The following is a 104,666-nucleotide window of genomic DNA, read 5'->3' as shown; positions in this document are numbered from 1 at the left end:
CTGGGCGCCCGGGCCCTCCTCCTCGCCGGCGGGCATCTCTGCCACCCCGGGGCCTCCCGGCCCTGGGGCGCTGGCGCCGGGCCTGCGCAGCCTCCCAGGACCGCAGAGCCCCTTCGTCCCCGGCGACCTCCCGTCGCCGCAAGTTCAGCCGCGGGGCGGACTTGGGCCCAGGGCCCTGCGCGGTGACCTGCTTCCCCAGCGCAGACCTCCCGACGACCCGTGGGTCGGTCTGTCCGGATCCGAGCACTTTCTGGGTGGCTCGGTCTGGGCGGAGCCGTCCTGGGGCGACGGCGCCTTTGGGGGAACTCTGGGGTCTGCTCCCAGGGCCGTGGACAGAGAGGTGGACGCTCGCGCCCATGAGCGCACTGCTCTCTGTAGCGTCTTCCCTCCGGACCAGGTGGACAGCGTGATGGCGTCCTTCCCCGCCCTCTCCGACCTGGCCAGGATCATCATTCTCATGCAGCGATCCCAAAGGGCTGACGCGCGATTGGGAAACCCCTAAGGGACCCATCCACGGCACGGAATGGCCTTGCCGCTTGGGCTGGTGAACAAACAGCTGCCAGCCTGGGCCTGAGCAGCCCCCTCCCCTGCCATCGGGTAAAATGGTCAGGGGAGCCTGCTTCCCGTTGCTCACTTGAGGATTGTCACTGAGGTCTGGGCCTGCAGTGTGGAGGGAGTGGTTTCTGATGTGCTTGGAAGACTGCAGGTTTTACTGCAGCTCCAGTGCTTTGTCCAAGACAAAGCGTTTGTTTTTCGTTTGTTTGTTTTGGATACTGGGGATTGAACCCAGCCACTGAGCTATATCCCCAACCCTTTTTAAAATGTGGAGACTTGAGTCTCGTTAAACCACCTAGGATAGAACTTGTGATCCCCTGGCTCAGCCTCTGGGGTTGCAGAGATTACAGGGCTGCGTCACCACACCAAGCTCTAAACAAAGCTGTGTTTGTGTCTCGGTAGAAGGGGTGTCCACAAGTGGGTCACCACCACACACAGACAGCAGAATAGGAACTATCATAGACAATCCATGTACTCAGACTGCGTATCAACTCTCTTTAATGTGTAAACTTAGTTTGGGTCATGGTCAAAAGTTTGATAGAGACTCGTAAAGAATCTTGCATTTCACTGCCTCAAGAAATGTTTGAAAGATGTAGTCAGGTGGCCTGGGGAGGTTCTGCTATCTGGAAGTTGGCTATTGCTAACCTCCCTCACAAGGGGAACCTAGCCTTGTGTGGCTGGGCTGCGCTAAGGTGTATGTGATCCTGAGGGTCTGCTCATGGGGACTTCACCCGCTTTCCACACACATATCACACCAAGCATCACACTCAAATATAACACATCTCACACACACACACACACACACATACACACACACACTGCTTCACTCAGGGTTTTGCCTCTGTTTTGTTTTTTTTTTTCAGTCATCCATCATGGTAGTTTCCAGAACAAGCCCTTCTAAGCCACTTAAAATAAACAGGTGTCCAAGAATCAGGCTTTTTTTTTTTTTTTTTCCTCAAAAGCCTCCAGGTGAGTCAGTGGAGAGCTGGGCTCTCCTGGAGGTTTATACCACTTCCCACTTGTGTTGCTTCGTTGCTACTGCTCTGGGGCTTAGGGGAAAGAGGCCCACCTGTTAGCTAGAGACAAGAAATGAGACAGTGCCACTAGACCTGGACGCCTGCATCCTCAGGGGCCCTGGCATTGCCGGGTGGCACCCACCCATTCTGTACAGTGGCAGCTCTCCAGGTTGTGCATTTGCAGACTTGGTAACTCAGCCATCCAGAGAGCAGGTGAGGCACCCGCCGGTGGAGATCCAGTCCCCAACACCTGCAAGTTCCTGCTATCTGGCACACACACTGGGAAACTCTTTCTGGTGGATTTCTAGGTTATTATAAGCCCTCTCATTTATGGTAAATGCTGCTCTGTGGAGATACAAGCAATGTTATGCCTTCCTGTGATTTCTTCCTCTTTTTAAGTCAGATTCTCAGGGAGCCTGAGGCTGGAGGAATGCATGTTTGAAGCATCTGCGATGACTTAGCTAGACTCTGTCTCAAATTTTAAAAATGGGCTAGGGATGCAGTTCAATGGCAGGGTACATGCCTAGCAGGCATAAGGTCTCTGGTTCAATCCCTAGTGCTGAAACAACCAAATAAACAAGGAAAAATAAACAAGCAAACAAAAATCAGATTCTCAGTATGGTTTCAGCCAGATCTGTCCCCTACCTCTTTTTCCCAGTGGACGCTGCACCTGCAGTGTTGCTTTATCATCCTGTATCATTCAGATTTTCCTCACAATGGACAAGATAAGCTCAGTGTTAGAGCTGCTTTGTGTTTCCCTGGCTTTTGATGGGGAATCACTGCATTGCTAATTTACAGTTGGGAATGTTTAAGTTGCTTCCTATGAGGATATGTTTGAGTTTTAGTAAGCTGTAAAGCTATTTTCCTTGGTTTGCTGTGATTAAGACAAATAAAAAAAAAAGTGAAGAAACAGCACATTTCAAGTGTCATCCCCTTTGGAAAATTTCCAAAGTCTTAGTATGTCTTTGTGACACAAAAACACGGATGGGGCGGGTAAATGGAATGTTCCTAGTTGCATAGCTGTTACTGTGTTCCAGAAATAAATCACTTTTACCACACCTGGACTCCGTTGTCAAATTGTGTATCAGTTTCTCCCTCCGCTTCCCTCCTCCACTGGTTTTTCACAGTCAGTCCCCCCGGGTGTGAAGCCTGGGGCCATGGCTGGTTTCACAGCTGCTGTTCAGTGTTATTCCTCCCTTGGGAGTGGATGTGAGAGGCTAGAATCCACTTTTTTCCCTCCTTTGGAGAAGGAGCCAGGCACACACCTTTGCTGGCTGTTCAGCAGGCTATCCCCAAGGACCCAGACGCTCACCTGATTGCTAGACTTTCAAATCCTCATTGCAGACCTACAAAGCAGTCCTTCTTGTGGAAACCTGCAGCAGAGGTCTTGCCTGCCCTCTCAGAGGAGCTCAGGCTGTCCTGTGTTTGCCCGGCTCAGCCTTCCCAGAGGACTCTGTCTGGAAGGTTCGAAGCCAAATTGCAGAATGTTGGTGGTTCAAGGGTAGAAGCAAGAAAAGCCTCATTTCGGCATTGTTCCAAATAAAATGAATTCCAGCCTGGATTTTTTATTTTCTCTCAGATGGAGAGCAATGAGCCAGCTACCAGCTGGGGTGGGTCCAGTTTGAAGGAGGCCACTGTTTGAAGGAGGCCACAGATGTGCTGCATTCTGGGAAGAAAGAACTTATGGAGGGGTGGGGAGTGAGGGAAGCCAATGGCATTAAGGAATATGGAAGACACAAGACGGGGCCAATGGAGACAGAGATTGTGGGAGCTGGAGCAATTCGCGTACATAACAAATCCCACCAGGAGGGACTGCATGGAGCCAGGACCAGCTACATAGTTTGTGGGGCTCTGTGCAACATTAAAATGTAGGCCCCCTTGTTCAAAATGGTTAAGAATTTCAAGATGATGGCAGCAGAACAGCATGAGGTACTTCTAAGGGCAAGACCCTGTGTGATCACTGCACAGGTCATATGCCTAATAAGCCAGCCGACCTGGAGTCACCAACAAGGTAAGCAAAAGGACAGCCTCAATTCCTACAGTGTGTTCATAACAAACACTGAGTGAAGGAGGTCAGAGCCCAGGATGCACACACCTACCAGCTAGGAAAGGCCATGAGCTTTGGGGGCAGGAGCTTTGGGGCCAGGCCTCTACTTGAGGGTCTGCCCACTCTATCTACCTGAGGACTGAGGGGCTCCCTGGCAGAAGTTGTGGGGCTTGGGAAGATCCCAAACTGGTTCATCTACTTCCGAATGGGTCAGATGCCTAAAACTGGCAGCAGTTATACTGTTTGTATTAGGCAAGGTTCTTTGGCTACAACTGTGGTTCACAAAACCAAATGGTAGGGGGCCAGGGATGGAGGCAGCTGTGGGGTTGACTGGAATTAGCTGCTGGAAACTCTGTCAGTCTCCTCTTGTCTGTTTCCTTCTGCACCTGTTTCCTTCTGTTTATTGTCTCCTTCTAAGCTTTCCCTACACAATGAGGGCCATTCTGCTGGCCAGCACATATCCTTCCAGCTAAAGGACTTAGGAGGCGGCTTCTGAGAAATTCTGGGGAAGGGTTCTGAGTGGCTGGGCTTGGGTCACATGACCATCCCTGGCCCAATCACTGTGGGATAAGGAAGTACTCAGATTAATCCAGACTGGGTCTCACTCCCATGCCGCAGCCCGGCTGGCTGGGCAAAATAAGCGGAGGGTGACGAATAACTTGTGTACGTTGATACAGCAGGAGTGGGAGCCGTTTATTGCAGGACAGGAGCAGTATTTATACATTCCACACAGCTTATCTAATTAGCATAAACTAGATACATCAGTCAACCAATCAGGAATCTCTACACCTAATGGCTCGGTTTTGTTACTTCTCAAACCACTCCCTCTGACATTTTGCCAGGCACCATCCAGACTTGTTTACGAACTTTAACATTCCCCTGGCAAAATGCCAGGTGTTATTTTGACTTGTTTACAGACTCTAACACTCCCACCTCTGGTTAGAATGAGGGCCTGTGTTGTGGTTGTGAGCTCCTGCACAAGCCCACAGGGAAGACTGGGGTGCAAGCAGGGAATGAGCAGTTCTCTTAAAGAAAGGGGGGTATTGTTCAGGCAGACAAAACACACACCCACAATAAAGTTTAATGCTGGGTACTGGGCCAAGGGCCCATCCTTCCCCCCACTCAGCTCTGGTCCTATTTGAAAAGGAAGAGCTGGGTTAGGAAGAGCCTCCCTGGAGTCCGCCCATCCACAGACAGCACAGCCTTCCATGGGAGGAAGGCAGAAGGGCCAGCCTGCTGCTGTGGGGCCTGAGGTATCACCTGGTAACTGTGCCAGTCCTAGAGCTGGGCTCAGATGAGCACCACCAGCCCTTCGACTCCCCTCTGAACAGGGCTCAGAAAGCTCCCAGAATCCTGGCAGCTCACCTGGCTGCCGGAGGCCCAGCTGGAAACTAGGGGCCTGACCCAGCTCAGGAATTAATTTGTCCCGAGTTCTATCTTCAGGAAGAGAGACACACTGATCTTAATTCCCAGAAATAGGAAAGGTGCTGGGTAAACAAATAAAAAGGGAAATGGGCCTCATGGTCAGAGGTCAAGTGAGTGTCATGCTTATACTGGCTGACAGACACTGACCGACGGACACTGACACCCACATGGATGGACTGACTAACTGACACAGATTCAGTGACATTGACCCGATGACTCACAAGTGGCTAGATGACACTGAAATTGACTGACAGATACTGACTGATATGGACTGGCATTGACTGACTGGGTGACACTGATTGATGCTAACTGATAAGAATGAAGTGAGGTCAGCACCTGCAGCTGTTGGGCGTGATGGTTCAAACAGGATTGGCAAACTATGACAGGCCCGACTTCATCTGCAAACTGACTCTTGAATGCAGAGTGCTCATGATCACAACTGGCTACAGTAAGCTCCCGCAGGGGGCTCCTCAGGTGCCATTCCTGAAGGAGGCAGTTAGGGAGGCATTTTCCCTTGAAGCAAAGCCCAGGAATCACAGGAGAGGGATGAGGTTCCTCTTGCAGCAGGGACTTGGCCCTGTCTGCCTCCTTCCTCTCTCTCAGGCTGTCTCCGGCTTTCATTTCCTCAAGTCTCCTGCTTTGTGCCAAATCATCTCCCTGCCTGTCCTCTGGGCTCCATGTTCTCCTCCATCATAACCCCCTTTGCCCCTCTCCTCAGTCCCAACCACCTGGCCCACAAACCTCCCCATCTTTTCGAGGCCTCTCTGCCCTTCCTCCAGGAAGTTTGCACCAGCCATCCCAGCACTGGGAGGCCCGCCCCTCAGACTGCTTCAGAGCTAGCCTTTCTGGGGTCAAACTCTGCCATGCTGCTCTGGGGCACCCTTACAATGGCTCTGCTTTGAGTGGTTATTTGTTACTCACTGTTGGACTCTTCCATCACTTGGGGTGGACCTCCCCAACTAGGCCACCTGTCATTTAAGGTGTGGGATTGTCTTAAACTTGTCTCTTCAACAGCCCTGTCAGTTAGGACAAGGGAGGATACTTCACAGAAACAACACAGTCCTGAATCCCAATGGTTCACATGCAATATGCTCTTCACAAGGTGGCTGGGGCAGTGCATATGGAGTTCCAGGTCAAGGGAGGGTATGTTTCCAGCTCCCTGGTGCGAAGGGAACGTTCTGAAATGTGCACTATTCCTTCAAGTTTCTGCCCAGTATCATTGCTGCTTCCATGTCATTGACCCAAACATTTCACAGGGAAGCACCTTATTTCCTGGGAGCAGGAAAGCACCGCAGGGCTGAATGTCTGCATGGTGTAGACGCACATGGAGAGCCCTTCTCATGACAATGTATGTGTGGTGGCCTAGAGAGAGATGTGTTTTGATTGGCAACCCCAAAGGAAGGAAGGAGTTAAATGAAACATGGTACCTCTCTTGGCTGCAATGGCTGTTGCAGAGAAGACCTAGCACCTGATGGCCCCCTTGGCCACAAATGCTCTAATCCATTAAAATGACATTTTATAAGGACCTTCATGACATAGAAAGTATTGAGTGTATATTGTGGAGCAGAAAAGTAGGTTATAAAAAAAAAGAGAATACAATATGCTCTCTTTGTTATTATAAATACATATTATATTTATAGAAAAGAACCAAAGTAAACTCCCCGAGAGGCTGTCAGAATATAGCTGGATGGTGGAATTATGATGTCAGGTGATTTTTCCTCCCTTTTGGTTTTTCTCTATTTTTCTAGATCTTCTACAGTTGATAATTTTGGTGACATGCAAAAAAAAAAATCCAATATAAAAACATATTGGATATGCAGAAAATTCAGGCATTTTGAATTGTCATCTGATAACACCAAAACATGGGTTCTTCCAGACTTCTTTCCTTTTATGCAAGCATACAGGTTTAACTGAGAGAAACTCCTCATGGGCCAATTCCCTGGCTGCCCCTGGGTAATGTGAGTCCTGAACCTGCGTGTTCCACATGAGCATCAAGTCTCATTCTGTTGCTGCGAAACCTGTGCAGGCCCTGGCTCCTGGGAGGGGTGACGGATCCCAGGAGGCCACTCACTCCCAGGAGCAGCCAAGTGGAGGCCAAGTGGCTCTTTCAGGGAAGATCCATCACCCTGTGGACCCCCAGGCCATGAACACTGTCCTGAGCAAGCACGCTGGCCTAGGGCCTGAAGCCTTCGTGTCTTGGGATAGGAGGAGGACGATGGCATTTCCCACTTCCCTGTTTGTGCTCTTTGAGTTGATTCAGTTCCAGGGAATTCTTTTGGCCAAGTCATTTTCAGAATAACTCTTCATGATCTGTTTGGTGCAAATGCAGTTGATTTATGGCTTTGCTGACCTTCGAGATGTTGGCCAAGCTCAGCTCGAGGCCCTGGGGAGGTTTTCCTTTGCCCAGAGTGATTTAGGAGCTGCCCTGCAGAGAGGGTTCCCTATTTCTTCCGCCCCAAGACCTGACCTCATGGCTCCTGCCATCAGGTTCACACCCTGGGCGGGACACAGTCTCATATTTATACAAAGTGACAGTTATCCTTTGGATGCCCTGGATCACATCCCTCCTATTCTTGTAACCTTCTAAGAATCCCCAGGGAGAGTTCCCAGAGCTGCTTGTCTCTGCCCTGCCACCCTCCGTCTGGCTTCTTCTCACCTTCTTTTAGGTGCCTGCCTCTCCAGCACTGAGGGGCTGAGGCAGAATGGAATGAATTGTTAATGTTTATTCTGATGGAGTAACCTCACTAGAGATCCTGAGTACAACCAGTGCTGGTTTGTGAAGCCGGAGGGTTCATGGGGGTTGGGAAGACTGAGTCTGGTATAACTCCAGGCCTCCTTCTTTGGGCCTGTGGCTGAGAGTGTCCCATAGTGAGTGACTTGGCGCATTCATGTCGTGGTGGAGTGGGAAGGAAGCTCAGTTCCCCAAGGGAGTTCTCCAGAGAGGCTGAGGCACTTGCTTGTGGGCCTTGTGGCCCAAAGCTGTTCCATTTGGATTTCTGGGGAAAACAAAAACAAAACTAAAAAAAAAAAACCCTCCATTTATTCTTCTTTTCAGCATATTTTTTAGTCCTCTGCTGTGTGCCCAGGATTGTTCTAGGCACTTGGGAAAATCCTGACCTTGCAGAGCTTACCTTCTAGGTCAGAAGCAAGCTAAGGGGAACCACATATGATGGTTCTGCCCTGCAGGTGCCATTAGGAAAATGGATGGAAGTAGAGAACATCATGTGAGTAGGATTCCTTTACATTTAGTGGGAGAAATCAGAAAGGCCCGGCTTTTTCTCCAGGGGGTAGGAATAGCATGGCACTACTGTGGGTATGAAGTGGTGGCCAGTAGGGCAGGGAGTGTAAGGATTTCTTATGAGAATGATTCCCTTTGTGAAACAGAAAACTTGGTTATCAACTGAGGCCTCTGGGGAGATGGAAGCCTTAGAAGAGGGCTTAAATTGTTGAAGAACTGAGAGAGCTGGCTGGCTTCAGGTGGTTACTGCAGCTAATGTAAACCAGCAATTACCTTCAACCCTAATGCAAGGTCTCCCATCCTATGAAAGATGGGAGAGAGATGTACTGAAGGATGGGTGGCAATAAACACTCCACCCTTGAGCAAACTGCCCAACTGCCATGTAATTGGGCTCCCACCTCTCATCTATGAGGGAACAGAATGGAAGATAAAAACTAAACAAAACCCTGTCTAGGAAAACTGATTTTGGGCAAAGTTTCAAAGGCAATTCAATAGAGAAAGAACAATCTTTTAAAAAATGCTGTTGGAGCAATTGGACATCCACAGGCAAAACAAAACAGACTATTTTTGGAACTTGTGCCATATAAAAAATTATTTCAAAAAGCATCACAGTCATACATGTGAAACCTGAAACTAGGGCTGGTGATGTAGGACAGTGGTGGAGAACTTCTGGGTTCAGTCTCCAATATAGGGGGAGAGGGAGCAGGGGGAGAGAGAGAGAGAGAGAGAGAAGAAGAAGAAGAAGAAGAAGAAGAAGAAGAAGAAGAAGGAGGAGGANACTGTGGGATAAGGAAGTACTCAGATTAATCCAGACTGGGTCTCACTCCCATGCCGCAGCCCGGCTGGCTGGGCAAAATAAGCGGAGGGTGACGAACAACTTGTGTAGATTGATACAGCAGGAGTGGGAGCCGTTTATTGTAGGACAACAGAGGTATTTATACATTCCACACAGCTTATCTTAATTAACATAAAATAGATGCAGCAGTCAACCAATAAGGAATCTCCACACTTAATGGTTCGCTGGCGCCACCTCACAAACCACTCCCCCTGGCAAAATACCAGGCGCCATCCTGACTTGTTTACAGACTCTAACAATCACAGAGTCATATCCCCAGTCCTTTAAAAAAATTTTTTTTTAATTTTAAAATTTTGAGACAGGGTCTCACTAAGTTGCTGAGGTTGGCCTTGAAGTTGGGATCTTTAGCCTCCTGAGTTTCTGGCATTGCAGGCATGCACCATTGCCCTTGGCTAATATTTAGAGACTCTTGTTACAGCTGCTCTTTGAGCAGAGGATGAATGGGGGACAGTGTGGGGACACTGGGAGGGACCAGGCTGCTGCTTCAGTTTTCTAGATGAGCTGGTGGCAGCCAGCTCATCTGGGAGCCAAAAGGGCAGAGGCCATGCACAGGAGAGGGGACTTTGTGGAGCAAAAAATATGGGTGTGGCCTTCAGTCTCAGGCTCTGGCTGTTCTTGGCCATTCCTGGAGGCTACCGTCCATGACAGTGCTACTATCTCATCAAGGGCTTTAAAAGCAGCTGCCAATTACCTGTCATTATTTGCCCATGGAGAAAACATCTGGATCCCAAGTTGCAGCTGACCCAGCTGTCAGACCACTGGGCCATGAGACACTGGACTCTCGCGGGCCCATGGCTGACACAGTGTTTTACGGAAATCAGAAGACCCAGATGTTAGAGTCTATAAACAAGTCAGGATGGCGCCTGGCATTTTGCCAGAGAAATATTAGAGTCTGTAAACAAGTCTGGATGGCGCCTGGCAAAATGCCAGAGGGAGTGGTTTGAGAAGTAACAAAAGCGAGCCATTAAGTGTGGAGATTCCTGATTGGTTGACTGCTGTATCTAGTTTATGCTAATTAGATAAGCTGTGTGGAATGTATAAATACCGCTCCTGTCCTGCAATAAACGGCTCCTACTCCTGCTGTATCAACGTTCACAAGTTGTTCGTCACCCCCCCCCCAACCTCCACCCCCGGTTATTTTGCTGCAGCCGGACTGCGGCACCCAGAGCCACCTGAAGGCCTGCAGGCGGGGATCCTCGGTGGCCAATCATCCCAGTTTGCCCAGGACTGTCCCACCTAAAAGCACCTAAAGCCCTGCACTGCTCAGAAACCCCTCAGTCTTGTGCCAATCTGATGACCCTGAAAAGCAAATGGCCAGGTGGGAGGTTCCCGAGATGCCACAGGCCTGGGCTCCCCCTCCCTCCACTCCAGGGTCCCTGATGACGGAAGCATCTCTCGAGCCAGTCTTGAAGTGAGCCCAGCAACCCATTTCCCAGGAATAGAAACAGCAGGAAGCCAGGGAATCAGATGCGGTCAGGGCAGCCAGCCACGACAAGGCCTGGGCCATCCTGGGCCTGGTGGCACCGACTCAACCCTACTGTCACCTCTGTGGGAAGCTAGCTGTCCCTCTGCATTCCTAGCTTTGCAACTGTCAAATTCATTAGGCAGGTGGCTTGTCACGGGCTGGGGTTGTCACCAGCTGAAGGTTAGAGAGGAACTGTGCTGCCCCTGTGCCCCCCACTGTCTTCCTTCAGGGCCTTGTGAAAGCCAGCTCTCAAAGCCCGGTCGGGGGATTACTTTGGAGCAGGGAGACTTTTCCAAGTCCTGGAGCCAGGCTGTGAGAAGCTGGTTCTGCTCTTATTTGTAGCCACTCACACGTGCTGGGGTCACAGTGATTCCTGGGGTCAAAGTGCCTGGTGGGTTCCTTGCAGTGTGAGGAATAGGAGCTCTCCCTCCGGCCCTGACAGAGCACCTGCATGTTCCCTTCAGCAGCTACAACCACAACAATGACAAGAAATAGCTGGCTTTTATTTTATGTCATGTTGCTTGTCACATTATTTCATCTTCAATAGCAAATACAATTTTTATCATATCACGATTTCCAGGCCCAAAACTACCTTAGTGCAGCAATATCATTGATTTATTCAGTAATGGGTCTATTTGGTTTTTTCAAAGAGTTTATCGAAAGGACAATTGAATGCTAGTGGGAAACATATGAGATAATCAATCACATCTTATCTACTAATCCTGTTCCCTTAACTGGGCTCAGCCACATCATGGTACCCATTCAAAATGGCTTGTAAAATTAAGAGCCAGAACACATTTTTTTTTTCTTCCCCAACATGTTTGGTAGAAATGAGTCAGGAATGACTGATGTTTGAGATGATCATACAGTGTGCACATGGCATTTCATAAGACCATAAATAAGCAAAATTTCAGAAGTTCTTCTGATTAAATTAGTCATTGCTATGAAGAAGCTTCCAAAAATGGGTTAACCAAACCCAGGGGGAGCTACACCCTAATATGGCACACCAGCCTTCATTAAATTTCTATGCATTGCATTACATAGTTTTTGGATTAATTCATGACAGTGTGAGGTAGGTTATAAACCTCCCAAGTACGTCTTACTCAGCTAGTAAATATTTTGAAAACCAGGGGCCAGTCCCATTTCCTTCTATTACACCTGCAAGCAGTGAGTGGGTGGATTTCTTTGCTTCTTGCTGTTTTGTGAACTGACCCTGGTCTCAGGCAAGCTAGGTACAACCCTCAGCTCTACTCCTACCATCTGCTGTGTGTCCTAAGGAAAGTTCCTTAGCTTCTCTGAACTCAACTTTCTCATCAGCAAAAGGGGCACAAAGAGCCCATTGATATATTGGCTTGTTGATAAGATTAAATAAGATGGTGTAAGACGTGAAGTGATTGACAGAGTTACTATACAGTATGTTGGCAATTATTACTGTATTATTATCCAAGTAAATTATAAAACTAGTAGAAGTGGACACTGAAACCTTTATGGCTGTGCTTTGGGTGCAGCTGGTTGGTTTTCAGTAAGTCTGAAGGGCAAAGTACTCTGTGCGTTTATGATCTCGATGTCAAAGCCAGTAAGCAGTTTTGTTAGCAGTCTGTTATTTGCACGTGGCTGAGAGGAGAAGCCTGCTCTGTTCCGCCCCAAGGTGTGCTCCCCATTTGGGAACCCATTCTCATTTATCCTGATTTGTCCTTAGTCACATGTACCTGCAGGTATTTCAACACGTCCCAATGTTCCATAGGGAGTTGGTCAATGTGGACGAAGTCTACAATTCGTCCAGCCCTGATATCTATGATTTTAAAAAACCTCTTCAGGCGTTTCTGGAGCATCACGACCAACTCGCTTTGAAATGGGAAAAGAATGTGGTCCCACCCCATGCAGAGTTTCCCTTCCCAAATACACAAATGGTTTTCTTCCTCAAATCCCACTTCCAGTGTGGGTTTGAGGCATCGTTTTTAAAGGGCTCCCACACTGCGTTAGTGTCGGCTGGCGCTAGGAAGCTCTGCAGAGAGCAGACCTCACTCCCTTAACTTTTGGAAGTTAACATTTAAAGTAGTTCAGGTCTTCGGGGGCAGCACGTCTGCTGCTGCTGAGAAAGGAGCTGATAAACTGTAATCCTGTCCAGTCCCACGTCCTTCCTGCTCTTTCTCACAGAGGGGCTGGAGGAACAGGTCATGAATAAGCCTGACGATGTGGATGCGGTGGTCCCCAGCCCTTCCCACCCGAGAGCGCATGTGATTCCCCGCAATGACCATTAGGTGTCACTGTTGTAGCACAACACGTTGACCTGGGCGGGAGACCACACTCCGGAGTCCTCGCAGCATCCCCTCCAGTCTAGAAGGGGAAGTACCCAGGGATCAACTGATGACAGTGACACAGGAAAACTGCCACACTTGCGCTCCAGCAGTTATGGCTGTTTGTGATGGGAGATGTGGTAGCTGTGGGTATTGTGGTGTACTGGAAAGGCGAATTGCATATATTTTTAAATTCATGTATGTTTTAAATTCCAAACATACAGAAAATTACAAAGAACATTAGATGCCTGAACTGAATTTTAATATTTTGCCATTTTTTTCATTTAATGATAATTTGAAACTTTCTCTAGACAGGAATTGGAACCTATTTTATTGAAATTGTTCCAGGGTAGTTTTTATTGTTATTATGATTATAATTGGGTTCTTTTTTTTCTTGACACTTTCTCAGTCTAGTCTTTTTTAAAAAAAATCATTTATTTTAATTAGGTATATAGGACTGCAGAATGCATTTTGATTCACTGTTCACAACTGCAGCACAACTTTTCATTTCTCTGGTTGTACTCGATGTAGCGTTGCACCCCATGTGCAGTCATACACGTACCTGGGTAATGATGTCCATCTCATTCCACCATCTTTCCTGTCCCCATCCCCTCCTCTCCCTCCCTCCCCTTTGCCCAAAGTCCCTCCATTTTTTCCCACCTCAGTTTACTCTTGCTATATTTATTTTCATATGAATAAATCTTGAAATCCCTGAATGCTTTGTTTTTATCAGTTGAGAAGATTATAATCTTTTTTTGTTTTTAGAATTTTTAAAAATATTTATTTATTTATTTTTAGTTTTCGGCGGACACAACATCTTTGTTTGTATGTGGTGCTGAGGATCGGGCTGCACGCATGCCAGGCGAGCCTGCTACCGCTTGAGCCACATCCCCAGCCCAAGATTATAATCTTTCATCTGTTAATGTGCATTTTCATGATTTTTTAACAGAGTCATCTTTGCATGTGGGACAAGCCAGTTGATATTCTCCACCAGCAGTGACAACAGGCATTTCTGTGCTGATTGGAAGGTTCTGCCACGTCCCAGAGGGACGCCTTGGACACGCAACTCGTGAACATTTGTAGTGTTGTCATGTGACCCTGGAACTGAATTTTAAATTTTATTTAATTGTACATTTAAATAGCCACATGCAGTTTGTGGCTGTCATGCTGGAGTGTGGGACCCACTTGTTTGCCTGGTGGTGCCTGGTGTGACACCGCTGGGGGTTTATCTTCCTCAGTCCCCTCACTTGAATGGGCTCTTTGCTGATAGCTTTTGAGCGAGTCTCTCGGTCCTTACTTCTTCCTACCCTTAGGAAATAGGGTCAAGAATGCAAGACTATGGATTTCCCTAGAGAAATATTAAAAAACTGCTGAAGCGGACTCTAAACTTGATAACTTGAAAAAGTCCCTTGACTTCTTGCCCCTGCTGGATGCTGGAACTTTCACTCTTTCAGGGATTTTGCTTTGTGCTCCTTTTCATAAGACAGGAATTGCACCTTACCTCCTACCCCACTGTGTGCCGACTATAACCAAAGTGCAAACATCCATTTTAAGTGAAAAGTCCTACTATTAATTTTTCTTCAGAAGAAAATGTGTGTGAGTTCATTTATAACAGAAATAAATATCCTATATAGAAAATACAGGAAGTAGTAACAGGAAAAAAAAAAACCACCCACTTACTGTTTTAGTGTATTTTCTTCCAATATATTTTCAATATATTGTTTTGCTGTTGGGGTTTTTTGTTGTTGTTGTTTTTAGGTGTGTTTTTCTGTTGTTAGTTGTGTGGTTGAGATCATTCTGCTGATATAATTTAAGATGATTTTTTTTCTTATACAAATATATTTCCTCATCTAATTATAAACTTTGCAAACATGGTCTGCTAGAACTATATTTTTCTCAATGGAGGAACTACAATTTACTTAATTAATTGCATATTATTTATTTATTCTTTTTCACTATTATAAAGGTAAGTAATTTTTGTGTAAAACTTTCCAGAATTTACCCAAAATATAATGATATGAGAGAAGCCATTGATAAAAAGAAAAGTCATTGATACTTTAGGGCCTCTGAGAGCTGAACTAATTTCCAGCAAGGCAAGCAAGTGTATAGCACTTTTTCATGCCATCACCAGCAAGAGCTCATTAAAAACAAAACCCAAGATAAAAACAAAACCCAAACTAAAAACAAAACCCAAGCTACCATCAGAAGCACTGCACCAGTAACCAAATAGACACATAGTTTCAGCTCTGCCAGTTCACACCTGCAATCCCAGCAACTCTGGAGGCTGAGGCAGGAGGATGGGAAATTCAAGGCTGGCCTGGGCAATTTGGTAAGACCCTGTCTTGAAATGAAAAATAGAAAGGGCTGGGGATGTGGTTCACCCAGAAAGCACCCCCAGGTTCAATCCCCAGTACTGGAAACAAACAAATAGCAGTTTCAATTGCATTTCTCTGATGGACACCTTTTCCATGTATTTAATGTTTATTTCCTCTTTGGTGAATTGTCTGTTCAAGTATTTTTCCTACGTGGTTATCAAAATTTCTGTGTGTGTTTATTCATTGTGAGAACACCGTAACTGGTAACAACAGTAATCTATTTCATTTGTTGTGAACATTTCCATTTGCTTCTTAAAGCTTGGCTGTTTTGATACACTGGTATTTCCAATTTTCCTTTTCCTGCCATTTTCTCCTGTTCTCACCCTGAGTGCCGGAAGGTCTACTCATTTCGGTTGCCCAGCACTGACAGGTGACCCTCTCTCCCCTACACCATGCCCCCTGACAACTCTATTGAGAATTTTCTTTTTTCTTTCTTCTTTTATTTATTTATTTTATTCTGTGAGGTGGGGTGTTACCCAGGCAGGCTCAAGAGATCTTCCCGCCTCAGCCTGCGTAGTGCTGGGCCCACAGGTGTGTATCACCATGCCCAGCTACAGACAGCTCTTTTGGACAGTCCCTGGCACCCTGCCCTCAAGACCTCTCCAACCCCATGCCACACCTTCCCCTACACCTTCTGGGCTTCCTGCACTTTCTTTCTTCACTTTTCATATCTATATTCTGCCCATTTTTTTGATAGTTGTATATGGGCAGAATTCCTTTATTTGGTTATTTTTTTGTGTGATGCTGAGAATCAAACCCAGTGCCTCACACACGTTAGGCAAGTGCTCTGCCACTGAGCTACAGCCCCAGTCCATTCTGCCCATTTCTTTATCCCCTCTGTGATGACTCCTATGGAATTCTCTCCTGGATTACACAAATCATCTTTTTACCCCCTAAACTTTCTTAATAAAGCTGTTTAAGCACATAAAATTGCAGAAAATGTATAACATATGCCTATGCATGTGGTACTCAGATTTTTATGATTTTAACATTAGCCACCGAATGCATCTAATTGTTAAAGGACTGGGCATATTGTCAATATTGTTACAATATGCTTATGATCTTCTAAACCTTGCCGTCTGTTCCCGTTTTCTAGGGTGACTATGATTCCAAGTCTGGTGTGTGTCCTTCGCTTATTTTTTGTGCTTTTGCTACATACATATGAGCAAGGCCCATGGGACTGGGGGTCAGGGGCGAGGTTGTAAGGCTCAGAGGAAGGCAGCCTCCATGGCCAGGCTCATGAGACCTCCCTGGTCAAGGAACCCTCAGGTTTTATGTATGTCTAAGAATACATAGTATTCTCCCTTGAGTGGTACCAAATGTCATGTATTCTTCTGCTTGCAATTATTATTTTTTTCACTTAACATGATATATTGAGATTTACTGCAGGTGGTACCAGTTTATTTTAATTGCTGAATAAATAGATTCCACAGTATGAACCTACCCCAATTCGCACATCTGTTTCCCTGTTGGGGAGCAGGAAGTCATTTTTATATATATTTTTTTACATTACAAGTATGTTCTAACGAGCCTTCTTACACTCATCTCCTTCAGCATGTGTACGAGTTTCCACAGTTTTCCTCCCTAGAAATAAAATTCCTGAGTAGACACATCCTCGACCACTAAGTTCTGCAGGTCATCCCCCTCAGGAGGCTGAGGCAGGAGGATCACATGTTCAAAGCTAGCCTCAGCAACTTAGTGAGGCCCTAAGTATCTCAGCGAGACCCTGTCTCTAAATAAAATACAAAAAAAAAGGGGGGGGGGAGGAGAAAACTATATAAAGTTTCTGAGGGTAAGAAGGGTATACCTATCATGAGGTTTTAAACACATGTAGTGATGATGTCCAAGGTGACATGTTGCTAACCCAGTATCTCACATTTCTGTACTCCTTATGAATAATGAAGTCCTTTTTCAGGATGTAATTACATGCTGAGCGTCACAGTGGTAACATCCAAGTCATGACAAGTGCCAAGACTCAGGAGGCTGAGGCTGGAGGATGGTTAAGTTCAGAGGCCAACCTGGGCCACTTAGTGAGACCGTCTCTAAACAAAATTTGAAAAAAAGGCTGGGATGTCTTTCAGTGGTAGAGCACTTGCCCAGCATGTGTGAGGTCCTGAGTTCAATCCCCAGTACTAGGGGGAAAATTGTACAAAGAGAGACTTTGCTGACCTGCTGGGTTCTGAATAGCCTCACTCCCATGGCCATGGCAAGTGTCCTCCTGGATTGCAGGAAGTCACCATCCTGTGAGAGCTGTTTAAATCTGCTGGCCTTTGAGATTAAACCATCCCTGGAGCTAAGAACAGGGGTAGGAGGGGGATTATGCTGTGATAGACATCGATCTCTTGCTGAGGGAAGGTCATTGACAGACAGCCCAGCTGCTCCCCTCTGTGGGTCTCCCACTGATTTAGAAGCTCCAGAGATGACAGCCTGGTGGAAGTCCTCATCAGGCCCCTTCGGGGGCTCTGCAGGTTTGCTAGACAACTTCCTCCAAAGACTCCCTGGGGGCCTGTTTGGGACTGACTTGCAGCCTGGGGCTCTTCTCTTTCACCTGCCTCAGGCCTGTCGACAGCCAAAGGCTCTGCTGCCTTCTCCTGCTTCTTCATCCTTCACAGAACTTCCTGCAATAGGCCCTTGGAACGCCTAGCCCATCTCAGTGTCCACTTCATGGAGGACCTGAACCAAATGCAAGTGGCACCTGGAGTGGTCCAAAGAAACCAGACGGGGAGGGATGGTGGCACTTCTTCTTGGCGTGGTTTGCCTTTCCTGCCCACTGGGAAGTGGCACCTCTGTCTGAGGGTCTCCAAGGGCCTCAGCCACAGCACAGATCTGCACAGCTCCAAGCAGACAAGATCATAGCAGGAGAGGGGCAGTAAGAGTTCCTCAGTCCTGAGACACACTCACTCACATATGCACCAATCAGAAGCAGACGGCTTTGCGGAGCACTGAAGTGGCCTTCTGAGGACACAGGGGAAGTACCAGCATCTGGAGAGACCGCTGTTACATATTGGGAAGCTCCCTCTGCGGTGCTGTGTCCCCAGCAAGAACACAGTCTGTGAGCTAGGAGACAGGGGGTGGCCCAGGAGGGCTCCACTTATGGAGGGACCATGTGCTTCCCTTCTGTCTACCTGGACTCTGCAAGGTACAGGTCCCAGTCTGGAAAGGGACAGCATGCTGGCCCGAGGACATAGCCAGAGTCCATGGGACTACAAAACATTGTGTGGCTGGGGACCTGCAGGTGAGGGTCACCTGAGGATCCATGGGAGGACACAGGTCTGCTTTTTAAACAGGAGGTCAGGGAGGAATAGGTGTGGAATCCAGCGACCCACTTGACCACTCCCAGGTACTCTCCTGCCCCTCTGAAATTGCAAATAGACATTTGCAACCCCCCTGGATGCGAGATTGCCAAGGGCAATATTGCTGAGCCATAGCTGAGGGTGAGGGGGGCTTACCTCTGAACACTAGGAGGGAAAGGATGGTTGTCATGCCCTGAGACCAGCTGCAGGGACAGGGGCTATAGTTGTCTCAGGGACAGAGGCCTCTGGAAACCACTGTGGAATTGCCTCCCCACCCCGACTTAAAGAGAAAGCAGTAGAAGAGAGAAAGTCAACCTGGGGCATAAGGGTGGACTGCGCAGCCAGGAGTGTTTGCTCAGATGTGCTGTGGGGGCGGGGCTGCTTGCTGGCCTCTCCTGCGCGGCGGCTGTGTGGAGCTCCCGCCCAAGGAGGGGGATGCTAACTCAGGCCCACTGCTGGAAAGCACTGACCCCGAGACAGGCAACCCTGTCTGAGGGCTTCCCTTGCTCTGGCGGTGCAGGTCTCCGCGGTATCCCAGCCGCTTGCATTTGGACCCAGGCCTGGTGCCGAGAACCTGCAGAGATGCCCTCGGGACCTAGAAGATCTGCTGCCGGGGGGTGTCTACAAGGGATGAGTGAGGTCTGAAACAAACAAACAAACAAAGTTAAAAAGACACCTTTTAACACGAAATCACCTTGGCTTTAGGAAAATTCAGTATCTTCTTCCTCCCTCCCTCCGTCCCTCCCTCCCTTTCTTCCTTCTTTTCCTTTTTTTTTTTTTTTTTAAATTTGGCTACATACAGATCACTAAAAAACTAAAAAACAAAACAAAAATACAAACAAACAACAACAACAACAACAAAACAAAACAACAACAAAAAAACACCAGGGAGTGGGACGCTGTAAAAATCGGCCGCGGAGTCCCGGTTTCCCCACGTTGGTGGCTGCTCCCCGCTGGGAGGTCCCCGCTGGGTTTAGCCTCTTACTCAGACTGGGCTATTTAGGAGGCCTTTAGAAAATTATTTAAACTACGACAGCTTTGTGAGGACCCGCGGGAGGCGTGCGTCTCAGGTGTCAGAGCCCGCACAGGTCCGGCCGGGCAGGTGACCCCTCCACTTTGGCAGGTGGGCGCGACAGCGCCGCTCCGCGGCCAGGACCTCGGCCGAGCTGCGAGCCCGCTCCCCCTGGGGACCAGTGGAGGGACCCATTTCCTGTGATCAGAGACCGCCGCTCCGAGGTCGCCGGGCGGCGTGGGTACTGTCCTCGGAGTGAATCAAAACCGGATGCTTTGCTCCAATAGTTCCTTTTGAACTATGCAAATGTCAGCCCTGTAAGGTCACCTTCAGGGGAGAGTGACAGCCTGAGCTTCTCTCTGTGCAGTTTTCCTGGTGAGCAATGTTTTCAGCTGAAATATTCCCTCGTAATTACGCCCCGGGTTTGTGCTTCTCGCTTCGCTTCTGCTCGGCGTCGTCAGAGTTGGGAGGCGTGGAGCGAGGGGATGCCCTCGGGACCTAGAAGATCTGCTGACGGGGGACGTCCGCCCGTGGGCTCGGAAAGCCAGAGGGGCCGGGTCTAGGCGCCGCGCTTAGCAGAAGAAAGGGGATGTTTGTGAAGTGCCCTCCCCTCTCCCTGGGATGATAAGAGGTGGGGTTGAGTGGGAGACGGCAGAGAGAGGAGAGAGATCATGAACGTGCTGCCAGATTTAGGAATCCAACTTAAAAGAAGACAATTTGGTCCGGCTGGAGTTGTGGCTCAGTGGTAGAGCGCTTGCCTGCCATTGAGTGAGGCCCAGCCTGGGTTCGATCCTAAGCGCCACATATAAATAAAATAAATATAAATAAATAAAGTAAAATAAAAAGATCCATTGACAACTAAAAAAATATTTAAAAAGAAGAAGAGGATCTGGTAGGCATACCACAATTAAGATGCAACCCGAGGGGACCTGAAGTAGAAATTCCGGCCCTGGGGCAGTTGTGACATCAAAGGCATGGACAGGCCCATTTCCCTTCCCAACTGCAGCAGCAGCAGCAGCAGATCACAGCTAAGGGCAGTACTGAAGAGATCCAGAGCTGATTTCTGGAGCATTTGGCAACTCCCATTAACTTCTTGAATAATGAGTTTCTCTGTATCTCAGAAAGTAGAAGGCAGAAAACTATTAAAGCTTTAAGTTTATAGATTTTCCTTAAAGGGAATGTTTGCTCATGTTTGGAACTTCATTATTCTTCTGATTTTGAGCATGTGTTACTAACAAGAGAACCAAAGTGAAAATATAAGGAGGCCACTCTCGAAGCACTTGGCCACACAGGGAAGGGGCCTACCAAGGCAGGTGGCCTGACAGGCTGGAGAGGAGCTGGATGAGGGACAGCGCAGGGGGTGGCATTCTGTCCTGTTTAGTGTGGTACCCCAGACCCCAGGTGAAGCTTGGCACCTATGACTGCACTCTTCAAATGAATAAATAAGAAATGAAATTTCTAAATCAAGTTTGACCTGTAGAAAGTAGAATACCTGACAGCTGCTTGGGAACATCAGGCAGCATAGGGAGTGCAACCGCAGGGATTTTGTGCATAATAGGGTGACTAGACCTGCATTTTAGTGACAGGCACTGGGAAATGGGAGAACTGAAGGTGGGCTGTCGTCCCTGGAGAACATCCAGGAAGCCTGAGGCTATGCTCACGGGGTGCCATCCTAACGCTGGTGGTATCCCTTTCAGGAACATCTGATGGTAGCTGTGTGGGGCTATGACCAGGACTGGGACAAGGAGGCTCCTTCCCTCTTCAGAAAGGGCCATCATTCAGGAGAACCAGAAACGCAAAGCACTAGGCGTGCAGGGATCTGGTTTGCACAGCAGCATTCCTGTGGATTCCCCCAAATGTCACACTGAGCTCCCTAGGAGAGAGATGACAAGTGCTCTGAACACATGGTGACTCCAGCAGGTTTCTTCCTACCTTTATTTTGGTAGTGCTGTGGGGTGAAGATCATGCAGCTATGTAGCAATATAATATAGAGGAGTTGGTAATGTATACTACCAGTATTAAAGAAGTTTTAGCTAAAATATGGGTTCGCAATAGTATTGTTATGGTGTGGATGTGAGATGTCTCCCCCAAAGCTCTTGTTAATACAGGAAATTCAGAGGTGAAATGTTTAGGTCTTGAGAACTGTCATCTGATCACTCCATGCTGGTCTGAATGGACTCACTGGGTGGTAACTTAGGCAGGAGGGGCTAGGCTGCAGGAGGTAGGCCCCTGGGGCGTTCCCTGCACGGGTGCATCTCCTCTGTGGCCTCTTTCTCTCTTGCTCTGCTTCCTGTTCCTTCCACAAGCTTCCCTTTGCTGGGCCCTTCCCTCATGATGTTGTGCCTCACTTGGGCCCAGAGCAATGAATTTGGTCATCTATGGACTGAGAGACCCCTGACTGTCTGCCCTAAATATTTTCCTCCTCTCTTATGGTTGGGTATTTTGGTCACAGCGACAAAAATGCTGCCTAAAACAAGTATAGATCATGGAAATTCTCACAGGAGGACGCCTGTCGTCCCTAGCTTGGCATATGTCAGGGCTTTATTTTCTATCTGCTGATTCCCAAGGGGCCTCTGGTTGGTAACAAGCTTCGTGCATCTGCATTTCCCCGTGTGCCTTTCTTGGGGGTGTTGGTCATTAGGATGGGGGCACAGTATTGATGCATATTCAATATTTCTTCCCCTAAGGTTTCTTTTTAAAAACAACCCTATGATTTTAACATATATGTTAACCTGGTCTGAATGTTTATGTCCTCACCAAAATGCCTGTGTTGAAATCTAATCACCAAGGTGATGGCCTTTGGGAGGTGATTAGAGATGAATGTTCTTATACAAAAGGCTTCACCCTCTCCCACTGGGTGAGGACACAGTGAGACTGTGCCCCTCTGAACCTGGAAATGGTCCTCACTTGGCCCCAAATCTGCTGGTGCCTTGATAATGGGCTTCCCAGCTTCTAGAAGTGAGAGAAATAAATTTATGCTATTTAAAAGCCACCCATTCCATATTTTATTATATACAGAATGGATTGAAAACAATAAAATGCATTCACATTAACACACACTCTCTTTCTCTGTGTGTGTATAATGCACCCATTTAAAAATGAGTTTTATTTATTTTTATTTTTGCAGTACTGGGGATCAAAGCCAGGGCCATGCACTGCTAGGCAAGCGATCTACCACTTGCTTATACTCCCTGCCCTTAAAATGAGTTTTGACAAATGAATATCCCCCAAGTGAACTTGCCACAATCAACACATGGAATATTTTCACCACACTAAGATGTCCCCACATGCCTCTTCTCAATGAATCCTAGCCCACTGCTGCTTTCCGTCACTATCCATTGGTTTGGTCTTTTTGATGGTTTTATAAAAAATGAAGCCCCGCAGGATGTCCTTGTCTGCATCTGGCTTCTTTCAGCAACATAATGCATTTGAGATTCATCTATGTCGTATTTGTTCAGCATTTGTTCTTTCTTAATGCTGAGTAGCATTCCAAGCTATAGACATCCTGTAATTTATTCCCCTACCTGTTGATGGACATTTGGGTTGTTTCCAGTTTTGGGTTACTCTGATTAAAGCCGCTATTAACAGTCATGTTTAAGTCTATATGAACTCACGTTTTCTTTTCTCTTAGGCAAATCACGCCCCCCCCCAAACTTTCCACGGCTCATTTTCCCCTGTCACATTAAGTACACTCTTGGGGCTAATGGTGTAGCTTAGTGGTAGAGCACATTTAGCCTGCACAAAACCCTGGGACCCAGTACCACTCCCCCAAATTAAATATACTTTTTTCTTTCTTGTACCAGGGGTTGAACCTAGGGGCACTTAATCACTGAACCACAACTCCATCCTTTTGATTTTATATTTTGAGACAGGGTTAGGGTTAGTGCTTAGGGCCTAGCTAAGTTGCTGAGGCTGGATTTGAACTTGTGATTCTCTTGCCTCAGCCTTCCAAGCTGCACATTACAGATGTGCGCCACTGTGCCCAGCGAGTACACTATTAATTGTCCTCTACAGAATGGTCCAAATCACTTTCCCACCTTTCAGCCAAATGAGATTGCCTGCAGATCTCTACGTGGCCCCTGAAGTTTCTGAACTCCAACATGGCTCAGTTTTCTCCACATAAAAAGCTTCCCATAGGTGTCACTTATGAGTCCCATTGCAAATGTCTCCCTTTCATCAACTGTCCCTGACTCAACCATGGTGTCCCTCCCTTCACTGAACCCTGCCCTTTGGACAGTGCTCGCCTTGTGTATGATCGCAGTGGATTCTCTTTATTTATAATGGCAATTACTCTCAATAATCTCTCTGTGAACATAGAGTCAGTGAATACTGAACACTGAAATGCAGGGGCAGGTTCCAAGGAGCCTCTGGACACATTTTCAGCAACACATGACCTTGTTTTACGTTTCTTTTTAAAAATTCAACCTCTGTGATTGGCTATGAACATTGAGCCCTTGGCCAACAGCACTGTAACCATGCCTGAAGGAAGTTTCTCTGTTTTTTCTTAAGGTGAGTCGTAGCCTTCTTGGGCTTTGGAGCCCCAGACTGTACTTCAGCTGACTGCTTGGGGGCCATTCAAAATAGCAAAATCACCAACAAAAATGAGAAAACCATGTCTCTACGTAGACTGCAGAAAGGGCACTTGTTTACAGTGCAAGGGCTGAAACAGGAGCTGGGAATATGAGCAATGGTGACTCAAATTTTTTGTTGTTCTGTGGAGGTCCTTGAATGAGATGGTGCCTGACCTAGGGCAGAACCTGATAGTGAGAAGCACCTGGGAGAAAATCAGAGAAAAATGAAGTTAGACACTGTTACCAAACAGTGTAACTTAAAATTTGCTGTCCACCTTCTATGTGTCAGACCCAAGCCAGGAGGAGGATATATAGTAGTGAACAAAATAGGAGACACCGTTCTTACACACGGGGATAGAGCCAGAGGAGGTGCCAAGAGTCGAAATATACTATTCCACTAAAATGGAAAGATGATTCTGCAGACAGAGTTGATGACTTACTGCAGTCACACTGAAATCAACTTCCACGCGCACCAGGCAGCACAGTGCAGGGTTAAAAGCATGATTGGACAAGGCCACTTGGTTTGAATTCTGGCTCTGGCCTATTATTAGCTGTATGACCTTGGGCAAGTTGCTTGACCTTTCCTTGTCTTAATTCTTGCTCTGTAACAGCAGGGCTAGCACATCTTCTACTTCTTTGAGTTGTCGTAAGGATTATACGTTAATATTGGCAAAGCATTTAGAACGGTACCTGACTGCTGGGAGCCATTAGCCAAGTAGGTATGACAATTTCCTTGCCAGCGTACCCCATGTTGCAGTGACATTGAATGTAGGTGACCTTGCTCAAGGACCAAGGCGGATTAGGGTGTTCCCGGTTTAAGATAATCATGTTTAGGGCGTTCCCAGTTTAGGTTCCAGGTTTAAGGTTTAAGATTATTCCTGCTGGGAATAGGGCGTATCCTGCTGCCTGAGTTCCCCTTGAGTTCTCACGGGATTCAGAGTATTTTTTGGGAGATAGAAGCCCAGTGGAGGGGGATTTGGGCAGAGAACGTGGATTTCCCCAGAACGTGTTTGTATACGGCTGGTGTGAGTTCGGGAATAAAGAGTTGCTGTTTGAATCTACAAGCTGTGTGGTGGCTCGTGATTTTGTGCCCAGCCAGACTGCGGCACCTGATGATTCAGAGGAATCGCATTTTAAAAATGCCTACGTAGCACCTAGTTTATCCGAAGACGTAAATCTTGTTGGGTCAATTTGTTTGGGAGAGAGGTAATCGAGGAGCGTGGCTGTTATTTCTATTTCAAATTTTCATCATGGAGCCTGGGAAATGTGGGCTTGAGGGCTTAGGTGATTAACCTTGGTACAAGATCAGCCAGTGGGCAGAGCTGTTCTCCAATGACTGCAGCACCAAATCACAGATGCTCCTGAGCCATTCCGCTCAGTCTCTTGTGAGTCACAACTTAACCCAGCATATGCTCAGATTAAGTGACAAGGATTAACTCTGGGAATGCTCCCACTGAAAGAGAAATTAAAGTTGAAACAATCTAAAACATTAGAAAAACAATTCTATAAAAATAGCATGAGTAATCACAAAGTAAAAGCATGAATATATTTAAAAACCAAACTAAACCAAGACTCAGGAACAAAGAGATATTCTAATCCCAAGAATCGGCGGGGACGACATTCCTCTGAAAAGCCCTGGTAGAATAGTATTTGACAAACAACTCCACCATGCCTCTCGTATGGAATCAAAAGCACATAACATGCTAGTGCCAGAAAACAAGTGGGGATCTGTTTTCCAAATTAATTGGGATGCCAAAGCTCCCATGTTCAATGGAAACTTACAAAATGTGGTAGAGGAAGCTGTCATCTAAGGAGTGGAGAACAGATTGTACAAGGAAACTCACTGTTCTGTCCAGTGTTATGCCTATAGTAAATGAGAAAATGGCCACAGAGACTTTAATTAAGAGTTAGAAAATCCTTTTATGTGTGCAGATGGATGAATGCTATGATAAATGGGAGCCTTGTGCCACCCTTAAGCGGGGTTTGAGATTTATCATAGAAACATAGTTTAGATGTCAGAGCACGTACATATGCTCAGGGGAAAATGACAGTTGGTCTCAAGTTTTCGGGGAATACTGCCTATTCCTTTTTTCACTTGTTTTAGAACTTGGGAACCATATGTTTTTTGAAATGTGAAGCCAGTACTTGTAGCTGTAGCAGGCGAATGACTGAAAGACAAAAAGGAAATGTTGAGTCCAGGAATACAGGAGCCTGTCTTAAAAACTGCTTTTTTTTTTTTTTTGCCACTGATGGGACACTTTGTGATCGCAACAAAAATCACCTGTTACCATCTGTGGGAATGAAACCACGCATGACTTTTCAGTGGCTTAGTGGAGCCTGGCTATTCACATTAGAAAGTTAGTGTTAAACATGTACACACTGAACAGTATTATGAAAGGAACCTGGCACTTCAGCAAAAGGGAATGTGAAAGACTTTTATTAAGATTCAAAAAGTAGTAATCTAAAACTTCAAGCCAACTCACATAAAAAATGTAGGTTTGTTTCACATCACTCATTACATAGGCATCGTCCTGGTCATGTGGACCCACTTTACAAATATACAAATAGTCCCTGCTGTCTGCTATGAATCCTTTAATCTGAAGCCTGGCTTTACTTAACAAATAAAAAACAAAAACCTGTCATCATGTCCAAGAACAATAAGGCACCCAAACACCTGTATCCAAAAAAAGACAAACTTGAAAACTCTGAAATGAAATTTGATGTTATCAAAATCAGGGACATCTATTTCAAACACCAATTTCTGTATTTTCCAGAATGTCCATATCATATAAAAGACAAAGAAACACTATTTCTTAACTTCATTTTAACATTTATGTATCCCACTCTTTCAGTATTTTAAATGCAAAGCATTCTAGCTAATTAGTGGTCTAGCTTGGGAACCTCTCTCTCATCACATTGGTCATATGGGAAAATATCTGTGTAGTTCAAAAAGGCTGTACCTGTTGGTTAACCTGGACAAACATTAGAAATTTCTTGGCTTTCAGATTAAGAATCATTATCACCATCAACTACGGATCTTTTAGTACAGTAAGAGGATATTTACTGTGGGGACACAAAGGAATAAAATATCCACTTTGTCAAGAATATACAAATGGAAGTTGTATGGACTGTCAAGGTTGTATGGACTGTCAAGGGGGAAGAAAATCGCAACTGCTGCAAGAGAAGGTGGTTTGGAAAGTCCTCATGATCTTGAACTTTAGTTTAATCCTTGCAGGGAAGGAGTAAGGAGAGTAAGCTGTGTAAAAGGCACAAACATTCTAATGACAGATGCCTGGGCAGGGAGGTAGGAGTCAGTTTTTTCTTTTTAAAAACATTTCCACAGTGCCATGAGGAATAACAACACTTTTGGAACAAATATTAATAAGTTGTAATGGTTCTTTAGTATATAGATTGGGTCAGAGGAAGGCTGTCCTCAGAAAAGGAAGGAGGTAAAGAGGATCTGAAGGAAGGAGGCATTAGATTGAGAGGACCTCAGACCAATTTTAGGCTTAATAAAAATATGCAGGTGTGCAAACACTACGGTAAGTCCTTCAAGTGAAGTGTTTATCTTCCTTGAGAAACAGTTATATTCCCTAAAATGTACACTTTGTAGATAGGTGGATAAGCAACAGAACAAACACATTTGATCTTCAGGTTGGCCTTTGATAGCCTTTTAAACTCTGCAAAGCAACCCACCTTTGATAATCAAAGGGAAGAAAATTCAATTTCAGTGATTGAAACACCAAATTCTGATCTGAGATGTTCCCAAATTCAGAAAAATAAAGAGTAAACTTACCTGTTAATTCTGTTGAGAAAAACACCTCAACCCATTCCTACAAATTTTTTATTTGTTAAACAAAAACATGACCCATGGTTTCAGGTCAATACAGTTCCTAGTGAGGAACTCTAGTGACAGAGAGAAGGGGCTGGCTCAAAGGATTCAATCTTCCATTTCCTAAACCAGTCTACCACACTCCGGTGGGGAAAACCTGGCTTAATAAATACCAAGCTCTGAAATCCTTTTTCTTTAGAAGAGAGATTTCTCTCAGTTGCCTAATTGTGTTTTCAGGTGGAAGCAATAAAAATTAAAATGCTAATATGCTAATGCATAACATATATTATATGCTAATACCCAGTGTGCAGATAGTAAATCTGGAACAGACTTTAGTGCCAACAGACTTAATATTATTTTCTAGGGCAACATGCCCACTTCAACTACCCATGAACTGAATAGTATATCTTACACTATTCATTTTTTTTTTTTTTTTCAGTCAGGGGATTGAACTCAGGGCCTCACACATGCTAGGCAAGTGTTTTACCACTGAGCTACATCCCCAGTCCCCACTATTCACCTCTTAAACCTATCATTGCTCCCTAGAATTTTTCACTGATATTAAACTGGGCTAGAGAAAACTGATGAAATGTCCATTAATTTTGCTATTATAAATACTTCGACAAAAATATCAGGTTAAAGTTAATAATATAGTTTTGGAATATCTATGGATATAATTTTCCATATAAGTTCAATTCCTCACATAATCAGTTTTAGGCTGTAGAATGATTCAGGTTGGTCATTTAAAAAAGTAAATAAACAAAGTAAAGGCATTCTGTCCATCTACAACTACACACACATAAAAAAAAAATTAAAGAAAATTTCTTTCATACTAGTTGTTTTTTTTTTTTTTTTTGGTACCAGGGATTGAACCCAAGGGCGCTCAACCACTGAGCCACATACCTAGCCCTTTTAATTTTGAGACAAGGTCTTGCTAAGTCCTTAGGGACTTGCTTAGTTGCTGAGGTTGGTCTCCATCTTGTGATCCTCCTGCCTCACCCTCCCAAACTGCTGGAATTACAAACATGCATCACCATGCCTGGCCCTCTTTCCTACTAGGTTAAACGGCAACTTGAGGCAGGCCTTTGTACAGCTACATCACAGAGACCAGCAAATGCTACCTCATTCTCTGTAAGCTCATAAAAACTGTGCCATGATACTGATAGAGCCAGTATCAACCATTGACAACCCAGCATAAATGGTCCAAGAAATCGTGCTTGTTTTCAACAATGGGGTAAATTTTCAAAAATTTTAAAACAGAAAGTTATAACACATTATAAAAAAAAGCTACATCCACTTTGTTCTGGCTTAGCTGAAATCTGGCTGCTATCAGTTAACAAGCAGCCTGGGGAAACTGACAAAAAGAATCCAAGCCATGTAGCTTCTGAACACCTGGTGTCCTGAGAGGACTCTAGAGGGTGAAGGTTATTTTTTAATTTTTTTCCTGATCTCAATTAACAATTAAATGTTCTGTTGGGGTACAAATTATTTCCTGTCCCACAAACTTTAAAAACAAGGCACAAAATCCACATTAGAATATAAGTTTTTTAATTTTTATAAATAACTTATCTGTTACAAAGATAGTTTACCCAGCTAAATCACAAAACCATCAACTCAAGATATCCAAATTACGTTTTATTAATAAAACAAGTAAAAACTGATTTATCAATCTTCACATAGAACTGCAGATGAAGCTGAAAAACAAGGCCTATTTTTAAAACAAAATGCATCCAATGTAAGGGCTCTGGGTCTACTGCCTAATTACCTAGGATTGTCATATTTCTTTCCATATACATAATGTAAAGCCTGGAAGCTGAGGCTTTGACATTCATAGAGATCACCGTAATAATCCTGATTATTTAAAACAGCCACTTGCAAACATTTACAGTGGGTGACAGTCTACATTACCTCCTGTCTTTTACTGTATTTCAGCACTTCCCTTAGCCCCATTCTAAGCACTGATATATAGTTTCATAATTCTTTTAAAATGCATACTGTTATCTTTTCTTGATTCCATTGAGTTATATACATTCCTGATCATCTGAATACTTATTTTCCTTACAAAAATATATCATCAAAATAAAGAGATGCTTGAGGTTGCTTCAGTGTTCAAGTTTGCTTATTTTTCTTTTTTTCCAGCTTTTCTTCAGTTGTCCTAAATATGAATAGCCTTGTTTTATAAATACACGTTACTGCCACCAAGTCAGGTTTAGAAACAGATTGTCCCAACAGTAAAGCATTTAAACTTCTTTCCAAATAAAAGGGCTGTCGGTACTGCTGCTGTTGCTGGTTTTGAAACTGTACTTTTCTGATAAAAATCTCCTGTGAAAGTTCTGTGGGGCACCAAGCAGATGAGGCACACTTTGCGAGTGGGTTAAAAATACCTTCTGTTTTAAGCTTCCCCATGGAAGACAAAACACCATGTTGTGCCACCCCACACAGTGTGACCTACTGACATAATTCTTGTAATACCTTCTGCAGTTCATTGTGCAGCATCTGTATGTCTTCACAGAACATTGGCACCCATGAGGGCAAAGTACAGGGTAAGTAGAGGAAAGTTATTTTGTGCATAGTTTCATTTCATTAATGCTTTTTTATTTTACGACATTGCTTCTCTTAGGTAAGGCTTAAAAAGGGACATGATCGTGCTTAATCACTAAAAGGAAAAAAGAAAATTAGTTAACAAAAGGCTATTACACTATACATATAGAAATATAAGAAAATAATAAAGAAGAAATCACTTAAAGCAGACTCGAGAGATCTGTACAGTAGGAAAAGCTTTGGGGTATTTCACTGCATGTTTGTACAGACAATGCATGCTGCTTTCCTTTTCATCTTGAGACCCTAGATTCTGGTTTCACAGAGACATTTTCAGGGAAGACAAAGACAAGGCCAAGAGTACCACAGATGTGTGAAAGTCTTCCCCTAGCCAATGGCACTATGCGGCTGCAGTTTTTAAATAGTTAAACCTTGTTCCTTCTCTTGTATGTAGTGTTTCACTGAAAGCTTTAAAAATAAAAAAGCTATCATTCTATTTCTTCCTCCTGTCAAAATTCAGTAGTGACACGAGGGGGAAAAAGTACTGGGAACACCTTGGCATTAACATAGTGAGAATTAGCTGTAACGGGCTCCTGGTAACACTGTACATGGTCAGGCAGCAGGCAATCAAGTCTTTCAGCAGATTACCTTTCAGGTGATGGATTTCAACTGCCCGTGACATTATACTGAGGTATTATTAGCTCTGTGGGCTGACACTTAATATTAGCACAACACCATCTTGTCACACCTTCCATTTGACAAAATCCTATGTAGCAGTGAAATGTTGCCCCGATGACAGACTAGTTTCTTGAACTTTAGATGTGGTTTTAGAGAAGACATAGGGCCTTCTGGCTCAGAAATGCCGTGGCATCTCGCACTGTTCACAGCGGATTAAGGCTGGATGGTTCAAAAAAGTACAGGCAGTGCAATTCCACTGAGCCCCCTCATCATCGTCTGCGTCTTGAGTCTTTGGTGTTTTGATGGTAGACCTTTGATCTGTAAGAAAGAAAAAAATTTATTTTAAAGGCAAAGATTACAAAGTCTGACAAATTATGGCAACTCTAAATACCATTTGTACTGCATTGCATGAAGCAGTTTGTTAATCAAAGGAAGCTGAAACTGACACATGCTTGACCACTCCAACCTTCACTGAGCTGGTACTTCTCCTCTGCGGAAGAGCAACACAGACATGATAGAACCACCCCCACATCTCCTTAAGGGAGAAAACAGCATCAATTCCCCCAATTTAGAGCAGAAGAGAGGATACCCAATAGCAAACTTTCTGTAATATCACTTAAAATCATAAAAGTGTCCAACTGCAAAGCAATACTGAGCGTATTTACGTCTCATTTCTCACTGAAGTCATCTTTGTATTTCCATTAAATGTTCTGTATCTACTGAAAACATAAATCTTGGATAACATAAATCAAATATAGAGAACCAATTTCTTATCTTATTTAACTGTATCAAAAATAGACCTTGAAGAAGTACATCAGTATAAAACTTCTACCAAATTTTCTTACTTTTTAAAAATCACATTTACTATGGTGGAATAGAAATGACCTTAGGTAGTAGTAGTAGTAGCCTTTTCATTTTGTTGAAAAGTTTCCTTTTTGTGCAGAAGCTCTTAAGTATGATGCATTTCCACTTATGTATTTTTTGCTTTTGTTGCCATTTCCAAAAAAATCATTGTATAGACCAATGTCAAGAGGTCTTTTCCCTATGTTTTCTTCTAGTAGTTTTATGACTTAAGTTTAAATCTTAAATCCATTTTGAGTAAATTTTTGTATACGGTGTGAGGTAAGGTTCCAATATCATGCTTCTACTTGTGGATATTTGTTTTCCCAATATCATTTTTTTAAAGAGGCTATCATTTCCCCATTCTGTGTTTTTGGTAACCTTGTCAAAGATAAGCTCACCACAGATGCATGTACTTATTTCTGTGCTCTCTATTCTGTTCTACTACTGGTCTGCATATCTGTTTTTATGTCAGTACCATACTGTTTGGTTATTGTAGGTTTGTAATTTATTTTGAAATAATGGGGTCTTCTGTTATTCCTTTGGCACCCTGAAAGTTAATCTGTGAGTTACTTTGAACAATATTAGTTCCTCTAATCTGTGAATGGAGGATGCTTTCCATATGTGTATTTATTAGTTTCCTTCATCAGTGCTTCTTAATTTTGGTATATAAACATTCCACCTCTTTGGTTAAGTTTATTTGTATTTATTCTTTTTGTTGTTACTGTGAATGGTATTGTTTTCCTGATTTTCCTTTCACAGTTCACTGTGTATAGAAACCTAATTGATTTTTTTCTTTTTTTTAAATAAGCTTTTCATATTTTTTAAATATTGGTTTTTTTTAGTTATATATGGACACAATATCTTTGTTTATTTATCTTTTATATGTTGCTGAGGATTGAACCCAGTGCCTCTTATGTGCGAGGCAAGTGCTCTGCCACTAAGCCACAACCTCAACCCCTAATTGATTTTTAAAAAAATTTTTAGTTGAACATGGACACAATACTTTTATTTTACTTATATATTTACTTTATGTGGTGCTGAGGATAGAACCCAGTGCCTCATGTGTGCAAGGCAAGCACTCTATACACTGAGCCACAACCCTAGCCCCCCTAATTGATTTTTGTACGTTGATTTTGTATCTGTAATTTTACTACATTCTTTTATTAGTTTTTTTTTGTTGTTGTATCTTTAGGCTTTTCTACATATATTGTTGTCCTATTTTATCCTTGGGAAATACACTGAATGGCCCCCAGGGGATGCCTGAAATCATGGATCACACTGAATTCTATATATACCATATTTATTCCTATACCTATATTTATAAATTAGGCATCATGAGAGATTAACAATAACTGATAATAGAATAATTATACTAATATATTGCAACAAAAGTTATTTAAAACTTACTGCTTTTCAGAACATGGTTGACTGTAGGTAACCAATATGAAAGCAAATGCAGATAAGGGGTGACCACCATACAATCCTGTCTTCTGCAAACAGAATTTAACTTTCTCTTTTTTGATTTGGAAATCTATTGTTCATTTTTATTCTCTAATTGCTCTCGTTAGGACTTTACACTGTGTTGAAAAGGAGAGGACACAGTAGGCATCCCTGCTTTGCACTAGCTCTCGTAGCGGAAATCTTTCCATTTTCTCCCACTGACTATGATGTTATCTGTGTTTTTCAGACATGGCCTTTAGTATGTTAAGTTCCTTCTACATCTATTTTGTTAAGAGTTTTAATCATCAATGGATGTTGAACTTGGTCAAATAATTTTTATGCATCTATTCAGTTGACCACAACAGCTTTTACTTTCTATGTGTTGTATCACACTGATTTCTGTAGGATGAATCATTCATTCTTCCATCTTAGGGATCAATCTCAATCATGGAATATGATCCTTTTAGTGTGTTACTAAATTTGGTTTGCCATTATTTTAATGAGGATGGGGATTGTAGCTCAGTAAAAGAGCATTGCCTAGCATACATGAGTCTCAGTACTATAAAATTTTTTTTTTTAAATGAAGCTTTTATGCATTCATGGTTCAGCAGGTATATCACTTATGAATATATCTATAGATATCTGGTCTGGAGCTTTTGTTGTTGTTGTTATTGGGAGATATTGTATTACAGTTACTTATTTGTTACTGTGTTCAGGCTACTACTTCTTCAGTTTTGGTAGGTTATATATTTCTAGGGATTTACCCATTTATAGGTTATTGAGTTTGTTGGTGTAAATACACACACACACACACACACACACACACACAGTAGACCCTTATAATCCTTTTATGTTTGAGGCTTCTCAGTTCTGATTTTGAATCTTCTGTTTTTCTTAATCTCTCTAGCTATGAGTTTGTCAACTTTATTTTTTCAAAAAATGTTTACTTCTTAATTTTTATATTGTTTTAAAATTCTCTGATTTATTTTTGTGCTACTCTATTATTCCCTTCCTTCTACTAACTTGGGGTTTAGTTTGTTGTTCCTCTAGTTCCTTGAGTATAAAGTTAGATTGTTTATTTGTGACCTTTCTTCTTTTTTTTTGAACTTACCTCTTTGTATTATTTTTGTTTGATCTCATAGGTTTTGATATGTTGTTTTTGTTTTTCTCAAGATACTACTTAAATTCCCTTTTCATTTCCTCAAAGATCCAATGGATGTTCAAAAGTGTGTTGTTCACATTTACACGAATTTTCTGGTATTATTGTTAATGATTTCTAGTTTCATTCCACTGTGGTTGAAAAAGATAATTGGAATGATTCTGGTCTTCTTAAATTTGACTTAGTTTGTAAACTAACATGTTGATCTACCCTGGAGAATGTTCCATGGGACCTTGAGATAAATGTATATTCTTTTGCTATTGGGTAGGCAGTTCTATATTGTTTTGTGCCTTCCTTTTGAACTGATCCTTTATCATTTATACGTAAAAATTATATGTATTAAGATTTCTTTGTGTTTAGAGACACATTTAGACTTAAAAATCTATTTTTTTCTGATACAACCACTCATGATTTCTTTTGGTTACCATTTACATGAAAAATCTTTTCCCATCCCTTCACTTTCAGCCTATGTATGCCTTTAAATATAAAACAAGTCTCTTATAGATAGCACATTGTTGGATCCTGTTTTTAAAATTTCTTTTATTCCACATTTAAGGCAATAATTGCTAAGTGAAGACTTATTACCATTTTGTTGTTTCTAGTTCATTTGGCAGCTTTTTGCTCCTCTTTTTCTCTTTTGCTATCTTCCTTTTATGATTTTTTAATAGTGAGTACTTTGCTTTTCTTTTTATCTATCTATATGAGGGTTCTTCTTTGCCATTAGCTTGACACTTGCATAAAATATTTTAACTATACATTTCTATTTTAAGTTGATGATAACTTCAGTTGCATACAAAATACTATACTATACTTTCAGCACCCTCATCCTGTCATTTTGTGTTCTTATAGTCAAAGTTTGCTTTTAAAAATACTGTATATTCATTAATATAATTTTAATATTTTAACTTTCATATTAAAGTAAATTATACACCATGACTGTAATGTTATAGAACCTGTATGTATATGTTTACATATTTACCTTCAATAGTGTGAATTATGCATTTGATTTCATTTCTTTACTATTTTAATGCCTGGATCAAAACATACAGACATATTTTGACAATTGTCAATTTGGTATGCATATATTCTGTGACTATCAATGATGTAAAATGACACCAGGTAACATTTTCTGAAAACCATTCATCTGGAATTCAGGATATTTTGATTACGTAAAGTCATATCAATATTAAATAAAATAGGACACTATGAAAAAATAAACTTCCCTAAAAGTGTCATCATTTATCTAAATTGAATGAATACAAATTTTTGCCCTTGATAATTTATTTTAAAACCAAGACTTGCTATTTTGGGAATACAAAGTAATCTCTAAGGTCACATGTACTGCTATTTTTTTTTTACTTTTTTATTATTTTTTTTTAGTTGTTGATGGACCTTTATTTATATGCAGTGCTAAGAATCAAACCCAGTGCCTTACTCATGCCAGGCAAGCGCTCTTGTTACAACAGGAGCCACAACCTCAGCCCACATCTATTACTTTTAAGAAGCTAAATACATTATACCTTTGCATCCTCCCCAGCCCCCAGCATATAAATGAAAATAAACAAACATCTTCCTAATAAATCCACCCAAGAATGCCAAAGTTTGAAGTACTTCTAGAGTGGAAGGTTGTTAAAAATAAAAAGTTTCTAAGATCTTGCTTTTCAAAATTAACAGTTTTCACACTTAATGGATACACTAACCTTTGGGTTTTGGTGGCACAGGACCTACAAATCCAATATTGTCATAAAAGTTATGAATAGCGCTGGGGTTAAAATGTGGTCCTGAAATATATAAAAAGTAAATATATCAATGTTTATAGTCCAAAAATACTTATTTTATTTTTTAAAGCAAGCATTTCTTTCTAAAAATGCTACAGTATAAAACCAAAGAAATGCTTTTCATTATCTTCATCTCTATCTCAAATTATATGTAAGATTTCAAAAACATATTTCAAAATATAGGTATAATATAACATTCATACACCGAGGTAAGTGTTAAATTGGGGAAGAAGTCAAACTAAAGATGGTAAGAAAGAATTAGAAGCGACCCCTGTTCTATGTTACAAATGAAAATAACATAAAATTTAAAAAGTAACTTTAAATTATCAAGCATGGACTTGAACAACTAAAGAGCCTGGCCCCAAGTAAGTATACAAATCTTGTGCTAATGTGATATAATGGTTCAAATTTTTTACTACATGAACATTTCTTTTCTTCAAAGTTTAAACTGCGGCATTTTTCTATGAATGTTTCAAGATAAACAGCTTACCAATATATATTTTTTTAAATTTAAGTAAAATCAATCATCTTTCAGTTTAATGAATGTTGGAAGACACTCCAAAGTAAGACTGAGGATTTCTTTTTTATTAATTTCCTTCCTTTCCCTATTTTTTTCTATTTTATATATTTCTATTATTTCCCCAATTTCAGGATTAGTTTTAAGTGATAAAATTTTGCTTTAGTTTTCTATGGAAATGAATTAAGTCATAAACATTTTTTTACTACAATAAGAAATTATAGCTATTAATAGCTAATTATTACTGCTAATAACTGCTATTAATAGTTCAAATATAAAAAGCTACCATTGACCTACAAATGTATAATCTTACTTTCATCATCTTCTCTATTTTTTTCAATTAAGGCAGTGCCATTGAGATGGGAATGCATAATTCTTGAAAGGACAAAAACGAAACATTTATATGGATACATCTGTTAATTAATAAACATCACAAAAGATTCTACACACACAAAAGCAATACATCTGACCGAAAGTGGATTTGAAGTATATAAAGTGTATCAAGTGACTTCTGAACCAAGTATGTACTTATTTTGGGGGGCAAAAGAGGCAATAAAAATCTAATGTTTCTTTAGCATTATCATCTGGCTCCAAACTGAGGTAGTAAAATTATGACTGATGAGTTCGTTCTCAGCCACAGGAAAAGAGTTGGCAGATTAATTCAATGAATTTCAGCTGAGTATGCACTGAACTTTACCTCGGGCTTGAAAAAGATCAATTTCTTTGGTTAAGCAGTCAATGTCAATCTGGAGTTGTCTATTACAACTTCTCAACTGCTGCATTTCTTCAAGCTGAAAAATAATTCCATGTCAGAAAGATTTGCATTGAAATCTCATGTTATTAGTTAAGAAAGAATGGAGTTTTTGTCAGGGGAAGGTAAGGACAGAAAAACAAGTATGAATTTAAGAACATTTGTAGAAAACTACATCAAGTCTTTTGACATTACGGCATACAGCCTATTCTCAGGTTCAAGCACAGAGGTCACCACAGTTACATATGACTTACCGAAGGTATTTGGGATATGGAATTTGATCTTTTCAGGCGCCTTCGAGTTAGATTATTTTCCATTTCATTGACCTCAGATTTTAGTTTATCCAGCTTTTTCTTTTGAATCTCAAGTTCTCTTTGAAGTCGTTCCATTCTGGCCTTCTGGTGTACCAACAGAGCTGCAATACATATTAGTAAACATGAGGACCCGCCTACTTCAGTCAGTTAACCTTTAAGCAGACTTGGGAAAAGAAAACAAATGAATATTTCTGTGCCAAACAGGAACTGTCAAGAATCCCAAAACTACATTAAAACAAAATATTTTGAGATTAAACATTTAAAATTCCAAAAATAATTGTTTTAATTATTTAAACAAATGTCACTTTATTTAAAAAAATTTTAGGATTTGGATTAAATCCACTTTATGGCCGAAGACAGTGATTTTAGCCTATTACTTTTCTAAAGATTCTAGTCTAGTTAACCTACTTATTGTTATCTAATTCACATCTGACATTTGGAAAGGATAAGCCCTTTTACTCCAGAGTAACATATTTATTTTTTGCATGAGATATTCTAACATTAAAATTATATATATATTTTAGAAGGGAGTGTGGGAATAGGGTGAATACATGTTGGTGTATGCAAAAAGTAAAACAGGAAGACTGATTACAAGCCGCCTGAGTGTTAACATTAAAGTATTCAAATTGAAACGTAAAAATAATACCATTTACAGAAATTGCTTTTTATTTTCTTACACTCAGACCATATTTTGTGAAAATATTTTATACACACACACACACAGTTTGTAGTACTTGGTATTGAACCCAGAGCTTCACGCATACTAGATAAGCACTCTACCACTGAGCTACATCCCCAGTTCCCAAGATTTTTAAAAGAAACAAAATAAGCAATCAATCTTGAACCATGAACTCCCTGAGAAACCTTATTAAGCCTTGAAAACAGGGGTATGTCTTTTTGATCCATCTCTGGACAACTGAACCCTCATCCTTTCATCCTTTAGTATATACTGGATTGGAAATAAAGGTACTTGACCTATTTTTATGAGATAGCAGCTTGGGATGATTCTATCTTGAGGAAATAGGCAGATGTGAAAAAATACCTTAAATCTCTAGAAATAAAGTCCTTTGAAATGAAAAAAGTAAAAAAGATTAAATAGAAGATTAATAGTCAAAGACACAGTTGGTGACCTATAAGATCGATCTAAGAATTTTACCCAGAATGTACATATAGCACTAGAAAACATGAAGGAGGAGTTAAAGGATCTCACATACAGTCATATACTATATATTGACATTTGGGTCAATGACAGCCTGCATACACAAAAGCAGACCCAAAACATTATAATGGAACTCTAAAATTCCCACTGCCTAACACTTTTACTGTGTCTTTTCTATGCTTAGACAGATTTAGATACACAGATAACTACCAGTGTTTTACAATTACCTACAGTTTTCAGTACAGGTTTGCAGCTTAGGAGTTACAGGCTGCATCACACAGTTCAGGTATGTAGGAGGTAATAGCATTGAGGTTTGTCTAAATACATTTTAGGATGTTTGCAGGATGAGAAAAATCAGCTAATGATATATTTTCAGAACCTATCACCATCATTAAGTGACCCATGACTGTACATCTAAAAAGGAATACCAGAAGAAAACAAAGAGGCAAGATGTGAAGAGATACTAGCTGAAAATGTTCCCAAATAGAAGAAAATAACAAATTCCAGAAAATAATGGAATAATTTGCTCATCTAAGAATACAGATGATTAAGACATTTTCAAAGTCTGGGTGATTTCATCAATGATAGATGCCTGTTGAAATAACTACTAAAAATGCTTTTTTGTTAAGATGATGATGAAATACAAAGGGATGAAGGTAAGATACCTGAGTAAATCTATGAAAGAGGAAAAAACCATGGTGGATGTGGGGAATGACTGAGATGGTCTAAGGGAAAGTGAAACTAAAATCTTAGAAAAGAGTAACAAGAAATTGGAAGTATGAAAAATTAGAAAGTATGCTAAGGTCTTCCAACTGTTCAGAGTATCCTCAAATGCTGCTAAGACAAATACACATGTTAGTTTCTAAATTAAATATACAGCTTCTATATTAAAATGTAGTTTCTAAACAGTAATAAGAATGTTTAGTTTTGTTTAGTTTCTAAATTCAGTGACAGAACAAAGAGAAAGAGAGAAAATGTGATTAAGCCTAAAGGGCAAGTAAGCAGGTTTAAAGGAAAAAAATAGAAAACAAAACCAAAAAGCTGACAGAAGCAGTTCCAATTTTATTAGTAATCACAACAAAAAGCAGCCCACTTAGAAGTATTGGTTGAATCACAAGAGATCAGCACACCATATTTTAAAAATTCAGTTACATGCTATTTATATGAAAACATTCCAAATATAGTTCACTCATCCATTCTTAATAAACTGACAGCCCATTATGTGTCAGATGCCATCGTTGGCCATTTGGGAAATGAGGCAAAAGCCTCTGCCATGGTGGGGTGCACACTACAATGGCAGGAGAGGCTGGGGCAGGAGAGGCTGGGGCAGGAGAGGCTGGGAGGAGGGTAAGAACAAGACTGCATAAGTGGTCAGTGAATTATACAGGACAAATCTGGCCTGTTTTGTGAAGAAAGTTTTGTTGGAATCAGCCTTACTCATTTGTTTACTTAATGGTTATGGGTTTTTCCTGTTATAATAGCACTTGAGTTGTTCTGACAGAAACTATGTGGCCTGCAAAATCCTAAATAATTTACTATTTGACCCTGTACCAGACCACATAGTGCCTTGCTGATCTTATTAAAAAGATTCTGAATAAAATGAAGACCACATCAATGCACAAAAAGGTATAAAATAAAAGGATTAAAGTAAGAACCTTGTACTTCAAGCACCCTCTCACAGGCACAAAGTGAGAGTAGCCAACTGTTGGAGGTCTGAGGACTGTGGTGCACTGAAGGTAAGGACAAAAGCCAAAGTCCAATAACCTAAGAAAAAGAAGTGTCCCCACTTCTGGGTGATAATATGATTCCCTTCTATTTATTTCCACACAACATTTGATATTTGACAAAAATTTATAAGATACACATAAAAGCACGAGAAAAGCCCAACTCATTATCCAGAAATAATGCAACCAACAGAACCATTATCAAGGTGGGCCAGATGCTGGAAGTCCCTAATAGGCTAAAGGGTTGAACTTAAAAGGTGGACAATGTGCAGACAAAGAAGCACAATTTGAGATGGTAGAAACTGCAAATGAATCAAATGCTAGAAATAAAAAATACAGTAGCAGATATAAGAATTCCTTTAACAGGCTTATCAGCACTAGGCACACCAGTTCTGTGGTGATAGAATGTGAATGTGAAGACAGAAATGACCTATATTCAACACAAAGAAAAAAGTGGAAAAGAACAAAGAATTCAGGAGTTGTAGGACAACATGAAAAGCATGTGTGTAATTGGCAAGGAAGAAAAGAAAAACAAGACAGAAAAAATATTTCTGTCTTGGGGCTGTAGCTCAGTGGTAGAGCACCTGCCTCGCACGTGTGAGGCACTGGGTTCTATCCTCAGCACCAAATAAAAATAAATAAATAAAGACATTGTGTTCACCTACACCTAAAATCAATCAATCAATCAATCAATCAATCAATAAAATTTGAGGGCTGGGGATATAGCTAAGTTGGTAGGGTGCTTGCCTTGCAAGCTCAAGGCATTGGGTTCAATCCCCAGCACCACACACACACACACACACACACAAAAAACAAAAAAAAAAGTTAATGAAACAATGAATTATAGATCCAAGAGGCCCAGAGAGCCAAATAATATTAAAACTAGAGAAAATACTTATGTCACATCCTAGTCAAACTACCTAAAACCAAAGACAGAGAAAAAATCTTGAATGCAGCTAGAGATTTTTTTTCCCTTTGTGCTACCGGGGATTGAACCCAGGAGAGTTCATGCATACTAGGCGAGTGCTCTACCACTGAACTACATCCTCAGTCCTTTTAAAAATTTTTTATTTTGGACAGGGTCTTGATAATTGCTAAGGCTGCCTTGAACTTGAGATCCTCCTGCCTCAGCCTCCTGAGTAGCTGGGTATGCTTAATATAGATAAATCAGGCAAAAATAAACTGAAATAAAGTTAGTCTATTCACTTCAGAAATACCTCTTTTAGAAAATAAATCTGACTTTAGGATAAAATGCTTTATGAGACTACGAGGTTCTTAATGCTAAAAGGGAAAAAATGCTAATACATGATTCTCATTCTAAATGGAAAATCAAAAAAGATATTCTAATTTATTTTCCAATAGTGCATCATAAAGCATAAATTCCAGGATTCTTTTAGTCACAGCTCCTCTCATAATTCCCAATCTGGTATTTTTAATGTTTCTATCTTAATAGGAAGTAAACCAGGTTGAGCTACAGAGAAGGCCAATATTAACTTTTAACAGTGGGCAAAAATCTGATTTAAAGATTTAAAATTGAAGTGGCCTGTTATGATTTGGATCTGGAATGTCCAGCAAAGACTCATGTGTTGAAGGTAAGGTCCCTAATGCAATAATGTTCAGATATGGGGCTTTTAGGAGTCATTAACCTCATGAAAGGATCAATTCAGCATGGCTGAATGGACTATAGGAAGAGGTGGAGACAGCAGGAGGTGAGACTTAGATGAAGGGTTGTGACCTTGGGGACTATATATTTTCCCCAGCTCTTTCCCCTCTCATGCTCTGCTTTCTTTTCTTTTTCTTTTTTTAAAATATTTATTTATTTATTAGTTGTAGCTGGACACAATACCTTTATTTATTTATTTATTTTTATGTGGTGCCGAGGACTGAACCCAGGGCGCGCATGTACTAGGCAAGCTCTCTAACGCTGAGCCACAACCCCAGCTCTGCTTTATGACCACACTAACTGAGCAGCGTTGCTCTGCCATTCCTGCCATGATGTTTTGCCTCACCACAAGCCAATGGAACCAACCAACCACCATGGACTGAAACCTCTGAAACTGTGAGCCAAAATAAAATTTCCCCCCTGCAACTTGTTTTTCTCAAGTATTTTGTCTTATCAATGGAAGACTAACACAGAGCCACAGTTGCTACAGGTATAGCTGTGAAGGAAATGGTTTTGAAATTAAACAGCAAATTTTTCAGAACATTTCTGAAACAGAAAATACTGCATCCTTGGTAATTCATAAAGAGAGAAGTTTTTGCAATGGCTAAAGATTTGGCTATGATAAGTCTGAGGTTCTAAAGTAAAATATTGCAACTCTAGTGTCTTAAAATTATTTAAGAGGTACTTCTTTCCAGTTTTAAAAAAATTTTAGTTACAAAGACTGTATTACTTATAAATGACATACTTGGTTTAGGATCTCTTAAGTATGTCTCTTAGTTATAAACAAGCTAAGTGTGATATGAACACAGTATAAAAGGGCAATTTCTTAGCAATTCTTTATGCCTCTAATTACTTTTCACTTATAGGTTGGGGTTTTTAGATAGGAATCTGAGGAAGATAAACTACAGAGAAGAAAAGGAGGTTAATGTGAATTTCTAAAAAAATTATGAAAATTCAGCTAAACTTTCTTCTTTAGCTGTGATTTCTGCAATTTTAATCTCTGTTGTACAAAATATTACCCAATCCCTGTACGTTATGAAACAGTATTGTCAGCTTTATTCTGAAGAAGGATAATTATAGTAAAGACACTTCTGTTCTAATCAGCCTCCACCAAAAGACCAGAGAGAAACACAATTATACTTCCAGGGTACAAAAGAAGTAGATGTTTGGGGGCTGTAGAGAGCAACTGTAGAGAGCTACAGTTACTGAGGGAGGTTAGAAATTTTCATCACTGTTATGGAAAATGACTGTGAATAGAGACTTGAGAAAATTACTTCTCAGGGCTTCCTTTTTTTTTTTTTTTTTTGCACATAAAGAAACTGTTTTAAATGAAATAATTCTAACCACATATCATGATGAACCAGGCTGATGAACATCTACTAATTACACATGAGAAAAATTTGTTGTGGAACTTCAGTGAGGGAAAATTTTCTCCATCCCTTTTATTTACATAGATTAATACTAACTTAAAAAGCTAAGCTATAAAGATGGAATTATATTAGCCATGACTTTAAAGATGGTTGACTGCACACTGTACTTCAAGAATTTTCTGTTTCCTGAAAGCCCATGAAAATGACAAGAGGAATAAAACTGGTATAATCCAACAATAAAGAACAGGAAGAAGGCAGTTAATGGACAACAGATTTCAACAAGTTTCTAGAACACTAAAAGCAGATGAAATGACATAGACTAATGAAGAAGAACAGAGAAACATACAGTCTTGTGGACAAGTGGGCTGCTACAAAGAGCAGTGAGCAAACCTGCCCTGCAGAAACTTACCTATTCAGTACTAAGCAGTCTGTCAAGTGCTGAGTCTCACTTTCATATACAGGGCTCTCAGCCAGCCTTCATGACACTTCCCTCTTAAATATGAACCATCTGCCAAGTATCACAACACATTTGAGGACGCGTGAAAGAACTGAATGAACAGTGAGAAAAACTAAACCAGATTAAGTGGAGATAACTGAGGAGAGGGATGAGAACTTAAATTCTAATTACTGTCATTAAGAGATGAGAAATAATATTATACCCATAAAACAACTGTTATGAAAATTTAAAAACATTAATGCTGAAATGAAAATTTCATACATGGGCTGGAATAAATACTAAGGGAATTTCCTAAAATGTAAAGTGGACAAAGGTACACTATATTGAGGATATGAGAATAAGAAATAAATAGAAAGTTGGTTCAGGAATTTAAACTGCTGAAGAAGCAAGGTTCTATAAAGAGAAAGCATGGAAACTAATGAGGACCATAAAAGAATTTTCCAGGGCTGAAGGGAGAGGTGTTAGCTTTTGAACAGGAGGAGTCCACAGAATGTGGGATGAGATGATTTAAAAAAAAGAGAGAGAGAGAGAGAGAGAGAGAGAGAGAGAGACTGAGACTTAAGCTTAAACATAACATGGCAGAGTTTCAGACTACTAGGACAAAAGGAAGATCTTAAGTATTTCCAGAAAGAAAAGAAATAGGTTACAAAGGCACAAGAATCACATTGACATAAGATTTCCTCTTGACAGGGGCAGTTGGTGGCACGTTCTGTGGAAAAAATTTTCATCCAAGAATTCTACACCAAGCTAGAAATATGAGGGCACTTTCAGACATTTAGGACTTAAAAGTAACTTATTCTAAGTCTTTTATTAGATATTAGAGATGTTCTAGCAAACTGAAGGCATAAACCAAGAAGGAAGATAAGATCTAAGAGATGGTAACTATGAGTGATAAAAACCCAGAAAGCTGTATCAAAGAACTATATAATACAGAAATATTACTTGGCTCTGTTGTAAACATTTACAAGTATGATGATTAGACGTGTAATTTCAGTAAGTTCCCGGCTTCATAAGCATCCTATAAATCAATACGCTATATAATTGCTGTGGTCAGAATGTTTGTATTCTTCCCAAATTCACATGTAGAAACATAATCCCCCGATGGTGCTATTATGAAGTGCCTTTGGGAAGTGATTAGGTCACCAGGGCTGTACTCTCATGAATGGGGTTAGCGCCCACATCCAAGATGGTGCTTGCTCTTCCCATTCCACCATGTGAGGATACACCAAAGGCATCTATGAGTAAAGGGACTTCACACAGAAGGCATCTATGAGTAATGGGACCTCACTAGACACTGAGTCTGCTTGTACCTTGATCTTGAACTTCCCAGCCTCCACAACTGTGAATAATAAATTTCTGTTGTTCATAAATTATCATGAACAAAATGTCAATGTTGTCTACTCTGAATATATATTATATAAGTAAAAATAAAGATGACACAGGCTGGGTAGCCTGTGTTATCAGCAAAAGCTTTCTGTACCATAGCAAGAAGTTAGCAGAAAAAGGTTTAAACAGTTATCAATGTATTTTAAAAGCTGTACTGAAGCTCTCTCTGTATCTATTTATATTTTATAATACATATAATGTAATTACATATAAATAATATACCTTGTATATTGAATATACATCAATATGTCTATAAAATAGTATACCTTAAAATACATTAAGTTTCCACTATTCTGGAATTCAATATAATCTGAATAGTAATGAGGCTTACATTATTTTTGAATACTCATTCAAAAGAAATTAATAATTCAAATTAATTAATTAATTATTAATTAATACCACGAATGAAGTGTGAACAAAGATAAAGTTATGGAAACAAACTATTTCAACACCTTATACGTTATTACCTTGAAAGCTACAGGTACTAAATGTCTATTAAATATAAAATAGTGATAATGATCTGCTGTTTCTTTTTCTTCTTGGTGATGGAGTGTCACTATGTTGCCCAGGCTGGCATCAAGTCTCTTTTTTGAGTAGCTGGGGTTACAGGCATATACCATCATGCCTGGCTTAACATTTTGACTTTTAATGGGTAGTAAATAGAAATATTGTTGAAAAAAACCCTTGATATTTAAAGCCTCCTTAAAGTTTAGCTTAATTTTTTTTTCACTTGATTTACTAATACACTGTAAAATATGGCAATACTTTTAGGTTGATGACATTGCATATCAGTGGCTTCTTTATACGCTAGTCCTAGTGGTGTATTTAATATCTCAATAATATATTTCTTTATTTAGTTTTCTAAACTTTTACCTTCCTAAATAGATGAAAATGAGGAATTATAGATAGAGAAAACATATTCAGTACCTTTAAATATTTTTAGTCAAAATTAATGGATATAAGTAATTAAAGCATGCAGCACCCTCTTGTGGTTGATAACTGAATTTTCCTGAATTTAAGTACCAGGGCTCCTAAACCACTCCTTGAGGTATTACAGATGTTTTATATAAAAAGCTTTGTCTTGACCCCACTTTTGTCAGCTTCTAACGAACAATGGAGACAAGTTTACTCATTTTATTTAAAACTAGAAGAACACACTGAAAGTTCCAGATGATGTTAATGTTAGTGTTAATAATTTTAGGCACTTTATAGTATAAGTAATGCCTAATTTCTCCAGAAGCTCATAAATAAAAACACAAGAGAATAGAATATGCTTATTAAAGAAATACCTATGCTACCGTACAGTGTATCAGGAACTGATGTACACAAAGATTTCAGGCTTATTTAAAAAGGAAATAAGAAAACTCTGCCATTGAAAAACATATCAATACTTATTTCTAGTACTTTTAGGTTTTTGTCTATCATGATTTTATATGCCTAACTCAGGAATATGCTTCAGGCGTGCCTAAGTTATCACACTTAAGGAAGTATAATGTCAGCCTCTAAAATCCATATTTTTCTACAGTATAATTTTGTTGACAGCAGGGATCATATCTGTTTTATAAACTACTGTATTACTAGTCATTTATCTGATGACTGAATCACAAAAGATTCAAAGATGGGCAATTACTCTTTTAAATAGCATTCTGTTTGCATCTATTTTTCCATTTTTAAGAGTAAGTTGAAATTAGGTACTGCAACAGTGCTACAACTGGGCATATAATTGGGGAAGAGATGTATGAACTATGTACAGAACTGAGAAATGATGCTTAATCTCTAAATACATTTAAATTATTTATATATATTTACATGCATAAATATTTATATGTATAAATAAGTTAGACAAGCATTGGTCCTTTAAACAAAACTAGATAATAATTTGTTTGTATTTATTTGTACATAATTACGACTTTGCATATAATCTTATAGCATTAAGATAAGATACACTGTTCTAAAATATCTTTAGAAATTCTGAACACTTATAGATTTATATTTTAAAAGGGGATAATGGTAAGCTACTTTCAAGTTTGTGATGGGATGCCATAGACCAGTTGAATGCAGTCCAAGGAGCAATATTATAACTAAAATGAAAATATAGCACAAGGTTTCTATTCTTTTTTTCCAAATCTAGGAATAGGAAGACGTTTTCTAAATAAGACACAAAACCCAGAAGCCATAAGGAAAAAAGACCAATAAGTTTGAATATACAAAAGTAAAAAATGTATAAAACAAAAAATTTTATTGACCAAGTTAAAAGTAATTACAAATTAGGAAAATGGAGTAAACATCCTACAAAACCAGGCAAGTTTACAATATAAGAAATACAACTAGTTTAAGAAAGAAAACATGAAACAATGTTCAACCTCATATTTAAATTTTAAAAAAAGCACATTTTTACCTAGTTGACTGACAGAGCTGTATTTTTTCAATCATCTGTTTATGGGAATATAAATTGGTACGACGTTTTATAGAGAGAGCCTCAAATTGAATCTGGCAACACTTATTGTGGCAGTCACTGGCATCCTTCACTAAATATTCCTGGTTATTCTTCTCCTAGGTATGTGGCAGAATTACATCTCGCACTGCCTCTGAATTAGGTGTGGCTATGGGCCTTGTTTTATCCAAAGAATAACATGTCGAGACAGAAGCCTAGGGAAGCACTGCTGATCTGCTAGATCTCCTTTGTCATGGAAGCACAGATAGATATTCCCTTAACCTGGATCCTTGGGTAAGGATAAATGCAGAATAGAGCCCACTATCTAATCTGTAATGGACAAGATGTGTGAACTAGAAATAAGCCTTTGGTGTTTTTAGGATACAATTTGTTACTGCATTATAACGAAGCCTAAATGATAAATCTATCAAAATTAAAAATGTACATATGCTTGGGCACAGTAAACTGTTCTGCTGACATACTTGGATATGGGCACAAATGTATATACATGAGGATTTTTATTACAGTACTATTCGTAAAAGCTAGATTAGCAACTATCTTAAGGATCATTAAGAAAAAACTGGTTAGATATCATGGTATAATACTATTGCAGTCATTTCTAAAAACTCAGAGCTGAACTTGTTGATCTACAATTCTCTTAAAAACATGAAGACAAAAACAAAACACAGAAAGTAAAACACTATTTCATTAGAATGAAATACTCAGACACTTGATAATTTCAATTTCCACTTGATAATTTCAATTTCTAGACAAACACATAATGAATGGATTGTGACCAGCCACTGCTTATCTCTGGTGAGGGAACCTTTTCATTATATAGCCTTTAGTTTTCTGTGCATTTAAAACATAGCAAATATATAGAAAAATATTTTAAAAGTAATCCCTACTAGAACCTCATTTAAAAGTTGTAACGTCTTCTAAAATTTATATGTAATTACAAATGATTACAAATAGCCAAATCCGTCTTGAAAAAGAATGAAGTAGAAGAAATCACATCCAAATTTCAAAATTTACTATAAAGCAAGGGTAATTAAGACTGTAGTACCAGAATGAGGAACATACAGATCAATGGAAAATATTGAGTCCAAAAATAAACCCATGTGTTTACAGTCAACTGATCATCTTCAGGGGTTCCAAGATCATTCAAAGAGGAAAGAAAAGCCTTTTCAACAAATAGTTCGTTCTTAGCTCATGCCATTATACAGAAATTCACTCAAAATAGATGAAAGAAGAAAACATAAGAGCTAAAGTTGTAATTCTTAAGGAGACACCATAGATTAAGACACAAAAAGCATGACCAACAAAAGTATACAAATGGGACTTCAGCAAAATAAAAGACTTTCGGGCTTAAAGGGCATCATTAAGAGTGTGAAAAGACAACTCAGAATGGGACAATAATTGCAAATCACACAAGGAGTTTACTTCTAGAATATACAAACAACTAATACAACTTAATAATAAAACTCCAGATCACCCAAATAAAAAGAGGCAAAGGATATAAATAGACATTTCTTCAAAGAAAAAACACAAACAGCCAATAAGCACATGACAATGATACTCAAGACCATTAGCCATTAGGGAAATGTAAATCAGAACCACAATGAAATACTCCATAGGCACTAGGAGGACAAGAATCACAAAATCTGATAACAGGAAGTGTTGGTGAGGATGTGGAGAGAGCAAATCTGCTAGTGGGAATGCAAAATTGGGCAATCTCTGTGGAAAACAACCTGGCCATTCCAGCAGTTAATATAAGATTATCACATGACTCAGCCATTCTGCTCATAGGTATATGCAGAAGAGAAACACATAAACACAAAAACTTGTACAGAAAGGTTTATAGCAAAATTATTTGTAATAGCCAAAAGGTAAAAAAAAAAAAATACCAAAATGTCCATCAAGTGATAAATAAACAAAATGCAGTATGTGTGTATCTTATCTGACAGGAATGAAGTACTAATACTTGCTACAAAACGGATGACCTTAAGTGAAAACATCTAGTCACAAAAGACCACATAGTATATGTATCTACTTATATGAAATGAGCAGAATACAGAAAGCTAGAGAGACAGGAAGTATTTTTGTGGTGGCCTGGGCTGAGAGTGGTGAAAGCTGACAGGGTATGGGGCTTCTTTTTGAGGTGATGGAAGTGTTTTATTTATTATTGGCTGTGGTGATGATGCACTTATAACTGAATGTACTAAAAACCACTGACTTGAACTCTGTATGAGTGCACTGTACATAGTACGTTAACTGTATCTCAATAAAGCTCTTAAAATGACTAATTTTTTTAAAAGAAAAAAAAAATGAAAGAGATTTGTACATGCTGAAATGCAAAGATCTTAAGTTACATTAAACAAAAAAAATGTGTAACGTTTGTTCTCATACTCAAAACCATGTCTATGTTAGACATACTGTAGAGATGTTCATTCAGTTGTCTCTTTATTATCTATTGGGGATTGGTTCCATGAACTTTCCCCTGAAGGATACCCAAATCTGAGGATACCCAAATCTGAGGATGCTTAAGAAGTCCCTTATATAAAATGGTATAGTGTTTCCTATAACACATACACATCCTCTCATAAATCATCTCTAGATTATTTGTCAAACTTAATACAATGTGTTCTATAAAAAATTGTTATATTGCACTGTTTAGGGAAAAATGAAAAGAAAAAATCTGTATATGTACAGTATAGATGCAATCATCACAGGAATAATTAATTTTCAATGTGCAGATGCCCAAATTCATGAATGTGGCACCTACAGAGAGAGGTAAACTCTATAATTCCACATTTACGTATATATACATGGTATGTTCCCACTAAAAGAAGCGCATATGTGTACATACATCAGTATATTCGTTCACACGAATGAATATAAAGAGGAGGATTAAGAAGTGCTAATAGAGCATGGGGGTAGGAATGATGGTGGAATGAGATGGACATCATTATCCTAAGTACATGTATGTGACACTACTTTTGTGTACAACGAGAGACATGAAAAATTGTGCTCTATATGTGTACTATGAATTTAAATGCATTCTGTTCATGTGTAACAAGTTAGAATAAATAAATAAATTAAAAAAAAGAAGTGCTAATAGAGATTACCTCTGATAGTTAAATAGTTAGGGGATGGGGGGAAGACACAGTCAAGGGTTAAAGGAGACACACTTTTATTGTAGTTTCCTGTTTTGGTTAGAATTTCTTTTACCATGTGCATATGTTATCTTCCTAATGATTTTTTTTTTTTTAGAATTTTTTATATTAATTTTTTAGTTTTTGGCGGACACAACATCTTTGTTTTTGTATGTGGTGCTGAGGATCGAACCCAGGCAGCATGTATGCCAGGCGAGCACGCTACTGCTTGAGCCACATCCCCAGCCCCTTCCTAATGATTTTTAAATATATTGGCTTAGTAATTTAAGAACTTACTTGCTAGTAGATAGATTTCTCCAAAAATAGAATGTATTACTTTAGGAGGCAGCGTGTTTCTTACAGGTATTCAAGTACAGAATGGATTTACCCTTGGTAGCAATCCTGCAGGACTGAGTGTTGAAATGATCAGTGGACTGAATAACTTTTGGTACAGAATTGTACATGACCCTTAAAGTCTCTTCCAACTATGAGATTCACCTCAACTTAAAAAGGCAGTCAGTTTTAAGACTGGGAAGAATTGGCAAGTAGTAGGGTTAATTTTGGGAAAAAAAAATCCATAAGCAGTTTGATCTCAATCTTAACTACTAAGTTTATTATTTAACAATGTGATTTCAATGTCAACATAGAGCTCTAGCAAAAGGCATTTTGAATAAAAGAGATGTATAAAGGTAAACAAAGTGGGGTTGGGGCTGTAGCTCAGTTGGCAGAGCGCTTGCCTACCATGTGTGAGGCACTGGGTTTTGATTCTCAGCAACACATAAAAACAAATAAAGGCATTCTGTCCATTTACAACTACAAAAAAAAAAAAAAAAAAAAAAAAAAAAAAAAAGTAAACAAAGTAAAAATTTAGAAGTCTGAACTAATTTAAATTATATTTTCTTTTTTTAAAAAAAAAATCTTGCTCAATGAATGTGTGTCACCTTTAGCATTATATTAAGTCTCCTTAAATAGAAGAATATTGTGGTTTGGAGGGAAGTACTGGTAAAAAATAATAAGGAAGTCCACAGTCAAGGCTACTGCTTAATAATTTATAACTGGGAAAAAAAGGTGTTAAAGTATCATTAAAATATTTATGATTTTATATATGCTATATTATTTTCAAAACAGTTTGCCAGCTAAGTGAATATGAATACTACAGAAATAAGAATGAGAAATGATGTTCAGCAGTCATGTCAGTCTGCTAAGAGTTCCTGGCTTCTATAACAAAATGCAGAAAGTAGGCCTTTTCCCCATCATGACAACTGGTCTGAAAGAGTAAAGTATTTTGTCCTTGTGTCTATAAATGCTGTAGTGGTACAAAAGGCATACTACTATGAAGGGGAGGGCTCTAGAAAGTCACAATACAGTGTGAATAACTAAGTATTTTTTCACTATTTTTCAGAAGCTAGGTGCTCAGGAAACTGGCAGCCCAGCCAGGGAACCTGCCTGAGTCCTGGCTGGCCAAATTTGGCTGGCTGCCTGCCTGCAGAAGGAATAGGCAAAGATCTAAAAAGGAAAACGAAATTTTGTGCAGTTTGATGAAACTGGGAAGCAGTTCGACCGCTTCTCTACAAGTTCCATGGAATTGGTCAATTCACAGAAATAAAAGCCAGGTGATATACATATACAGATTTAGTTAGGGTGTGCTCAAAGAATATGTCAAGTATTAATTCCCTTGGCAACTGTCCTCAGCATGAGGAAATACAGGATGCAGAAAAGTAGTTAACAGAAAGTTGCTTTTAATTTCAAAGGGGGTCTGTTTTAGTCAGAATCAAGTGTGTGTGTGTGTGTGTGTGTGTGTGTATGTGTGTAGCTATGGTGACATTACTACCAATAGGCAATTTTTCACCTCTGTATTTGCTATTTGCTATACAGAAGAAAGTAAAGCCTTCATATCTAAACATTTTAAACTTAAAAATTTCTTCCCACATTAATTTTTTTCTTCTATCCAGTAGTTTTTTTTTTTTTTTTTGGGTATTGAAGATTGAATTCTGGGGCACTTGAGCACTGAGCCATGCCCCCAGTTCTATTTTGTATTTTTATTTTGAGACAGGGTCTCACTGATTTGCTTAGCCTCTTGCTTTCGTTGAGGCTGGCTTTGAACTCATGATCCTCCTACCAGCCTACCGAGCCACTGGGATTATAGGCATGTGACAACATGCTGCCACTCATTTTTGTCTGGGATTTCTGTAATAATTTAGTGACTCAAGTTTAATTTACTTCCTTTTAGGGGTGGTTTCGTAGTGTTAGACTCAGTGCCAAGTGGTGGGAGAAGCTTCGTTAATTTATTTTTTTCTTCTGATCACTCTATAGCAGGTAGCAAATCAAATAATGTATCTGTTTAACTCATTTTTTGAACATTTTTTATTATAGTATTTTTAGATTTCAAATGTTAGACCAAAAAAAAAAAAAAAATCTTGGTTACCAATTTTGTATGCTTCCTCCTCAATTTGGGAAAAATATTTTCCAATGATTTCAGGACCTGGCTCAGTTTATTTCTTTTAACAGTTTGTTCCAGGATTTTTGGAGAGATCAGCTTTATTGCAGGACGCAGAACTGTTTCTTTTCTCTTATCTACACCGCTAGAATTAAGAGTTTGGGAAAGATCCTTTCTTAAAGACTGGTTATTACTCAAGTCACTTCATTTAGCACTGTAGAGAGTGCTGTGTAAACTTTTGTATCACACATATGTGGGGTAGAAGCCTAAAAGATGCATTTTTCCCCCCAGAAAAGGATAATCCTTTGATTTGTCCTGAACCAAATTAATAAAATACTAGATCAAGATTCTGTTACTGGATGATATACAAATCTGTGTCCACAGTAAACAGAAAGCCACAAGTAGAAGAAAGGTCGTAGAGCAGCATCACCTCAATATGGGGTACACATACACACAGATAATACCACAGCATACAGCCACATGAATGCTATGAAATCCGATGAATATGTAGTTATATTTAAAGAATTTATGTGGTCGAGATTGTTACAGCTGTCTGAAGGCTGTATGAGTGGTGGATTTTGGGGAAATCTACTTTGGTAGGCTTTCTGTTCTCAAACCAGACCCTGCCCTTATAAGGGATTTTTAAAAAATTTTTCGGTGCTTTAAAAAGTGCTCTCTACATCAGTCAAGGTTATTATTCTACTGTTTCAAGTTATTTTTAATCATACCCATTTATTTTGTTTTATTTCTCTACATTTTTTTTTTAAAGTTGGAAGTGGACACAAGACCTTTATTTTATTTATTTATATGTGGTGCTGAGGATAGAACCCAGTGCCTCACACATGCTAGGTGAGCATTCTACTGCTGAGCCACAACCCCAGACCCTTGGTTTTGTTTTTTATGGAATGATATTTTACTAAATTCTTAAATTTAGGCAGTTATGGTCCCCACAGCAAGTTATTTAATCTATCTGCTCCTAAGTACTTTAATCTGAAAACAGGAATAATACTAATATCTATTTTGTAGTTAGTTGTGGGAAATAAATAAATATTCAAGACAGTGGTGAAAACATTGTAAGCTTTCAGCAAGTATTAATTACTGTATATCTTAATATTACATTATTTACTCCCCATCCCTTGAGTAAATGTAAGCAGGGATGGAGAGGTAGGAAATGCTGGGTGAGAGTTAAGTTTAGATAGGGAGATGTCTCATTGAAAAGGTGATTTTGAGTAAAGACCTGAAGCACAGGAGGGGGCTGTGAATTTCTGAGAGATAAACTGAGACTATATAAATAGCAAGCACAGAAGTCCTAGGGTATAGCTTCCATGCTTAAGGAAGAGTAAGGCCAGTAGTGCTAAACCACAGCAGAGCAAAGTGGTGAGTAAAAGGAAAGAAGAGCTGGTGGGCAGGAGCAGCAGAGCATGCAAGGCTTCACAGGTTTTACTCTGGACTAGGCAGCCATCACTTGCAGAGGAGTGACATATTTTTTGAAGAACATATCCCTCCCTGGTTGCTAAGTTGAGAGAGGACCACAAGCCCCGAGGCAAGGTGAGAGTCAAGTAGACTACTACAGTATCTGAGATGATGCTGGCTTGGTCCAGAGTTACGGTAAGAGAATTCTTGAATACTTTGAAGGTTAGTGTTGATAGGATTTGCTGTCAAAATAGATGTGAAATGTGAAAGGAATCAAGGATGTTTTACAAGGTTTCTGTTCTGTTCACTACAAAAATTAAATTGCCAGTAACTAAGGTGGGACTGAGCAAAGGCAGAGCAAGGTGTGGGGAAGGTCAGAGCTGTTTCAAGACACAGAAAGTTTAAAATGCCTACTAAATGTACCAGTGAGAATGCAAAATAAGTAGTTAAATAAACCAGCTTAGAACTCAGTGAAGAAATTTAAGCTTGAGTTACCAATTTGGGAGTCACAGGTATATAATGCTATTTAAAGTCTAGAGGCCGAATGAGATCACCTAAGGATTAAGTACAGAAAAAGAGAAGAGCTTTAGGAATTAAGCTGTGAGACTCTGATATTACTGGGAACAAAGAAATGGGAGAGCAAAAAGGTGAGAGGTCAGAGATGCGGGAAAACCAGCAAAGAATAAAAAAAGTGGGAATCCTAGAATAGTATTCTAGAAGCTAAATGAACAAAGCGTTTCATAGCATAGAGAAGAGGGAGACCTACTGTGTCAGATGCTGCTGACCTATAGATCAAGAGAGATGAGAGCTGACAGATATCCACTGGCTGTATAGTAACAACACTATCACAGATGACCTCCACAATAGTTCTGTTTCTCTACAGTGGGAAAATTCCTGACTGTAGTAGATTCAAGAGAGAATGGGTTTAGAAAAATTGGAGATGGCATATTTAAGCAACACTTTCTTTTCACATTTGAGTTAAATATGAATAGCTTTGTTGATATAATTTATATCTGATTAAATGAAAATGTCTACTTGATAATTTCCTTTGTCAAATTACCTTCATAAAAATTTTTCTCTTCATTAAAGCATTAGCGACTACCCAAACATAAGCAGCCTGCTGTTATGACAGAAGGGTAGAAGAAGAAAGAAGACTTTGGGGAGAGAAAAGGAATAAATATCAGAAGAAATAATAATATACTGAAATTCATGTAATGAAACAAAAAAGAGAAAAAAAATATAAGTTTGAACACAATTTCTAGTGTAATCAGCATAGGCTCCTTTAACGGTAAATTCAGTAATAAAGTCAGTGTATTAGAAGTTTTTAAAAGGATGAGTGGTGCTAGGAGTAGTAGGGGCTGCATGCTGCATGGAGGTGACGTCACAGTATTTTCCAACCAAAGTTAACACACAGAACAATTCACTGAGGATACAAGGATGACTAAGACATGTCTTTTCTTAAAAGATTCCCACTTAATCTACACACTTGCATCAACATTAAAAAAAAAAAAACAACCTTTCTTATCTGAATGAATTTACATTTCCTACTGAAAATTAAGTAACTTAAGGAGGTCATATAAAATATATGACAGATACTGTCTACTTGAATCAATATGGAAATAATTTAGTTTTATCTCAATATAAACTAGTCTTTTTCAGAAAAGGATAATCAAAACAGATTTAAAACCATAATCCTAATTCCTAATTCCAATTAAAAAATAATTAACTGACATTTAGGGAAACTTAAAGAGATAAGTATCAGGAACAAGATTCAGTTTTACTTTAGTTAAATTATTCTAGGACTCTGTAACAATTTCAACCTCAATGGAAGAATTAAAATGTCCTATCAGTAAAATGAAGAAAATTCTTTTTTCTTCAAGTATCTGATTAAAGAAGGTAAACCCAACTATTTCTTATTAAAGTGTGTTTATAATTTATAGGTTTTTATTTGCATAAAATTTAAAGGGAAGTCAGCATCAGCACAGGTACAAGAAGAACTGAAAAGAAAAGTGTTTTGGACATAAAGAAATAAATAATCTTTACACTATCAAACTTCAAGTTATATGATAATAAAATTGAAATTTCTATGGATTACTTTCAAATGTTAAGATCAGCTGGGGCACCATTTAAAAGATGAAATAATGCTGATGCCCATTTCTGCTGTGGAATCAAATAAACAATAAACCTAGCATGAGAAATTACCCCTCCATTAGTTAATATTACCTTGTGTGTAGGCAGCATCATCAGATCCCATACTCAATTTCCGTGCTTCACTTATTCTATCCACATGTGCTAAGGTAGGGTCCGTGAGGTGCTGAATATTCTCTGTTTCTACATAATGATCAGGATGATTTAGAAGATTTGTAAGTTCAAAGGTAGGGGACACCACCCCTGGTGAGACTGCAGGGGGTTTATTGGGAGAAACTGTAATTTTGAAAGTATATTTGGTATTGGGTTGGGTGACCACCACTCGAGGAGAAGTTGCAGAGTTATTGCCTATTGCTCGACTTTTAGGAGGGTGGTGATGAATGAATGCAGGACCCATGCTCACTTGCCCAGACATATTCCTGGAGGCAGCAGATGCCCCAGAGTTTGTGGATATGAAGACTGTGGGCTGATTCCGCATGCCCTGTTCATCTCCTGTGGTGGCATTAGCTGAAATATAGACCTTAGGTTGACTACGGGAGATCATCTCATCAGTATTTGGGGGACTGGCAGCTATGTAAACAGTGGGCTGATTTCTATTTAAGGTCTGGCTGTTGACTGAAGAGGAACTGCTGGAGGTTCGAGGTCCAGAAGAACGCAATTTTGAAGAATTGTTTCTTTGTGGGGGTTCAAGTTTGATTTCAATTTGGTTTTTTCGAGGTCCCGTTGAAATATTCTGAATGTTGTACTGACTATGGGTAGAAGACTGTGAGCTACCAGATGAATGAATTGTTGGCGGTTGTGGAGTAGTAGGTGAACTGATGGGCATATAGACATGAGAGGTCTGGTGGCCTTGCTGATTTGGCTGTTGGGCTGAGGTATGTGGCAAAGGATTAGATGCAGGATAAGTAGTCCAAGGAACAGGCTGTGAAGGTTGATAGGCTTGTTGAGGGTTCATAGGATTAAACTGAGATACCCAGCCAGAATGCTGCTGTGTCTGTCGAGTTGTACCACTAGTTGTAATGTAAGGCCTAATATAGATAGAATTTCCCTGTGGACTGTTAAGTATAGGTGGAGGTACACCATGTATGTGCAAAGATGTAGGAGTATTACGACCAGTCTGGATATTTGGGGCTAAAGTTACCATAATAGGATTAAATCTGGGAGTCTGTTGAGAAAGGTTAGATGTTCCTTTGCTGCCTAAGTGAAATCCAAGATGTGGTGCTGAATTTGAAGTACCAGATGTACTGGACATTCCAAAAACATTAAAGCCTTGAGGAACTTGAGCTGGTGCTGTCTGTGGCTCCTGCGGAAATAGTTCGTTACTTGACTGACCACCTTGAAGTTGTCCATCACTAATGCTGTGTGCTAGAGTCCTGCTTCCATTCATTCTATTTCCTTCTCTTCCATGATGGTAAACATTCTGTGACTGCAAGTCCAAATTGAGAGAAGTCATGTGATTGCGTAGACCAGAAATTCCAGAATCATCCGAAAAATTCAAGTCTCCTTCACCATAAAGATACCTTGTACTCTCTTGAGAGAGAACAGCACAGCAGGCATCCAGGTTATTATTATTCTATAAAACAAAATAAAAACACCTTGGTGTTAACAATTAGAAGTAATAAGACTGTCATTACCACAAAAATATTTTGAATAACAAGTTAATGATCAAAACAATTTTAACATATATTTGAACTCTTTTGAGAATTATTTTTATGCAGATGGTTAAATTAAAAATTCTCATTAATGTAATGGAAAACTATTAATAGATGAAAGTGAATCAAATCGCTATTTCAAAAGCTACTTGGTATGGATTCAAGCTAACACAATAAAACTGTGTTAAAAATACTATTTTAATGTCAAATAAAATAATCAAGTTGAAGTCCATAATGCTGTATAAATATTTTTTGAAAAGTTAAATGATATTTTATTAGTGTTTGCATATTCAAATGCTTATAAATCTTATAAACTAATGACTCTTTAACAAGTTATCTGTAGAATTTAAATTTTTTAAAAATATTTATTTTTTTAGTTATAGGTGGACACAATATCTTTATTTTATTTTTATGTGGTACTGAGGATTGAACCCAGTGCCTTACGAATGCGAGGTGAAAGCACTCCCTCTGAGTCACAATCCCAGCCCTTAGAATTTAAATTTTTTTTTTTTTTGAGAGAGAGAGGGAGAGAGGGAGAAAGGGGGAGAGAGAGAGAGAGAGAGAGAGAGAGAGAGAGAGGGAGAGAGAGAATTTTATAATATTTATTTTTTAGTTTTCGGCGGACACAACATCTTTATTTGTATGTGGTGCTGAGGATCGAACCCAGGCCGCAGCAGGCATGCCAGGTGAGCGCGCTACCGCTTGAGCCACATCCTCAGCCCCTAGAATTTAAATTTTAAAAGTTCTAAAATTCATACCAATGTCATCAATTCCTCCCATGCCTTCTCTTACTTTTGTAAAGTATCTATTTACATATGAAATATATGCACCATGAAAATCTCTTCTACAGAAACAAATGAAACAAAACAAAAACAAATAGGCTGTTTTTAAAGACTCCTCCAAAAGAAAATGACTAACACTCATAAATCATCCACAAGTATTTACTGAACACCTACTATATGCACAGCATTGTTTGAGTCTGCAAAAAGACTCAATGACATATATGAACAACTCAAACAGGGAATCAATCATAGATTTTTGAAAAAGTAACATTGTTAATATGAATGAGTATGTGCATATTAATATTGAAGTTTAACACAAGTTAAAACTGTAGACTACTTTTAAGAAAAGACAGGGATAATAAAGGAGGTATGGCCTGATGGTTTTCACAGGATATGCAGAACTGGATAAGGAAAGAAATGAATTATTGGTGAAGGGAATGGCATATGTAATGGAGGACATAAATGTAATAGTAATTAAAAATGTATTCCCAAACAAGGTGATTGGAACAGATCTGGCTGGAGTTAAAGGTTCATATTGGAAATTTTGTTAAACAAATAGTTGGAAAAGCAGACTAGGATTCAACAATGAAGGATTTTTGAAAAAAGAGTCACATTAGAGTTTGACTTTTATTAAAAAAAAATGGGGAGAGCTACTGAATTAGAATGAAAAGAGAAATAAAGACACAAAGGGTTCATTCTGTTATATTTCAGATGAAAGGAAATGAAGACAGGATAATGAGTGTCTGATAATGAAATGAATCACATAAGACTAGTCAATGCAACTTGGACATAAGAGAAAAAAATTGAACGAGGACTATATTAGGAGCCTAAGAAAAAGTGGATAGTTTTAGAATCTAAAGAAAATGAGGAACAAAGTTAAAACACCTATAAGCAGTTCGATATGAGATAAAAATCACATAAGAAAGAACTGGATTACCAAGGCATTTTGAAATCTTGTTGAGAAATACTCAGTCCACACAGTTTGAACAGGTAATATGAAAGTGGGCACTGGTCAACCTTTTTTCCTCCCACCTAGAACCAACAATTTAAATCTCTCATGCTACAAAAATTCTTTTAAGTCTTAAATTGATATATTAGAATGAATATGGCAATAAAATAAAATGTATATTCCTACCAAATCCAATTTCACTCCCTTTGTGAATGCTTCCTACTCATATTTGCAAAGCCTTCTGCTTCAGTTCATTTGAGCTTTCAAAAATCCTTTTAATTAATAATTTTCCTATGCTCATATTAAAAAGCAATATTCTAATCCCAGCTCTACTATAATTCATGTGACTTTATATTACTTATTCCTTAGAGAAATCAATTTCTTCATAGATTCTTATGCAGTCAGCTTGATCCAGCTAATGACTATTAGCAGTTATGGATAACCACTATTTAGAAATATTATTTCATTAGGAGTTGTAAAATGGTGGTATTGGTAAAATCCCAATTATAAAATGCATGCTTTTTATTAGCAGCAATTCTCTCTTGAAGACCTATCTTTTTAAACTGTTTGATTATTCTTCTTTTTGTACAGAAAAGGCAAGATATAAAGATTGTTTCTCTATATTTTTCAGAATAATTTTTAAAGTTGGTACCCAGAAATCTCCAAAGGTGATTAATATTTGTTTTTAGTTTTATTAAAAACTCCTACATCTTCATTATTTTGTTTTGATTGTGGCCATTACATGCATCTTTAGGCTAGCAGAACAGCATCACCTTGGCTTCTCTGTACAAACAACATGAACCCAGTAGTTTTTGCAGCTTCCTTGCTTTCTGATAGAACAAGATCATGTCCTACTACAGACCTGGTCTTATCCACTTCTCAAAGAAGTCTTGATTATTTCTGGTGGGAAACTGCAAAGAACTCTCTTAAATGTATCAAAATGGGGTGGAAGGAATGTGAGTTTTTAAATGTTTGAGAATCAAGCCAAGAGTGGTGGTACACCCCTGTAATAGAAGTGACTCAGGAGGCTGAGACAGGAGGATCATAAGTTTGAGGCCAGCCTTGGCAATTTAATGAGACTCTCAGCAAGACTCTATCTCAAAATAAAAAGGGCTAGAGATTTACCTCAGTACCCAGGTAAAGTGCCCCTAGGTTCAATCCCCTGTACTTAAAAAAAAAAAAGAGAGAAAAAGAGTAATCATCATTGCTCTTTTGTACACAGCCACAAATCTGCATTCTCTTCAAGATTACCAAAAAATTCTGAATCATTACTTCTAGTTCCCTTTTCATTTTCCCCCAAACTCCTGAACAGACAAAAATTATAGATAATATCAAAGTATACCCTATGATCAATCTTCTCCAACATTGATTCATTCACTTCTTTAACTAACATTTATGGAACATTCATTAGGCAAATTGAAAGGACTAAGACTGCTGATCTCAATCTAGTGGAGGATATTTATGTATAAACAAATAAATACGATACAGAAATGGTGGGGGTTAAGAATATGGAATAGGACTATGGGTGGAGGTCACTGGAGAAGTCTTCAACTTAATGAAATGTCAAATGGCAAGTCTTACGTACACTGAATGAATAATTTTTAATGAATTGTTTTGGAGAAAGATCCAGCAATTTTACACTGAAAGGCTTAACTCTCCATATCAGCAGAATTTAAAAATTGTGAAAAATTCAGTTAAAAAGGAATCAAAGGGGGCTGTGGTTGTGGCTCAGTAGTAGAGTGCTTGCCTAGCATGCATGAGGCACTGGGTTCGATCCTCAGCACCACATAAATGTAAAATAAAGATATTGTGTCCATCTAAAACTTAAGAATAAATGTTTAAAAAATGAATCAAAGGGTTAATTATATAATACTTTCATACGTATTTTAAGTTGTTTTAATTATCAAACGAAAGGCAAACTGCAAAAATACAGGTTATACCTACTGATAATATAGCTACATCAGAGAATCTACAATACAAAAAAATAATGTGAGTAGTTTCAGAAAGAGGAATCTGAGCAACAAATAAAGTCGAGAACAAAGAATAGATACTTCTGTTCTCTTCTTGAGCAAGATGTCATTTATTTAACAAGGAGAGGCATAATGGCATGATCCTTTCCTTAAGAAGTTCCGAACCAGGACACTATAGAGAGGACTTTTCAAGAGAAAGGATAGAAGTCCACCCAGCAGAAAGAAACAGCAGCTCCCAAAAGATTGGCTATCACCAAACAAGAGACACTTATATTACATTTAGAGGTAACTTAATTTGCCTCTACTTTGGAACACTATTTTCCCAAATATGGAAGACCTGCATCCTAGCTGTACCCAGAGAGACCCTTTCCATCCCACTTTTGTCACATTTTTTGTTGTATTAGCTAAAAAGCAAATTACCTGGATGAATTAACTTGTTTTTTTAAAAATATTTTTTTTAGTTGTAGATGGACACAATATTTTTATTTTACTTATTTATGTGGTGCTGGGGATCAAATCCAGTGCCTCATGCATGCCACAACCCCAGCCCCATCAACTCACTTTTAAAAAGTGTGTTCTGTCTCACAAATAAGTTACAAGCAAAATAGGTTTCATTTTAGTCCTCATTAGTAGTTGGGGAGCACACCAAATAGACCAGTGAGCTTTTGAGAAACTTCTGGGTGCCCAGAGGAAATCCAAATAATATTTCCTAACCGCTGGTAAAGTTGAAAACCATGCTTAATTGTTTTTTAAAAATAGGTTCCATTTACATAGATCAAAATAATTTAAAAAAAGATATGTTGAGAAGTCTTAGTACTAACTCTATCCCCATCTGGTATGCCCTTCTTATCCTCTATTGTTAACCATCTTTTATTAATTTTGTTTTTAATTCAGTATTTCTGCAATCAGGGCAAATATGTATTTCGTTTATATTTATGCCCTGTTCTTGTCTATACAGAAGGACATTTGTTTTCTTAGTATGTCCTGAAGATCATACTCAGGAGTACATTAGAGCTTGTCTTTTTTTTTTCTGTTTGTTTATTTGTTTTAATTAGTTACACATTGACAGTACAATGATCTTGACATATCATACATAGAGCTTGTCTTTGTATTTTTGAAAATATTTTAAGCAATTCTACAAAAAAATCTGTTTACTCCCAGTTGATGTTATTTTAAACTCTCTACTGAGTATAGAAGTGTTCTAGATAGTTCTTTCAATATCGAGTCTAAGAAATTTTGAAGAAAGCAGTATGGAGATTCCTGGGAAAGCTGGGAATGGAACTACCATTTGACCCAGCTATTGCCCTTCTCGGACTATTCCCTGAAGACCTTAAAAGAGCGTACTACAGGGATACTACCACATCGATGTTCATAGCAGCACAATTCACAATAGCTAGACTGTGGAACCAACCCAGATGCCCTTCAATAGATGAATGGATAAAAAAAAATGTGGCATTTATACACAATGGAGTATTACGCAGCACTAAAAAATGATAAAATCATGGAATTTGCAGGGAAATGGATGGCATTAGAGCAGATTATGCTAAGTGAAGCTAGCCAATCCCTAAAGAACAAATGCCAAATGTCTTCTTTGATATAATGAGAGCAACTAAGAACAGAGCAGGGAGGAAGAGCAGGAGGAAAAGATTAACAGTGAACAGAGACATGAGGTGGGAGGGAAAGGGAGAGAAAAGGGAAATTGCATGGAAATGGAAGGAGACCTTCATTGTTATACAAAATTACATATAAGAGGTTGTGAGGGGAAAGGGGAGAAAAAAAAAACAAGGGAGAGGGGCTGGGGATGTGGCTCAAGCGGTAGCGCGCTCGCTTGGCATGCGTGCGGCCCGGGTTCGATCCTCAGCACCACATACAAAGATGTTGTGTCTGCTGAGAACTAAAAAATAAATATTAAAAAATTCTCTCTCTCTCTCTCTCTTTAAAAAAAAAAAAAACAAGGGAGAGAATTAAATTACAGCAGACGGGATAGAGAGAGAAGATGGGAGGGGGGGATAGTAGAGGATAGGAAAGGTAGCAGAATACAACAGTTACTAATATGGCATTATGTAAAAAAGTGGATGTGTAACCGATGTGATTCTGCAATCTGTACACGGGGTAAAAATGGGAGTTCATAACCCACTTGAATCTAAAGTATGAAATATGATATGTCAAGAGCTATGAAATGTTTTGAACAACCAATAAAAAAAAAAAAGAAATTTTGAAGAATCTACAGCATTTTTCTATTAATTTTTATTGACTCATTGGACATACTCAGTGTAAATTTATTTTACTAAAAAATTGTTTTATTTGAAAAGTTAGAGAGAGATATTTGGGTTCTGGGGGGTAGACAATCTTTCCCCACTATCTCTGTTCCTTCCTCATACCTTTGTTAACTTTTGACTACATTCTTATTACTTCTTTTCCCCTCTTTTTTAACTTTCATGTTCTATATTGACAAATGTAAACTGATTCATTCACGAAATATTTATCAAGTCTTCTACTATTATTACTCCTTGTAGTATTAGCATGCTAACATGAGCACTCATTATGAATCACGTCCAGCAATTATCATATTTAATTCTTTTTTTTTTTTGGGTATTGGGGATTGAACTCAGGGGTGCTTAACCACTGAGCTACATCCTCAGCCCTTATATTTTATGTAAAGACAGGGTCTCACTGAGTTGCTTAGGGCCTCAATAAGTTGCTGAGGGTGGTTCTAAATTCTCGATTCTCCTGCCTCAGCCTCCTGAGCTGCTGGGATCACAGGCATGCGCCACTACACCCAGCCTATCATATTTAATTCTATGTGAAGTTTTTTATTCTCATGTACAGCTGAGGAAATGAAGGTCACAAAATGAGGGCCAGAGAGGTTAATTAAATTACTGCTAATAACTGCCAAACTTGAATTCAGGTCTGTTTACTGCCAAAACATATGCTTTTAACCATTATACTCTAGAAAAAGTCAGATAAATTTGAAAAATTCCATGAGCTCAGAATAATCACAGCCATGGGGTATAGGCAGGAAGAAGTGATAAGACATCATTATGCTGCGGTAGAAAAAGCCAGGATTCCAAATGCAGCATGCCCTAGAAAGACAAAGGCAATTCATTTTGAAGGGCGTGGAGAGCAATCAAAAGGTTTTAAGCAGGTAATACATGACAGAATCTGCATTTAGAAAAACAATTAGGCAGATATAAGAGAATGGACTGGAGACACCAAAAAGTGGGCTAGGCTAAGGGCAGGTAGACTAACTAAAAAGTACAGATAAATGATGATAAGGGTATGAACAAAATTTATGTAGTCATCTGATATCAGGTACAGATTGAATAAAAATTTCAATCTTTAAAATCATTTGTCAAGAGTAATATGTCTGAATGAGCCCCAATACTTTTTGATAAAAAGATTTCCAGTTTATTCAAATGGGAAGGCATAGTATCACTAAACCCTCAAAATTACGGATTTCTAAAATTATGTATACTAAGAATACTGTAACAATTTATCACATTAATTGGAAAACTTACATATTAAAAGTATAAAAACAATTTTTTTTTCTTTAGAATTGAGAACTTGTTAAGTCAAACTCAGTCATTTTACAATAAGAAAACAGAAGTACAAAGAGAGCCTTGCCCAATATGCATAGAGTGTCCAGTTAGTATTAGAATCCAAGGTTTCTGACTCTCATAGCTACTAAAAATAGAAACATAATTAGTGTTTTACATTCAGAATTCATTTCATTCCTGCAACTAATCTATGAGACAGGCAGTATCCATATTTCAGGTAGGGGACAGAGAACCTCATGTTGGCAAAGGCCACATGACTGTCACACACCAAAGTTCATTTCTTTTCATCACAGCACAATAACTTAGAAGAGTTTTCTTCTAATGTTTATAAAACACCAGATTTGTATTAATAAATTCAGAAATCATTGAACACTGACCTGTAACATGCACCTGGACACAACAACTTCAGGTACTTCAGGGAATTTTTGTCGCAGGTCATGCAAAACCTGAAAATCAATTTGGTGGCTTCCTTGGGCCATTCGTATATTGCCTGATCAGGACTATCTGTACAATAGGCAATTCTAGGCCTTAATGGAATTAGTAATCATCTCTTCTGTCCAAGCATTTTCTGTGAAAGAAAGAAAAAAAATTTTAATGAGAACTGAGTATAGAATGAATATTATGTGGATTTAAAATTTCAGTACAAATGGGTATGTGCCTTAGCACCTACCAATATAAATGATAAAAATATTATTTTGGCCTAAAAAACTTAACATACACTCTCTTTTCAGTATAATTCCTGATGGCAAACTTTTATAATGGCTGTGGCAAAAGACATTCTATAAGAAATTATTGTCAGGATTGTCTTCCCTCATTTTTTAAAAGAAGAGCATGAAAAACTTTACTGATGTTTTTCTTAATGATTACAGACAATAGCCTGAGGTATAAAATATCATTTGTTCCACTTAAAATTCTTAAAAGAACCTGAAAAAATTTGGTTCTGTAAAAAACTTTCACACACTTTGTTCAAGGCTTAATAATGTATCTCCAATAATACTTGATATTTTGGCTTTATTTTTCAGATATCCTTAAAGGCATAATCAACTCATTCTCAGGAGCTCAGCAATATTTTATTCCCTCTGTGTCTATTAAATCAGTATTTTTTAAAAAAATTCTAATACGTGGGCCTCAACCATAGAGTTTTTTATTTAACTGGTCAGGGAGCAACCTGAGCATATGGATTTTTATAAGTTCCCTGGGTGATTCTAATGTATGTCCAAAGTTAAGAACTACCCCCTTATTTTCATTCCTAATGTAAATCATGATTAATTTTGAAAACCTCTTTGGGACATAAACAGGATACAGGTATATTAAACCTAAATAAAATATTAAAATACTTAAAACCATACTATTTGATTATTACTTAAAATAAGACTTCATTTTAGGATAAATTTAACAAGACACAATCTCTTTAAAACTAATTTTTTATTTGTAGTATTTCTCTTTTACCTTCATTAACAACTTTCAATTTTAGGAATGTAAGAACAAGGTCTCTTTTGTTCATTATTGTGTACCTAGCACTTTATAGTCATCAGTCTAATATAGTAAAAGAATTCCTGAGCCCTCAACAGAATAAAAACTCATTTAGCTATTATGCATAGTAAGTCTTTTAAGTTGATTATTATTTGATTAAATTTTACTTAATTTTTTTTAACTGATGTGACTTCAGTTCCGTTACATCTCATAGGTAAAATTATTGCCAATCCTAGTTATTTGCATTACAGATTTCCCAAACGCATTTCTACATAAAAAACACACAAGCACACACAATTTTGGCACTCAAAGTAGTGTTTCTACAAATGGGCTGCAGGGGAAAAGAGTAATACTGGAAACTGGTAAGCGATATTTAACATAAGGGGTAATTAACATGCTACAGAGCTGTTCATCTTAAGAAAGTCTCCTTTGACATCTCTCCGACTACCAGCCTATTTGTCTCATTTTGGGCTAAAGCTCCTTGGAAGAGCTATTTATACTTAAAATTTAGTCTTCATTTCTTCCTTTTAATCTCTTTTTTTAGGCCTACCCATCAGGCTTTCAGGTCACGAAATGAGTTCTCACTTCTCACTTTAAAAGATCACTCCAGTTTATGACCCAGTCAACTATTTCCTCATTCTCTGAACAATTTCTTCATTTGGCTTCTGAGATATGTACTGTTTTGGCTTCCTTCTACCTACAGGTGGCTTCTTTTCAGTTTTGTTTTTTTTTTTTTTTTTCCCCAGATCCTCCCTTTTCTGGCCATCTGCATACTGGTGGGCTAATGGAGTTCAGATATATGTCCAAAAATTCAGCTTTTAATCTACCCCCCTTCCAAACCACCCTTTCCCAATCTTTTCCACTCCATCATTCACCTACTTGGTCTTTTCTCTTATCCCATATCTAACATTAAGTCTTGTTGACTTTACTTCACAAGGTATTTTGAATCTGACTACTTTTCTTACCAGTTATTGCCCTTGCCCAAGCCATCATAATTCACCTAGATTACACCCCTTCAAGTCTTCTAAATGGTCTCTTCTCTACCTTCATTTTTTCCCCTAACTCTCCTTTCTATGCTCCCAGTCTTCCCCTAGTAAGCAGAGTAATCTCTGTGAAAAGTAAACCAGAGCAATTACACACTGTTAACTTTGATGTTATAAGGCCTCTTACCAATTACCAACTCTCTAACTTCATCTACCACTTTTCTTATCCCTTCAGTTCCTAATGGTCTTCTGGTGAATTCTCAAAGAAGCCAATCAGATTCCTCCCTTTGGGCTTTTGGCTCTTCTGCCTGAAACATTCTTCCCTTGCAGGGTTCCCTCTCTTAAATTCATTAAGATCTCTGATAAAATGTCACTTCTAGGCTGGTGCTGTGGCTCAGTAGCAGAGTGCTTGCCTCGCACATGTGAGGCACTGCTTTGATTCTTAGTACCACATAAAAATAAACAAAATAAAGATACTGTGTCCATCTATAACTAAAAAATAAAAGCTTTGATTCTTAGTACCACATAAAAATAAACAAAATAAAGATACTGTGTCCATCTATAACTAAAAAATAAAAAAAGATTTTTTTTAAAAAGTCACTTCCTCAGAGACTGCTTTCCCCTGATCAATCTATCTAAAATATTGCCACACCTCTTCCTACCACATTCTCATACTTTTTCTTTACTTATTACTATCTGGCATATATTTGATCCATTATCTATCTATCCCCCAAAATTTCTCCACAGAATCAAGGCCTTTAAAGTTTACTGCTGTATTTCCAGGATCTAGTTCATTCCTGTTATACAAAAGATAACAATATTCATTGGATAAAATAAAGGTTTTACTATAGGTTCTTTAATATCATAGTTTCTAATACATATTTCAAATGAAATTTGGAGAAAATAATTATTTTACACAATTTTAGGGAGAGGCAAATAAATCCTCAGTCTAAATGAGGAATACTTTTACTTGAAAGAGGAACTGTGAAAACAAATTGTAACTTATTGCATTATTAAAACATTTTTAAAAAGCTCTTATCATACGTTCTTGCCTTTCTAATATTACAGAGTACACAAAACAAGAAAATTATTCAAATTATTCAAACTGTACAACTGTACTTTATGTACACTTCCTGCTGTGACTCAATAGATTCTACTGAACCAACTCTTAGAGAAATAATATCTATAAACATTAGACAAAGTATCAAAAAAACTACTTTAAGGCAGAAATATAAATAGAAAAAGAAAAGCAAGAATGTGGAAGAAGTAAACAACAGGATGACCTTCCATTTTAAAACTGCTTTTAGCCAGAAAGTAAGAATCTAATTGGTTTGAGTAGCTAAAACCAGACCGAAGACCTATAGTCTTTATTTGCCCAAAGAACCAAAGGGCAGACTTTGGCATGACCACAAAGACTCACTAAGAGCCTAGCGATTACATCATGGAAAGGAAAATCAGAGAGATGAAGCCTCAAACCCTGTGTATACACTCTGTACATATACGTGATCTCTATACATATGTGAGACAGATTCCAAGCAACCAGGTTAAGCTTAAAAAAACTTATCTGAGATTCCAGTTTGTAGTGTGAGTTTAGTCTACTTAAATGCCTACTAAAACAAACCAAACATCAATATCCATTGGAGGAACACAACAGAATCTGGAATCTCATGTCAATCATATTCTAATTATAATCTAAAACTGTTGCACAGAAGAAAGAGGAATAAAATGATCCATGCCCAAGATAAAAGGCAATCGTTGGAGAATAAGTCCAAGGTGGTTCAGCTGCCTGAACTGACTTAAGGATTTTAAAACAATTGTTTTAACTATGCTCATGGATGTAAGAGCAAATATGTTTGGACTTCTCAGTAAATAGAAGGAGGAAAAAGAGGAAGAGGGAGGAGAAGAAAGGAGAAGAGAGCAGAACCACCACCAAATGGAAATAAGATATCTGAAATGAAAAATTCACTGGATGGATATACCACAGATTAGAAATGATAGAAGAGTCAGTGACTTTTAAGGCAAAGCAATCTGAAGGATGGAGATTTTAATCAAAATTTGGATAATCATGACATTATTATTTACAATTGGGACTATCATCATCTATTTATTTATCACTCACAGATTTAAAGAATATCCAGTTTAAGCACCTGTTGTGCTGCGGATTCAAGTATTAGAGTCTATGTTCCTGCCCTTCAGACCACAGAAATTCCTAGATTCAAGTTTGATATAAATACAAATTTATAATTAAGGTAACTATCTTAACTTGCTATCCACCTCCTTCTGCTACCGGATCTGCTGCCTGCCATCTTTCTTTTTGTTATCCCAGCCATGGTTTTCATCTCTTTCACATCATTCAAAATCAGAGATTAGAGGGTAACATGGTACATCAGGAAAAATTATAAAGAACAGAGAATAATAAAAGCAAGTGAGGATCAAATCATGAACTGCCTTATAGAGGGAATTAAAATTGGGGGTTTTAGCTGGGAGCAGTGGTACGTAACTGCAGTCCCAGCTACTTGGAATGTTAAGGCAGGAGGATCCCAAGTCTGAGGCCAGTCTCTGACATTGTCTCAAAATAAAATAAAAAAGGGAGTGGGTATGTAGCCGAGGAGTAAGTAGAGTGCTTGCTTAGCAGGCACAAAGCCCTGAGTTCAATCTAGTACAGTAAAAATAAACAAAAATCTTGGGAGGTTTTATTTTAAGAACAATGGGAAGTTACTGAAATATTCGGGTGAGTAACATGGCTATAGTACTGAGGAAAAGGCAAATGAATATAAGAAAACCAGCTACAAAACTCTGCTATAGTCTACCCTGGAAAAGGTAATAGTTTATATTGTAGAGATGCAATGGAGGCTGGGTAAAAAGAAGTATAAAAATTTAAAGGATATTCAGGAAGTAAATATTTATAGGGCTGGGGGCTCACTGGTGGTGTTTGCCTAGTATATGTAAGTCCTTGGGTTCAATCCAAGTTTTTTTAAGCTTGGTAATGAATTGGATATCAGGATGAAGGAGCAGCATCAAGGTTGACTTCTCTATGAACTACAGAACAACAGAAAAGTCCAAGAATACAAAGAGAATTACAGGTTTGGTTTTCAACATGTGGAGTCTCAGGCTACCTTAAAACATCCAAAGAAAGATGTCTTAAGGTGTTGGGAAATGAGGGTCTGGAGCTCAGAAGAAAGTCTAAGCTAAAGACAGAAATCTGAGAGGCATTTTTGGTGCTGGCATTAATTAAAATCCGAGTGCAGAAGAAACAATTTTACCATATCCTATAATTTAAGAACACATGAAGAAATATATTCTTGGTAGTATTATGGTTTAAAACATAATAGTCACTATTAATTTTTTTCATAAAGTCCAACATTCCTTCCATATTCAACAAACCTTAACATGTATAAATACCAATTTAAAGATATCTGAATAATTCATTGTTCAAAAATATTTTAACATGATATTATACTGTAATGAAAACTTTAAATAAAAATTTAAACCAGAAACACATAAATAATTTTAAAAGTCATATAATGCTACAAGGTATACTTATCAAGAAAACCTGTGGTTTCCCTGCCTCACATCTCTCCATACCTATTGTGCAAAGGTAACCACTGAGTTATTTCTCCAAGTTCCTACATAAAATGATCATAGGATTACTTCCCGAATTTTCAATTTTACACATTATCTATGAATTTCTTACTATGGAAAATAAAGATTAGCTTTAATTCTGCCCTTACCCCTTGGGTACATTATACTTCTCTACCTCTGTATCCTTCTGCCCAGTTACTTATTTCACAATTTTTGTTTAATCAGTATTCAGTGTTTATATTACTTTTTTGCCTACAAATATCACCAAGTAATTTCTCAGTCTATAATGAGGAAATGGACCATATATACCTCCAAGGTCCTTTCCCAAACTAGCATTTTGATTCTTAGTGAAAAACAAAAAACCAAAATATTAAACAACAACAACAAAACACCCTGTAGAATATTAATCAAATATAGCCCAGTCAAAAGCCGGATTTCCATCAAGCCAATAAACAGTAGAACTCTCAAATTCTCATGAGGTGGAGGGAGGATGGGGAGAAAATGGAGAGAGGGGAGAGAAGAAAAGCATTTCTATTCTACAACTGAAGTTATAAATTCAGAGGAGATGTACTACTGTATAGTAAACAGACTACCTTGATAAGAGATTAAAAACAAATATCCACAACAATGTCCACAGAAATAAAGAAAACTTTGTCAAAGATTGAAGCTGATAATCTAAAATGGGGGGTGGGTAGAAAGAATGGGAAAAAAGAGGGAGGTAATTCCATCAAAATAGAGGAAAGATCAGCAGACAAAGGGGATCAAGGGAGAGGAAGAAAGGACAGAATACGGGAAGAACTTTTGTATGTACATTTGTATGTACACACGAGTACACCACAGTGAATCTCTCCATCAAGTACATCTACAAGGCACCAATTAAAAAATAAAACCATAGTAAATTACACAAAGATCAGTAGAGTAAAGGAAAAGAAGTAGGGAGGGGGAGTTCTGGGGACAGAATTAGAGCAAATTATAGTCCATGCTTTTGTGATTATGTCAAAATGTACTCCAATGTTATATATAACTAAAAAGATAAATTAAAATATAAAATAAAAAGAATGTTACAAGAAAAAAGTGTAAAGAAGTAAATATAGAGCTAAATAATAATAAATTACCACTTTTAAGCTTAAAAAATAAAGGAAAAAAGACTGAAACTGATTGCCCCTGATCATTCTTCCCTTTCCCTCATACACTAAGCCAGATAGTGGCTATCTTATGGACTGTTATGAGAATTAAATTGGTAACCCATGTAAGATAAAAAAAACCAGCAATATCAAAAAGCACACAGTAAATACAGGTCAATACAATAGTGATCCCATTATTTCATCCTAAGTAAAATGAAAAAGCAAAGAGTTTCAAGGATTAGTGTGTATGCAGTGAAAGTGAACAGTATTACACCTGCCTGGCATATAGCAAAAAATATAAACTGTGGCAGTAACTATTTATTTTAAATATTATGTATTTTCACAAAGTAGAAATGCTACCCTGGCTGCTTGAATGCTGAAGCTGACAGAACTCTTGAAGCCTTCCTTTCCAACGTACATGGGACGGGTAACAAGTGTAACCGAGGAACTCTGAGAAACCTATGTGAAAAAGCTCAAGATACTAGGTTGCACATGAGTGCTAGGAAGGATCATAAATTGTACCACAGGTATTTAATAGGATGTCCCTCGGGACTGAGAGATACAGATACTTAAATGATACAGTTGAAGTACTAAGCAAGGCAACCAAATAGTGGACATATTCTGGAGATAATAAGCCACGTGTCTGGGTAGAATAAGACAGGAGGGACAAGAGGAAAGAAGGGGATTATGAAGAAGGTGTTGGGGTGGGGAGTTGTTATGGAAGAAGATAAGCAATGAAGCCTTCATGTGTATGATGGTTTTTACTAAAGAAGACCTTGAATACACTAGTACTACAGTTTTAATGTTATTATGCAAAACTGTATGTACATCATTTTATTTTTGTTCCTTTCTTACATGGCATAATTCTAGTGGTACAAATTTTAATTATTCCAACAAAGAAAAATAGTTCATATTGAAAACAAAATAATATAATGAAGAAGAAATATGCCAAATTCACTCCCTCAACTGTATTAGTTTCTCCCTCATTTTATGAATATGAAGGTAACATTTCAACATATCCTAAAATTAAATTCTGGTTTCCATAGTAACTACTAGAAATGATAATATTTTCTGTAAACCATGAAATCCTGAGTTACACAGGATTCTAGCAAGTTATCTTATAAAAGTTTATAATTTAAGAGGTTAGGAAAAAACCTGTTGGCCACTAGACTCTTTGCTAGACTTCTTCTACCCATCAACACAATTTCATTTCTTACAACCAACCCATGATTATAAACAAAATTCTTCACATGAGTAATGTCAGTTCCAAAGCTGTGAGATCCCTTGCCTACTTCTGTATCCTAAGTACCTGTATATGAAAAATGGATGTTCGGTATACATTTTCTGCAATGAATCTCTAAATAAACATCAGAATACATCTAGCTTTTAGAGACTAGTATAACAAGGAGTATCTATCTTCCCAAATGTAAAAGTTTTCTTCACCTTCAGCTGTTAGTTAGTTCTACACTGTTTTGAAATGATAAATTTGTTCTAATACAGTTGATAAAGTGGAGAATAATTTGAGCATTAGGTGAATTTTGCTACAATTTCACTTGGGAGAATCACTAGGTAAACACAGAAAACCATATCTAACTGGAACAAGCTGCATACAAATCCATACAAAAAAGGAACACGCCTCTAACATCTACCTACCAGCTACTTCATCAGCATGTTATGGATTACACATACCCAGTTATATCTTGTGTTACAACTTCCCTTCTGGTTTCAGAAAATCCTTTTTGGACTACTTCACAAAACTCATGAGCTACAACCCAGTGAGCTCACTTCTCATAAGTAAACTTCAAGTCTCGTTCAAGGAGAAGCACAATGTTTATTGTAGTATTTATGTAATTCCTAATCATTTAACATGAGTAAAACTGTATTATCAGTTTCATTAAGGTTCTTGTTTTTATTTTTAATGTTTGCAGATGAAGATTTTGAGTGCTATATCCCTAATCTCCTTTTTTCAACAGGTACATATCATTTTTGGTGGTATGCTTCTGCATGTCATAGTGATGTTCAGGAAGACATATGTTAAATTTTTAAAAGAACTGGCTATATGTCAAAACTCCTTTGATCTCAACAACTGTTAACACTACCATTCCCAAAATGTCCAGTGGGAAAACCACTTACTGGTTATCAATATGATGCTAAAATTTCTTCACACTAATTACAATTTGTGTCTTCTGTGGATTGACTAACATTATCAAGACTGTAATGAGTTATTCTGAAATAATATCTTCATCATAAAAAGGATTCATATGCAGTGTATTACCGCCTATGCCAGTTAGATAACATTTGGTACACTACACATTTGATAAATCTTACAAGAATTTATAAATGTCATTAATTTAACCTAAAAAGTCAACACTTTTTATAGCAAATTATTGGAATATTTCTTGGAATATGATGTTACAATTCTATAAAGGCAAAAACACTTAATTTTAGCTGTAAAGTTAAAAATATAAAATTCAAACACTATCACCACTGAAGATAAAAGTAAGAAAATTATAACTAATTTTTAGCATAAAGTTGATCACCAAAAGTTCTAACACTGAACCATGTTACATAGGCAAGCTGTTATTTGCAAAAATAAAATAACAGAAACATCAGTCGTCCAAATACTAACTTCTTTAAGTTAGCTATTAGGTTCAGTTTTACTGTTATTTAAGACTGAAGAGACCCAAGGATTATGTTACCAAAAGTCAGATATCTCAACTTTATAATTCTAAAATGGGATAATTTATTTTAAGAGAACTATTAACATTAATAACTAAAGTAACAAGATGATCCATACTACCACCTCTTAAAAAGAAAACTTCCCCACAAAAAATTTTCCAATTTTTTAATTTAATGCATCACTTCAAGACTATGAATGTTGACATTTCTTATGGATAAAAGACTAACCAGTTATAAGTTCTTCTAAAAGGAATGTACAAGTCAGCCACACTTGGCAATTTATGTATTGTGGTTTTGTGGTGGGTGCTACCATTTTCTAAGGATTGAGAAAAGTGCAATAAATCTGAGATGACATAGTGTACAACTGACTACCTTGTGTGTATTTTCCTATTCATATATCATAATTATTTTCCAATATATTAGGGTTTTAAAGTGAAAACAAAGTTACCATTCAAAACAAAGTTACTCTTCTCACTATTAGTTTTGGACAATCTACCATGTGCATACAGATCATCTTTAAAAGAACACAGAAGCTAAATATATTAATAAGTTCTTACTTATGGGTAAAAGGAGGAAAAAAGCAAATGAAAGTGACTGGAAGAACCAGTTTTCCTCTTTCACCAACCACAATCATTTTTAATGAATCAATTAACTCAATGACACATGAAAATTGTATTATGGCTGAATATAACTTCAAACTCCACCTTAATAGGAAGATTCAGAGAAAGTTTAAGAAGTTTCATCAACTGATTCCTATATAAGTTCAATCCCTTACTTTTCCCTGTTCATCTCAAATAACTTTGCCCATATTCTTTCTAATGTCTCAGCCCTAAGCCAACATACTCCCAGAGTAGACTGCCGGCCAGCTGCTAGAGGGGTGTGTGTGTGTTTGTGTGTGTGTGTGTGTGTGTGTGTGTGGCGGGGGCAGGGGTGGGAGGAACTCCCAGAGAGAAAGAGAGAAAAACTCCAAGAGTGAATTAAGTTTATGAGTTAGACACAGTATAAGTGGACATGTAACTGATAATAAAGTACTGAGAGTTCTACCTTTCTATCCAACTATATACAAACAAAAGCATCTAGAGAAAAACACATGTGTATAAAGAGATGTAAACAAAGATCGTGTGCCATTACCAAAGAAAAACTCCAATGTCTATCACAAAGGAATAAATGTTTGCATAGATATACTAAGAAACACCATGTGTCTTTTTCTTTCTGTAGCAAATTAAGATCCAAATAGTTATATGGCAAATATTATAAGACATCATTTGAAAAAGATTAAGATGCAGAATTCATGTATAATATGATACTCTGTAAAAAAATGACAAGAAGGTTTATTTAAAGAAAAATATTTGTTTGAATACATAGGAAAGATTATAAAGGTAGTCCCTATAAGTTTAGTTCCAATTCTGTAATGTTTCAATTTCTGTAGGAAAATATACTTATCTATTACTTGAAAAATTAAGCATCAACAACTGAAAGATTAGAATTAAAGAAAAAGAAAAAATCTCTCTATAAAATTAATCTCTATATATTTCCCCACGACACTCCTTGTATTTTGATATGGGTAGAATAGAATGAGTTATTTGAAAGTAACTGTACTTAGCCAACAACAGCTACTTTCAAATAATTCAAACTGTTACTGATATGCAGTTAACAGTTGAAGCAATGATCAATTATCAGGATGTTTAAAAAACTGGATACATATATATTTTTCTAACACTTTTATTAGTGCATTATAGTTACATATCATATTGGGTTCATTTTGACATAATCTTTACGTGCATGGAATTTAATTTGTTCTAATTTCAGTCCCTGGTGCTTCCTCTTCCCTTCCCCTCCTCCTTCCTCCTATTGCCCCTCCTCTATTCTACCGCCTTCCTTTTACTTATTTATTTTTAAATGGCTTGATATACAGAATTTACTGTGGTACATTTATACATGTACAGTTACATTTTTAACTATTCACATGTTTAGGTCCGTGACTAATCATTTCTAAACTTAGTCTCCTAATTTATGACACACATTTAAAACAAAAAAGGCATGTCTCATTTTTTTTTTTTACCCCAAGGAACTCATGGTAAACTTCTTACTCAAGCCCTTAAACTAAGTAAGCAATATTATTATCTACGATTAAGAATTTAATTGGTTAAAAGAAATAAGTAGGGAGTATAAGAAAAAGTAGGTTTATTATAGTTTAAGAGTTCCTCAATAAACCCTATACCCTATCCACAAAGGAAGAGATAACACACTATTTTATCTGAGCTCATAGTGTAATTCCTCTGGTTCAGCACTATGGTCCAGGTCCTATGCTAAATGTTTAACGTTTATCACTTTAGTTACTTCTCACTAGAGTCCTGTAGTGAGGATTAAATAGAAATTACAGGAGAAACTCTACACGCAATGCAGGACAAACAGAACAATAGACATCCTTTATTAGGTATTACTACTACCTAACATCTAACCTTATTAATTCAACCTTCACTTTACTGCAGTCAGTATTCCAAAATACTCAGTGACTTATATGCATTAGTACTAGGAAATCTTCTGTGAATTTTCACTGCCTAACAAAATAAATGAAAGTCCAAATTCTTTCACCTGACATTTGAAAATATGTATGACACAGCTCCATCTCCCATCAAATTCCCACTATCTTCTAAGCATGTTAGATGTTTAGATAATGTTTTTAGAACATACAACTTAGAAATAATAATTCTTGAAAAACACTCTTGCCACATTCTAAAGTTAAATTCTAGCCTTCAGGGCTTGATAGAAACGCATTACCTTCTTTACCAGGTTGAGTCTTTCTGGTACTCTCAAGTAAATACACCATAGTATATTAGTGTCTCTACTATGATACTTTCATATTACAGTTGTCCCTCAGAATTCAAAAGGGATAAGTTCCAGGACTCCTCAAGAATACCAGAATCTGCAGATGCTCGATTAACCTTATAAAATCTTATTCAAAATGGAAATGTACATATACACATCCTCTCATATACATTAAATCATCTCTGGACTACTTATAATACCTAATACAATGTAAATCACTGTACTGTTAGGACATAATGACAAGAAAAAAAGTATACATGTTTATTACAGCTGTAATCATTGAGGCCCACCTGATTTCAATCTCCAGCTGGCACAGAACCCATGGCTGTGGAGGGCCGACTATACTTGTCTATAAGCTCACTGAAAAGGGTTTCTTCATTTCTATATTCCTACTGTGTTTAGCTCAGTGTTTTACACACACAATTTATAAAACAAAAACAAAAAACTCCACCATTACTAATGGTGAAGACTTGGTATGCATATACAATCCCTTCTTCTATTTCTCAAACAATGGTGATGATCCTGTAAGAACTCTGCTAGCTGCTCCCTTTTCAATCCTAATTTAGTACTGAGATGATCAATACTAAACAGATAACCAGTGACCTTAATGCTGACTGGACTGCCTGACACTAACTCAATGCATTAAGTAACACTCTAGAAGGAAACGTAAGGAAGGCACAATGGTAGAATATTAGGATCATCCTCTAAATTCACAATTGGGATACAAAATCCCTGTTCAATTGTGGGTGAGCTCTAACCTAGAGGAACTGAACTTTAAAATCAAGAGATATGTGTAGTTATATATAATTTTATTTACATATATAATATTATATACATATGATTTTATTTATGAATAAATAAAAGTCACCTTTTATGGATTGTTTCTAAATGTGTACAAATTAGTAAAAGCAATACATGTCCTTAAAAGCCAACTGACCTTGGTTCTTTAACCATTCATGAGTAGTTTTCCTCAGTTAAAACCTAAAGTGTTAGAAAACCTCATTTTTTTTCATCCTGGGACACTCTATGACTTTCTTATCTGGCTTTTTTTTTTAAGCATTCAAGTAAAAAAAAAAAATCAGCAAATATTATTTATACACTTACATCTAAAATAATTCTCCAGGTGAAAGTACTACAATACACATTTGGTTCTATCTAGAAATGTTAGTTCTGACTTCTGAATAATGCATTAACTATTTATATGAAGGCATCAGTAGTACAGAACAGCTGAGGATCTCAGGAAGAACTTGTTTCATTCATTTATTCCCTATACTACTTGTATATATAAATCTCTTAAAAGTAGGAAAGTTGCTTATTGTTAATGTTCACTTTTCAAAGAACATCAGAGTACTTTTTGTAAACTTACAGGGCTTAACTCTAGCATTTCAAATTTATCTTAGACTTTTTTCCATTAGTTTGCTATTACTAGCAAACAAATTAAGAAAGAAACATTCAGGCAAAAGTTACACTAAAGGCAATACTAGTTACATGTTACCCAGACGTTAGGGATGTTATTGTACTTTAAAGCAAGAGGACTACAAGTTTTGAAAGTAAAGTTGTATTTATTATAGATTTCACAGTAAGGCAGTTACACAGGCTAAGGTTGTCTGGTGCCATGGACTTTAGCATACCTGGAAATAGAAAAATTCAAATTGTAGCTGTTCTTGGTTGGCCCATTGCCATTTTTGCAGCTTACAATTTTTTAATTAAGTAACTGCAGTGAGCTCATCTCTACTGGATACTTCTTTTCCAGGGCAGGTCCAGGAACTGGGTCTGGAGCCTTGAAAGCAGAAGAGAAACTAGAGTAAACTAGAGGTAGGCAGAATATGAAACGTGACCAGATAACATTATGAGATCTAAGAGTAGTGAGGTAGTTCCTAAAGGCTCTACACTAAATATTCTAAAGTGGGAAAAAGGATTTCTAAAATGACAAGTTACCAGAGGAAGTTATTTTCTTAACTGTTAGTTTCTTAATCTACCCAACTCTAGTCTAGACTCCCAATTCTAGAAATTGAATAGTAGTTTTGATGAAATCTCTAAGGGCTTTCAACAACAGCCCGTCCCACTGGGGACCAGAGCAACCATAACAGAAAAAACAAAAAACAAAAAACAAAATCTATTTTCATTGGTAAAACTGTGAAGTCCTTATTTTCAGCTCATTTTGCTCTTCTTTTCTGCTATTTTATTTCCCATCATTTTCTAACTGTTCCCCTAATTTCCTATTTCAGTTCTCAGGGGTTTCTTAAGAAATACTTTAGATATATCCAAGCAATGAACTGAATTTCAAGTTCCAATTTCTAAAAACACTTGGTAATTCTTAAAAGAAGGAGGCAAAGAACAGCTCATAAGATGTGGTTCTTAACCACATTGGAAATTCTTTTTTTCCATTACTAAAATAGATTCATGATTAAAAAAAAATGTGTGAGACCCATATAAAAACAAAAACCCCCAAATAAACTTGCAACTATAAAGGTTAAAGAAATGGTAGGATATTAAAAAATGGTAGAATATTGTACTAATTAGATTCTAGGGTCTAGAAATGATGCCCTTATGTTGGTAGGCTGGCACCATTAGGAGTTTTTCTAAGAAACTAACCCCACAAAATAAATCAACTTCTCTGCTGCTGTCAGATGTAAAAATTATAACAGGACAAAAAATAGTGAAAAGAAGGTTTCAAAGAACTTACCTCCCTGAATTTCTAGTAACTAGTAATACAACATAGCAAAATGGAGAAAAATTATTTTGTGGAAAACATAAACTTTCCATCTTTTGTGATGACAAGCTGCAGGTAAGGATTTCTGGGAGAGAGAGACCTCCATTCAAATATGATATGAATATGGCCCTGGATTAAAAGTCTCTGCAGAAGTTTCCTTTCTATTAAATGCATACTTCCACTCATCTCTGAATTGTCATGAGATTTAGCTCAAGTGCATAAAGCACCTAATAGCCTGGCATATACTAAGTGTCCAGTACATTTTTCTGCATTACTAAGGAATGAAATACATTCTTCTGTTCTAAACATGGGTACACATAAGTTTTTACTGCAACACCTACATACTAAGTCTTTAGGTTTAATTCATTCAATGCATCACATTCTAAGAGATAATATTGATTCATCAACACTGGCTTCAGAATAGCTACAAAGCAAATGAGATAGCTCAAGTCTGGCAACTGATAATAATTAGATATATTAAAATTTACATTTAGGTTATAAAAAACTTTGTATCAAACAAGAAGACATGTAATTCTTCTCCCTCCAAGCAAAGTAGAAAATACACACTTCTTGCTTTTTAAAAGTCAAAAAGGCAATCAATACATGATATAACTTAGTCTTTAAGTTAAGAAATACTTTAAAGACAATGAAGAGCTATACATATGGGCAATAATTTTCCTCTTACTGATAGATCAGTGGGTTCCACACAAAATTATTATTTACCAAACATGGCTCAAAGATCAGATTACACCTTCCCTGACATTACAGCGTAACAGAACAAGCATCACAAGCCACAAGGAATTCTTAAAAAAAAAAAAAAAAAATCCTTACAGTCATGCTAAATGTATTCACTGCCACAACTTTATTTCAAAATAGTTTTAAAAGTTTACATGGAAGCACCTTATTCAAAAGAGATGGTAAGATTAAACCGACAAACTCCTTAGAAAGAAAAAAAAATGTAAGTGTGAGGAGATAGAGAATTACCACTTACTAACCCATATAGGCAGGCTTTCAGTTTAAAGATCATCAAGGAAAAGAAAAACACTTTAGAGAAACCATTGTTATGTATTTTAATTTTATAATTAGCCATCATTTTGAAATCTCATTGCTCATTGCAATATTTCAGTTGATTTTCTTGACTTTTCCACATATACAATGTTATCTACAAATATAGTAAATCTGCCTCTTCCCTTTCTATAATTATACCTCCTGTTTTGTTTTTTGGTCTAATTACATGGGTTAGCATTTCCAAGACCATGTTATACAATAATAATAATGTTGGTTGGATCTTCTTTGATTCATGACTTTTTAACATGAATTTAGAAACTTACTAAATGCCAATTCTAGTATTTTAATGTTTCTAGCAACAAACCGCTACCTACTGATCTGAGATATAAGAAATTTTAGGAATATCCCTTTATTCTTATTTTACTAAGACTTTTTAGCAAAAATAAATGGTGAATCCTCCTCTTCCCCTTTTTTATTTCCCTCAAGATAATCATATCCCCTCCCATCAATAAGAATTAATTTGATTTATCACTACATTCCTAGAATGAATCCTACTCAGTTACAGAACTATTTTGTTAATGCCATACTAGATTTCACTTAACAAGCATATTTTGTACCAACTTTTGAGAGACTAGTCTGTAGTCTTCTTTTACTCTGTTTTACTCTCATGTTATGCCAGCTTTGTAAAAAGAACTACAAAGTTTACTTCTTCTTTGTGTTCTGAAAGTTATCCAGGGCTTGATGTTTTCAAGAATTCATTGGTAAAACATCCTGGGTCTGGTACTTTTTATAGGGAATGGTCTCTTGTGAATAAGACTAACATTTTCTGCAAATTAAAATTATACTGAGATTCCATCTCACCCCTGTCAGAATGACAATTATAAAAAATACAAGTAACAATATATGTTGGTGAGGATGTGAGTGAAAGGTACTCTCATATACTATTGGTGGGACTGCAAATTGGTGCAACCACTAATGGAAAGCAGTATGGAGATTTCCTAAGAAAACTTGGAATAGAACCACCATTTGATCCAGTTATCCCACTCCTTGGTCTATACCCAAAGAACTTAAAATCAGCATACTACAGTGACACAGACACATCAATGTTTATGGCAGCTCAATTCACAATAGTCAAACTATGGAACCAACCTAGATGCCCTTCATCAGATAAATGGATAAAGAAAATGTGGTATATATACACAATGGAATATTACTCAGCCATAAAGAATGAAATTATGGTATTTGCCTGTAAATGGATGGAGTTGGAGACTATCATGCTAAGCGAAATAAGCCAATACCACCAAAACACCAACAGTCAAATGAAATGTTCTGTCTGATATGTGGATGCTAACCCACAAGGGAGGGTGGGGAGAAGAAAAGTCCACTGAATTAGACAAAGGGGAATGAAGGGAAGGGAGGGTGGAGGGGAACAGGAAGGACAGTAGAATTAATCAGACATAACTTTCCTATCCTTCTAGTTGAATACACGACCAGGGTAATTCTGCATCATGGACAACCACAAGAATAGGATCCTAATTAGAATAAGTTATACTGAATGTATGAATAACATGCCAAAATACATTCTACCGTCATATATATCTAACAACAACAACAACAACAAAAAGACTAGCATTTTCATTTATAGCTCCAGACCCTTCTTTTACGTTTCCTTAAAGAAACCAATATCCTTTCTTTTCAGTTTCTTCCTTCAACCTATGACCATATATAAGTCTTATCCACCGTAAACACACTGTAATGTATATGTGAGCACACACATACATCTGCACATTCATACCACAAAGTATTTCCTTAGCCTTCAGTGTGAGAATCCTTTATCAAGTATGTATTCACAAACCTGTTTATTAAAATTGTTGCTCTCTATCTACTCCTAGTCTAGTATGAAACACCAACAACTATGGAAGAAACTGCATTAGCAATGTAAGGAATAAATATATGCCAGTTCACCTCTGTTAGAATTCACACCTTGCCAAACTGCTCTACTAAGATTTTATACAATGGCCTCATTTTGTTTTAACCTGCCTTCAAGGTCTCTCCCTTGATAATACTTTTATTCAAATCATCAAATCCAATATCTTCTTCAGGCTCCTCCTCCACCTTTTTGCAATTACTTAAGTTCACTGAATGTTTTAAGTTTTACTAGGTTCTTTCTAATCTATCATGTCACTAGATCTTCCCAGAAATCACTGAGGAAAGCTAAGTAGTTATTACTGCCACTTTGCAAGATTCAGACAATTAAGTAACCTTTTTTTAAAACTGATTACCAAAACTAAAAATCAAAGTTAAGGGAAGAAATGTGTTTGTGGTTTTCTAACTCTAGGTCCAGGGTTGTTTCTTCTTTATTGCACTAAGGACATTACTAATAACTTTCCTCTTGAATATTCCTTTTTTGGTCAATACTGTGCAGTCTTTTTCAGTTTGCTAGAATCCTTATTCCTATGCTTTTTCTTAATGTTTGTCAAAAGTATAGAAGCAAAAGTTACGACATTCATTCTTTCACGGTTCCTCTGGCATTCATCTACAATCGCATAATCTAAGGAAAATCTCTGACTTGTAGTATAAGTGTTCTAATCTACTTGATAAAACATTCAGTATCATAGAATTTGAAATTAAAAAACTTTAATTTAAGAAAAACAAGTTCTAAACATAAATTAGCAGATTATGAACAAAAGTTTAATAGACAAAATTTGTTTTATTTCTTATGAATCATAAACAAGGATACACATTTATATATAGTAAATATAAAATAATTTAATGTATTTAAGAATGATTATTGGGCTTTATTTAATTTTTGTTAAAGATTTTCCCCATTTCTAGGAGTTTTTACTTATATAATGATATTAATATATAAGCCTATTTTTCAAAGTAAATGAAAAGAAAGTACAAAATGGTAATACAGTTAAAACTTCCTCAATCCTATGTATTCATGCATTAACTGTCTATATTCCAGATTTCAGAACAAAAGCACATCACTATGTATGCTAATGCTTTCTACCTGAGTTGATGTCCTAACCCAGTCTACAAAGAGAAACACAACAGACTGCTGCTACGCACACAGAGCAAAATCTGCCTTCATTAGTGACCACTGCTGTTGAATGATGACCACGTCCAAATAAATTCATATTATTATGAACATGGCCATAGAAGTGATTTGACATATGGAAGAGGATGTGTTAGGTGCCAAATACCTCACTCCACTTCCTTTAGTTTCTTTTCCAGGTTTTGTTCAGTTGAGTAGGGTCACAGTCCTCACCCACCAAAAAAAGGCCTTTCCATCCACTCACAACCCCGAGAAGGTTTTAGCATAGAGGTTGCTTTGCTCCTTGTAGGTTGCTAAGAATTAAGAGCTCCTTTTAGAAGGAAATTTTACACTCTTAATACTTTCTCAAGCTTTCAAGCTAATTTATCCATGTTAAAGAAGATGAAAAATTTAATAAAAGAGAATCTCAGTGAAGCAAAACTTGTTTTCCTTAATTGTGCTTATGTTTACTTAAACTCTTCCCAAATTGGCTTCTCTCCTCAACTCCCCACTTTTTTTCACAGAAGCAGCAATTTTCTTTTCAGTCTGAAAACTGAAGCTGTCTCAACTCTTGTCTTGCTTTTCTTTACCTTCATCCCACTCCTTTAAATCTCATCAATTTCACAACATTCTTCAAAACAACTCCTAAGACTCTCCTCACTGGATGTCACAGTCGACTTCTTCCATAACTCTAAAATCTAAAAAAATATTGAAGAGATTTTTTCCCCCACCAAGTTTCATGTTGAAATTTATTTCAAATGGCAAAAATTTGACTTGAGTTGATGTAAAACTATTTATAGGTTTGATTTAGCCCACTTACTGTTGAGTATTTCCATGTTTTACTGAAGAAATACTAGCATTTAATTATAGGGTGATGTCTCAGACCTTGCTTTGAAGAGTTATATAATACACATTACCTCTCCAAAACCCCAAAAATTCACCTTACATAGTTTTCTTTCAAAATCTCTTGAGATTCTACTCCACTTCTATTGCTACCTACCATGGTATTCCTATCATCCAACATCTACATTACCAGACCTGTGCCTTAGCTCCCTGTTACCTAGTCTATGAAAAGTTCCTATGTAACTGCTTCAAATATTTCACTCAGTTGCACAAAAATTTAATAAGCTGAAATAAATATATCATATCCGGGCAAGAATAGTAAATATGGAATTTTGGTTACCTTTTTTAAACCTCAGTTTATTCATAGCTGAGTGCTAAGAAGAGTTCCCCTTCTCTTAAAAAAAAAAATTACAACAGAAACTTCTTCAAACTTTAGAAATTCCTAATTAACTTGCATTTATTCTGTAAATGGCACAAAAAAATTCACTGAGTTCCTTTCCTGCTTATCACTTCCACTAAAACCCATCAGGGGGTTTTCAATGCTTTCTCCAGTTTGGTTCTACCCTAGATCTGGGGTGATGGGCCCCTTTGGTAGTCTTTCAATTGTCTATTTAAATAAAATTACCACCCTCCCCACCAATGACTCTAAAGCCCAGTTAACTTGTGATTGATTAATATGCATGTTTCTTTATTAACACAGAACACAACAAAACCAACCAGGAGTTTAAAAACCATAATTGTGAAGTAGTATATGCATAAATTACATCTAGAAATGCCTTAATGATAGATGTGAAAGTTGTCTGTGTTTTTTCTATTAGCAGTAAAGACCGGTACTGCTAATACTATTGTAATCTACTGCTTAAAATCTTAACAGAAGAATATGCCAAGTTTCAGTTAGAAGTTAACTTTTTTATCCAAATGTAAACATCTCTTCTATTATATTACTACTACTACTACTACTATTTTGTGATAGGGCTTGCCCTTTAAAAAATTTTATTTTTATTTTGAGATAAGAGTCTCACCAAATTGTTTAGGATGGCCTCAAACCTACAATCCTCCTGTCTCAGCTTCCCAAGTACCTGAGATTATAGGTGTGTACCACAGCTCAGACCTCTCTAAATTCTACCCTCAGATCTCCTCGGGGACTTGTAGGCTAGATTAAAATATCTCTGCTATATCCACCTACTTTTTTTCCCCCATAAGTCTTCACACCCTTAGGAATCCAGCCAGCCTTGTCTGAACAAATTTCACCTTCCTTTTTCTTTTCCTTAGTACCAACAGCCCTTGCATAGGATGATTTCTCCCTCTTGATACCAAGCTCCTAACCACCTTTGAAAATCTTCAATTTCACATTCTTCTTGAATCCTTATTCTGCTTCAGCCCACATGGGCTTTATTCCTAGAACTTAAATAATGTTTCTGTGGGGTCAATGTTTTGACATTCAAATGAACATTCAATTATTCTCCTGTACTTCCTCTTCTATGTCTCTTCATCAAAGTTACACAATCTCTGGGGAGTGAGCTATGTGCTTCCATCTAGGACACTGCTATATATAACACAGGCACATAAAATGTACTAAATAAGTAAAGTGCTCTCAATAAATCAAATATTGAAAGATCAGTTGTTTGGCAACTTCAAATACCAAAAAAACCTATCAAGACAAGGCCAAAAATTCCATTAAGCAGCTAAAACAGACATTAGAAATTAAGCTTATAGTTCAGCCCTATGAGAACCTAGATGCCCCTATTGATTAAAAACTCAGAAGTTAAAAAAAAGAGGGGGGGGCTGGGGCTGGGGCTCAGCGGTAGAGTGCTCGCCTAGCACATGCGAGGCACAGGTTCGATCCTCAGCACCATATTAAATAAATAAATAAATAAAATAAAGGTATTGTGTCCAACTACAACTAAAAAAACAAAATCAAAAATTAAAAACTCAGAAGTTTATTTACTAGGAATTCCAAGTAATAAATCAGAGGAGGAGTACTAAATTAGGCATAAAACAATGATTCATTCTAAAAGTATCTGCAAAGCACCTACTACATGCTAGGTGAAGCTCCAGAGTCCATGTAGTCAATTCTCACACAACAACTTAGTGCTGGCACTGGACTAGAACATGGGGTTCCTGACTCATTCTGAAGCTCTTTCTCTCTTCCAGAAAAGGTTTAGTATGCAAGGCATGTATATTTTTCTCTATTTCAGAAAGAAGCAAAGCATATAAAAATTATAAAGAAATAATTTGGGGCTATAAATATCTTCATATAATATAGATATTTTAAAATCTGCACAGAAAATCTATAATTAGATAGATTTGGGGATAAGTTTCAATTATTTTATGGAGTTATTACCTAATGATACTAGATGAATGATGTGTTAGTTGACTCAATGATTAATACGTGAATCACAAATACATTATAAAGCTTTGTTTTTCTTCAAAAAGCTTTGCCAAGCTACCTTACTTATTTTCTACAAAAATATAAAAATGTATCAATATAGGTGGTAATAATGACAGTGGTATATTTATTCTAAGTAATTTTTTCAATATGGTAGGGAAAAAGGATGGGAATGTGGTTAAGGAATAAGGAAAGCAATTGCCCTTCACATATTTCAAGCTCTACTGTTGATTACTGGTTAGTTTTTCCTAAAGGGAAGTTATTCCAATGGAATTCAGACATTAGGGGGAAAGGGTGGAACCAGAACAAGTAAACTAACAGCCTGACAATATCATGCTACCAACCTAAATTCATCTTATCCAGAACAACTCATTGCCCCCCACCCAAAAATGTATTTTTGTTAATTTTAAGTAGAATGATCCTGAAGCTAGAGACCAGATCAAGCCTCCAATTCTTTTACTTTCCACATATAGTTAATGGCAGTTCCAATGAGCACCCCCACAAAAACTTTTTGTACTTACCCTCTTCTCTCCAATGTTCTTGTTCAGATATCTGCTATCTGACAATCAAAGTAACATGATAACTGCTTATTGTATAGCTTATTATACTGTTAAGAAGTCTTTCTGTATTTCATAGTGGTGACAACTTACTAGCTTAAAATATAGGCTGGGTCATGTCACTCTCCTACCCAAGAGAGGCAAAAGATTTTGTAGAGTTACAATGTAATGAGTTTTATTAGAAGTTGTTGACCCTGACCTAGGGAATACAGAAAAATGGCAAGGTTAGATAAAACGCAGAAGAGAATGGTATCAAGAAAGTAAAATGAAAACAGTTATAACTAAAATGATTATAAAGTCATTTTAAATTAATTGTATAACATTTTCTATTTATTAATAGTTTATACATAGCAAGTGATAGGCATTGGGTCAAATGATTTATAATGTATTCACTAGTTTTTGTAATGGATTAAAGTATATGTCTGTACATGTATATGTACAAACACACACACACATACATACACACTATAGATATGAAAATCATACTATGCCTTTATAAAATACCTATTCTGGTATTTAAATCTACGCTGAAATAGTAAAGGCTCAGGGAATTTTTGTCTTATATAGCTCAAAGATGAAAAGCTATATGAAAATATTTTTTTAAGTATAATTATTACTGAAGGGAAACCTTGTCTATACTCCTACTAACTATTTGGAAATGGGGAGAAGAGTTAGATAGAAGGTAGACTGATAACAATTCCTTTCTTTTAAACAGTGCACTAGAAATAATTTCCTATAAGACATGCAACGTGTGGACTCAATAAGCCCAGTCTACCATCTGCAATGTACAATCCATTCAACGTGAAAAGTTTTTAGCTAAAGTTCAGGTAAGTCTACAGAAATCCATTGCCACTTGGGGAAAAATATCAAAAGGCAAAATGTGTGCAGCACTGACTTTGGATTCATGATGGTGCTATGTATACAGGTGTATATTCTCTAGGAATGGAATGCTTGTTGGAAAGCTTTCAAGGTAACCTGTATTCTGTAATCTCAAAAACCATTGGCTTTCAAAAACAAACAAGTATACTAGCTTTAAACTTTGGTAGTCTGAATTCACTCACTGATTCACAAATATTTAGTAACAGCTCATGTGCTAAAGCATTGTACTAATGATGTAAAAAATGTACATTTAGTGGGAAACACTGAAAACTAAACAGATGATTGTAATACAACTTGGTAAATGCTGCAATGGGGGTAAATAAAATGCTATAAGTATATAAATTACCAGTAAGAAAATATCATCAGAGTTAATAATCATCAGTTACCACAGGGGGAAAAAAACCTGCAGTGTTTAAAAAATATTTTCCAGAAAATTTCAATGTAAAGTAAACAGATGTGAGCAGAACTCTGATGTGTCTTTTCATCAAGTTTGTGTGACTGAGGTTCACCCTCTTCCTCCACCAATTTATGTCTAGCTCTAAGAATTTTCTTGCTAGCTATTTTGTATTGTTGTTTTAAACGGGTTTTTAGTTCTTTCTCTGGCTGTTTATATTTACAAAAAAAGTGCATTATGGCACCTATTAATAGTGTCAAACTTTTCACAATACTCATGGAGCTACTTCATTTTAAAAAAGATTCAGGACAAAGCTCTGAAAGCTTGTAAACCACTATTAACTGACTACTATTATATCCATCTGCCTATTAAGTAAGTATTATGGTTTCAAATATGTATTATGGTAAATATACTCCCCCAAATACCTATTCCCAAAATTATTTCCCAATCACATTTCTGGTACATTTAATGTCAGATACAACTATCTGTTCATAAATAAAACCAATCTACCTGTTCAAAGTTCTTCATATGCTAGGAGAATCTGGATTTTTGCCAATATGTAATATGGCAAGTAATATGACAGAAATCAAAAAGTAGTTATAGGAATAGTTTTTAACAAATACCACTGCAATTTCTTACACATAAACTTACATCCCAAATTTATGTTTCTAGCCCAAATCTCTTAGTTAAATTCCATTTCGAATACTGAATGAATTGCCTACTGGATATCACCAGTTACACATCTAAAAGACATTAAGGTTAACATGTCAAAACAACAACAGAACAAAACAAAACAAACAAGCCCAGCCTAGTCTAAACTTGCTACTTCACCACTCTTTCCCAACTCAGTCAACAGCAATTCCATGTTTCCAATTGCCTGGGCCAAAAATCTTGGGAGTCATTCTTGAATTCTCTTTTATACCTCACATTCAATTCATCAGCAATGCTATCCACACAGGATTTGAAACACATCCAAAATCTGACATACAATGGGGAGACGTACCATGTTCATGGACAGACTAAAAAAAAATCAATGTCCCCTGAAGCTGAGCTATAGATTTAACGCAAGTCTGACAAAAAACACCAGCACTATATTTTTAGAGATTCTGAATTTTACATGGGAAGGAACTAGAATAGTCAAAACAATTGGAAAAAGAATAAAATCAGAGGAATGTCACTACAATTTTAAGACTTACTATATAGCTACACTAATTAAGATCATGTGTTATTAGTGAAAGGACAAATAAAAAGACCTTTGAGAAGAATAGAGAATCCAAAAATAGAGCCTCATAATTATGGCCATCTGACTTTTGCCAAAGGTACAAAATCAATTCAATGGACGACCGATAGTCTTTTCAAGAAATTGAAAAGATGGGGCTGGGGTTGTGGCTCAGTGGTAGAGCATGCACCTTGCATGTGTGAGGCACTGGGTTCAATCCTCAGCACCACATAAATATAAATAAAGGTATTGTGTCCATCTACAACTAAAATAAAATAAAATAAAATAAAAAGAAACTGAAAAGAAATGTTGGAACAATTGTTCATCCACAGGCAAAAAGCAAAAACAAAAACAAAACCCACTTTAACCTAAACATCATACCTTACATAAAACTTAAATCGATGTAGGTCATAGCTATAAGAGGTAAGATATAAAGCTCTGAAAAAACTTTTAGAACAGAATAGTCTTTGGGACCTAAAGTTAGTTGAAGAGTTCTGAGAGTTGACAAGAAAGGCACAATCCATAAAAGATAAAATGCATGAACTTCATCAAAAATTAAAAAAAAAATTGCTCTGCAAAAGATTCTGTTTATAGGCTAAAATGAGAAGCTACATGGTAGGAGAACATATTTGTAAATCATTTAGTCGACAAAGGACTTGGATCCAGAATGTGTAATGAACTCTCAAGAAAACAATTCAATTAGAGTATGGGCAAAACAACCAGGCTCAGTGGCACACCTCTATTCCCAGCAACTTGGGAAGCTGAGGGAAAAGGATTACAAGTTCAAGGACAGTCTGGGTAACTTAGTGAGATCCTCCTTTAAAATAAAAAATAAAAAGGGCTAGATATGTAGCTCAAGTGATTGAGTACCCCAGGTTCAATCCCCAGTACTTGGGGCGGGGGAGGAGGAATTCAGGCAAAAGACTTAAATGGACACTGCACTATAAAGGATATACAGACAGCAAAAAAGCACGTAAAAATATGTTCAGTCAATAGTCATGGTGCATATTAATGTCACCTTTTAGACTGGCTGAAATAAAGAAAAATACTGATAATATCAAGTGCTAGTGAGGATGCTGCAAAGAAACTGTATCTTTCATACATTGCTAGTGGATATATAAAACAGTAACTATCATGCTGAAGTCTGTCAGTTTCTTTTAAAGTTAAACATGCATTTATCACACAGTCTAACAATTGTATTCCTGGGGATTTATGCTATAGAGATAATGGTTTTTCACATAAAAACCAGTAAAAAATAGTTCATAGCAGCTTTGTATTTACAGCTCCAAATTGGAGACCTCTGAAGTCCTTCAAATTAGTAAATGGTTAAATAAATTATGGTATATTCATAAAATAGTATACTTCTTGGCATTAACATGGAATGAACTAATGATACATGTAACAATTTGGATGGACTTTAAGGCATTACACTGTATGATTCCATTTATGTAGTACTCAGAGTGACAAGATCATAGGGATAGAGATCAGATGGAGCTTGCCAGGGGTTGAGGTTTGTCAGAAAGGTGAGACTATAAGGGGGAAAGACATAACAATCTAAAAACCTTATTTAAAAAGCTTACTCACTTATATCTCATCTGCTCTTCTTCCTCTCCCTTACTCAGTTCCAATTGTACTGGCCTTCTAGCTCTTGGCAGGATGATGGCAAGCAGGCTTTCAACTAAAGGCCTCTGCATTTGCTCCTCCTATGTGGAAATCTTTTTAATCACATCAGGTACCTGCTCAACTGTTATCTAATCAGAAAGCCTTCCTTGTCTCCTTCAAATAAAATGATGTTTTCCTCCTCTTTCTCCCTCTACAGGAACCTTAAAATCAACAAACAAAACTAAAAACTTACCTTCCTCACCTATTACTCCCCTGACCTGTTCTGTATCAGTGAATGTCACCACCATGCACCTAGGAACTCAAGCCAGGGCATGCATAACTCTTATCTTTATTTTATACTCAATATTTCCTTCTCAAGCCCATCATCTGCTCACCTCCTTAATTACCTAATTATCACAGCCTTAATTCTGATCCCTTGTCAACTCTCAAACAACAAGTTATAAGGCCTAACTCTCCTTTCCAAGTGTATCTGTTTTCTTAAGTATTCTCTTTGATGTAGTATTCTTTCTGTTTTTCTTAGAATGTAAATTTAAGAATTTGCCTTCTATCATTAATAGAATGAAGTCAAATCATGCTCTGTCTTCTAATTTTCCATCTCAGTTCCTATTAACCACCACTGGAGCCTACCACACTGTGGAATAGTCACAATTACTAAATACAGATGGGCATTCCTACCTTGATCCTTTAGACATTCTGTTTTTCTCTGTCAAAAATGCCCTCTTAACTGCAAACCTGTCTTTTCCTTGTCTGAAACACACTCAAACTTAGTGTCATTTTTCCTATGAAGATTTCCCTGTTGTATGCTTTCATCTCTCACTGAATCAGATACTCCCTCCTGTGGATTCCTCAAGTATTTTGTTTAACCCTGTCACAACATTTGTCACAGTATATCATAGTCATTTACACATGTGTCCAAGGACAAGAACTATATCTTATTAATCTCTCCATCCCCTTTGCCTAGAAAGGACCCAGTATACAGCAGAAACTCAAAACTTACTTAGTTAGATTTAATAACAAAGAATATAGAGATGAGACACTACAGAAGAACGAGCAAGTCAAGATTTCTTGGGTGAGCAGCTTTTCTGCATAGGTATGCCATACAAGGCGTATGAAACTTGGGAGTTTCTTAATATTCTCATGTGATATCTTATAAAACTTTATCTTGACTTTGGCTAAGATCACCAGATAAATTTTCCCATGAATCATCCCCAAAAGAGTATTTCTCATTCCACTTGTAGAACTACAACAAAGGCACTGACAGTCATCAAAAAGTTTTAATGAGAGAATGAGGATGTCTCACTCAGGCCAACAAATCACTTCGGCAAGAAAAATCTCAAAGAGCAAGCAAGTCCAATCAATAAGTGTCAGTGCATATTTATATATAAAAAAGCAGAATCACCATAGGTGGCAGTTGAAATTTTCTTCTGAAATCCCATTTCCATTTCCTTATTTTTCCATTTCCCTAGAAAATCATCTTAAAGGGGGCAAACAGGACTTATCAAGTACTATTTGTGTTGGTAAACTGAGCTACATGCTAGTCACAGAGTAAGATTCCAATAGTTATTCCCTCATGTAAATATATTTCCAGCACTTTTTATTTGACACTGACACCTTAGAGTGTTTCTTTGAGCACATTTTTCTCTCCAATTCTAGCAACTACTTAACTGTGACACCTAGGAGTTGGTTAAGTCCCATCATCTTAGATGTGGGTTACCTTTAAAAATTTAAGTTGAGCAACAAACATATCACTTATGAAAACTTTTGAAATAAATATTATTTTTAATTAATTAATTTGAGAACATTAGTTTATAATTAATTTGAGAAAAGCAGTAAGTGAATGATTAGAACATATGACGACATATATATAAAGAATATATTAAATTCTAGATTGTGATTTCCAACCTATTTTAATGCACCTGTGTCAATTTCACTGAATTGTTTAAAAAATTGAAAATGTGGGACTTAATGGGTTAAGTTTAAAAAAGCAGAAGTCTATCTTTACCAGGCCCCTAATTGTCTTTTTAAAAAACAACCATACCAAGTTAATGTGATATTAGATATGAATGTGAGAATAAAGTGAAATGACACAATCCCTACCTGCACCCAAAGCAACTTTACCACAATTTGTGCTCAATGGTTTAAAATGGAACATGTAATCTGGGTGATTGTAAATTCTTTTTTAAAAGCAATAATCTTGTTGCCTATATTGCTATCTTCTCTATAATTATTTTATAAGGTAACTTAACATTAAAAAAACCCTATAATCTGGAAATATTAGTATAAATAAGAGAATAAAAGACAAAACAGTCCAAAGAATGCCAAGTAGAGAAGTCCAAAATATGGAAACAAGTATAATACAATAGGCCTTATAGCATAAATTTAAACATTATTCATTTTTAAAGGGAGTTTTTTTTTTTAATTTAAATTTTTTTTGCAATGTATAACTGGCTTTGCTGCTTGGAAGTCAAACTGTTGCAAACTGTAAAAATGCAAAATCAGGACTCAGAATGTTGCTCAGTGGTAAGAGTGTTGACTAGCATGCATAATAAGGCTTTGGGAAATCAATCCCTTGCACCGCACACAAAAAAGAAAAACTAATTTGCTGACTCAATCATTAATTGTATTAAGTGACCCATATGACAAGATTTACAAATGTTACTTTTCAAAATAATGGCATTTGATCAAAATAAACATAAAATGTTCTATATATGTAATCCTTCACACTACATAGTGATTTTTGCTTGCAGGAAATCTATTTGGGTATAAAAACAAGCCAAAAAGACCAATATGTACCTCACAATTCTTTCTGTAATGATAATATATCATTTATCCAATGATTAATTGCTAGATCCCCACCATAATTTGTGCTTCTGGCTTGACTTTACAGACTGCACAAAAACTGCTCACATGTAAGACTAAAGAGTACTAGTCACTTTAGGATAAGAGACTTTAAATATGTATACACTACAGAATATTCTAAACATACTTAATAAAATGCAGTCCATATTTTAAACTATTTCAGTAGCAACTATAGAGCAATTGGCTTTGTAGTAATAAGTTATTTGTATTATGATCATACCAGAAAGAGTTCTGAAGTTTAGTACATAATTAATAGACTAATTGTATTATTAATATAAAATATTATTTGTAAATAGCACTTAATACTAGCTAATATAGAAAAGCAAAACAATCACACCAGTTTACTTAATAAATTAAGGCAAACAATTTTAGGAAAAATCAAAGCAAAGACAATTACAGTTAATCCAGCAATAAATGCAAGGACAAGAGAGCACTGTTTCTCAACATGTGAGTACAGACATACAAAAGAATGTTACTGAAATAACTGAAAAAGTAGCTCCCCATTATTTAAGCTATATATCTAATGTAACTAGAACAAGTATTCATCATGTTTACTTCAAAGATTATTACCTTTTATAATTAAACTTTGTGGAACAGAAAATGATCAAAATGAAGCTAATGTGAGGAAGTTACAGGGAAGAAAACTTGCCTTAAAAAGCACAGGATGGGCTAGAAGCATAGCTCCAGTGGCAGAGCGCTTGCTAGCATGTATGAGGCCTGGGTTCAATCCCCAACACCTCCCTACAACCCCCAACTTCAGGATATCATGGAATGTAGTTTAGATTTTGAGTATTATTTATTAATGGCTACTAGGCTCCAGGTTGACACTGTGCTAGGTAACATAATACAGAAAATGCAGATAGAACTACCATGCAAGGTACCTAAAAGAGTATCCATTTTTCTTGGATTAGAGCTTGAATAATACCTAAGATCATATAGCTATGGTTAGAAAGAGAACTCATATTTACTTGGGGCTCATCTGAGTTTGAAGCCTACATCTTATTTTACATTGCACAAACTGCCAACATGATAAAATTAAGATATTTAATTAAAATGGCAGAGACTGACAATATGACAAGTTAACAAACAGATCAACTCAAAACCAAAATTCATTATATGACTTGGTTCCTTTACAGAATTAAAATCAGGTAAACTCCTTTCTAATCACATTTCCCCAGTTCATATCAGAATGATTGCTTTTGTCATTTCTCTGCCTCAATCAAACTTGACTGATGTAAGGTCAATATTTTATAAGGTTAAGTGGCTAAACTCAAGTTTTCATTTGTATTATCAAATATTTTCTCTCATTGATGAGGAATGGAAAAAACCACTCCACAAAATTGACATGATTAAAGTAAGCAATATCTTTGGGCTCCCTGGATGACAAACTGACAGAAGCAAACTTAGGATAGACTTAATGGTGTTGACACTAAAAGGTATAAAGGCATTAAAAGTCAAAACCCAATTTCCTTAATGTAAATAAATCTGAGAGTAAAAGTTTAAGCTAAGACTCAAAATAACAGTATTATTTAATAATTCTGATGAAAGTAATTAATAAATCAGGGAATAAGAATTCACAAAAATTACTTTCACACTTTTTTAATTTTTAAATTTTCTTCTTTTTATTAGTTCTGTGTATGTGTGTATGTGTTGCTGGGGATTAAACCCAGGGCCTTGTGCATGTGAGGCAAGCACTCTTACCAAATGAGCTATATCCCCAACACTATTGGCTCTTTTTAGTTATACATAACATTAGAATTCATTTTGTCATAATTATAAAAATATGGACTATAACTTGTTCTAATTCAGTCCCTCGTACTTTCCCTTTCCTCCTCTCTCCCCCCATTTTTCCTAGTCTACTGACCTTTCTATTTACTTATAGTTTTTTTTTTTAAAGTTTGTGTCTTTAAAACGATGGTAAGATTGACTAGGATATGTTCATATACGTACATAGGAAAATTAGATCAAATTCATTCCACTATTCTTTCTTTAACCATCTCTCCTCCCATCTCTTCAATTCCCTTTGATCTTTCCTCTGTTTTTTATCCCCCACCCCTTTATTTTGGATTAGCTTCCGAATATCAGAAAAAACATACAACCTCTAACATTCTGGGGACTGGCTTCTGTCAATTAGCATGAGTCTCCGGTTCTATGGCAAATTCCATAGTCATTTGTTCTTTATGGCTGAGTAGTATTCCATTGTGTGTGTGTGTGTGTGTGTGTGTGTGTATAAATAAATATCACATTTTCTTTATCCATTCATCTGTTGAATGGCACCTAGGTTGACTCCATAGCTTGACTATTATGAATTTTGCTGCTATCTTAATGGATTAATTATTTTTAGAGCAATCCTAGTATTAATAGTCAACATCCATGCATTTTTGCATTTCTTTACTCTGGGTTCCCCTGTCTCTTTCTCTCTCGGCGGGACCTTTCCAACCTCTACTTTATTATCTGGCTTCTGTGTCTTCTACCAGGAGTACTGGTATTAGCCCAATTTTTGTTATTCTTTCTTAGGTGATACAAGAATGCCATTTTCTTTAACAAGGCAATTAAAATATTACAAATTCTTACTTTACTCTGCCCTCCTTTATTGTACCTGTTTGTGGGTAAATTAGACTTCCTTTCTGAAGCCACTCAAACTAACACCTTGCAGTAGTATTTCTTTCCAGCAGTAGATTATTGTTCAAAACAAGCAAACAAAAAATCCACAAGAGTATTAGAATCTTTAATTGTATGTCTTTCTCATTTGCAAGATAATAAGGTGGCATATCAAATTTGAATATAAAACATCCTATACATGCTTTGAGAGGAATTTTTTTTTTAATTCAAGAAATAGTTTGTGTAAACAGCTAAAGATCTTAGAACCAGACAGAAGCCTTAAATCTTAGGGAAGGTGAAATTATTATCCATGAGGGAGAGGATAACTTGTAACAGAATAAGAAAAAGCTGACTGGTGCTAAGATGCAAACATCTGAGGAACTGGTTACTATTAAAGTGGGTGTTGGGGCAGTGGTGGGATGTTTTCCCTTTTCTGTGGAAACACCAGTATTTCCCACATCACAGGAATGTTAAGCAAATAACCGAGTCATTTAATTCATAAAGCCAGTACAAATCTACAGTTTCACTGAAATTGCCTTAAAGGGACAAAATAAACTTGACCTTTAAGTTAGTTAAGAGCATGTAATTATGCATGACTTCATTTTTCTATTCTGCTTTTAAAAACTGCTATATCCCCTTTTCACATTGATGTCAACAACATCATAGGAAGAGGATAGGGAACACTAGTATAGTTGCAAATAATTGATTTCTTCCTTTCAATTTCTAGGGAATTTTTTCAAATTAAAACAAGTTACAATGTTATCCAAAACGACTCTGCTATAATATTTTAGTCTGTACTTAAAAGGGAGACACAAAAACTTAAGTCCACTGCACCCCTAACAGTTCAGACTCAGAAGGAGTTTACTACCTAATAGGGCTGTGATACAACAACAACGAAACATTACTACAAGAACCACTCAACACTTAACAAAGTTCCTAGCTGCAGGCTAAGCACTGACCAGATCATGGTGTAAAAATTGGAAGGAAAAAATCTGCTCTATCCTTGAGAAGCTCAGTTTAGTAATCTTCCAGTGTGAAAATGAAAATAAGTATGCAATTTGAATGGCTATTCTGCTCTTCATCAAAAAAATCCCATTCACAATTTGCATTATTCTTTTATCTTTGTAACTGTTTTCCTTAATACTTCGTAAATTCTTTGAAATACTCTTCATATACAATAAAGGAGAAAAATTACAAAAGTGAATGCTCACTGAACACTATGTATAATGTACTATACTAAATGTTTTATAAGAATTTACATGCATTGACATTTTAATACAATATTTGTTGATTACTTGTCAAAATGCTGAGATCCAGCTTGTCAACTAACATGACCAAAAAGGACACAATGTTCCTTCACCAGAAAAAGGTTACTCCAGATGTTACACTGACTAGATAACATGCACAAATTCTCCAGAAAGTACTAGAGACGGTACATTACAGTTGTGCTTTGATTAACCTTCTGATAATCAGGCAAGACAGCTTTAGTTATCCAAATGAAACATTATTAGACTATGTCCACACAGAGCTTTCTTGAAGAGTCACCAACTCCAGCCATGCTTTTTTTTTTAATAGAATTCTAGATGTGCAATAAACACTTGCAATTTATTGAGCTTCTATAATTTACATAAGACATACAAATTAATCACTGCAACAACCATACAGATATTATATTCATTACAGATTAGAAAACAGGATCAGAGAAGCAAAGAAACCATAATTGGCCTCAAATTCAACAGCAAACCTAGTAAGTAGCGAAACCAAGATTAAAACCAGGGTAATCCCAAAATTTTCTACTGAGCCACAAAGCAGCTTTCTGAAATATTAACAATAAGAAATCCCTATTAATTGAGACTGATAACTCTGAAGCACAAATATGATCTTGTTCTCAAGTTATGAAGTATATTATTATTCAAAGAAAAAAACTTTATGTATTGGATAGTTTTTGTTTTTTGAAATCAAGAATAATAAACTACCCACTAAGTAGTTTTTAAAAGATCAAATAAGCAACATTCCCCAAACTCCTTCGGTTTTATTTTTCTCCACAGTATTCTTTTTTCCCCAGACGCACTACATTTTACTCATTTATTATGTCTTCTACCACTAGAATGTAAACTATATGAGAACATAAATTCTTGTCTGTTATTCAGTACTGCATCTCCACCATCTGCAACAATCCTTGGTACATAGTAAGTACTTAGAAAACATTTGTAAAATGAATGAAAACTTGGCACACAGTAGAAATTCAATAAAATTAGTTTCTTCCTCTTTACTATATAAGATAGCATCCCTTCTTTGATACCAATTCTAAACTGAAATCAATGATTGGATATACACTACAATCCCTATTAAATTTTTACCTTAAAAATGAATTAGGAAAATAAAAAACCCATATTCAGTGAAGCCTCATTACCAAGTACCATCAGGAGACAAGGGGGTCTAAGTAAAATAATTTTTGAACAAGTGAACATGTAAGTGACAAAATCTTCAAAATTTTTTTTCACAGAGATTTTTATTGATATTAATATCCATAACTCCACCTTGCAACAATTCTGACTTGGATCTCCTGAAACATAAATTTGTTAGCTGGCACTTCTCACTGTGCTCGCTTCTTCTCTAAGTATTAGGAAATAAGAAAGAAAGCATATTCTATAAAATAAGTGAAAATATATCACTTCAATGTAGGAGTTTTGTGACAATTATTCTGGGACACCGCCCCCCCTCCAAATAAAATCCTGGAAGACTGAATGTTGGCAGAATACCATTTACTAATAAAAAGATTGTTAATGAAAAAGACAACCCTCCCTGCTTATACTTTAGTTATCAAGATCATAGTAAAGTCTAGTGATTAACTTAAGAGAACACAGAAAGGACAGTACCTGGCAAGTGCCAGAGTACTTAGGAATTTTAGCTTTCTGAGTAAGTGTTCTAGATTTTTTTTAGGAGCAGAATCATTAGGAAAAAAATGGTAAAATATCTTAACTATCTGGGAATATAAGCTGGAGGCAAATAAATATGAACATGCATACATTAAATTCCTTAAAATTTTAATGTTTTCAATGCTCACTATCTTAAAAGAGAGGGTTTTAAATAAGATGACATGTATAGATTGCCAGAGCCTACAAAAAGATTCAGAACAAATCTCAGTGCCGTTCAGCACGATCATTTTCCTAGGCTTGGCAGCTACCACTACCCACATCTCCACATTCCCAGCTACATAAAACCGTTCATTTAATCCTCCACTAGCATCTTATCCCCTATTTTCTCCTCAATGTTTTGTCCTAATCTTCACACTTGCCTCTATTTTCTCATAATTCTTTATTTTAGAGAGTCCCAGTCTTAGACCAAATAAAAATGGCATAAGTGACAAAAAGGAAAAGTGGTACTACCGTTGTCTGGGTAATGGGAACCTGGCCAAGTAGAAATATAATGGGATTAAAACCTTTCTGAATTACGATTTAATTTATGAACTTTATATGTTGTAAAGACTATCAGAAATCTTTTTTTAAAAGCATCTATATAACAAGGCAAAATTTCTCTTCTAAAGTATGCTGATAATCATAAAAAATAAACTTTTTGTCTAGATGTGTTTATATAACTAAAAAAATTGCAGTTTTAGAAAATTCAGACATTCCTCAAGGACTTTTCTGGCAATGTAATTCATAGAGTAAAAGAGCCTACACATTATGCCTATTTTTCAAAATGCAGTAGGTTCATTTCATTCTAAACAGTGGTGTGGGAAAAGAATTTCCCTTACAGAGAAAAGTCAAGAAGTAGAACAAAGTTTTATTTCTGCGAAGATACAAGAGCAATCATGTTAAGACATTTACCTAAGAGTAGTAAGTATATTACTAACACTAAAGAAGCAATACTCAATAGAGCCATAATTAGGCATCCCAGTAGTGTCTACTCAGTTGTGCAGAGATTAGTTCATTTAATTAGATATAATAACTGTACTCAGGTCTTACAATATCTTTAGATGAAGGGAAATGCTTCTTTCCACTAAAGAAAAGACCAAACATAGGTGTTACTTCAATCAAATGGGATTGATTTAAGTTAAAATATATTTTTCAGGGAACATGTACTCTATGAACCTGAGTATTTACCCAATTCTTGATGAATTACAAAAGCACAGGTTCCACTATGAGAGTCCCCTAAAGAGGGTTTAAATGGTGGCATTTCATCAGTGTCCTACGGAAAATACTTTTAAACTCAGGAAAAGTTATTCCATGCACCCCAGGGAAAAATGAAATAACAGTATATTGGGTGGATAACTTACTCATCTAACTAACTTATTCAATTTTCAGTCTGATTCTTTAAGAATTAAAATTTAAGCCCCCTCTATTAGAAACTGTTTAGGCTTAAAGGGGGGAAACCCAAACAGAAGTTCTGAATCACTGGAATTTTTGTTCTATTTCCTGTTAACACACTGATAGTTGCCATCATTCAACATATTTACTGCAAACACATTTTTTAAAAAAGCTGAAGGATCCATAAACTAAATGGGCTCTAATTTAATCTGTAGCTCATTTATCTGACACTTGTAAACAAGGTTTCTAATTAAAGTGCTCAAAGAATACAATAAAATGAAAAGCAGATCTTCCTTTATTAGCAGCTACTACCCTTTCAAAATTTAAAGTTTCAAATTGTCAAGTTTTAAGATCAATGGTGATTTCACAGTTACAAAGAATTTAAAAGATACTTTTGAAAAGGTGTCAATACTTTGCTACTGTATAAAAGTGTGGTAAGCAGCAGTAGTGTAAAAACTGAAAGCAAAAATTTTATTCCATTCCCACCAAAATTCCCAGCCAAATTTGAAATTGCATAACGAGCAATATCTTCTTTGAATACAAGAAACTTTCTTTTATAATGTGAATCAACCTGAGCCTAAAACTTGGTACTTTACAAACTTACCTAAAACAGACAAAATGGATGCAAGATTGTACTGCCTCACGGTTGCCTTGAATACGACCTTAGTGCTCAACAACTTTCCAATGAATAAAGGCAGTGAACAGTCTCCACTTTGGGGACCTAAATTTCACGACCTAGTGAGGTATCCCTGTGAAGCTGCAAGTTCCCTTCACTCTCCTGGAAACCTCTCTTATCAGAAACATTTGAAGAATTTCTCCACAACAATTAAGCCGACTTGAATGGAAACCGAACATCTCAAATATACTATATATGGAATGAAACATGGCCAAACACATAAATACAAACTCACTCGGTCTCTTGACACTTGGGTACACAACTCTGCCTCAACAATCCCAAAGCATCAGCAACAGAAAGATCCACCTGTCACCTGTTCGGCAATGCCCCAAAGACCCTCGCTGCCTCCGGGTCTCAATCAGTCACTGGGTTTCAGAGTGAACCAACAGAAAGCTAGCATTTTCCTGTGAACTCTAAGGGGCCACATATTCTCAGCGGGGCTTGCTCCCCACTTTAAAGGCTGAAGAGAGCAGCCGTGAAGGGAACAGCGCTCTGTCCCCGACCTCCTCACAACTCCCTCTCGCTCCCAGCACCCCCCGTGAAGTCATCTTTCTGCAGACCTCGGCTCCCCAGGAGCTGTGCCTCCCCCACCTCCAGCGCACACACGCCTGGGGGCGGGTCGGGGGCAGGGG

The 104,666-nt window shown here is 37.4% G+C and overlaps 2 protein-coding genes across 4 annotated transcripts in view; one reads left to right on the top strand and one right to left on the bottom strand.

The window, feature by feature from the left end:
* Zc3h12d (zinc finger CCCH-type containing 12D) overlaps positions 1-2,635 on the top strand; it is a 24,900-nt gene extending 22,265 nt beyond the window's left edge. The window contains exon 7 of the mRNA XM_048800541.1: positions 3-2,635. Within this exon, the coding sequence (XP_048656498.1) occupies positions 3-502 (500 nt within the window). The 3' untranslated portion in view covers positions 503-2,635. The remainder of the gene's footprint in view (positions 1-2) is intronic.
* Positions 2,636-29,513: 26,878 nt separating this feature from the next.
* On the bottom strand, positions 29,514-80,969 carry Tab2 (TGF-beta activated kinase 1 (MAP3K7) binding protein 2). Of its 3 annotated transcripts, XM_015502104.2 has the most exons (7): positions 80,558-80,951; positions 66,634-66,824; positions 57,422-58,919; positions 37,941-38,101; positions 37,633-37,726; positions 36,341-36,421; positions 29,514-31,516 (listed from the first exon to the last, which is right to left on the bottom strand). In XM_015502104.2, exons 2-7 carry the CDS (start codon positions 66,733-66,735, stop codon positions 31,374-31,376), a joined length of 2,079 nt encoding a protein of 692 aa, XP_015357590.1. In that variant the 5' UTR covers positions 66,736-66,824; positions 80,558-80,951; the 3' UTR covers positions 29,514-31,373. The 3 variants fall into 3 exon arrangements, with proteins under 3 accessions (XP_015357590.1, XP_048655655.1, XP_048655663.1); XM_048799698.1 differs by lacking the exon at positions 36,341-36,421 and having other exon boundaries at positions 80,558-80,969; XM_048799706.1 differs by lacking the exons at positions 36,341-36,421; positions 37,633-37,726 and having other exon boundaries at positions 80,558-80,969.
* Positions 80,970-104,666: the final 23,697 nt, after the last annotated feature.

The sequence above is a fragment of the Marmota marmota genome, unplaced genomic scaffold (genome assembly GCF_001458135.2).
Source record: "Marmota marmota marmota unplaced genomic scaffold, marMar, whole genome shotgun sequence".
NCBI lineage: Eukaryota > Metazoa > Chordata > Mammalia > Rodentia > Sciuridae > Marmota > Marmota marmota.
Note: the sequence above shows the minus strand (reverse complement) of the source record. Positions and strands in the feature narration are given on the sequence as shown.

Bases quoted from the DNA above. Each gene is read 5' to 3' on its own strand.
- Tab2 (XM_015502104.2), bottom strand. From the start codon at position 66,735: ATGGCCCAAGGAAGCCACCAAATTGATTTTCAGGTTTTGCATGACCTG. The intron at 38,102-57,421 runs GTAATATTAACT...TATGTATTGCAG, and splicing joins TGATGCTGCCTACACACAAG to CTCTGTTGGTACACCAGAAG. The intron at 37,727-37,940 runs GTAAGTCATATG...ATTATTTTTCAG, and splicing joins CCATATCCCAAATACCTTCG to CTTGAAGAAATGCAGCAGTT.